The 125384-nt window shown below is 49.2% G+C and overlaps 1 pseudogene; it reads left to right on the top strand.

Moving 5' to 3' along the window:
- The first annotated feature begins 4287 nt into the window (after nt 1-4287).
- LOC136152725 (epididymis-specific alpha-mannosidase-like) lies at nt 4288-112033 on the top strand (annotated as a pseudogene).
- The last annotated feature ends 13351 nt before the right edge of the window (nt 112034-125384 follow it).

The raw sequence follows: 125384 nt of genomic DNA, 5'->3' as shown, positions 1-125384 counted from the left end.
TTTTGTTAGAGGGGCCTGGTGCAATTCTCTCAGTTTTGAGGTGATTCTTTATCTGATTAGCAAACAGATATATAACTCCTTGCTAAAAACTGGCAAAAGGATATCATTCTGCCCCCTTCCGAAGCCTACATCAGAAGCTTTCACTATCTCTTTTATTCTTTAATAAAACTTTGCTACACAAAAGCTCCGAGTGATCAAGCCTCTTCTATGGCCCCAGACTGAAATCCTCTCCTCCAGAGGTCACAAATCCTGTTATAACTCACCACTCAGGGCAGCAACCTTTCAATAGGTTTTTCTTGTTTGTAGTTTGAATGTCTCTGATGATCTTTCTGACTGGCCATGTGACAACAGGTACAAAGACTGTTCACACATAAACTGCTGTGATTTCTGTGAAACTTATATCAGTTTGTCCAACTTCAGCTTGCATAGATCTTGTGAACAAGAAGATTTTTACGTCCCAATCATTCCAAGTCAGAAAGGTGGGAGAAAAATTCAAAATGTTAGTTTGGAGAGTTGTAACCAAATATGGAGGTTAACTAGAATTCAGGATTCAGTTGAATTTAGGGGAGGAAGACAAAACCTTAAAGGACCATGGACAAGACTGTTGCAGGAAGGGGGACCCCTTCCAGAGCCCGAAACTGGGCTCTTGTCTAACACTTGGAAATGAATTGTCCGAGGAGACACATGTTGACAAAGCAAGAGATTTTATTGGGAAGGGCACCCGGGTGGAGAGCAGTAGGTAAGGGAAGCTAGGAGAACTGCTCTGCCGCGTGGCTCGCAGTCTTGGGTTTTATGGTGATGGGATTAGTTTCCGGGTGGTCTTTGGCCAATCATTCTAATTCAGTCTTTCCTGGTGGCGCATGCATCACTCAGCCAAGGTGGATGCTAGCAAGAGGGATTCTGGGAAGTGGACGGATAGGCAGTGTCTCCTCTCGATCTTTCCCGAACTCTTCCGGCTGGTGGTGGCTTATTAGTTCCGTATTCCTTATCAGGATCTCCTGTCATAAAACAACTCATGCAAATGGTTACTATGGTGCCTGGCCAGGGTGGGAGTTTCAATCAGTGTGCTTCCCCTAACAACTCCCCCCTGAGAGACTTCATACTCAGGATGCTTCTTGGGAATTGGGGCGGAGGTCTCTTTCTTCTGTAACTTCTTCCTGCTGTGCCTGGGCGTAGGCCTGCCTAGCAGAGCAGAAGTCTCTCTCTACCTGATCTAAGTTGGAGTGTTTTATATCTGAAACCAGCTTTTACTCTTGTAATAACAGCAACTTAGTTTGAAACTGTCAGCGCCTCTTAGAGATAAAATAAACAGGGACCAAACAGGAGACATAACAGGATGGTCATCACTGGTCCCCAGAAACAGGAGGCACCGCTGGGATGATTGGCTGGTGGTCAAGCAACAGAGCTGTGTTCTAAGAATCTTATGTTTAGTCTGAAGTTACCATCTTCTACCTGGGTGGGGGCTCTAGTTCTGTAGAAGAACTCAAAAGACATTGTTAGGCATATATTTTTTTGAGTAGGAACCAGGACCCGTCTCAAGGCTGCACCACCGTTTGATTGTTTCCCCTCTGTTTCTGTATTTTTTTCTTCTCTGATTGGCAATTGTTTGAATCTACCCTTTGGAACTCAGGGAAGGTCAAGGAGGCTGAATAAAGCCTATATTTTACAGTACAGCAGATCTGTACTCCAGAGTCGCCACCCCGCGGAGTCCTGTTTAGTTTTATTTAGGGAACAGGGCAACTATGACTGTGATAACTTTTTGTCAAAATGGGGCACAGGACCGCATCAGCTTGGAGAAGAGACACTGAATTGGAAGTATTCCTGAGTTCCAAGTCCTAGATTTGAGCCTTGTATGATTAAAATCTCAATCCCTTGGTCTGCCATTTTGTTGTAACATACCCAGTTGGTAGTAGCTAGAGGAGGGATAACTGGAGTTTTAATAGACAAAGTAAATCTCTTTTTTTTAGAAGAATAGGCCTGAAATTCAGTCTAGACCTGGCACTTCAGAGAGACTTGTAGCCAGGTGGCCAGTTGCCTAGTTTTATAAAAAGTAAGGTAGAAGTTACTAGCTTCCAGCAGACATTGTTTTGAGAATGGTGGCATCCAAGCCTGACACGACTCAGAAAACTCAAGTGTTTAGCAATACAATGTCTAATCTGAATTTACACCCATAGTAACACCTGGTTATTTCCCAGGATGTCTGAACCATAGCTGAGTACTCTATTTTGACTTTTAATTTTAAAATTTTTTCTTTAATAGCCAAAGCAGATGGCACCATTAATGATGTCAGTGTTTTTCTAGGTATGAGAAGATGCAAGAATTGGGACTCATAAAATCTCTTGAAAAGATCTAACTATCTGAAGGCCTGTTCTGCCAGTTTTTTCCAGAGCACGGAACACCTCATTCCTGATTTTCACCCTGAACTCCTTTCAGGGCCGTTGAAAGTCAGCAGTTGCAGTGGCCATGATATAATCGCTGTAGATGTAGATGGCAAGTGTCAATCTTCAGTTGGCAAAGCCCCTTTTTGCTCACAAACTTGACGATGACTTTGAGTGGGGCATTTCATGACCATTTTATCCCATGGTGCTAAGAATGTCCATTCTCAGGTTTGGCAAAGATTTTGTCGACCGGCCTCTCAATGTGCTGTTACTGGATTAGGCCATAAAACAGTATCTAAAATTTTCTGGACCACCTGTCTTACTAGCCTCTTGGTCCAGGAAAACATTCTCTCTTGTTGCTTTTTCTCATATCTAGAGTTACACTGTCATCATCGTCGATTTCCTAAGGAACTATATATTATTCTATCAGAGGCCTCAGTCACACATTTGGCACTGTAAGAAACAGCAATTCTGTAAAACAGGTGAAATACAAAGAACATAGCCAGCAGTACTAGTAAAGTCACAAGTAAGACTTAAGAGCTTCTATTAGATGTAGCCCAGTATATCCCAGGTCGTCTGACTTAGTCTACTCTGTACGAATCTTTATCTTTCAGGGAAATTATACATTGGCACCACCATCTATAAGGCACACAGCCCAGTTTTCTAGTGTTACTAGACTGGTTATCTTTAGTATGATTTAATTGTTTTTAACACAGAGACTTTAAACCTAAATTACCATAGCTTAGTGTTATCTACATAAATCTATCTCATAATTGTGGGAGATTTTTTTCTCTTTTGCTAAAACTTCTTGTGTTGCTCTGATTGAGCTTGAGGAATAGAAAAAGGCTCAAATTTATGGCCAGAGTCAGAGTAGGCATTATTAATTGGCCCAGTGAGGGGATCCCGTCTGGTAGTATCATAGTAACCTGAATATGACTATAAAGAGAGAATCCTCTGAGTCATGAATTCTGGGCCATGGAGTCCGCAGCCATCAGGCCTGCCCTCCTCCTCCTCCTCTCTGGGGAGAGGGTGTGCCCTCCACGGCTTACTGCGCCCCCAGTGTAGTGATATTGACCCACCCGCCCTCAACCAGGACCCTCTGTCCCCCAGCCTTCCCCTTCCTCCCCAGCAGCCCCTTCTTGGCCTCCTCTGTTTCCTGCTCCCCCTCTGCTGATCCCAGTGGTCCCTGAAGGCTCAGAGCCCCACCCCAAGTCCAACAGCCTGGCTGACCCTCATCACCTCCTCTGTGCACTAGACCCCAAATCTTCCTCTGGTCCACCCTAGCCTCCCAGTGGTCACCTTCCTTCTGGACGGGCCTTGTATAGGGATCTGATCACAGCTCTGTCCCATAACCCTAGAATCCTCTGGGCCACAGCCAGTGTCCCAGCCTCGGCAACTCATCAATGAAGGGATGGTTTGACTTAACACCAGTGATTGAAGTTCTCTGAGTCTTAGTTCTCTCATCTTAAAATGCAGACATTAGCCTCCAGCTCTCTTGGTGTTCAGAAGACTATATTTGATGGAAGCCCTTGGGGCATTTAAGTGAATTGTTTATCAAATCTGGAGCTTTCTTCAGTCTCCCTGACCTCAGGTCATTTTTTTTTTTTTTTTTTTTTGACCTCAGATCATTGTGGCAGCTTGTAAGTCATGAATAAAGGCAAGACTATTTAGATGATTCTAGGATGGAGCCCTTTGTATCAGTGTCTACAGCAGCAAGACCCTGCTTGGCCTGGTAGATGACACTCCAGTCCTGGAGAAGGGCAAGGGACCCTGAAGGAGTTAGGGGGTGAGCGGCCACCCTTCAGTCACTGAGGAGGCTGATCTCTTTGCAGGACACAGGCTTCTCTATGAAACGTTTGGGATCCGGCTGCAGTTCTCCTGGCAGGTGGACTCATTCGGCCAATCCGCCATGACTTCCACCCTGTTTGCCCTGGCGGGTTTCAGTGGCCACATCATCTCCCGGATAGACTATGGCCTGAAAGAGGCCATGCAGAAGGACCAGGTGAGCCGTGAATCACATCCACAGCTGCCAGCTCACCTCTGCTTTTTCCCCCTCTCTTCCTTCCTGCATCTCAGAGTCCCTGCTATTCTCCTGAGCATTTGGGATATTGGTGGCTTCATAGGCCATGGGATGTCCCAGGCCCATCTTTGCCCTGCTGTGCCCTCCGGCATGAGTGGTTCTCTCCTCCCACAGGTCTAGCTCCTGGCTGAGCTGCAGGCCCAGCTCGGATGCCTGTAGCTCTGAGTCCCTTCCCCCTTCAGCTGGGCTGGTGCTGCCTTCTTCTTTGAGTCTCCAAAGGGACTGGCACAGACCTGCACTCAGTAAACCGTGATCAATGCAGAGGGGAGGTGGTGGGGGTTCAGGGTACCTGGGATGTAATAACTCTTCTGATGGGTGGGCAGCGAGCATGAATGAATGTAACACTCAGCAACCACACAGACACTGCCTTTGCCATCTATGAAATGCCAGGCCTGGTGGGAGCCGCTGCCCTCTGGGTTTCCTTTAAAACAACAGTCTTATGATGTAGTTTCTGTATTTCCTGGGGCTGTCTGAAGAAAGTACCGAAAACCGGGGAACTTCTAACAACAGAGATGTGTTGTTAACAGGCCCGGAGGTCAGCAGGCCGATGTCAACCCTGGACACGGCCATGTGCCTTCTGAGAGTGCTCGGGTGGGTCAGGTCCAGGCCTCTCTCTGCTTCTGGTGGCCTCAGGCATCCTTGGCCTGGAGACGGCTGACTTCTCCCGTGTCTTCACGTCATCTCCCTCTGAGCATGTCTGGATCTAATTGCCCCCTTTTTAAGACCCTAGTCATATTGGAATCAGGACCCTCCCTCAAGATCTCTTTTTTCTTCAATCATTTCTGTAAAGGCTTTATTTCCAAATAAGGCCTCATGAGCTAATGATGTTAGGAATTCAGTATATATTTTCTGGGGGAAGCCATTCAACCCATAACAAGTAGTACTAAAATTACCCACTTTTACAGATAGGTAAATAAAGCCACAAATGTAACGATTCTGTGCAGGATGACTCTGATGATAAAGTTCTGGAGAGCAGTGGTAACATGGCCAGCAGGATTTATAAGAAAGATTTTGGGTTCTTGGTGGGCAAGAGAAGTGAGCTTTATAATGACCTCGCTAAGTACCTCACTGATCACTACACACACTTCCTATGGCAGCTCGATTCTCCTGCAGGTGAGTCTGGGAGCTGGGTGTGACTCCCAGAGATTCATGTGCAGAAACCAAATCACAGAGGAGTCAGGAACACTGCCTGGAGCCAGAGCTAGGATTTTATTTCTGCTTTGTAGCCCTGAACACTTTCTAACTATTAAAACTTCAAAATGGACTGTACCCGTAGTGAGAGGTGATGAGCTCCCCATGTCTTGGGGCATTCAAGCAGAGTTACAATATGGCTGGAAGGCCCTGGTAGCAGCTCTTGCCCTGAGGAGGGGTGGGGTGAACATGCAGGCAGGTGCCTTCTGAAGGGTAGATTCCTCCACCCACTGTGGCTTTGGGAGATAGGGAGGAAGCAGAGGGAGATGTTGACCATGAAACACAGACAGGAGTGGGGTGCAGGCAGCCATGAGATTCAGAGAGGAGAGCCTGGCAGCCCTGTTGCCCCTGGGCCCTCAGTCTGTTCCCTCTGGGTTTGCAGGGCCTGTAGTTCATGTGTAGAGGATCCAGGTCCCTGTTGGCGCAGCAGGAAATCTTCACACGCGTCCTGGATGAGAACGGCTACTGCCCGTGAGCTCTTGCCTTGGACCAGACCCTGTTTCCAGCCCTGTCCCTGCACGCTCAGCCCCCACCCTCACGGCCACCCCTGAGGGGACTCAATGAGCACCCATCTTACAGAAAGAACAACTGAGGTCTAGACACCCAGCCAAGGTCCTGTGGTAGCAGCCGTGGGGGCAGCAACATTGGGCTCAGGAGGCTGCTCCAAGGCCTCCAAGGAGGGAAGAGCCCTCCCGCAGGCTGTCTGGTTGGAAGACCTAGGTTCAGTCCCCTTCTGTCCCTTTATTCCTGTGAGGCCACAGGCAGGGGTGAGCCCCTCTTTGAATCGGGGAGACTGTCAGCAGGATGAAGGGGCAGCTGGGAGAAGAGACCGGGCGGGGACTCCCTATCATGCTCTGGGCGCCCTGCAGGGTGACGTGCCCGAGATCCCACAGGGCTGAGAGGTGGTGCCTTCTGGCCACAAGGCTCTCGTTGCTCACCACTAGCTTGTCCTTCCAACTGATGGGAGATAGAGGCCCCGAGCAAGGTCTGCAGGCTCGTTGAGCCCCACTGCTCTCCTGGAGCACAGGCTGCCTCCTTCCCCGGGTGGGGCCCCCTAACACTCCTCTCTGTCTCATTTTTACTGGGATGGAGAGCCCGTCTTCCCAGATCTACCCAATGATGGCGTGTATTCCAACATGGACACACCTGCTACCCAGACAAACATCAAATTCTGTGCCAACAGTGTGTTAAAGAATGTGGAAGAGCATGCCATCTGGTTCCAGACACCACATGTCCTCTGGCCCTGGGTAAGTCGGGGTCCCAGGCCCTGGTTCCCCAACTCATCCCAAGGCCTGCTCTGATTGGACCACCGTGGGCTCATGTCCACCTCTCACCAGATCAGTCTCCATCCGGGCAGTGGGCCAGGCAGCCATCCCAGCCCTGACTCAGACCTCCTCCCCTGCAGCCCCCGCCCCTCGAGTCCTCATCCACTCTACCAGCTCTTTCCCCCACCCTGGATCACCCCAGACTCTCTCATCCGAAATGCAGCCCCTCACCCAAGTGGGTCTCCTGCTTCTACCCAGCCATCTCCTCCTTTTCTTTTTGCAGGGCTGGGGGGCCTGAATCCTGGCTGCTTCTGGGTCAAGGCATGCCTCTGCCGTATAGCACCAGCTGAACAGTAATAGGGAGACCCCCTGTTAGATTAAGGCTCATCAGTCCTCACAGCTGGAACAGCATGTGGGAAGTCTTCCATTTTCACACTAGGGCACTGTGGACTTGAGAGAACCCAGTGCACTGATTTTTCTGGTTCTGCCTGTGTGTCTGTTTCTGGTGATACTGGCCATGTGAAAGAGAAACAGTCTCTATCACCATGTCTGATTTTCTTCCCCACGATGTGAATAGCAGGAAGTTGTGTATACAAGCAAAAAGGAGGCCTAGCACTAAGAGACATTAAGGACCCAGAGCAGGTGGCAACCACCGGAGCATCGAGTGAGAAATACTCTGATCATCAATGCTTACTCTCGACAGATTTGCAAACAGCAGGAGAAAATGATGGAGGAAATGTTCGCACATTGTGGACTGAGGAAAGCATGGGGGTTTATCCATGGTTTAACTTCAATTTTAAATGAACCAAAAAAGTCTCTTGAAGGCCTAGTAAACATGCATTGTACATCTGTATTAACCATGAAAGAAAATAATGCATTTTAAAAAATCAAATTGGAGTGACTGTGGTTCAGGCATCCAAATGGGAGCTCAGCGCCCATTATACATGTAGATTCAGATATGTTCCTGTATTACTGAGAACTTGAATTTTCTGAACTGTATCAGACTCAAGGACATCACCAGCCACTCTCAAAACATCTTCTCCAAGCTGCCATCTTTAAACTTATGGCCCCAAGATCTCCTCTTGCAAACTTTCTCTCACTTTAGGAATAGTAGCGACAGATAAGACAACTTGAGTCATAACCTCCCAGTAAAAGGCACTAGATTGTTTAGCCAGAATAGTACTAGACAACCAATTGCCTTAAATGATATTTCTGCCTAAAAAATAGATACACATGTGTACTGATTCATAGCTCCTATTGTGTGTGCCTGCTCAATTGTGTACAATTCTTTACAACCCCGTGGACTGTAGCCCACCCAGATATTCTGTCATGGGATTTTCCAGGCAAGAATACTGGAGTAGGTTGACATTTCCTCCTCCAGGGGGAATCTTCCCAACCCAAGGATTGAATCAGCATCTCTTACATCTCCTACATTGGCAGGCAGATTCTTTACCACTGAACCACCTGGGAAGCCCACAGCTCCAGTTATGTATATATTAAGATTAGTACAGAAGTTGAAATTGAAGTAAAGAGTGTAATTAAAAAAGGCTGCTTGGCTAAAGAATGTATCTAAAGAGGATCCAAAGAGTAAAGAACTTACTCTTCTGACTGTATCTGGTATAAAAGGATTCTTTTAAGGAGTACTACAAGGGTGCATTTTATCAGTATTCTTCTTATAATATGTCTACTAATTTTTAAATGCTTTTCCAGGCCCCAGGAAAAGCTATCTAAGAGAGATAAAGTTCTCATAACACAGACTATTCACACTAAACCTGGGGCTCCAGAATTCTTTAATGTGATAGTCAATGGTTTTCTCACTTTTAATCTTGAACAACTGACTTCACCCACCTTCTGCAGGACATATTCAGGGGGGTCGTCACTCTTGTTCCTCTCAGGACTAAGGAGTGTCCAAGAAATAGGGGGATTGAAAGTGAACCTGAAACTACCGCGTCTTCCCGTGGTCTAACACTTCACTCCCCTGAGTCCCCAGCCTCTTGTTTAGTGAAAAGCTTTAGCCTCCTAGACCTTCTCTGAGTTCCAAAGTGTAAATTTAATCAGAGAAGTGACAAAATGCAGAAACAAGGAGAAGCAATAAAAGAAGAGAAAATAACAACAGTTTAGCCGTAAAACAATGTCAGACCTTTAGTTCCCCCTCAAGAGCTGTAGGTAATTACTTGATTCGTACTTTGAGTTGTTTATATGGAAACTAGACACCCTCCAACTGGGTGAAAACTGCTTAACTCTAGCCTGTAGATCCCAGAAGGCTGATGATTGAGATTCCAATAACATCAACCAGAGAACAATGTATGAGCTGATCACACACCCTTCAATCCTCCCCCGAATGCTACCTTAAAATCTCTTCCCTGAAAGTCACCAGGGGCTTAGGGTCTTCTGGGCATGACTTGCCTCTTTTCCATGCTTGATGTCCTGCACTAAGCAATTTCCTGTCTGGTATCAGTTGATTGGCTTCTCTCTGCTTCAGAGCGGCAACAGCACTGCTGTCTGCCCCTGGAGGGCCAGTATGAGGGGAAAGAATCGGGAGTGTTACAGAAATAGGTTAGTTTGCCCAACACAGAGAAGCCAATTTTAAGTCATTGAGGTTTGGAGCAGAAAGAGGGTTTATTCATGAGGAAGCCAAGGGAAGAGATAGAAAGTCAATCTCTAATCCACCTTCCTGAAGTCAGGGGCTCAAGGTATTTATGAGATAAATAAATCTCACTTATTTATCTGATGATAAATCTGGTCTGATGAGTGGGGAGCACAGAGAATGGTGATCAGAAATAAGAAAATGATGGTGGAAGTTCCTTGGTGGTCCAGTGTTTAGGACTCTGTGCTTTCGCTGCAGAGGGAGTAGGTTCAGTCCCTGGTTGGGGAGCTAAGATCCCCTGCCCCAAAAAAAGAAAAAGAAAATGATGAGGGAAATCACCCTTCTACACAGATGCAGCTAGGTTACAAGTTCTTCATGTTCAGAAACTGGCACAGTGGGCAAACTCTGAAGGTACAGTTTGAGACCTTCTATTGTCAAAATATCACTGAATGGGCACTTTCACAAACCCAGGTACGGGGTTGATGGTCCTAACAAGTCTTAATTGGCCGGAGTATGCATTAGACACAACGGACTCCAAGTTCCTGAAAAGCAACTTGGGCAAGCATCTTACTGTTTAGTCTAAGAAACACTTGAAGGATGTGCAAGTCTTTTCTAGCAACAATTAAAGCAAGTTTGACAATGAGGGTATGTGACTGGTGTATGCCTCTGACTGATGGTCACCCTCCTTTCGGTAGCAGGAATATCCAGGATGGATCCCTAAATTCAAAGTCCCCGCATGGAACTCAGGACAACCCGATTCACCTGTGTCTGCTTTAGCGTTCTCTGTGTGAAGTGTGGTCATGGCTGCCCATTCCCTGGGCGCCTGGAAGGATTCAACTGAATAACGGATGTGGAGATGTCCATTTTCAACTGGGGTAAAATACATATGACATGAAACATCATTTTAACCTTTTAAGTGAACAATTCAGTGGAATATAGTCTGTTCGAAGTGTTGTGTAACCACCCCCTGTGCACATTTCTGGACATTTTATCTTCCCAAACAGAAGCTCCCTGGTAGCTCAGATGGTAAAGAATCCACCTGCAGTGCAGGAGACCCCAGTTCAATTCCTGGGTCAGGAAGATCCACTGGAGAAGGGATAGGCTACCTACTCCAGGATTCTTGGGCTTCCCTGCTGGCTCAGTTGGTAAAGAATCTGCCTCCAATGCAGAAGATCTGGGTTTGATCCCTGGGTTGGGAAGATCCCCTGGAGGAGGGCATGGCAACCCACTCCAGTATTCTGGCCTGGAGAATTCCTTGGACTGTATAGTCCATGGGGTCACAAAGAGACATGACTGAGAGATTTTCATTTTCAAACAGAAGCTCTGTACTCATTAAACACCAGCCCCCGCCATTCTCAGGGATCAGGCTGGCAGTCTCCGCGTCCAGACGCAGCAGGCCACTTCAGTCTGACAGCATCAGTCCCGGAGTGGGTCTCACACTGCTCAACAGCTAACCCTGGGCCTAAAATTTGGGGTCCTTCCTGCCTGTTTCCCCTCTCCTGCTATCTCCATCTTCCTTTTATTCCTTCCTCTCCCCTTCTAATATCAACTAAAAAAGTTAATGCAGGTGGTTGCAAATGAGAAAAGCATTTATTTTTGGTCTTCAGAAAGCAATTCAGGAGACGCAGATACAGGTAACCCCCAAAGAGCGTTCCAGGAAAGAGAGAATCAGGGGCTTTAAAGACAAGCACCGCAAGACTTTTGAAGTTACCTGGCGAGAACTGTGATTGACTCTGACGCTAGTGAGAAAATATTTGCTGTGCATCCTGGCCTGTGACCCAGCCTGCAGCTCAGACCCTGCAGATGCATTGCCACAGTTTCCTGATCTGTGAAACGAAGATAATTCCTGCCTGCCTGCATTGCTGCCAGGATTGCCGCAAGGATTCCATGGAGCCAGGGAATGACCAGCACCATCCAGAGTCAGCAATTGAGAAAGTTCCTTTTGCCGTCCCACCCCAGGGCACTATCTTTGCCTCTTCGAGTTATCTATTCTCCTCTGCCTCCTACTAGTTAACCTTCTTTCTTTGGGAACTCATCCACCTTATGTAGCCAAGCTCTCTTACCGCCATACTAGTGAAGTAGAAGGATGCTGGACATCCTTTTTCCCAGTGTTGCTATGGTGTAGGCACGTGACCTGGACTCTGCCTGTCCAATGTACCTACTTCAGACACTGACTCAGAATCCAGTGAGGTAAGGGACCAGGGATGGCGGGGTGGGAGGTGGAGTCACAGTGGGTGACCAGCTGTGGAGGCAGGCATGGTATTCACTGTGGATTTATACAGTTCCTTCCTTTTCCAACCTCAAAGATGCAAAGGTCAAAGACCAAGGCATAGGCAACTAAATTCCTATGTTTAGGTTTTTTTTTTTTTTTTTTGTCATTTAGCCACTAAGTCATGTCTGACTCTTTGCAACCACACCGACTGTAGCCCACCAGGCTCCTCTGTCCATGAGATTTCCCAGGCAAGAATACTGGAATGGGATGCCATTTCATTCTCCCAGGGATCTTCCGGACCTGAGGATTCAACCCACGTCTCCTGCATTGCAGGCATATTCTTAACTGCTGAGCCACCAGGGAAGCCCAAACTGCTATGCTGACTGGACCTAAATTCATGTCTTTCAAAGGAAGAGCTGACATGGCTTCTGCCCTCAAAACTCATGGACACTTAAGCGGGTCCACCTGGTATCATAAATTTCAGGGCCAACTCCAGCAGCTGCCTTAGGCCACTGCGCCCTCTGGTGGCCATTATGAAAACCAGCAGGCCATGAGACGGGCTCTCAAGTTGGTCAGCCCCTCCTAGAAAACAGTGGGTTGGCATAGAAAGGAAGAAATGAAGAGATGGCAGGAGGGAATGACAAGGGCCACCATCATAGGAAAGCAGTCACTCCAAATGTCCCCCGGGATTCGCTTCATCTGAGAACCTGGGCGGGGGGACCCAGACCTTGCATTATGAAAATACTGGCTCATACTCAACCATGGCATCCCTCGTATTTAAAAATTAGCAAGATTTTGCTTCATTGGTTTCATCTCTCCCTTCTTTCTATTGCTCATATTCCTTGCCTGAAGGGTTTTCAGTGGAATCACCCCTTCACTACATCATGTGTGTTTCTTACACACACAATTCTGTTATCACACCAGACAAAGCAACAGTTCCTTGGAATCAGCAGGTAGAGTTCGAGGTCTAATTTTCTCTGCTGGAATCTTGTACGTTGATGTGCCTCCACCCATCCCTGCCTGGAGTTTCTGATGAGATTAGCATCTGGATCAGCGAGGTCAGTGCAGTAGATGCCCTCCCAGTGTGGGAGGGCTTCGTGCAATCTGTTGAGGGTCCAATAGAACAAACGTGCGGGAGGGTGAATTCTCTGTCCGCTGGACCTCTCCAACCTCTCCTGCCTTCAGACACCTCGGTTCCTGCATTTAGGGCTTTTGGACTCAGATCAGAACTTACACCATCACCCACCAGTTCCTAGACCTTTGGTCTTGGACTAAGTTACACCACCAGCTCTCGTACTTCTTCAGATTCCAACTCAGAATTCTGGTCCCCAATTAGGCAGGCGCACTGCCCTCAGAAGATAGAAAGCAAATGCCTTCTGGAAGTAGTCATGAGGGTGGGCATCATGGGTTGAACTGTGTTCCCCCAATTCCCTAAGTTGATGTGACAACCCCTCATCCTCAGAATGTAACCCTTGTCTGGAAAGAGGGTCCTTAGCAAGATAATAAAGTCTGAATGAGATCATTCAGGTGGACCCTGCTCTTATAACAATCCTGTCCCTGTAAGACAGGTAATTTGGAGAAGGGAATGGCAACCCATTCCTGGAGAATTCCATGAACAGAGGAGCCTGGCAGGCTACTGTCCATAGCGTTGCAAAGAGTCAGATATGACTGAGTGACGGACGCTTTTTGGATGCACAGACCCAGGTAGAAAGCCATGTGAAGATGAAGCGCAAAGCTGGGAAGATGGATCTACCAGCTATAGAAGGACAAACCTTGCAGCAACCCCCAGAGGCTGGGGAAGAATCACTGGCCCTCACATGCCAGCCCATCAGTGAGTCTGTCCATGGGGACAGAAATGACCACCAGTGGGAAGATGGCCCCAGCTCAGCCAAGCAGAGTCCTTTCCCAGGATTTGAAAGGAGTCCTTCTCTCTCCCATAGAATTCAAGACCTCTGAGTTCTCACCTGCTGACTTAGACTCCACATGGGAGAACGTCCCTAAAAAGGAGAAAACCCCTGTACTGCGTCACCCCCAAACCAGAGTACTGCCTGCACTACCAAATAGTGGCTGGAGCTGGGCTGGAAGAAATTAGGAGAGGACATGTCCCGGTCCTAGACTTGTTCATGCACTAGAACTATTGCCATCCTGGGGTTTAGTGTTTTTCCAATATGTCCACATTGGATTCACACTCACACTCACACCCACACTCGGGGTTCAGATCCCATGTCCGACTCCCAGGCTGAGGACCTTCCATGACCTCCTGCCTGCCCTGAGGAGGCTTCAGAGAGTGATGGGGCAAGGTGGGCAGCCAGCCTGCCCACCCCTTTTATGGAAAGCAGAGAAAGACGACGTGTCACTCATTGATTCGCTCACTCCTGTCAATATTCAGTTGGCAGTTCTGCACTGAGAAGGCACGGTCACTCCTGGTCCTGTAGATGTGATGGGTGCAGTCCTGGCCCTTTCCTAAAGGGGAGGTTCAGGAGGGTTTCTAGGGATGAGGAGGACTCCTGGGATGGAGAAGCAGGTCCCAGGTGGAGGAAACCCTCAGGCTGGGACAGGGAGATGAGATGCAGGCAGATGCATTCAAGGACCAGGAGGGACCACAGTGTGAGCAGGAGAGAGGACAGGGCAGGAGCCTGCGGGGACCATGAGCCTGGAGGGAGCCACGGGAGACAGAAGCGGCCGGGCTGATCGGGGCTCTGAGAACCCACCTGGAGCCCCAGGGAGCCCGTCCCCCGACCACCCTCTCCCCTCCACCTCTGCCTCTGCAGAACTGTCTGCCTGGGACAGAGCAAACCCAGGGGAACTGGAGGCTGCCTGAGAAGGACGCAGACCTCTGGGCTCTGCCGCTGACAGCTGTGTGCCCTCAGACAGTTACTGAGCTTCTCTGAGCCTGTTTCCTTCTGTGCAAATAGGGAAGTGCGGTGTTTACTGGCTGGCGGTGGTGAAGATTCAAGGAGAGGGAGCCCACAGGGCTAGGTGAGTCTGTTACCGTGACAGAGGCCACCCCCCACGCCGGCTGGGTTGTGTCCAAGTGGCCCCTGTACTTTGGGTCACTCACCCCCCAGACTGCTGGAAGACAGGAAGGAAAGGGAAGCAGAAACAAAGGCCTGGGTACCTAACATGAGCCTGGCAGTCACCTCTATCCATCTCTGCCCCACCTGCCAGCCAGGTAACATCACATCACTGTACAGAGAAAACCTGCCTGTGACTCGCCTACGGCCAAGGGGCCAGTCAGAGTGAAGCCAGGACTCGGGGCAGGGACAGGTCTGGCCACTTTTTGCTCTTATTCCAGCTGGAAAGATATCCATCAGTGGCTCCAGCCACACAGAGGCCTGTGGCTCTGGGGATCCTGAGTAGAAAGGCCAGCATCTATGATCATGGCCCTGTTGGCCTCTGAGGGCACGTCCCTTGGACGCTCACCCAGGCCCCTCTGGCCCTGGCATTGCCATGAGGCTGTCATTGCCAGTGAAAGCCTCCCCTACCAAGATCAGCAGTGGGGTGGACTCTGCCCCCACAGTGCTGGCTTCTGGGTGAGCCCCAGAGACAAGCTGGATGGGGAACCCACCTGTGCTCACTAAGCTCATTAGGCAGCACGTTAGGTCATTCTGAAACCGGGGGCTCACCTGCCTGCTCTGAGGAAGTGCCACTGGGTCTGAGAGGTGGAGGGTGTGCCCAGGTTCCACAGCTGGCGGGTCCCGTCCTGATCTGGAGGGCACGGGCTCTGAAGTGGCCTGGGTATTTCAAAACCCAGTTGAGGTAGCCCTGCCCTTTATCCTTTATATCAACAACCTCAGGTATGCAGATGACAACACACTTACGGCAGAAAGTGAAGAGGAACTACAGAGCCTCTTGATGAAAGTGAAAGAGGAGAGTGAAAAAGTTGGCTTAAAACTCAACATTCAGAAAACTAAGATCATGGCATCCGGTCCCATCACCTCATGGGAAATAGATGGGTAAACAATGGAAGCTGTGAGAGATTTTATTTTCTTGGGCTCCAAAATCCCTACTGATGGTGACTGCAGCCAGGAAATTAAAAGATGCTTGCTCCTTGGAAGAAAAACTACGACCAACCTAGGCAGCATATTAAAAAGCAGAGACATTACTTTGCTAACAAAGGTCTGTCTAGTCAAAGCTATGGTTTTTCCAGTAGTCATGTATAGATGTGAGAGTTGGACCATAAAGAAAGCTGAGCACCAAAGAATTGATGCTTTTGAACTGTTGAAGAAGTTCAGCAGTTGTTGAAGAAGACTATTAAAAGACCCTTGGACTGCAAGAAGATCCAACCAGTCAATCCTAAAGGAAATCAGTCATGAAAATTCATTGGAAGGACTGATGCTGAAGCTCCAATACTTTGGCCACCTGATGTGAAGAAATTACTCATTAGAAAAGACCCTGATGCTGGGTAAGATTGAATGCAGGAGGAAAAGTGGACAACAAAGGATGAGATGGTTGGAGGGCAACATCGACTCGATGGTCATGAATTTGAGTAAACTCTGGGAGTTGGTGATGGACAGGGAAGCCTGGTGTGCTGCAGTCCATGGAGTCACAAAGAGTGAAGCACGACTGAGCGACTGAACTGAACTGAATTCCCTTTTATCCACACCTGGCCCAGTGCTGGGCTCCACACGGCCTCTGATAGGGGAATGGACCACACAACCAGGGAGTCTGGATGGCTGCAGGGCTTGAGGACGGTGGGGAGCCACCAGGCTGCCGCCAGGAGCAGCAGACTCTGAGTACCCTCAAATCAAGATGAATTTGAGGAACTGAGGTCGGAGGTCCCGACGGAGCACACGTAGGTTTCAAGAGGCTTTTTTGCTTCCTGGACAACAGGGGGCAGGCATGGCTGGGACCCAGGAGCCGGGAAAAACTTCAAGGATCCAGGCCTGAATGTAGGGCCCTTGGCCAGGAAGAAGTCTAACCAGGTGCCGGACATGTGGCTCCTGGGGGCTGTGACCCTTTCTCTTGTTCCCAGAGGCTGGGAGGTCAGGCCTGGCACCAGCTCCTCCCTCCTGCTTCTCCATCCTCCCCTCTCTCCTCCTCCCCTCTCTCTCCCAGCCTGTGTCTCCCAGGATTGGGTGAGGCGTGAAGGTTCAGAGTGGGGATTACACTCTCAGGATGCAGAGTACGGACATTGGGCAGCTGCCTCCTCTGTTCTGTGAAGCCCATCTTACAGAGGAGAAACAGGCTGGGAGAGAGGGCGGCAAGCTCAAACTCCGGACTGTCCCACTCTGTCCTGAGACCCTTTTCTTGTCTCCCCATTCTCTAACCCCTACTCTGCTGGGGGCGGGGAGGGCTGCTGTCTCCTGCTCCCCAAGAATGCCCTATGGGGGAGGGGGCTCTGAAGCCAGTTCCAAGGAGGAGAACAGAGGTTCCCCAGACCAGATCCTGAAGGACTGGTGGTGATCTGGTCCCAGCTACGTCCCCCAACTCGGGCAAAAAAATACCCCTCGGGGCGCTAATGTTCCCAAGGTACAAGGGTCAATGGACTTGAGTACTGTGCCTTCCCTGAACCACCCCCAGCCCCTGGAAAGGAGGGAGGTGAGAGGGCCAGGGAGAGGGGCCAGCTTGAGCTTTGAAAGGAGAAGGAGCACAGAGACAGAAAGAGCCTGCAAGCTCCCAACCTCCCCACGACTCTCCAGCCACAACATGGCCCGGGACTAGTGACTGACAGCCAACTCCTCAGCACTCTGTCCCCTCTTCCAGGAAGGCTTCCAGGATTCTCCAGGAGCCCCCAAATCATCAAAGCAGCTTCTCCTGTGGGCAGAGTCCACCGGGGCCAAGGCCTCACTCCCTAGCAAGGACATCCTGGAAGCAACACATCTGCTCTCTCACCTCCAGCACAGAGTCAGTGTTCAGTGGTTGTTAACTGATGAAAAGTTGAGAAGATGACCCAGGGTTGGGGGAGGGATCTGCTACGTGTGAGTGGAGCGCTCCCTGTGGTCAGGCATTGGGCAGCCACTTTATAGCTCCGACAGCTTAATATCTAAGCCACACTATGGGCAGACCTACATATCCCCATGGTACAGATCAGAAGCCTGGGGCTCTGAGTCAGGCCACCAGAAGTTGTTTGCCACCCTGCTCCAGGGTTCAGTGACTTGTTAACACAGCAGGGAGAGGTGGAATTGGGGTGAGCTGCTGAGCTGGGCTGAGCTTTATATGCTGCACCCTGAGTATCACACGTGTCAGCCAGGGTAGAAGGGCACAGCCGTGTCCATGACATTCATGTATTCTTTCCACACGAAAGATAAAGGCTCCTGCTTTGTCCCAGGTGCTGATACAGAAGAGGACAAAATAGAGCTTGTTGAAGCCTGTAGTCTAGTGGGTGAGGAGGGTGTTAACTAAATAAAAACATTAATAGACAATTGTGTTCATCAGTAAATGCTAAGGAGGAGGGGATGGAAGGTCAGTGGAAGGTGTCTCAGAGTGGGGAAAAGTAAGAGAAGAATAGCAACCTGCCCAACAGAACGTGGAGGAAGATGCTTCCCAGGACAGAGAACAGCATATGCAAAGGGCCTGAGGCTGCAAAGTCTTGACCTTGTAAAGAGGATTTGGTTGTGCCACCACACTGTCAGGTAAAAGTCACCTTCCAGGTGGAGTAGACACAACAGACAGAAAACAGCAGGAAAGGTTTGCAATGATGGTGGGCAGTGGGCCTTCCAGCAGCTTCTGGATGAAATGGAGCAGAAGAGGGTGTGGGAAGTGAGACCAAAAAGGAAGGTAGGATAAGTCCTGGAGGGTCTGAGATGCAGGCTGAGGGTCAGCCACCTGAAGGGCAGACACTGGGAGTGATGGAGGGTTGGAAGCAAGAGGATGCTGGGTCCACTCTGTTGTGGGGACCTTCTTGGCACTGGGGGCAGCCAGGGAAGTCTGCCCATCATGGGTACTGTGAGTCCCCAGGCTGGTCACTTGCCCTAGAGAACAGAGAATACTGATGTCTCAAGGATGAAATGGAAATGGGGCCGGTGTGTTCATCTTACAAACTCCCACGCAGCCCAAAGAAGTGTCAGGCTGTTCTTTCTCTAGATCATCCAGAGCAAGCCATGCTTCACACTCTCATATGCAGCTACGGCCCAGGGCAAGAATAGGTCACAGGCCAGAACCCACGTGTGACATGGGAACAAGTTGGCATTGCTCTGGGGAGGGTGCTAGTACCCTGTGTTTTTCTCATGGTGCTTGGGTTCAATGTGGATTTTGTGGTGCATTTCATTGGATTCGCCCAAACATGTGACATCAACTCTTTTGCTTGACAATAGTTCGCTACCCTGCAAGCAGATGGGAGGGAGGGGAGGGGATATATGTTTACCTATTCCCTGGTGGCTCAGATGGTAAAGCATCTGCCTACAATGTGGGTTCACAGGACTTCACAGACCCGGGTTTGATCCCTGGGTCGGGAAGATCCTCTGGAGAAGGAAATGGCAACCCACTCCAGTACTCTTGGCTGGAAAATCCCATGGATGGAGGAGGGTGGTAGGCTACAGTCCATGGGGCCACAAAGAGTCGGACACGACTGGGCGATTTCACTTCACTTCACATACGTGGTCAATTAATGTTGAGGTTTAGAAAACAGTAAAACTTTGTAAACCAATTATCCTTCAATTAAAAAATAAATTAATTTTTAAAAAACACACACACACACAAAAAAAAAGAATATGCAACCTCAAATAGTCTCTTCTGGGCTGGGCATGGCAGAGCCTGTTCTAGAAACAGCTACTCCTGTGCCATAGTCTGTCCACAAAGGGGACATTTCCCAAACGGAAATTTCACCCCTTTAGCAAAGTACAGTGAGCCTCTGAGGTCGTTATAAAAGCTTCCCCTACCCCAACCCCCGCCCCCCAAGGACCTTGCAGCCTCCAGAACTGTGAGAAAATGCATGTCTGTGTTTAAGCCCCCTCTGTGTTACCTCTTCTGACAACCAAAGTAGAATAAATGCCGCCAGAAAGGACTTCACAGCAAGAGGCAGACTGACAGGCTGCAGAGATGCTCTGATGCTGGTCAGTGTTGGTCCACATGAGTGAAGAAGAGATGCCAGCTCTATATGGCAGATGGAGGAGGAAGGGGTTAATGATGCAGAGATGTAGGAAGGGGCTGCAGTGAAGGAGGCAGGTGAGCTCAGACAGTGTTCCCCAGGAGGCCCCAGGGACCCTCGGTTTACAAGGCACTGACATCATGAACAAGCTGAGTGGGGGCTGCCCCTGTAGGCTGGGGCTAGTGCCCCTGTAGGCATCACTACTGGGGCTAATGCCCTGTAGGCTGGTAGCCTTTGCAAAAGGGTCTTCCTGGTGGCACTGCCAGTAACATGATGTAGAGGAGAGGCCAGGTGCCTGCATGTGGTTGTCAGAAGCAAGGTCAGTGCAATTACCATGACAAACTTCAAGGTCAAAATGGCAGCAAGACCCACTTCTGAGCATGGGGATGGTTACTAGGAAACGGGATGCCTGAGGGCAAAACAGATGGACAGATGACATGGGTGATCCTCAGCATGTCCTCTGAGAAGCAATTGAGGATCAATGCTTTAGAAGGCCAAGGGCAGACTCCTACTGAAAGTCCCAACCCCTTTCTAGGTTCCAGAGCAGACGTATGTGCGCGCTTAGTCATTTAGTCATGTCCAACTCTGTCCAACCCCAGAGACTATGGTGCACCAGGCTCCTCTGTTCATGGGAGTCTCCAGACAAGAATACTGGAGTGGGTTGCCATTCCCTTCTCCAGGGGATCTTTCTGATCCAGGGATTGAACCTGGGTCTCCTGCATTGTAGGCGGATTCTTTCCCTGTTGGTGGTCTGAGCCTCCAGGGAAGCCCACCAGACCAGAGCCAGTTTTCAAATCTGAAATCCATTGACTGGAGGAGAGACTGTATGTATCCCTGGGGAGAAGGACTCTGTAAGACCTTGAGAAGGGCATATGGTGATGACTTTCCAGCCTTTCCCCAGGTGCTTATTCACACATAGGACTAGACACCTGGAAGAATACAATACTGATTTATATTTAGAGGACTGTGGTTTAACGACAGTAAAGCGCTATCATCACGCGAGTCTCTGGGGTGAAAAATTCAGGAGCAGCTTAGCTGGGAGTTTCTGGCTCCTGGTCTTTCATGTGGTTGAGGTCAGGATGTTTCATGTGGTTGAAGTCAAGTCCTGGAGCTGGAGCTGTCCTGGAGGACCAGCAGCTGACCCTTCTGGCTGGTGACATAGTTCTGTCTGTGGGCAGGACGCCTCAGCTGATCCTTACGTGGCCACGCCACAGGCTGCCTGAATGCGCTGTGACTTGGCTGCTGGCTTCGTCCAGAATGGGGGCTCCAAGAGAGGACATAGTGACGTCAGGCAATGCATGCATTTTAGTGAGGAGATGTGACAGGGACACAAGACCATGGGGTCTTCTGCTCCCACTGTGAGCCCAGTTTCCAGAAGCTGCAGGCTTGAGTGAGGAATGGAGTGGCCAGTTGAAGGTTCAGGTGAGCCGGAGCCTGGAGACGGCACCTGGGACACTGGGGCACTGTCCTCTAGGAGGCAGGTACACCCCAAATCTATGGCCAGTGCACGGGGTCCCCAGTGGGTAGAATATGTGAGATGGAAACAGGAGGGGCCTCATGGATCATCACTGCCAGTGACCTACTTGGGAATTGGAGTCTCACACGCACGACTCTGGGCCCTGCAGGGTCAGAGGTTTGGCATCCAAGGAGGGATGCGTCCACCAGGTGATACCCTACAGTGCCCTGGTCCCTCTGGACTGCTTGTGCCAAGAGGCCGGCAGACAAGGGGAAGGCCAGCAGCCTCGCAGGGGTCACTGATGGAGCCCACAGGAGGAGGTAGGTCAGGGGGGCTGAACACAGGGAGGTGGAGAAGGCTCCAATGGTAGCAGATGTGTGTGTCTCTGGCCTTCTTCTCCTGACAGGGAAGGTGAATGGACAGGTGAGCACTGTGACTCAGGAAGGCATGCTGACCAAGGGTCAGGCCCCTCGGGAACGAGGCTCTGGGTGGACCCCGCCAGGTCAGCCATCATTTCCAGCCCAGGTGCTCACTGGAGGTGAAAGCCCTGGGTGGGTGGTAGGTGGGGATATAAGTATCCGATGCAACCTTGAGCGAGCTGCAGCAAAAACAGCTAATGCACAGGCCTGGAGGAAAGGACAAGAATGCACACATGTGTGACACGTGTGGTCACGTGGGGCTGGAGCAGCGGGGCTGGCCTGCCGCTCCCTCTCGAAGGGCTCTCAGGGCTTCTCCACGTCTCCTTCCCACGTGGCCTGGTTGGGCTTCCTCACAGCATGGCGGCCCCGGCTCCACACGTGAGTGTCCCGGGGACCAAGGCAAAGTCCGCCTTGCCGCTTCTGAGAGCCTCAAGTCACACAGGGCATCTTATCCACATTCTCTTGGTTACTAGTGAGTCACACGCCCACCAGCTACAAAGGGAGAAGAAACTAGACCCTGTTCTCAACAGGAGGAAAGTCAAGGTCAAATCGTGTCAGGTGTGGGCCAAGGAAGGGAGATGGGACAGAGAGGATGAAGACTTGCTTGGAGACCATGTTCGCCAGTGGTATTTGCTGAATGGGTGGACAAGGTGGCCAGAAGGAAGAATGAGTCTCTTCTCTGGCCACAATAGAAAATGCCAGTAGGGCATTTAGATCTCAGACAGAAGAGCCTACTCCATGGACTCCCAGCTCCCAGGTCAGGGGGTGCAGAGAGAATTCCAGTCAACACTGGCCCCTCCAGGCTGCACCACTGTGATCAGCCATCCTCCAGGAAGGAGACCCTGAGGTTGTCACCTCCTATTCATTCTGTCCCTGACCCCCGGCTCCTCTATGGCCATCCCATTTTACGGATGGGATGCTGAGACCCTGAGAGATTAGGCATCTTGCCAAGGGCACTATCGGTGATCCAGATCTAATTCTGAAAGTTTTAAGCAGTCTTGTTCCTCCTCTATTTCTACTATCTCAGGTAAAGGCAGATACAATTTGGGAAACCCAGCTTTCCTCCTTAAAATGGAGGTAACAATCCCTTTTGCAAGGACGCCAATGGGAACGACCATCAGGGCGGGATTCTGGCAGCAGCCCTTACTGAGTGTTGAGTTTTGCAGCACAGAGTCTGAATTAAGAGGGGTTGGGGTAGGGAGGGGCTGGGATGCCTCGTGAGAAAGGTTGCCAGAGGTCCACGGCAGAGGCTTACACATTGGAGTGAGGGGAACTATGGCCAGAAAGAGGGAATCTGGAAGGGCGGTGGTATCTGGAATCTGGCTTAAAGTTGGAAAAGGATGGACAGGAAGTTGGGGGTGGGGTGGAGTGCTGAAAGGCAGTCAGCCAATGCCAACCCCATCCCCTGGGCCCCTGCCTCCCACTCTGCGCCTGATCCCTCCCTCAAGGGGTGGAGAGTTGAGGCTGCCCAGCATGCCCCGTTGCTAAACCGGAGGTCCTTGAAACTGTCCAGCCCCAGCCCCAGTCCGCAGGCCTCTGGGATGGGGTCAGTGCTCACACAGATGCTGTTACTGTGGCTTCTGGGAACCCTGCCTGAGGCCACGATCAGGGTCTTCGTGATCCCCCACAGTCACTTGGATGTGAGCTGGCTCCATACCGTCCAGGTAGGTGCCTGGGGCCACCCCCCCGCCCTGTCACCTCTGAAGCTGTAGCTTCCTTCTCCATTCCAGATCCTGTGCTGGGTTTGTAGCCTGGGGTCGACTTAGAATATCTGGAATCAACCTGGATTGAAGTCCTGCCCTGCTAGAGACTGGCTGAGTAGCAGACTTTGCACTGGTCACTTCCTGCCTCTCAACCCCACTTTCCCCACGTGTGCTAGGGAGAATCAAAGGCTGCAAAGGTTAGAGGGCGTGTGCACGGCCATGTGTCAGGCCACGGTAACGTTCCTCGTCCAGAGGACCCTCTTTGTGCCCTGATGTCCACTTCTGATGGGAGGTAGCGGCCTTCGCACTGGCTGTTCCCTCTGCCCCAAATGCTTTCCTCCCAGAGGCCTGCAAGACCCAGTCTCTCTCTTCCTCCTGGTTGTTCCTTAAAAGTACTTCCTTGGTGAGGTCTTCCTGACATCCCTATCTACTCCCCTATTCCATTTCCCCAGTCCTTCCGTTGAGAACATTTCTAGGCCCAATATGTAGCCATTCTCTTGTCTGGGAGGCCACATCAGTAAACTGAATTTTGGGTAACTTTCTTGTCTCTGTAAATGTTCCAGAAATAGTCTGTGGGGCAGCAAAATCCCAGTGGCCAAGTCCATCCCAAGTGTGAATCTTATTTCCCTGTACATTTTGTCCAACAAGATGGAGTATGTGAACCCAGTCAGATTTTTCAGCTTTCCTCTTCCTCTTCCCTCCATCCCCTTAGAGAATATTCTTTATCTTCTAAAACCTTTCTGCCCTACACTCCGTTCTGAATTCTGCTCAAGGAGACTGCTTAGGAAGTATTAAATAAAGTAGGTGTGTATCACCTATATTGTCTTCTTTAATTAGTTTTTAAACACTTCCCTTTAGTACATTTTACTTACTGGCTTGTTGAATGTCTGTTTTCCCCACAAGAGCCTCAGTTCAATGGGGAAGAGGCTTCACCCAGTGAATATGTCTATGAACGTATCCTCAAGCTGCCTCATGGATGGGATAGACACTCTATGAAAATTTGTTGAAGGAATGAATGAATGAGGGCAGAAAAAAAAAGATAAAAAGACTCTGATTTCTTTAGATTTCTGGGGCAAGTGGTTGGGTATTATTACCTACCTCCTTGGGCTTTCTAGGCAGTGCTAGTGGTAAAGAACCCGCCTGCAAATTCAGGAGACATAAGAGACACAGGTTCCATCCCTGGGTCAGGAAGATCCCCTGGAGGAGGGCCTGGCAACCCACTCCAGTATTCTTGCCTGGAGAATCCCATGCACAGAGGAGCCTAGGAGGCTATAGTCCATGGGGTCACAAAGAGTCAGACACGACTAGAGTGACTTCGCATGCATGTATGCACCAACCTCCTAGAGCTGTGTTTTGGAGGGAGAAAGTAAATATACGAATAAATGAACAAAATCGCTCTGTGATAGTGGATATAAGAGAGTAGCTCATTTTAATGAGAGAGGGGCAGCAAGAGCCTTGAGGCCATGTTGAATCTGGTCCTGGGCCCACTGGGCAGCCTCTCCTGGGGGGGGCACCCATCGATGTGTGGAGTGCTGACTTGCGGGGAAGCATAATTGCCACTCCCAGTTTACAAAAGGGGAACTGAGGCTCAGGGAGGATCAGGGCTGCTCAAGGTCACCAGAAATAGCCTCCATGCCTGCTGACTCCCTGCCTGGTGCTCTTTGCATTCCTTTAACCAGCATCCCCGGGCTCCACAGTGAGCCAGGCTGACCCAGATGGGAAGCAGCCGTGGCTCCATCCTGGGGGCTCCCTGCCTGGGGGGGAGGCAGGTAGATCCACAGGGACAACCCAGGGGGTCAGCTCCTCTCAGCTTCATCTCCCAACACCCACACCCCCATCATTTCAGCCCAAGGAAGCGCTTCCAGGTCCCTGGACCCCACCCTTGGGGCCCCTGGGTCTGACAGGTCTGTCCCCCCATGGCAGCCTCGGGGCCACCCAGCATGTCCTTCTGGGAGGCTGGCCCTGACCCTGGGCCTGGCCGGCACATCCCTCTGCAGCATAGAGTGCCGTGATCTGTTTCCACATGTATCTCCCCAGGAGAGCACCTTCCCATCAAGGAGTGTCTGCCCGTGTCCTTCTCCCAGGGCACCGTTTATCGTGCATCCGGCACAGAGTGGGCACAGAGGCTCCCTTGCTGGAAGAGGACTGAGAGCAGAGGGCAGGGCCCTGGGCAGACGGTGTGAGTGCTGGGGGCCCCCCGACACTCTGGGTCCCTGGAATTTACTCCTTGCTCCCTGGGGCTAACCCCTCCGGGATTCCTGATGGAGCTGGTGTGATGGTGTCCCCCCTCCCCTCCCTGGTCTAGGAGAGCATGCAGGCTTATGTCACCGCTGTCTACGCCTCGGTGGTGGAGGACCTGACTCGTAATGAGCAGCACAGGTTCATCATCGTGGACCAGGAGTTCTTCCGGCTGTGGTGGGATGGCGTCGCGTCAGCCAAGCAGAAACTCCAGGTAACGCTGCCTTCCAGGGTGGTCCCCACAAGGCAACTGAGAGAGGATGGCCTGGGGGTCCTAGGGATGACCCTTCAGGAAGCTCCCAGGACAGTGCTCTCTGTGGCCAGGGCTGTGCTGTGTAAACCAGGAGGCCCCAAGCCCTCCTGGGCTGTTCTCAGAGTTTAGATCAGAGTTGTGGTCAGCCCCATGCCCAGGAGATAGGTTTGTGTTTAATCCCGCATTTCTGGCTATTCATTGTAGCTGTGGCAGCCCCGCTGGCACTCAGCTGGCTTGAATGAGGTCCCCTCTGTCACTGGATTCTGGGGGGGCCCTGTGTCCACACTCTCTTCCTTCACTTACACATCTGTGTGGCCCCCATGGTGACAGGAGCTGGTGACCCAGCCGGGGGGTGCCACAGTCCCTGTGGTTTCAAGGCTGGCGGCAGATTGGCTTCACTCATCACAGGGAGTGAGAGGCCCCGCTCCACGGAGGGCAGCCCGGGACCAGGTCCTGCTGCCCCAGCTCCCTGGGTGATCACAGGTGGCCAGTGGCCTCTGTCAGCCGCATCCACAGTGGGAGTGACCTCCCTGCTCAGAGAGGCTGTACTTGGAGTAACCACGTGATGGAAGCACCCGGGATGCCTCTCTGGAGCTTGCTTGGTCCCTCCAGGCTTCACCTTTCTCCAGAACAGTCACTGATGGGGAGACTCAGAGGCCCAGCGTCTTGCTCAAGGTAGCAAAGCTCAGACTGGTGTCCACCAGTTTGCCCCCCACCCCAAGAAGGGATGGGAACCTGCAGCTTGTGGAGCTGAGAGCCCATTCCCCGGGCTCAGCCAGGTGCCAGGTGCTTGCCAGGATTTTGCATACATTATTGAATTGACTCCTTCCAACAGCCAGTATGGTTGGAATACTAACTGCGCTGTTAAGAGCTGGTCCAGGTTCAGAGAGTGCCGGCAACTGGCTCATGGTCACACAGCTTATACCAGCCAGGTGGGATTCTGGGTCAGGTATCCTGACTCTAAGCATAACTCTTCAGGGTTTCCCGTGGGCAGTCCTCACTCCTTTTCATGGATACCCCCAAGTCAGTTGCCTGTCTCTTACCCCCAGTTAAACATGTGGTCTGGCTATGACCTGGGCAAGGCAACTCCACGGTACAGCCCTGGAGGCCACTGTTTTTCCCTGGTTTTTCTTACTGGGTGGACTGTGACCCGTGGGCAGCTGGTGCTGTTGACTAAAACATACAGTCACAACCTGAAAGTAGAGAGTTAACTTTATTTGGTGGGAATGTTTAGGACTCTGAGCCTAGGAGACAGCCTCTCAGTAGCTCTGAGCAGACCCCTCCAAGGAGGCAGGGGAGAAGTCAGGCTATAGACAACTTTGCAACAAAGAAAGCGGGCAGTCTGAGCTTCAGAGGTCAGCTATCAAGTTAAGGACTTTAGCATTCTTTGTGTGGGAAGATGCAAGCCTCTGGGCTCACTGAATTCATTTCTTTCATATGCACCTTAGCTGTCTGAGGCCAATCCTGTTTCCCTGTTCACCTTGCTTCTGGCGTTCCCCCAGCTCCTCAGCAATTACAGTGGAGGGGGGACAGCATCGCTGGATCGCGGTTTTTGGAGCTCTCATTCACATTTGGAGGCCAGAAATCACTGATGACTGTAGCATTGCTTATTGTTTAATATGGAAGGAGACATTTTCATTCACAGTGCTCATTTAAAACAGTACACAGCAGGTGTTATTCAAAATTTCTCAAGTGAATGAATTACTAATACTGCACCTTCAGCAATCAAAGCACAGTCTATAAACAGCATGGTGGCCTCACTGCCATAGGATTTGGCCTTATTTATATTTCCGTTCCTCCCTTAATTTGTGTATCTTAAAATATTTGTCATCCAATCATGACAAATGCAATTTGAAAGACATTATACAAAATATCCCAAGTGGTACAGTGGTAAAGAATCCACCTGCCAATGCAGGATATGCAAGATCCATGGGTTCGATCCTTGGGTCAGGAAGACCCCCTGGATTGGAAATGGCAACACACTCCAATATTCTTGCCTGGAAAATTCCATGGAAAGAGGAGCCTGGCTGGCTACAGACCTTGGGATCACAAACAGCAGGATATGACTGAGCACATACACACACACACATAGAAAATAGCTAGCTGATAATCTTCAAAATTATTAATTCCATGAAAGAAAAAGCAAGGCTCAGGAAGTGTTGTGAATTAAAGGATAATAAAGAGAAATGACATTAAAAGCAATTCATGATCCTAGATTGACTCTTACACAAAAGAAAGGACATCACTGGAACAAATGGCAACATTTGAGTAAAGTCTATGAATTTGATAGCAGCATTATTAATGTTAAATTTCCTGATATGGATAATTATATGAAAAGTGAAAGTGTTAGTCACTCAGTCAAGTCCAACTCTTTGTGACTCTATGGACGGTAGCCCACCAGGTTCCTCTGTCCATGAAATTCTCCAGGTAAGAATACTGGAGAGGGTTGCCATTTCCTTCTCCAGGGGGTCTTCCCAACCCAGGGATCACACCTGCACCTCTTGAGTCTCCTGCATTGGCAGGGGGATTCTTTTACCATGCACTACCTGGGAAGCCCACGTTTCCAGAAGGCTGACATGATTTCAAAAGCAAAATATTAAACACATGAGCTTATATATATATATTTGATGAAGCAGCAGCCAAAGCCCAGGTGCTGGTCTAGGTGCTGGACACAGTGCTGACCAGGACAGACAAGGGCCTGCTGTTGCAGAATAAATGAAGGTGAGGAGTTTGAAGGAAGCACCATGAGATGCCACAGGCATGTCCCCAACAAACGCAACCAGGCACAGCTCGGGGGCTGTAAACTGGCTTTTCCACAATGCCAAGGTCCGCCAGCTTATAGACCAAGGACGCCTGGAGTTTGTCCTCGGAGGCCAGGTCATGCACGATGAGGCCGTGACCCACGTTGATGACCAGGTCCTCCAGCTCACAGGTTTGATTACCCCTCCCCAGACCCGGGGTCCCTTGGGTCTCCTGTTAGGCTGGGGCTGGGTGTGTGAGCCCTGGTCCTGGGCTTCATCCTCCCCTCTAAACAGGAGACTGTGGTCGGTAAACATTGAGATTGGCTGGTACCATGGCCACGCTTGTGTCCTTGAGTGCAGGTGGTGAGAGTGTGATTTTAGACCAGAGGGGCTGACTGGCTGTATCCCGGCTCTGCGAGTTACCACCTGTGATCCAGAGCAAGGGATGTAACCCCTTGAAGCCTCAGTTTCCTCCTCCATGAATGAGTTTGATAATGAAGTAAAACCTCCCTTAAAGGATTGGTATCAAAATTAAATTGGGGTAATTCAAATAGGGCACATGGAGTACACCGTGTGGGTCCCTAGTAAATGCTAGGTAAAGGTTAGATCCCATCTCTGTCATCACTCTACCCACCACCTACTCTACCAATACCACCTCCAAAATCAATGCCTCCACCTTCAACAGCAACACCATTACCGCCACCATCACCATCAAGCATCACCTCCAACACCACCACTTCAGCCATCACCAGCACAACTCTAAATACCACGACCTAGTCCGTCCCAAGCCTCCTCCATCCCACACCTCCAACACCACCTCTCAGCCGTCATCTCCTCTGCCATCACCACTTCCACCACCACCGTCACTAAAAATAGCACCACCTCTTCCATAATCTCAACCATTACATCCATGCCATCACAGCACCACCACCTTTACTACGGCCTAAACAATATCACCCACACCATGATCACCATCATCACCACCAACACCATTCCACCACCCCTTCCACCACCACCATCATCATCACCTTAACACCACAACCACCATCTCCACAACCATCGTGGTCGCAACCCCCACCATGAACACCAAGGCCTCCAGCGCCATCACAAGCACTACCACTATCAACACCCCTGCTACCACGAATAACACCAACACCACCGCCATGGACCTGTCACCACCATCGCTATCATCGCCATGACCGTCAGCATGCCCAGTTGCACTGGGACGCAGTCCCCTCCCACCACCCAACGCCTTTCACAAGCAACATTTCACCAGCCCGACAGGCAGGCATCATGATTTTCAGTCTCATTTTGCAAAAGAGACACTGACAACAAAAAAGAGCAAAATTCAGTGGACCAGCTAAGGTTTTCTCTGGGGCATGGCTGAAGCTCTAACTCCACCATCACCCCACGAAAGAGGAACCCCAGTTACCCCCTGTGACAAACACCAAAATAGCTTTGGATATTGCCTAAAGATCCTTTTAGCATTATCTTCCCTTTTCCCTCTTTAATCTGGAGTCCCTCCCTCATCTGAGATTCCGCTGTCCTCTTTCTAGACCTCATTCTACGTCAAGATTTGCCACTTCCATCCCAAAGGTGGTCCTGCCGACAGAACCCTCTCTTCTAAGACCCCCACATCCCTTTTCTTTTTTTTAATTTATTTTTAATTGAAGGATAATTGCATTGCCATATTGTGTTGGTTTCTGCCACACATCAACATGAATCAGCCACAGGCACACATACGTCCCCTCCCTCTCGAACCTCCCTCTCACACGGCAAATTCCCACTAGCTACCATTTCACACGTGGTAGTGTATGTTTGCATGCTTCTGTCTTCACGTTTGATCACGATGCCTGCCACAGAGCCCTCCTGCCTGCCAGGAGCTGCTCCTGTGCCCCCATGCATGCTCACACCTAGAAGGAGGGCTGTCAGCCCCCGCCCTGGCGCCTGTGAAGGCGCTGAAGCCGAGAGACTGAACCTCCCCCGCCAGGCAGGTCTGCAGGGCCGGTACTGGCCTGGTTCTCCGACTCCAAAGTCCGTGACTTTCTCATTTCTCCTGTTCAAGATCCTTCGGTTTGACGCCGTAGCAAGGTGAGTGGGAACGGGGCGGCGACGCTTTAGTCGTCATACCAACTCCCCAGTCTGCCTAGTGCAGCCTCGGGTCTCACCACCTGGCCTCCTTCCCATCTGTCTCCTTCCCGCTGCCCCGCCCTGCTCCAATGACACGTCTCCCGCGCTTCCAGCCACAAGGTTTCCCTATTCTTCCCACTTCAACAGCTCGTCTTGGACTCAGCTGAGGGGTCTCATGGTCCAGGCACCTCCACTGGGCCCCAGTACCTTACCACCTCCCCTCTCCCTCCAGGAACTGTAGTGACCGTCATCTGATTCTCCTCTGGGTCCCCAGGACTCAGCACAGGGTCTGGCCTGACAACGGTGGGAGCACGAGGGAGGGGGTGGGTGCTGACCCGCCCTCCTTGGGGGTGACCTCACGGGGATAGCCCCCACCTGGGGTCTCAGCCCACCACGCTGAACTCCCCAGAGCTGACCCTGCAGGCCTGCCCTCCAGCGCGGCATCCGGAATCTTAGCAAACTCGGGTTCTCATCACTGGTGCGGGAAGGAACGTGGAACCCTGTAGTGTGGCTCCTCCCCAGGGGACTCCGTGAGGCTCTATAATATTCTGAAGACCAGCCAAGCTCCTAGGACTCCTCGAGGGTGGACACCCATTTCCTCCCACAATAACCTCCTGGTTCTAAGAACAAGATGTGCACCTACTGACTTCAGTCCTCAGGGCAGTTCAGGATACAAGGAATCTTTTTTAAAAAAATTTATTTATTTTAATTGGAGGCTAATTACTTTACAATATTGTAGTGGTTTCTGCCATATGTTCACATGAATCAGCCACGGGTGCACATGTGCTCCCCATCCTGAACCGCCCGCCACCTCCCTCCCCATCCCATCCCTCAGGGTCATCACAGTGCACCAGCCCTGAGAGCTTTGTCTCATGCATCTATTTGACATATGGTAATATACATGCTTTAATGCTGTTCTCTCAAGTCATCCCACCTTCACCTTCTCCCACAGAGTCCAAAAGTCTGTTCTTTACATCTGTGTCCCTTTTGCTGTCTCACACGTAGGGTCATTGTTACCATCTTTCTAAATTCTATATATTTGCGTTAATATACTGTATTGGTGTTTTTCTTTCTGACTTACTTCACTCTGTATAATAGGCTCCAGTTTCATCCATCTCATTAGAACTGATTCAAATGAATTCTTTTTAGCGGCTGAGTAATATTCCATGGTGTATATGTACCACAGCTTCCTTATCCATTCGTCTGCTGAAGGGCATCTAGGTTGCTTCCATGTCCTGGCTATTATAAACAGTGCTGCGATGAACATTGGGGTGCACGTGTCTCTTTCACATCTGGTTTCCTCAGTGTGTATGCCCAGGAGTGGTATTGCTGGGTCATATGGCAGTTCTAATTCCAGTTTTTTAAGGAATCTCCACACTGTTCTCCATAGCGGCTGTACTAGTTTGCATTCCCACCAACAGCGTAAGAGGGTTCCCTTTTCTCCGCACCCTCTCCAGCATTTATTGTTTGTAGACTTTTTGATGGCAGCCATCCTGACCTGCGTGAGATGGTACCTCCTTGTGGTTTTGAGGGAGTCTTAATCTAATATGCTTAACAGCCTCCCGAGGAGGAGGGAAGCAGGTTTCTCCTGCTGAGGCAGCGACAACCTTTCCTGTGTCTCCTGTTCTCTCTGTCACCTCGGTCCCTCAACTCTGGCTCTGCCCGCCACATACTGGCCAGGTGGGTCTTGAGCAGCTGCATGAAGGTGACCCAGTGGCTCAAGCAAGGTGGAAGGTTACTTCTCTGGTGGGGAGAAATCTGACTGCAGGCTCTTCTGGGCCACTAGGGGGCGCTGCGTCACAGAGAAATGCAGGCATCCGAGTTGCTCGCGTCTTTTGCTCTGAATCCCCTAGGGTGTCTCTGCCCTCCTTGCCTGGCTGCGGGTGGCTCACCTCACGGAAATGCCATCCTCTCAGAGCAGGGGGAAAGAGGATGGTGGCAGGCTGCGACCTTGTGAAGGTGACCCGGAATTTACCCTCACCACTTCTGCTCGCAGCCGTTGTTCAGAAGCTGGTCTCATGGTCTGTCTTCCACGGGAAGCTGAGAGATGCGGTCTCCAGCTGGAATTCTATCGTCCCTCCCTAAGCAGGATTATGTGGTTCTGTTACTCAACGGCGGAGAGAAAAGTAAATCTTGGGGGATTATTCGCTGTTTCACTCAATATTCACTTGTTCATTGGAATCTCAGGAATGTTTTCTTCCTGGAGTCTAGGAAACCTGTATAACAGTGACTTGACTCTTTAAGATATTTACCTATTTACTTTCAAAGAAGGGGTGGGGGGAGGTTTAGGACTGATTCTGCAGCCCACTGATGTTTCTTATATTTTCACATCCTCTCCCACATAATCAGAGAAGGAAACAGCAACCTGCTTCAGTGTTCTGGCCTGGAGAACTCCACGGACTGTCCATGGGGTCGCAGAGTCAGAAACAACTGAGCGACTCTCACTTCACTTCCCACATAATCAGAGGATGGCTGCCACTTCGGTCATCATAAAGCCATATTTGCACATTCAAGGAATAAAAGGTGGTACAAGGGAGGCTTACCTCCTCTTCTTTTTTTTTTTTTTTTTTGTATTAAAAAGGTGGAAATTCTTGTCCTGAAACCCATATGTCTTTTTAATACGACCATAGTCTGTGCCCACTTCTCCACTCCCCAGTCTGTGAAAACAAATTTCTGACACAACAAAAGGATCTTGCCATGACTGATCAGACCAGTGAAACATCATCCCTCGGCTTTGGGTCGGTGTCCAGTGAGCAAAGGGAGAATCCTCTGAGTCATGAATTCTGGGCCATGGAGTCCGCAGCCATCAGGCCCGCCCTCCTCCTCCTCCTCTCTGGGGAGAGGGTGTGCCCTCCACGGCTTACTGCCCCCCCAGTGTGGTGATATTGACCCACCCCCCCTCAACCAGGACCCTCCGTCCCCCAGCCTTCCCCTTCCTCCCCAGCAGCCCCTTCTTGGCCTCCTCTGTTTCCTGCTCCCCCTCTGCTGATCCCAGTGGTCCCTGAAGGCTCAGAGCCCCACCCCAAGTCCAACAGCCTGGCTGACCCTCATCACCTCCTCTGTGCACTAGACCCTGAATCTTCCTCAGGTCCTCCCTAGCCTCCCATGTCATCTTCTTCCTGGATGAGCCTTGTATATGGATCTGATTACAGCTCTGTCCCATAACCCTGGAATCATCTTCAGGGCCACAGCCAGTGTCCCTGCCTGGGCAACTCATCAATGAAGGGTAGTTTGACTTAACACCAGTGACTCTAGGGCTTCCCTCATGGCTCAGATGGTGAAGAATCTTCCTGCAATGCAGGAGACCTGGATTCAATCCAGGATTCAGTCCCTGGATTGAGAAGATCCCCTGGAGAAGGGAATAGTTACCCACTCCAGCATTCTTGTCTGGAGTATGCCATGGACAGAGGAGCCTGGCAGGCTACAGTCCATGGGGTCACAAAGAGTTGGACACGACTGATCGACTAACATACACACACACACACACACACACACACACAGAGTGATTCGCGCTTTTGGAGTCTTCCTTTTCTTGCCATAAAATGCAGGCTGTGGGGACTTCCCTGGTGGTCCAGTGGTTAAGAATCTGCCTCCTAGATGCAGGGGTCGTGGGTTTGATCCCTGGTCAGGGAACTAAGATCCCACATGCCTCACAGTGCAGCAATGAATAAAAATAATAAATAAATCTTTTTTTAAAATGCAGGCTGTAACTCCTAACTGATAAATAATGTTTGGGGGAATCCTTGGTGAACATTAATTAATGGTTTATCAAGTCTGGGAGACTTTCTGCAGTCACCCTGATCTTTGGTTCATTTGTCATGGCTCATAAATCATGAATAAAGAAGAGAATATTTAGATGATTCTGGGATCGGACCTCTGTGTTAGTATCTATAGCAGCAAGACCCTCCTTGCCAAATGAAAGGCACTCCAGCCCTGAGAAGTCAAGGGCCTCTCAGGGAGTTAGGGGGTGAGGGGCCACCACCCTTTTATCAGCAAGGCTGATCTCTTTGCAGAAGGACACGGGTTTCTCTACGAAATGTTTGGGATCTGGCCGCAGTTCTCCTGGCAAGTGGACTCATTTGGCGCATCCGCCACGACCCCCACTCTGTTTGCCCTGGCGGGCTTCAACGCCCACATCACCTCCCGGATAGACTATGACCTGAAAGAGACCAAGCAGAATGACCAGGTGAGCCATGAGCTGCATCCGTGGCTGCTGACTCACCTCTGCTTTTCCCCTCTTCTTCTCACTGCTTCTTAGAGCTCCTGCTATTCTCTTGAGCATTTGGGATGCTAGCAGCTACACAGGCCATGGAATGTCCCAGGCCCATCTTTGCCCTGCTACGCCCTCCAGTATGAGTGGTTCTCTCCTCCCGCAGGTCTAGCTCCTGGCTGAGCTGCAGGCCCAGCTTGGATGCCTGTGGCTCTGAGTCCCCTCCCCACTTCAGCTGGGCTAGCGCTGCCTTCTTCTTTGAGTCTCCAAAGGGACTGGCACAGACTTGCATTCAGTAAACCGTGATCAATGCAGAGGGGAGGTGGTGGGGGTTCAGGGTACCTGGGACGTAATAACTTTTCTGATGGGTGGGCAGAGGGTATGAACGAATGTAACACTCAACAATCACAGAGACACTGCCTTTCCTACCTACAAAGTGCCAAGCCTGGTGGGAGCCACTGTCCTCTGGGTTTCCTTTAATCCCCGCAGCAGCCTATGATGTAGTTTCTCATTACTGGGGCTGAATTAAGAAGGTACCAGAAACTGGGAGCTCCCAACCACAGAAAATGTTGTTCACAGGTCTGGAGACCAGAACTTGAAGATCAACCCTGGACAGGGCCATGCATCTTCTGAGGATGTCAGGGAAGGGTCCGCTCTAGGCTTCTCTCTGCTTCTGGTGGCCTCAGGCGTCCTTGGCCTGGAGACAGCCTATTTCTTCCTGTGTCATCACATCATCTTCCTCTGTGTCTGTCTGGGTCCAATTTCTCCTTTTATCCCTACTCGAATGGATAAATGTCCATCCTCATGATAATTTTTCCTCAATACCCTCTGTAAAGGCCTTACTTTCAATTAGGTCATATGAGCTAAAGGGGTTAGGACTTCAACATGTGTTTTTTTTTGGGAGGACACTATTCAACCCAAAACAGGTAGTGCTAAAATTATCCTAGATGGAGAAATTAAGGCCAAAAATGTAAGGATTTCATTCAGGATCATGCAGATAATAAGTTTCGGAGAACAGGGGTAGCATGGAGTTATCAAAGAGGAATTGGGCTCCCAGCAGGCAAGAGAAGTAAGCTTTTTAATGACCCCCACCAAGCGCTACACACTTTCTCTGGCAGCTCGATTTTCCTGCAGGTAAACGTGTGAGCTGGGTGTGATTCCCAGAGATTTATGTGCAAATCACAGAGGAGTCAGGAACTGTGTATGAATCAGACATAATGCTCCTAGAAGCAGGATTTTATCCCTGCTTCATAGCCCTGAGCACTTTCTAAGCATCAGAATGTGAAAATGGACCCTACCCTTAATGAGAGGTGATGAGCTCCCCATGTTGGAGGGATTCAAGCAGATTTAGAAAGAGTATGGCTGGCAGGTCCTGGCAGAGTCCTTCCTTGAGGAAGGGTTGGGTGAACGTGCAACCCCCTGTGGCTTTGGGAGGTCAGGAGGAATCTTGAGAAGGCAGCAGAGGGAGATATTGACCATGAACCACTGAGAGAGGAGTGGGGTGCAGGGAGCCATGAGACTCAGGCGGGGTCTGGGGAGGGGAGCCTGGCAACCCTGTTGCCCCTGGGCCCTCACTCTGTTCCCTCTGGATTTGCAGGAGATGCAGTTCGTGTGGAGAGGATCCAGGTCCCTGTTGGCGCAGCAGGAAATCTTCACGCACATCCTGGATGAGAACGGCTACTGCTCGTGAGCTCTTGCCTTGGGCCAGGCCCTGTTCCCAGCCCTCTCCCTGAAGCACGTCAGCCCCGACCCTCACGGCCACCCCTGAGGGGACTCACCAAGCACCCATCTTATAGAAAGAACAACTGAGGTCTAGACACCCAGCCAAGGTCCTGCGGTAGCAGCCGTGGGGGCAGCAACACTGGGCTCAGGAGGCTGCCCCAAGGTTCCAAGTCATGGGAACAGCCCTCCTGTGGGCTGTCTGGCTGGAAGACCTGGGTTCAGTCCCCTTCTGTCCCTCTGAGCCTGTGAGGCCGTAGGCAGGGGGTGAGCCCCTCTTTGAAGAGGGGAGATTGTCAGCAGGATGAAGGGGCAGCTGGGAGAAGAGGCCTGGAGGGGGGAGGGGGACTCACTACCATGCTCTGGGCGCCCTGCGGGGTGACGTGCCCGAGATCCCACAGGGCTGAAAAGTGGCGACTCGTGTCCACTAGGCTCTCATCTGCCCACCACTTGCCTGTCCGTCCAACTGAGGGGAGACACAGGCCTCGAGCAGGCCTGCCTCCCAGCAGGGTGTCTCCTCTAACATCGCTCTGTTTCTCAGTAGAGGATTTTACTGGAATGAAAAAGCTGTCTTCCCAGATCCACCCTGGGATGGACTGTACCCCAACAAGACTGTTCCTGCCACTCAGCAATATCCAACGCTATGCTAACACCCTGTCCTACAATTTGAGGAAACGAGCTCCCTGGTTTTTGACACAATACATCCTCTGGCCTTGGGTAAGTCGGGGTCCCAGGCCCTGGTTCCCCAACTTTTCCCAAGGACTGCTCTGAGAGGACCACCCTGAACTCAGGTCCGCCTCTAACCAGATCAGTCTCCATCTGAGCAGTGGGCCAGGCAGCCATCCCAGCCCTGGCTCAGGCCTCTTTCCCTGCAGCCCCCAACCCTCGTGTCTTCACCCACTCTACCAGTTCTTTCCCCCACCCTGAGTCACCCCAGGCTCTCCCATCTGAAATGCAGCCCCTCGCCCAAGTGGGTCTCCTGCTTCTACCCAGCCGTCTTCTCCTTTTCCCTTTGCAGGGCTGGGGCCTGAATCCTGGCTGCTTACTCAGCTGCTGTGAGACTCAGGACCCTCTAAGCCTCAGTGTTCTCATCTGTAAAATGGGGATGATGACAAGACCTGCTTCATAGGTTCAATCTGAGATCAAGTGCCAAAAGTATGCCCAGGGGACAGTGCCCAAACCTGTGTCCTCATTGGTGTCACAGCTAAACTTTATGGAGCCCCTACTGAGAGAGGTGTTAAGTTGGTAAAGAATCCGCCTGTAATGCAGGAGACTGCGGTTCGATTCCTGGGTGGGGAAGATCCACTGGAGAAGGGATAGGCTACCCACTCCAGTATTCTTGGGCTTCCGTTGTGACTCAGCTGGTAAAGAATTCACCTGCAATGTGGGAGACCTGGGTTTGATCCCTGGGTTGGGAAGATCCCCTGGAGAAGGGGAAGGCTACCAACTCCAGTATTCTGGCCTGGAGAATTCCATGGACTGAGGAGCCTGGTGGGCTACAGTCCATAGGGTCGCAGACTTGGACACGAATGAATTGGCTTTGCATGCATGCACACCTAAAATAACTTGGATCCAGATCACAAAATTTTATACCATTGTGTGCCCGCCTATACCCAGTCCACTATGAAGACTGTCAAATTGGGGTCCTATAGGTTTTATAAATCTCGGCTTGCCTCAGCAACATGTTGATCCAGTACTTCCTTCTGGAGATGGCTCTGAGCACCCCTGGAACAATCTTGCATGTCCAGTCATGAGCATCTCTGCCCTCTGACCAAAGCCTTTGATTGGATCCAGGCAGGCTCTCTGGGGCTGCTCGGCCCTGTCTCAGGGGTCTGTCTACCGGTGACAGGGAAGTTAAGTTGTTTATCATGCTATCTATCCTCATCAGTTTTTGTGGTGAGCTCATAACAAAATTCAGAAGACAGATGACACACATAGATCTCATGAATTTATCTCTTTAGCCAGCTTGAGGGAGGGCATGGCAACCCACTCCAGTATTCTTGCTTGGAGAATCCCATGGACAGAGGAGCCTGGTGGGCTACAGTCCACAGGGTCGCAAAGAGTCAGATGCGACTGAGCGACTGTCATGCATGCCCGCCAGGCTCCTTTGTCCATGGAATTCTCCAGGCAGAGATATAAGAGTGGGTTGCCATTCCCTTCTCCAGGGGATCTTCCTGAACCGGGCATTGAACCCAGGTCTCCTGTATTGCAGGCAGCTTGTTTACTGTCTGAGCCCCAGGGTAGTCATCCTGAGAACCGATAAACTCTGATGGTCTCGTTACACTGGCCACTTCTAGGACTAATTTTGCCTGGGCTCACCTGTCAAAGCCTAAAGAGAACTTTCTTTGCTCCTATTTCCTTGTGCCCTTGAGAGCTGGACAGAGGTCTCCTCTGCAAAACTTCTGTGAGCCAGGAGAGGCAAACTTTAACGTATGGAATCAGAGATGATAGATATCAGATTGAGTCTAAGATTTGAGTTACACATGCAATGCATTTGAACAACTTAATGCATTGCAAAATTTTGTCTCAAAGTAAGATTTTGCCTCCTGTGAGCCTCTTACATATATTCTCACTATAATTATATTTTATGTCAAACTTCAACTATGATAATTTAGAATACTGTGACTCTTAGGGGGAACTTTTTTATACTGCTGCTTTCTCTTTTTTTACTGAGATATAATTAACATATAACATCATTTTAGTTCCAAATGCACGTCCTAATGATTCCATACATGTAAATATTGCAAAATGACTGCAATAGATCTAGTTAACATCTGTCACCACACATAAATATAAAATATTTCCTTGTAATGTAAAGGTTAATATCTACTCTTTTAGCAACTTTCAAAAATAGAACATTGCATTATTAGCGACAGTCACCATGCTATACACTAATCCCCATGACTCATTTATTTGCTTCTGGAAGTTTGTATGTTTTGACCCCCATCATGCATTTCACTCACCCTCAGTCCTTACTCCCGGCATTCACCAGTTTATCTCTGTACATGAGCTTGTTTTTCATGTTATTTTTTTAAAAATTCACATATAAATGACATCATATGGCATTCATCTTCCTCTATTTGAGTTCTTTCACTTAACATAATGCCCTCAAGTTCCAATTCATGTTGTTGCAAATGGCAGGATTTCCTTGTGTGTGTGTTTTTTTAATGGCTGAATAACAATTCATTCTGCATATATATCACATTTTCTTTTTCTGTTCCTCTATTGATGGACACTTAGAAGTGAAGTGAAGTGAAGTGTAAGTGACTCAGTTGTGTCCAACTCTTTGCAACCCCAAGGACTATTCAGTTCTTGGAATTCTCCAGGCCAGAATACTGGAGTGGGTAGACTTTTCCTTTTCCAGGGGATCTTCCCAACCCAGGGATTGAACCCTGGTCTCCCACATTGCAGGTGAATTCTTTACCAGCTGAGTCACAAGGGAAGCCCAAGAATACTGGAGTGGGTAACCTATCCCTTCGCCAGTGGATCTTCCCAACCCAGGGATCAAACCGGGGTCTCCTGCATTGCAGGGGATTCTTTAGCAACTGAGCTATCAGGGAAGCCCTGATGGACACTTAGGTGACTTCATCTCTTGGCTATTTTAAATAATGTTGCAATGAACACTGTGGTGCAGATATCTTTAGTAATTTTGTTTTCTTCAGATAAATATCCAGACGCTATCATATGTAGCTCTACTTTTAACTGTTTGAGGAACTGCCTTCCTGTTTTCCACAGTGGCTTCACTCCACCAGTTGATACTCCCACCACCAGTGCAAGAGGGTTCCCCTTTCTCCTCATCCTTGTCAACACTTGTTGGTTCTTCTATGTGACAGGAAACCCATTATGACAAGTGTGAGGTGTATCTTCTTGTGGTTTTGATTTGCATGTCCCTGGTGATCAGTGATGTTGAGTGTTTTTCCATGTATCTATTGGCCATCTGTAGATTTTTTTGGGTAAAGTGTCTATTCAGGTTTTTGGTTCAATTTTTAACCAGTTATTTGTTACTGAGTTGTATGAGTTCCTTATATAATTTGAGTATTAATCCTTTATCTGATATATAATTTGCAAATATTTTCCCCTGTTTGGTACGTTGCCCGTTCTTGAAGTTTTCTATGCTGCACAAAACCTCTTTAGTTTGATGTCATTTCACTTATTTATTATTTCTTCTGTTGCTCTTGCTTTTGGTGTCAAATACAAAAGAGAAGCATCATCAAAATGAAACCCATCAGGACCCTTCTCAGGGACAGACTCCCACGCCCTCCCTGTCCCTCATCTCTTTTTTGTAGAAAAGCTTTAGCTTCCTAGATCTTCCCTGAGTTTCCAAGAGCAAATTCAATCAAAGAAAAGAGAACATGAAGAGACAAAGGAATGCAGTAAGAAAAGGAAATAAGAATAGCTTAGGACCTGCAGATCCTCCAAGGACTATGGACGCTATCGAGAGCCAAGTACTTGAGTTGTTCTGCAGACACAAAAACCCACACCAGGCAAAGGAAGTTGACTGTGTGCGGACCACCAGTATGTAGACGTCAGGTCAGGTTAACTGGAGCCAGAAATACCCTAATACCACCAACCGAGGAAAAGGAATTCCATGAGCTAATAACGCATGCTGCAACCCTCACATCTAATGTTGCCTTTGAAAACTCTCCTCTGAAAGCCGTTTTGGAGTTTGGATTGTTTGAGGATGAGCTGCCCATTCTCCTTGCTTGGTGCACTGCAAATAAACTCTCTATCCATAGATACATAAATAGATAGATATAGATATGTGTGTATACATATGTATACATATACATATATATATATACATTTTTTTTTTTTTTTACCAAACCCAGTTATCAGTAGTTTGGCTTTGCTTTGCATGGCATGAGTGAACTGGAGTTTGGTCCAACAACAAAGGCCTCAGCAAGAAGATTACCACCTATGTTTTCTTCTAGGAGTTTCATAGCTTCAAGTCTTATGTTCAGTTCTTTAATCCATTTTGAGTTAGTTCTTGTGCATGGTGTTAGACAGTGGTCCAGTTCCATCCTTTTACATGGCTTCCAGTTTTCCCAGCATCGTTTATTGTAGACACTCTCCTTTCCTCATTTTATATTCTTGGCTCTTTTGCCATAAAGTAATTGATCATATATGCCTGGGCTTTTTTCTAAGCTCTCTGTTCTCTTCCATTGATCTACATGTCTCTTTTCATTCCAGTACCAGACTATTTTGATTACTGCAGCTTTGGAGTACAGTTTGAAAATAGGGCAGGTGATTTCTCCAATTTCATCCTTTCTTCTCAAGATTTCCTTTGCTATTCAGGGTCTTATGTGGTTCCACACAAATATTAGGATAGTTTGTTCTGTGTCTGTGATGAACATCATTGGAATTGTCATAGGGAGTGCATTGAAACTGTGGATTACTTCAGGTAATATAGATATTTTAACAATATAAATTCCTTCAATTGTGAACAGAAAATATCATTCCATTTATTTGTATCTTCTTATATTTCAATCAATGTCTTATAGTTTTCAGTGTACAGATATTTCACCTACTTGGTCAAATTTATTCCTAGGTATTTTAATCAGTTTGATGCAAAGTGGAATTGTTTTCTTGTTACTTTCTGAGAGTCTGTTATTAGTGGATATAAACACTACTAGGCAAGTGATTTCTGTATATTGATTTTGTATCTTGCATCTTTATTGGATTCTTTCTTGTAACAGATTTTGTCTTTAGGGTTTTCATACATATAGTATCATTACATCTGCCAAAATTTTCCTTCCTCTGTTCCAATTTGGATGCCTTTTTTTCCCTTGCCTAATTGCCATGGCAAGGATTTTCAATAATATGTTAGATAAAAGTGATGAGTGAACATCTGTGACTTTTTTCTGATCTTAGAAGAAAGGCTTTAAAAAGATATTTATATTAATTGGAGGATAATTCCTATACAATATTGTGATGGTGTCTGCCATACACCAACATGAATCGGCCATAGGCACACATGTGTCCCCTCCCTCCTGAATCCCCCTCCTTCTTCCCTCCCACCCCATCGCTCAGGTTGTCACGGAGCACCGGCTTTGAGTTCCCTGTGTCGTACATCAAACTCCCACTGGCTATCACAGAAGAAAAGCCTTTCGCTTTTCATCAGTGTGCATGATGTTAGCTGTGAGCTTGTCACATATGGCCTTTTTGAAGTTGAGGCATGTTCCTTCCCTACCGACTTTGTTGAGTTTTATCATAATAGGATGTTGAATTTCGTCGAATGCTTTTTATGCATCTCTTGAGTTGAATGTATGACTTTTATCTTTCATTTTCTCAGTGTGGTATACAACATTGATTTGTGGATGTTGAACTATACTTGGATCCCTGGAATAAACCCCATGGTGTAGTATTTTTTTCATGTATTGCTGACTTTGGTTTGCTAACACTTTTTTTTTTTTTGAGGATATTTTCACCTATGTTCATTGAGAATATCAACCTGTACACCTGTTTTCTGCAGGATTCTTTTTTTTGTTTGTTTGTTTGCTGTCAGGGTAATGTTGGCCTCACAGAATTAGATTGGAAACAATCCCTCCTCTTTAATTTTTTGGAAGAGTTTGAGGAGCACTGGTATTATTTTCTCTTAAATTTTTGGTAGAAATCACCAATGAAACTGTTTCTGAACTTCTGTTTGCTGGGATGTTTTTTGACTTTGACTCAGTTTTGTAATTGGTAATCAGTCTGTTTAGATATCCTACTTATTCATGAGTAAGTCTTGGTAGATGTATAAGAATTTACCAACTTTATTAAATTTTGACAACTTTTTTGAAGATGAGATTAATGGCAATAAACATGAGCAACCCATTACCATTATTTATACTTACTATGTTGTTACTATTAATGACATTAATAAGTAGTAATACTGATGGACTCTAACAAATGCTCAGGGAGTGAAATCAATTAGAAAAAGGAAGACTGTATGATCTCACTTATATGTGAATTCTTGAAAAAAAAAAAAACCAAACTCATAGAAAAAAGAGATGATTTGTGGTTTCCAGAGGTGAGGTTAGGGTGAAGAAGAGTTGGGGAAAGGTGCTGGAAAAGTACAAATATCCAGCTATATGATAAACCAGTCCTAGGGGTGTAAGTTATAACATGATAAAGAGAGTGGGAGATAGATGGAAACACTCAGGGCATTGAGCTTGCCAGCTGACTTGGAAGGTTATCACCCACCATGGGGAGTGGGAGGGTGGTCTTTGAGGGTTGAAGGGGAATTCACCCTGTTTAGTTTGGGCTCTGGTCCCAGAAATGCAAGGCACTGCTTTTGTTCCCTGGCCTGCAGGGATGCGACAGGCATTTCTTCAATGCCTTGGTGCAGTTTGCCAACATGGACCATCTAATGGGCTACATCAACGTGTCTTGATGGTGTACGACACGCTGGGCGAATACTTCCAAACTCTGTACTCTGAACACGAGCCAGTGCAGGTCCGAGACCACCGTGACTTCCTGCCGTATTCTTCAGGTATGAGCCTCTTGGGGTTGAGGTGGTGATTCGGTGCCAGGGAGTTAAAATGCCTCCAAATGCAGTGTCTGCTCAGCCCTGAGCTTGGAGCCTGCTTGGGGGACTGGGGGAGATAAGGGCGCTGCTCGCACCTACCTGACCCACCAAGGTACACAGCCTGGTCCCACCACGATGAACCTCTCACCAGGGTCCACACTCAGCAGGTTCCTGTCTCTATGCCCTTCGCTACCGTGCTCCCTGTGGGAGTGCTCGCCTCCCACCCTCTCATCCTGGAAAGTCCTCATTGTCTGGTAGTGTCACCTCCTCCAGGAAGCCTTTCCTGACTTTAAGGCTAGATCCCTTGGCCCCTCCTTGCCTCCAGGGCCCCAGTTTTCACTGATTACCGCATAGTCCTTATTGGGGAACCTTGTCTTCCTCAAGCCTGTGTCCTGGAGGCTGGGATGGTTTTGGTCTAAGGGGTGGAAGGTCTTGCGGTGAGTCTTCTGCCTGGGTACATGCATACCTTGGGATCTGTCCTCTGTTAGGAAAAGAAGGATGTTCGTGGTGCTTAGTGCATCAAAGGTAAAATTGAAGGAGAAGGAGGAGAGCCCTTAGCCTAGTGCCTGACCCAAAGAGAGGGCACAGCAGATGCTGCTGTTAATAGTTTATGATAGCATCTCCGTCACGTGGGGTCAGGTCCCACTTGGGACATGATCTGGGCAGTCCCTCCTCAGGAATCTTAGTTCAGGGCCTGAGGTGACCTAAAGGTAGCCCAGAATCAGCACCACTCTCAGGCCCAGCCCCACGGTCCCCGATGTTGAGCTCCTTGCAGACTCGGCTCCCCTGTCTGCCAAGTCAGGCAGGACTTTTCCAAACACAGCATCCCATCGACAGCTGGGGAGACAGAAACACCCTCCACAGCCCGGCCCAGGGCCTGATCAGGACATCAGTAGGGAATGCTTTTGGCCAAATGGTCGAATCCTCTGCAACCTTGATTGCATAAAACCCCGGAGTCCTTGAAGGATCTTTGTCCTCCTGCTCCATCTTTGCACAGAACGAGAAACCAAGAGGCTGTGGAAGGTAGGATCAAGGTTGGGAATATCCCAGGTCAGCTTTAGCTAGGACATCCCAGGGATGCGAAATCAAGCCCTGCCTCCAGCCAGCTTTGCCCAGCCCCAGGTCCATGCTGGCATCACTCAGCTGGAGAGGTCCTTGTGGAGGGGAGAGGGGAGATGTGAGGCTATCCACACGGGACAGGCAGGTAAGCCAGACTCACAGGGGCATCCTCTAGCTGAACATTCACCATGGGGCCAGGGTCCCTGGAGCTAGGTCTATCCGGGCCTGTCCGCTGCCCACCCTCACCATTCGGCAGGCACAGTGCCTCAGGAGGGCTGGCCCCACACGGTGACTCGGACGCTCTCCTGGGTTTAGATCGCAGATCCTCGCCTCATGGGCTGGGTTGCTTCCAGTAAGTGATGTCACCGCTCTGAGCCCCCGTTTGGTTATCAGTGAAGTGGGGTCCAGGAAGACTGGAGGGACACCGACACGGCAGTTCAACCGTAAATACTTCTCTTCTCATCTCCTTCCCTTGCAAAAAGACACCAGGATGGGTCCCCACCAGGAGGGGTTGGTTCCGGGCTGGGCGCTGCCCTGACTCCCCCAGACCTGGGTTGGTCGTGCCTCTCGGGCCTTGGCCTCTCATCTGAGTGGTGAGAAGGGGAAGCTGTTTAGCTCTCAGGACACCTCCTGGGGACCTATGATTAGGGAAGGACTGGCTTCTTCTCCCCTAATGGGAAGTGGGAGAGGCTACATGGATGTGGGTGGGGCTCCGCCCCAGGTGAAAGTGGATGCTCTGTGTGGGCCTGGTTACACTTGAGGTGGGAGGGGTTACAAGGATGTAGGGTGGGATTATGTTGAGGCCCGGGGTCGGGGAGGGGGGGCAGGGGGAGAGGAAGTCTGTATGGAAGTGGCTGCATCCAGGTGGAAAGGACGCAGAGAAGTCCTGTGGGTGTGTGGAGTGGGCGTGGCTATGTTGCTGAGTCCTGGAGGAGGCGCCTTTTAATCAGAGACTGGACCTCACAGAGGAGGCTTGGGTCCGGATGGGAGGACAGTGGGATCTTGACAGCCTTAGCATGTTGGTGCCGAGCTTAGAGCTGAGGCTGTGGAGGGACTGTGTCTGACCTGTCCACACTCGGCGTGGGGGAGGAGCTGTGGAGGACCCTTGCATCTGGCTCCACAGCTGTGATCCTTCCCCGGGCCACGTGGCTACCCCTCCTGGTCTGAGCCAGGTCCTTTGAGGGAAGAACAGGGAATGGGAGCACAGCCCAGCCTGGGGAGGAGGCAGGAAGCAGAAATAGTAGGGAACACTGAGCCACCTGCTGAGACACAGCCTGTCCCCAAGGTGTTCGGCCTCCGTCCTCCCACCCATCCCCCCTTGTCCTCTCAGTCCGGGGTCAGGACAGTGGTTTCTGGGCTCTCTCATCCCTCCCACCCCTCCCCGCAGGCAGCCAGAGGGACCCCACTGGAATGCAGGCCTGTCTAGGATCCCGTTCACCCTAGAAGTGACACACATGGGCTGCCAGCACTCCAGGCACTTCCCCTCTGGGTCCTGTCCTCCCGGCCCTCATCCCACTCCCTCCTCCCCTGAAATCCTCCGGGACCTTTGCTTGCAGGCTTTCCCAGGGTCCCAGGCTCACTGGGCTGTCTTGTCCCCATCATAGTCCTTCAGCACCCAGGGCTCCCCAGGCCTTGCCAAGCCCAGCCTGTCCTTGCCACCTGCTTAGTTCCTCAAGGGCTCCTGGGCAGTTGCTGGCTGGTGTGGCAGGAGCCCTGATATCACCCCCCACCCAGGTTGCCTCCCCGGGTAACCTGGTAGGACTCTACACATAACTGACACCGTCTTCCTCTGTCTTCCAGGATTGAGGCTTTTAGGTGGCTCCAGGACATCCTAGCCACTACTGGCCTTATTCTCCTAGATGTGCTTCATTCCTGGACCGGGTTCTATGCCTCCCGAAGTGGGCTCAAGGGGCTGGTGCAGCGAGCCAGCGCTCTGCTCTACGCTGGGGAGTCCGTGTTCACACGCTTCATGCTGGCTCCCCACGGGCTCCTGGACCCGGCCTGGGCCCTGCAGCAGCTCCAGCGGCTCCGCTGGGCGGTCTCCGAGGTAACGCCACACCTCTCCATGGCAGGAAGAGGATTGGACCCTCCTGGGTGTGTGCTCCCCCTCCCTAGGCCACCAGAGCCTCCTGGTCCCCGGTCACTACAGGTCCACTTGACAGATGAGAACACTGCAGTCACCCTGGGTCCCGGGACCCGTGCATGACGAAGATGCATTAAGGCTAGGTCCCCAGACGTCCCCCTGGCGGCTTCAGTGAGCTTTAGAACCAGATCCACCCGGAGGGTAAAGGGCGGAGTGGGGCAGTATTGGTGCCCAGCCGTCCTCTGCAGGTTCACATCTCAGCTGAGCTGTGTGGCCTCAGGCAAGTGACTTTGCCTCTCTGAGCCTGATTCTCTCCCTGGATAATCAGAAGCCCATGTCCACCTAGACAGGTGGCCCACAGTTGACTATGGCAATACATATACACTGCTGATCTCGGTGGCTGTCACAAAAGAAGATGTCCACAAATTTCATCTCCACTTGTCTCCCACCATACTGATGAGAACCAAAAAGTGCTAAAAACTTGTCTGCAGTCAGAAATGTGCCACACTGGCCATGACATTCACAAAGAGAACTGTTGGCAGGACTAGTCATTGTGTATGTGGGAGTGGGGGGGGGGGTGCGGTGGTGAAATGAATTGACTTTCCCATCCATCAGAGTGGGGACAAATGTGGCTTCACCCCATGGAGATGGAGACTCAACTCTCTCCTGTGAGGAAGAGGTAATATTGCTCCTGTAGGATGCAGACAAGTGTCAAGGTCACGTGTGGAGCACGTCTAGAGCAAGTTAGCAGTACTTATGGGATGACTGGGCCACAGAGGTGAAGCTGGGAAGTCTAGTTCAGTTCAATTGCTCAGTCGTGTCCGACTCTTTGCGATCCCATGGACTGCAGCATGCCAGGCCTCCCTGTTCATCACCAACTCCTGGAGCCTACTCAAACTCATGTCCATCGAGTTGGTGATGCCATCCAACCATCTCATCCTCTGTCATCCCCTTCTCCTCCTGCCCTCAGTCTTTCCCAGAATCACGGTCTCTTCTAATGAATCAGTTCTTAGCATCAGGTGGCCAAAGTATTGGAGTTTCACTTTCAGCATCAGTCCTTCCAATGAATATTCAGGAGTGATCTCCTTTAGGATGGACTGGTTGGATCTCCTTACTGTCCAAGGGACTCTCAAGTGTCTTCTCCAGCACCACAGTTCAAAAGCATCAATTCTTCGGTGCTCAGCTTTCTTTATAGTCCGACTCTCATATGCATACATGACTGCTGGAAAAACCATAGCTTTGATTAGATGGACCTTTGTTGGCAAAGTAATGTCTCTGTTTTTTAATATGCTGTCTAGGTTGATCATAGCTTTTTTTCCAAGGTCATTTAATTTCATGACTGTAGTCACCACCTGCAGTGATTTTTGGAGCCGAAGAAAATTAAGTTTCTCACTGTTTCCACTGTTTCCCCCATCTATTTCCCATGAAGTGATGAGATTGGATGCCATGAGCTTAGTTTTCTGAATGTTGAGTTTTAAGCCAACTTTTTCACTCTCCTCTTTCACTTTCATCAAGAGGTTCTTTAGTTCTTTAGTTCTTCTTTGCTTTCTGCCATAAGGGTGGTCTCATCTGTATATCTGAGGTTATTGATATTTGTCCTGGCAATCTTGATTCCAGTTTGTGCTTCATCCAGTCCAGCATTTCTCGTGATGTGCTCTGCATATAAGTTAAATAAGCAGGGTGGCTATATACAGCTTTGACATACTCCTTTCACGATTTGGAACCAGTCTGTTGTTCCAAGTCCAGTTCTAACTGTTGCTTCTTGACCTGCATACAGATATCTTGGGAGGCAGTTAAGGTGGTCTGGTATTCCCATCTCTTTAAAAATTTTCCACAGTTTGTTGTGATCCACACAATCAAAGGCTTTGGCATAGTCAATAAAGCAGAAATAGATGTTTTCCTGGAACTCTCTCACTTTTTTCTATGATCCAGCAGATGTTTGCAATTTGATCTCTGGTTCGTCTGCCTTTTCTAAACCCAGCTTGAATGTCTGGAAGTTCACTGTTCACATACTATTGAAGCCTGACTTGGAGAATTTTGAGCATTACTTTAGTGTGTGAGATGAGTGCAATTGTGCAGTAGTTTGAGCATTCTTTGGCATTGCCTTTCTCTGGGAGTGAAATTAAAATTGACCTTTTCCAGTCCTGTGGCCACTGTTGAGTTTTCCAAATTTGCTGGTATATTGAGTGCAGCACTTTCACAACATCATCTTTTAGGATTTGAATGAGCTCAACTGGAAGGAATTCCATCACCTCTACTAGCTTTGTTCATAGTGATGCTTCTTAAGGCCCACTTAACTTCACATTCCAGGATGTCTGTCTGGCTGTAGGTGAGTGATCACACCATCATGATCATCTGGGCCATGAAGATCTTTTTTGTATAGTTCTTCCGTGTATTCTTGCCACCTCTTCTTAATATTTTCTGCTTCTGTTAGATCCATACCATTTCTGTCCTTTATTGTGCCCAAATTTGCATGAAAGTGACTCCCTTGGTATCTCTAGTTTTCTTGAGAACCCCATGAACAGTATGAAAAGGCAAAAAGATAAGACACTGAAAGATGAACTCCCCAGGTTGGTAGGTGCCCAATATGCTACTGGAGATCAGTGGAGAAATTACTCCAGAAAGAATGAAGAGACGGAGCCAAAGCAAAAACAATACCCAGTTGTGGATGTGACTGGTGATGGAAGTAAAGTCTGATGCTGTAAAGAGCAATACTGCATAGGAACCTGGAATACTAGGTCCATGAATCAAGGCAAATTCTCCTGTTTGACAGGAGATGGCAAGAGCGAATGTCGACATTTTAGGAATTAAAATGGACTGGAATGGGTGAATTTAACTCAGATGACCATTATATCTACTAATGTGGGCAAGAATTCTTTAGAAGAAATGGCGCAGCCATCATAGTCAACAAAAGAGTCTGAAATGCAGTATTTGGATGCAATCTCAAAAATGACAGAATGATCTCTGTTTGTTTCCAAAGCAAACCATTCAATATCACAGTAATCCAAGTCTATGCCCCGACCAGTAATGCTGCAGAAGCTGAAGTTGAACAGTTCTATGAAGACCTACAAGACCTTCTAGAACTAACACCCCAAAAAGATGTCCTTTTCATTATAGGGGACTGGAATGCAAAAGTAGGAAGTCAAGAAACACCTGGAATAACAGGCAAATTTGGCCTTGGAGTACAGAATGAAGTACGGCAAAGGCTAACAGAGTTTTGCTGAGAGAATGCACTGGTCATAGCAAACACCCTCTTCCAACAACACAAGAGGACTCTACACATGGACATCACCAGATGGTCAATACCGAAATCAGATTGATTGTACTCCTTCCAGCCAAAGATGGAGAAGTTCTATACAATGAGCAAAAGCAAGACTGTGGCTCAGATCATGAACTCCTTATTTCCAAATTCAGACTTAAATTGAAGAAAGTAGGGAAAACCCTAGACCATTCAGGTATGACCTAAATCAAATTCTGTACCATTATACAGTGGAAGTGAGAAATAGATTCAAGGGATTAGACCTGATAGACAGAGTGCCTGAAGAACTATGGACGGAGGTTCGTGACATTGTACAGGAGGCAGGGATCAAAACCATCCCCAAGAAGAAGAAATACGAAAAGGCAAAACGGTTGTCTGAGGAGGCCTTACCAGTAGCTGTGAAAAGAAGAAAAGCAACAGGCAAAGGAGAAAAGGAAAGATATACCCATTTGAATACAGAGTTCCAAAGAAAAGCAAGGAGAGATGAGAAAGCCTTCCTCAGTGATCAAGCTGGGGAGGGTCCCTCTGAAACTCTGTTTTCTGCCCCAGGTCAGGGAGTCAGGTATAGGTCTTCACAAGGTCTTCAAAGTTGGGCAAGTCCATCAGCCCCTCCGATCTCAGTTTCCTCTTCTGTAACGTGGGGGGAACCCCCTCCTTCCCCACCAGCACCTGTAAGAGGGAAAGAGAGCCTGTGCCCAGTGGGTCCCGGGAGAGCAGGCGCTGAGCAGGGGCGGTCCTGACCCCACTCTTGTCCTGCTCGGGGCGGGGACACAGGTCCAGCGCCACGAAGCCATCACCGGGACTCACACCCCCAAGGTGAGTGACATGTTTGTGGGACGCCTGAACACCGGGATGCATGGGGTGCAGAAGCTGATGTCCACCATCATCCAGGACAGGTCCCCAGCCCACACAGGTAAGCAAGGCCCTTGCTGGGAGCCCCTGCAGTCTGGCAGAGTCTAGGCGCCTTTCTGAGAAAAAAGCTTCTGGGACCAGGGAAGGGGGCTTGACCACCTGAGCTTCAGACTCTGAGTCCCCATCCAGGTGAGTCACCAGGCCTTGTGCAGGTGATTCTACCTCTCTGGGGCTCACTGTACTCACCAGGAAACTGGGCTGACAGGGAGAGATGGGTGAGGGGTACATGGACCCTCAGCTTCTGCAGGGACACCCCCCACCCCACATTTGGGAACCAGGACAGCGCCATGAACAGAGTGTGGAGGGGGCTGCCTGTCTGAGCCCCCGTGTCTGTCTGTCCCTCTCCCTGGAGTCTGTAGGGTTGGTCTCACCTGCCTCAGTTTCCCTTGTTCCAAGGGACACCCAGGTGTGTGGAGTGTGTCCCATGGCAGCTAGTAAACCTCTTGTGCGTGGGCAGGCGTTGAGCCTGGGGGATTCTTTGCCGTGATCTACAACCCCCTGGCCTGGACAGTCGCCACCATCGTCACCCTGACTGTGGACTTCCCTGAGGTCAGCGTCACAGATGGGTCAGGCCACCCCGTGCCCGCACAGGTATGTGCAGGAATCCTGCCTTGGTTGCACTTGTGATTGCTGCCTCTGTTCTAGGCAGGGACCCCCGAGAAGTGAGGGCCATTTTAGTGAGCAATGACAGCCCCACTGTCACTATGAGGATATTGTCCTCAGGGTCGGTGGGACCCACCCAGGGCACTGATCCTAGGCTTTGGGCATCTGATTTGGCCTGAAATCGCTTCTACCGTCCCCAAGCTGGGAGGTCTCCTGGTGTGGGCTGCATGGGTGGCATCCCCCCATATAGGACTATATATAAGATTATAAGGGCTTCCCTTGTGGCTCATGTGGTAAAGAATGTGCCTTCTGTGCTGGAGACCTAGGTTTGATCCCTGGGTCAGGAAGATCCCCTGGAGAAGGAAATGGCAACCCACTCCAGCATCATTACCTGGAGAATCCCATGGACAGAGGAAAGTGGTGGGCTATAGTCGGACATAAATGAGCAACTAACACTTTCACTTTCATAATATTACCAAAATTCCCACTTTGTATAGGAAAATCCATGCAGAGTCTTACAAGTGGGTCTTTATAGAAGTGCTTTGTTAGGGGCTGGGGGCAAATTCCTTAAACCCTCATCCAGCATGAGTGGGTGGTCCCGCCCCATCTCCTCCCAAAACCTGGAGCTGGATGTGGTCCCAGACAGCACCCTACTTGTCACCCAGCCGACTCTTCCTTGGGGAGGTGGAACAGGTTCTGACATCAGCAACCTTTCAGCAAACACTCCTGAACGCCCACCCTGGGCCCCTGGACACTGGAGACACCGTGGATTCAGGAAACAGGCACAGAACTGGACAGTTAAGGCATGGAGTGAGGACCTAGCAGTCCAGACAGTAGTCCTTAGCTGAGACCGAGGGGAAGGGTTCCTCTGACATTGATGGGTGTTGGTTTGAGCAGACTCAACACATAACACCCCCCTCCCCAACCAAAGGCGATACCCGCCAAGAGTAAACGCACTTAAAGGTGATTGAACACCTACTCTGTGTCAGGCCTTAATCTAGGTGCTGGAGAAATCCTAATTACCAAACCAACAAAAGTACGTGCCCCCTGGGGGCTCATATTCTAGCAGAGGGATCCAGACAGGAACAAAATAAGAAGGTAGAGAATGTGGCCCATGATGACCGTAGTGGAGGAAAAGCTTCAGGACAGGTTTGGGGGGTATGGGTGGGGACAAGATGCTTGCTTTTGTTCACAGAAAGGCCGAGTTGGAGGGTCTATTACTGACCAGGGTGAACGTGTTAGTTGCTCAGTTGTGTCTGACTCTTTGTGAGTCCATGGACTTTAGCCTGCCTGGATCCTCTAGCCATGGGGTTCTCCAGGCAAGAATACTGGAGTGGGTTGTCATTTCCTTCTCCAGGAGAATCTTCCTGACCCAGGGACTGAACCCGGGTCTCCAACATTGCAGGTCGATTCTTTACCATCTGAGCCACCAGGGAAGCCTCACTGACCAGGGTACTTGACATTTTTAAATAATAGAAGTTGATCAGAGGCCAGACCAAGAAATTCAGGCAAGGCTTTATTGGGGCCCCTGTGGCAGCATGGGGGCTGGGTGAAAACAAACAACAGGTTCCCTTGCTTTATTCTCCAAGAGGGGAGCTGGTTCTTTATATGGGGTGAGGTCAGGGGTGGGCCCACTAGTTGGGTTGGAGAGGTGGCTGAGGTGTTTGTCCACTCCTTAGGTGGTGGTGTGTGCAGAGTTCATGCTTTTGATCTGATCCCTGCTTTTGCTCCAGACTCTTTTAGAAAAGGTGGCAGTTACGTTTTTTAGGTTTTTTTTTTAATCTTTTGTCCAGAATTTGCCCCCAACTGCACATACATGTGGTTCATTTTAGTCCCATACAATTTCTTTGCATTTTGTTGCTCGAGGAGAGGTGTGTCCAAGCATTGCAGCACTGAAGCAAGGGGGCCCGGCCCCAGTCCATCTTATAAGGAGCCACATAAATTTGCTAATAGCCCCCCGCCCTACCACAAAACCCCCAACAGAAGCCCAGAGATGGCATCTGTTCCCTAAAGAGTCAGGGGCCTCCCTGCATGGACCCAGAGTCCTCATCCCGTCCCTAAATCAGATAACTTGGAGATAGGGAAAATCCTGGAGGGATGACCTGAAAACCTCCCTCCTCTGGGAAATTGGAGGATAAAGAGACAAGACAGCTCCCTCCAAAAAGGAGGCCCTCCGGGTCGAGGGAACAGCGTGAGCAAACGCTCAGAGGCAGGAACCAGCAGGGAGAGTTGGGAAGAAGGGACGTTGCTTTTTCAGTCCCAAAGGAGAAGGGAAGGAGGAGGTGAAAGGGGCTGGGCTAGGACCCTGTTGAGCAGAGAGGATGCAGCAGGGGAGCCCACTCAGCCCAATGATGGGTGACCCTGCTGCCCCCGTGGGGAGCAAGCACTCCATCCAGGAGGTGTGTAAGCCCAGGGTTGCTAAGGAGACTGAGATGCCTTCCCCCCTCCCCCCCCCCCGCCCCCGTGACATCCGTCATGTGATCCTGTCCCTCTGGCCTTGCAGGTCCAGAACTCAAAGGAGTTGCCATCTGCCTATGACTGGCTTGTGCTGACTACGATCCCAGGACTCAGTTACCGGTATTATGTCATCAAGCCCAGCAGGAGGGCCAAGGAGGACACTCAGGAGACTGAGGCCACGATGGCCAACACCAAGCAGTTTGGCCGCAGGCCCAGGAGACATGACTCAAGCGTGGTCAGGCGCTTGGTGCACGTGGAGAATGACTGCTACACCGTGTACCTGGACAAGGACAGCAACCTGATGGACAGCATCTGGGAGAGGTGAGGTGCAGCCATTGCTGCCTCTGAGGCCAGGAGGGTCCTGGGAGCTGGGCAGGTAATGCCTCACCTGCCTCTTCATTTCCTCACTGGCATGGCAAGGATGTGATGGTCGTGAAGACCCTTGCTATGTAGCCAGCTTCATTTCTAGGTTGTGTGAGTCTAGGCTGGGCCACAAAAGCAACCAGGACCCACAGGATCCAGCATGAGAGGTCAGCAAAGGGTGTGGGGGGCAGCAGAAACGGGGTACAACCCCAGCACATGTGAGCCTCCCTGGTCAGGCAGAGAAAGGGGAAGCCTGCAGGCTGGCTTTGGGCCCCGTCATCACTCAGGCCCCACGCCCCTTCTGGAATGCCCCCGAAGGGCCAGCTCCAGCTCCCCATGCCTTTCTGCCTGCCCACGGGAGCCCCACACCCAAGCCACATCCCCGCGCAGCCCTTCCCCGGAACGTCCTGCTGTCCATCTGCCTGACCCCGGTGTCTTCAGGTGCTTTGGGCTCAGGTGAGGGAAGGTGTGCTTCTTACTGGGCTCCCTCACCCCCAGGAAGGGTACAGCCACCACCTGCCACACAGCCAGAGAGGGTAGTCAGTTGGACTAGAGAGAGGGCGGCTGAGAGGAGGCTTGGCAGGGACGAGACCCCCAGAGCCAGGCCTGAGGCCTTGAAGTCTGGAGGGAATCCGGGGGTCAGACGAGCGGACAGTGGTTCCTCAGAAGGACCTGCCTGTGCAAAGGCCTGCGGGGGGCAGCCACTGTGTGCACAGACCACCCCAGGCCCAGTTTGCTGGAGGAGGGCCTTTGTTCTTTCATATATGACAAGCGTGTTGATATATTTCACATAGCATACAAGTCACCATGTTACACCGTATACATTTGGGCTGTTTCCTGTATTCACAGAGGTGTGCAGTAAACTCCAGTTTTCAGATTTTTCCATTACCTCCAGAAAGAATCACCATAGTCCCCACTTTCACCTCCCCCAGGGCCCTGGCTACTGGAATCTCCTTTCTGTCTCTCCGGATTTGCCTCTGTGGGCATTTCCTGCAATGGCATCACACCACCTGGGATCCTCTGGAGACTGGTTTCTCTCACATAGCATCACGTTTCCAAGATTCACCCACAGGGCAGCACGGATGAGAACCTCATTCCTCTTGAGGGCTCAGTAATGTTGCATCGACAGACATGCCGCCCAGCTTCTACAGAGGTCACTTCTGTCACTCCTGGGTCCAGGCTGGTGTCTGTATAGAGGCTTGTGAGCCTGGCTCCCATCAGAGGGATGGGACATTAACAAGAGAATAATGCTCTTTTCTCTTTCCCACCACTGCAGGCAGAATAACCAAACCATACAAGTGACCCAGCAGTTCATGGAGCACGAGGTGAACGGTGATGAGGATCAGGGACCCATTTCCGATAACTATGTGTTTACATCCAATGAAACCGTGAAGCCAGCATGGAAGACTGTGGAAATTGAGATCGTCCAGGGGGAGCTCGTGGCTGAGATCCGGCAATACTTCTACAGGTGAGGCCAGCCCCTCTGGTTGTGCCCAGCGCAGGTGGGTGCTCGTGGGCAGGTGGGTGCTCGTGGGCAGGTGAATGCGGAAATGTCTCTGCTCCAGACACCCAGCTCCTGGACCTGTGCTCACACATGGCCCTTCCTCAATGAAAGTTCCGTGCAGACATGAGAGGGTCCAGCCTCTGCAGTCCCGGCTGGGCTTGCCTGCACTGTGTCATCTTGCTGGCATCTAAGTCCAGAGGTGGGACAGTAACCCATGGTGGTAATGACGCTACACACCAGAGCAGTTCTTATGTTTTCATTAACAGAAGAGAAACAAGCCACCCAGGCCTGGCCAGATGCTCCGTGCCTTCATGGAAGGGGGTTCTTCCTGATTTTTTGCCCAAGAAGCTCCTTTGCCCACGTGGCCCTGCAGGAAGGAGGGAGGGGGGAAACAGGAGGAGATGAAGGTAGGGAAGGAGGAGGGACTGGCATCCGGAAGGCTCCCCCAGCTTGACATATCTCTTCCGCTCCTCCTCCAGAACGGTGAATGACCGTGACCACACATACACCATCTACTCCCGGCTGGCCCGCGGGCCCCCGGGCGCTGACGGGGAGCTGCTGTGCCATCGCCTAGAGCAGGAGTACAGGGTGGGCCCCTTGGAGCTGAACTGCGAGGCCATCCTGAGGACCAGCACCAATCTCAACACCGGCCGGGTCCTCTACTCTGACAACAATGGCTACCAGATGCAGCGCAGAGCCTACAAGGAGTACAAGGCGAACACCATCGCTCGGGTACGTCCTGTGGTGCCTCATGGGAACAGTGACCACAGACCTGAGAGGCAGCCTCTCTCCAGAGGCTGGAGACACCCCTTTAGCTCCAGCGGCAGAGGCCTCCAGAGCATCTCCCAGAACCTCTGTCGCCCACGTGTGCCATTAGGGGCTGAGACCCAGGCTTGTTCAGACCTGGGGTCAGAGCTCTGGGGCCCCCACATATGAGGAAAGTCCCTGAGGTCCACTGTGGGCACGGCGTGTCCTCCTCTGTCAGATGACTGACCCACTGGGATTGCTCCGAGGATGAAGCAGATGGTGCCTGTCCAGGCCAGAGCGGCTGTGACCCTCCTTAGCTGCTCTTAGGCGGGCTATTGCCTGGTTGCCTGGGAAACGTGAGCATAGACTGATTTCTGCAATCAGTTCAGCTCTGAGATGCTCTGCCCCTAGCAGCGTGACCTGGGACAAGTCCCTCGGCCTCCCTGGGCCTCAGTGCTCTCCTGGGAAAGGGGGTAACCTCCCCTCAGCACTGTGCGATCAGCTAGGATGATCCAGGAGCAGTGCCAGGCTGGGCACCTCGTGAGCCTCAATCCACATTAGTTCTTCCTCCTTCCAGTGGGGAATGTGGCCCCTCCCTGCTCCGTCTTCCTTGAGCTTCTGTCCCTCTCATCCCTGTTGGCTGGTTCTCACCCCCTGTGGCCTGGGCTCCAGAGAGTCCAAGGCCCTCAGCCCAGGACATCTTGCTCCACCAGAGCAAAGGGTGTGGACTGTGTGACTGCTTTCCTGCCCAAGCTTGAGCCCTTTACTATCGGGCAACCATTAGCCTATCTCAGACTGGACTGACACTCATGTCTTCATTGAGTTCCTGCCACAGTTTCTCAGGGATGGTTTGGGAGCCCCTTTTACAGGTGGGTAAACTGAGGTGATGGACAGGGAGGCCTGGTGTGCTGTGGTTCACGGGGTTGCAAAGAGTTGGACACAACTGAGCGACTGAACGGACTGAACTGGACTGAACTGAACTGAAACTGAGGCTTGGGCAGCCTGAGTCCCCCAGCTCGTAAGGTCAAGAAGCAGTGGAGCTGGATTTGAATCCCAGGGCGTCCATCTCACAAGTCAGAGCCCCTCCCTGCCGCTACCAGGGCCGCCCTGAGCTGCCGCTGTGCCTGTGGGGGAGGCTGGTGGGGGCCCGAGGGAGATGCCTGATCAGGTGACCAGCCCGGCCCGTGACCATGACCACCCATCTGGGAATATTTCTGTCCACAGAATTACTACCCCATGACTCAGTCGGCCTTCATCCAGGACAGGCAGAGCAGGCTGGTGCTGCTGTCGGAGCAGGCGCATGGCGTCTCCAGCCAAGGGAGCGGGCAGATGGAGGTAGGAGGAGCCCCTCTGGTCACCATGGGCCCTCCAGGGGCCAGGCAGGGCCTGTCAGATGACTCTTCCCTGCAGGTCATGCTCCATCAGCGGCTGTTGATCAAACAGCAATGGGCCCTGTCTGTCAATGTCACGATGAACGACACCTCGGTTGTCCACCCGGTGCTCTGGCTCCTGCTGGGACCCCGGACCCTCACCAGGGACCTCGGCCCGAGGAGCGGGGTGGCGCTGCAGCACAGGCCCGTCGTGCTGATTCCAGACCTGAGCGGAAAGAGGGCCTCCTTTTGGCACACCTGTCATCACTGCCCTGGGGTGAGCCGACCTGGCCAGGGATGGAAATCAGCTGGTGCCCCCATGAATCTGAGCTACTTTGGGGGCGGAAGGGACCTCAGGAACCTCAGATTCAAGTCTTTCATTTTAAATATGGACAAACTGAGGTTCAAAGAGGTTCAATGATTTAAGATCATACAGCTAGTAAGTGTAGATTTGGGACTCACCCGTATCGCCCTGTACATCTTTTCCCTGATTCTCCTCCATTTTCTCCCCTGATACACCTTTCTCTTTCCTAATATGATGTATGTCACCAAGTTATTTCAAGACTTCTTTATTTAAAAGAAGAGTTTTATCTAAATCCAGATATTCTGTCAACAGGTGAGGGTGATTCTAATTCCATGTTCTGATTTGCAAGGTATATGAGTTGTCTCCACTGAGACTTCTGTAGATAAACATCCCTACAGTTTGATATCTTTACTGAAATAGGTGAACATGAAGTGCATTAAACAGTGATTCCATTTAAAGATGCTGCTATGGAGAAGTCTTAAAAAATTAAAGACCTAAATACAATATATGGGTTGATCATTCTCGTACAGGCATACCTCAATTTATAATGCTTTTTTTTTAACAAATTGAAGATTTGTGACAACTGTGCATGGAGCAAGTCCATCTGCACTGTTCTTCCAATAGTATTTGCTCAGTTCACATCCATGTGTCACATTTTTCTAATTCTTAAAATATCTCAAACTTTTTCATTATTATTATATTTATTATGGGGACCTGGAATTAATAACCTTTGATACTGTTATTGTGAAAAGATTACAACCCAAAGAACACTCAGAGGAGATATTATCTTTTTTAGACAGTTCAATTCAGTCACTCAGTCGTGTCTGACTCCTTGCGACCCCGTGGACTGCAGCACGCCAGGCCTCCCTGTCCATCACCAACTCCCGGAGTTTACTCAAATGCATGTCCATAGAGTCGGTGATGCCATCCAACCATCTCATTCTCTGTTGTCCCCTTCTCCTCCTGCCTTCAATCTTTCCCAGAATCAGGGTCTTTTCAAATGAGTTGGTTCTTTGCATCAGGTGGCCACAGTATTAGAGCTTCAGCTTCAGCATCAGTCCATCCAATGAATATTCAGGACTGATCTCCTTTAGGGTGGACTGGTTGGAACTCCTTGCAGTCCAAGGGACTCTCAAGAGTCTTCTCCAACACACAGTTCAAAAGCGTCAATTCTTCGACGCTCAGTTTTCTTTAAAGTCCAACTCTCACATCCATACATGACCACTGGAAAAATGTTAGCTTTGATAAGATGGACCTTTGTTGGCAAAGCAATGTCTCTGCTTTTTAATATGCTGTCTAGGTTGGTCATAACTTTTCTTCCGAGGAGTATGCGTCTTTTAATTTCATGGCTGCAGTCACCATCTACAGTGATTTTAGAGCCCAAGAAAATAAAGTTTCACTGTTTCCACTGTTTCCCTAAATATTTCCCATGAAGTGATGGGACCAGATGCCATGAGCTTAGTTTTCTGAATGTTGAGCTTTAAGCCAACTTTTTCACTCTCCTCTTTCACTTTCATCAAGAGGCTCTTTAGTTCTTCTTTGCTTTCTGCCATAAGTGTGGTGTCATCTGCATATCTGAGGTTATTGATATTTCTCCTGGCAATCTTGATTCTAGCTTGTGTTTCATCCAGTCCAGCATTTCTCATGATGTACTCTGCAAATAAGTTAAACAAGCAGGGTGACAATATATATCCTTGACGTACTCCTTTCCTGATTTGGAACCAGTCTGTTATTCCGTGTCCAGTTCTAACTGTTGCTTCTTGAATTGCATATAGATTTGTACATGAGGTAGGAGGTAGGTCAGGTGGTCTGGTATTCCCATCTTTTGAAGTATTTTCCAGTTTTTTGTGATCCACACAGTCAAATTTTAAAAATAAGTTTTATACATTTTTTAGACATAATGGTATTACACACATAATAGACTATAACACAGTGTAAATGTAAATTTTATACAGACTGGAAAATCAAGAAATTTGTGACTGGCTTTATTGCAATATTTACTTTATTGCAGTGGTTGGAGTCAAACCCACAATTTTCCAAGTTTTTCCTGTAATCGTTCAACTGTTTTGAGTTTCTATTCAGTTGAAGAAGGTTTAATTAGGATGTACTTTTAAGATTCTCCTTCTTTGAGTTTTATGTGTCCCCTAGTGGCTCAGATGATAAGGAATATGCCTGCAGTGTGGGAGACCTGGGTTTGATCCCAGGTTCAGGAAGATCCCCTGGAGAAGGGAATGGCAGCCCACTCCAGTACTCTTTCTTGGAGAATCCCATGGACAGAGGAGCCTGGTGGACTACAGTCCATGAGGTCTCAAAAAGTCAAACATGGCTGAATGATGAACACTTTCACTTTTCACTTTGTTTGAGTTTTACGCCAAACCTTCCCAGGGCATTAGCAGGCAGGTGGACTGTAGCTAGCTCATTTGAGTCATTTACTGACTGCCTGCTGTATGCTATAAATTGTACCTGCATTAGAGCCAGACCCTCCCCTGAAGGATTTCTCAGTGGCTGTCCTGGGGAACCAAATCATGCAGATACAGGTTTAGGATGGAGAGACTGTGCTGCCGAAGAGAGGGCCTGGTGCCCTGTAGGTCTGGTGGAGTTTGACCTGACACCAAGTGGAGTTCAGCAATCAGCTTCAAGGGAAATCAGCTGATGCTCTCTTGTGGACATAAAGAGGCAGCCAGGCCCAGCGAAGCTCCTGGGATGAAGAGAGGAGCTGGAGAAGAGGCCAGGGCAGGAGCGAGGCACGGAGCTCAGGGCCTCTCGGGAGCGGGTGTTCATGTCCATCTCTCCCAGGACTGCCAAGAGCTGCTGGCCCGGCCACCTCCGGGTCCAGGGACAGCTTCCCAGGGGAGGGGGCATGATGGGCCAGCAGGGTGGGGTCTGCTCCTAGGTCAGTCAGTGATTCCTTCCTGGCAGCTGGGAGCCGTTCCGCAAAGCAGATGTTGCCACAGTGAGCAGGTTCCATGGCTGTGGTCAGCTCCATCCTTGGGCCCCACTCTGGGCTCCTCTGGTGGCACATGAGAGAGACTGAAGCTGATCCGTCTGAGCCACAGGGAGGCTTTATTAAGAGGCCAATGCACCCCAGAGAGGGGCTGGGGTGTAATTGTGCCTTGGGCGCTGCACCCTTCATGAGACCACTCCTCTTCTTCCTTCCCTCGCTTGAGCTTCCCTCTGTCTGCAGACAGACCTTCTTTCTCCTCCAGTCTGGGACCTGGCTGGGAACAGCTCTAGGTTTTTGGGTCTCCCCTACCCAAAAGGAGCTGAGACTCAGGTCCCAAAAGCAGAGATCCTAGGGAAAGAATCTGATTGGTCCTGATCAAATCACATGATCCAAGCCTGATCAATCACTGTGGTCTTAGGTGTTGTGAGGTGCCAGCAACTCCAGCCGGAGCCCAGAGTTGAACAGAGCGATTCCTAGAAGGAGGAGAGCTAAAGTCCCTCTGAGCAGAGATAGCAATAGATGACAAAAAAGGGGAGCTGACATCCCAGACCTTGAACAGCAAAGAGAGATCTAAGCTAACTTCCTGTGTGATCTCGAAGAAATGAAATTCCCTCTCTGGGCCTTGTCTCTTCATTTGTAATTTTAAATGGCTGCACTGGAGATTCAAGGTGGTTTGAGGCATTTTCAACAACAGATGTTTCAGGCTGCCTGTGGTGTGGGCCACAGGTGGGAGGGGTGAGACTGGATGAAATGGGTGACTTGGTGTGGAGAGCTCTGAATGCCAGGAGGAAACATTTGACCCAAACACTCTCCTTCCATCCATCCACCTTGCAGAGACAGCCGGGATTCACCCTCACCCCCAGAAGCAAGAGGCTGTGACGCTGCCCCCAAGCGTCCACCTGCAGATCCTCAGCATCCCAGGCTGGACGTACAACTCGGACCACACGAAGCACGTGCAGAATCTTCAGAAAGGTGAGGCAGGTGTTCAGGCGTCCAGACTCACTCTGTCGTCACATGTCAACCAGGTCCCCAAGCCCCTCACCAGACAAAGGCGCTCTCCCCAGAGTCATCCAGGCTTTGTGAGGTCACCCGGTTTCCCTATCTGCCAAATGAGGAGATGGAGACCCACTGAGAGGCAGGTCACTCAGCAAGCCAGGGACAGGTGGGCCTGGGTGCCATCTAGACCGCAATGACCGTGTACAGAGGGGAGCCCCCAGCAGGGCATCCGGGAGGACCTCCTGATAAAGGAAGCAACTGCCAGGAAGCAGCTCATCATATTGCCAAAGCCCCCACTGCTCCTTATATGCCCCTTCACACTCTTGCCAACAAAGGTCTGTCTAGTCAAAGCTGTGGTTTTTCCAGCAGTCATGTATGGATGGGAGAGTTGGACTATAAAGAAAGCTGAGCACCGAAGAACTGATGGTTTTGAACTGTGGTGCTGGAGAAGACTCTTGAGAGTCCCTTGGACTGCAAGGAGATCCAACCAGTCCACCCTAAAGGAAATCAGTCCTGAATATTCATTGCAAGGACTGATGCCGAAGCTGAAACTCTAATACTTTGGCCACCTGAGGAAAAGAACTGACTCATTGGAAAAGACCCTGATGCTGGGAAAGATTGAAGGTGGGAGGAGAAGGGGAAGACAGAGGATGAGATGGTTGGATGGCATCACCAACTCAATGGACATGGGTTTGGATGGACTCTGGGAGTTGGTGATGGACAGGGAGGCCTGGCGTGCAGCAGTCCATGGGGTCACAAAGAGTCAGACACAACTGAGTGACTGAACTACTATTTACACTCTGAGCATCTCAAAAGTGGGGCTGACCATGCCTCAGTCACCCCCCCCCCATTTCCAAAGACCCTCCAAGGACTGGCACACTCCAGTGTAAGGTCTGCAAGATGAGAAGCAGGAGGGAAAGGAAGAGGCAAAGGTCAAATACCATCTTTGTGGCTAATAAAGTGGGCATTGGAGGCTGTGGCTCTATCCTGCAGACAGGTGACTTCCTAACACTGACCTCTAGGGGGTTGCTCCATGTGTCACAGAAGAGGAGGGGGGAACCCCTGGCTTGGTAGAGCCTGCCCTATAGACCTGTGTGTGTTGCCAAGCCCATTGAGAGCATGCCTCATGGAGGCAGCTTGTACCTAAGAGGAGGAAAAGGGGCTGGACCAAGCAAATCATTTCTCCTAAAGAGAAGTGAGTTGGGGCCAACTCTGGGGAGCATCAGTGGGTGGTGTGAGGGTCCCCTGCCTCCCTAGACCATTAGAATCCTAAATCTCAATCACCATCTTCATCACAACCATATCTTCATCATCATCACCATCAATACCATAATCACCACCACCACCACCATCATCGCATCGACCTTTTAGGGAGCCAGAAGACCTTGTCTGTTTCTAGAGCTGCAATCTGTAAGCACCTCAACTAGGAAGGCAGAGAAGAGGTTTTGCAAGCCTCCTATGCTGCAGTAACAAGGAACCCAAATTCTCATGGTCCAAACAGAACACAAGGTTATTTTGCTCTTGTGCCATATATCCGGGGGTGCGGGGAGGGCGGTCAGCAGGGAAGTCCTTCTCGTGTGGTCACCAGGGACCCAGCAGATGGATGCAGTATTACAACCCATGCTTCCTCATCTCAGAGGCAGGAAAAAGCTTTGCTCATGGTTGGGTCAGTCTTGGGGTTGTGAAGGAGACCCTTCACAGGGGCCAAGGCAGAGAGTATGTTCCAGAGAACTGGAAAGTTGCAGGACAGGACCAATGATGATCATAAAGTGAATGAGAACGGAGACTTTCCAGACATTGGCATCTGTCCCTGTGTGGGTGGTGGGAAGCCTTAACATTGCCCGAGTCTGGGTTGGAATTCTCCCTCCTCCTTCTTCCTTCCATACCAGCTGTGTGGCCTTGGGCAAGTGCCCGCCCCTCTCTGAGTTCTGGCTTCTTTGGTGTCAAGCGAGCACTGTGTTAGCTGCTTCTTAGGGAGGTTGAAGATGTGAACAGGAGGTGTAAAGTACCAGGCATGGTCAGGGGTCCTTAGTGCCACCTTCCTTCTGTCCCCAAGACACTCAAGGAGAAGCCAAGGCAGAGCTCCGCCGAGTCCTGCTGCGGCTCCACCATCTGTACGAGGTGGACGAGGACCCTGTCCGGTCTCAGCCTGTGATGGTGAATCTGCAGGTACCCTTCCCCACCCCGCATCCCGCTCCCGGATCACTGAGTCAGGATGCACAAGCAGATGCACACGAGGCCGGCAAAGCCCAGGTGTGACGATCCTGACTCAGATGCCACCTTGGCAAAGACATGCATCAGAACTGTCATGAAGGAGTGAGGGTCGGTGTCGGGGGTATCAGGGCACCCCTCTGCCACTTCCTCTCTCTTCCTAGTCTTCTTGATTTTTCAGTGATTCCAACATGCTTGTGTTTTGTTTGTTTCCTCCTTTATTCTAGTGGTAAATCTTTATGAAAAGGGAAAGTGTTTGTTGCTCAGTCGTGTCTGACTCTTTGCGACCCCACGGACTGTAGCCTGCCAGGCTCCTCTGTCCATGGGATTCTCCAGGCGAGAATACAGGAGTGGGTTGCCATGCCCTCCTCCAGGGGATCTTCCCAACACAGCTGTCGAACCCAGGACTACTGAATTGCAGGCAGATTCTTTACCATTACCAGGGGACACTAAATCTTTTTATACAACACAAATAGCATTTGAGTGATCAAAAAAAATAAAGAAAGAAAGAAGGAAATTTTGAACAGACTTCCTGGTAGGTGATCAGAGTCACACAGTCCAAGGTGAAAGTCCAGGCATCTCTGCTGGGTGTCTAGAACTCTGGGCTCTGAGCCTCAGTCTCCTCTTCTGTAAATGGGGAGGTCAGAGTCCTTGTCCACAGGGATGCTGAGAGGTTTTGGGTGATGGTGTACACATAGGTGCCTGGCACTCTGGGGGCGGATGGATATCTCTGTGCCCTGACTCCAACCTCTGTCCTCCTTCCCCTCTGGACCCCAACATCACCCTCCAACCCCAGTATCACCCTCTGACCCCCCCCACCAGATAAGGCTCTTACTGCACAGCCCAGCCACATCCTTTCCGCAGAAGATACGTGAAGACACCTTATTTCTTTCCAGTCTGCACTCTTTATGGAGCTCTGAGCTCTCTACTCATCCCCTACGGACAGGGAATTTCTGTAACTCTCTCTGCTGTTGCCTTGGTTTCATTGATACCCATGTCCTCAATGCAATCTGGGAGAATCCCAACAACCCAACCTGGAGCCAACGCTATGGTGCCTTCCCAATGTCCCCCTTTCACAGCTCTTACCATGGACACGGGGTGAGGGGATGGTCTCTCTCCTTGCCCCACTTTCATCAGAGACAAGGCCAACTTCATCTTCCCACCCGACCTTCATCAGCGCGCTGGCTTTGCTTCTTCCTACTTGTCACTTCTTGCTCACGAGCTGGTACCAGCCTCAGAAGCAGATGTATAGGCGGGGTGGAGGGCGGAGGGGGGGATGGTAGCAGCAGCAGAGCCTCACCCTCCACGCTTTCTCTTGCCATCAGCACAGGGAAGCTCCTGCAGAACAACCCCCAGCCGTGAGGTCAGCAGACTGTCCTTCCCAGGGCAGGGTCAGAATGGCCACTGTGCCTTCCCTCTTTGCACACTCAATGCATTTTGGGGAAAACTGGATGGATACCCAAGACTGACTGCATCCCAGGGGCATACAGGACACATCTGAGCATCTCCGGGAGGAGGGGCTCAGTGATGAGAGCAGTTCTGAGTGCCTGCCACCTCCTGGGCATGCTCATCCAGCTCAGTCCCCCTGGGGAGAATGCGCCTCCCTGGCCTCAGTTTCTTCATCTGTTTAATGGGGCTGCTGTTCTTTATGTGGAGATTTACTCCGAGAATGACAACCAGGAAGGTGTTATGCCCTGGGCCTGGGTTTTTCCGTGCCTGCTGCTGTTTTGTCCCCTGATCTGGGGCCGGGTGCTCATCCTTCCCTGTGCTCCTGTCCTGCAGTCCGCGCTGCGGGGTCTGGGTTCCGTGGTATCCGTGGAGGAGCGCTCGCTCACAGGGACCTGGGACGTGAGCACACTGCGCTGCTGGAGATGGCCAACTCAGGAACCTAGCCACCTCAGAGGTTTGTGCACCCCTGCTTCAGGCCGCCCGCCACCCCGGGATTCCCTGCCTGCCCCTCACCTGGGCTCGGGAGCTGGACAGACCTGGCTCAGATCCCAACTCTGCCGCCTAAGGCCTGTGTGACCTTGGACAAGCTGCTCTCCTTCTCCAAGTCTAAGCCTTCTTGAATCTACCACAGTAGGTTAAGGAAGGGTTCAGTTCAATCTCCACTTGCCAGGACTCCACACAGTGTGTGTGTGTGTGTGTGTGTGTGTGTGTGTGTGTGTGCATGCACACACACACACACATGCACACACACCTACAGATATGTCCAAGATTACAGTCCTGCCCAGAATGCAAGTGTACCCTCAGTAAGTTCTGATGTCTCCCGTGCAGTGCATTACATTGCGCACCCCCCAGCTAGCTCTTGGAAACAGTTTTAGCCTGATTCATGCCTCTCAGTCTTTACTTGTGCTGTTTCTTCTTGGAATGCCCTTGGACATCTGGACAACTCCTAAGCAAGCTCCCCCAGGCTCAGGTTTGGGTCAGGTGCCTCCTTGGCTCTGTCTTTCCCCTCATTTTGATCTGACTCTTTGTCTCTTCTTTGTCTACTTCACATAACATAGTCTGGGTACATAGGTAAATACGTAGTCAATATTTGATAAATGGATGAATGGAAGGGTGGTTGATAGGAAAAAAGGTTGTAAGAAAGGAAGGTAGGTAGATGGATGCTGGATGGGTGGATTATTGGGTGATGGATGGATGATGGATGGATTGACAGATGACAGGAAGTAAGGAAGATGGATGAGCAATTTATGGATGGATAGAAGGAAGTGGAGGGAAGGAGAAAGGATGAAAGATGGATTGCTGAGTGGGTTGAAGTTGGATGCATGGGTAGAAGTAAGGAAGATGGAGAGCAGCATGGATGTATGGATGGATATGTGATGGATGAATGGATGGATGTAAGGAGGATGGATAGATGGTGGTGGATAGATGGATGGTTTGGTGGATGGATGATGGATGAATGGACAGAGGTTGGATAGGTGAATTAGGATGAATGTATGTATGATTGGACAAAGAGATGGATGAATGGTTGGATCGAAGGATGGGTGGATGAATGGATAAATAGGTTTCATCCCAAGGGTGAAGCATGAAAGTCAGGGTGTATCAGGAAGAGTGTTGTGGGTGGATGCTGGAAAGAGGCAACCTGGGAAAGCAGGTGGCTCCGAGGGGCAATGCTGGACAGATCATCTCTGTCCTCTCAAACAGCTCCAGGCATCCTTCACTGCGCCCAGGGGGTTTCACCATCACCATCCATCCAAAGCAAATCCGGACGTTCTCATTTACTTTAAAGAGAGATGAGCCCTTGGTGGATTCTGTGGCCCCAGGAAGAATAGCCAGGTGGAAGGCTGAGCAGGAACAGTTGCCGATCTGGTAGGCGAGGGCAGGAAATGGATGGATGCGGGGTGTTTGTTGTTTCTGAAATCAAATTGCATTAAGGATCTGTTTCTTCCCCTGCACACTAGAGCCAGCCTTCTCTCTCCCCTCCCCTCCTCTCATGAATGATACATACATGCTCACCCTTCCTCCTCCATTCCAAGAAGCAAGACAGGAAGTTCCTCTAAAAACAGCAGGAATGCCCACAGTGGTACCAAAATTCATCTGTCTGCAGGCCCTGTCGGTTCCCATCAGAATCACCAATGCTAAACATGGCCCTACTGTGTGCTGGTGTCCTCACAGGATAGACTCGGGCTGCTGACACAACTGTACCATGTCTTAACCCGTGGTCCACGTCAGGGAGCTTCAGTACCGAGCTCGGTGTATGATCCCAGACTCCTCACCTGCACCAGGGACACACCTCCCGAGCAAGAAAGTCTCCCAGCCCAGGCCACCAAGAGATGAAAGAACACCACACACCACATAAAATGGGGGACATTTAATATAAAAAGTATTAATGACAAGAAAACTGTAACATCCACTCTCAGGTCTGTGGTCAAAGGATTAAAAACACATGTTGACCAGAAACTATCTCATGCAAATTAAAGGAAGCATTGTTCACAGTTGCCAAAAGCTGGACACTGCTCAAGTGTCCATCCGTAATACTTGGATACACCAAATTTGCCCCATGTACACAGTAGAATATTTCTCAATTATAAAAAGGAGCAAAGAATCTTGCAATCATTATATGTAGTAAAGTATGCAGATACAGAACAACACATACTGTCCAACAATGTTTATATGAATGTCCAGAATTGGTAAATAGTCTAGTATGTTAGAAACTCCTGGGACCCCACATCAAATTTCTTCAGGATCTCATTCATCCCACAGTGAAATATTACCACTTACTGAGTTTTTATATCAATAGTTCCCTGCCTTTTTTTTTTTATTGCCATGCTTCCTACATACTATAAGATTAATGATGATTAAATATCTCAATAACCTGAATGGTCTGGAGGTTATACCTGACCTGGACAGATATCAGCCAATCAACAAATAGTTCGTGTAGTAGTTTTCTGTGGATACTGTAATAAATTGCCACAATCTGAGTGGTTTAAGCCAAAGGAAAATCCAAAATCAAAGAGCAAGTCTGCTTCCTTCTGAGTTTGTGAAGGAGGATCTCCAGGCTTCTGGAGGTGTGTTGCCAATCTTTGCTGCTCCTTGGATTATAGATTCATCACTTGGTCTGTACCTTCATCTTGACATGGCCTTCTCTCAGTGTCTGCCTGTCTGTGTCCAGATTTTCACTCTTCATAAGGACACCAATCATACTGAATTAGGGGCTCGCTCTCATGGCATCAATTAAGTAATGACAACTGCAAAGACTCTATTTCCAAATAAGGTCACATTCTGAGGCACTTGGGGTTGGAGCTTCAACATACTAACTGGGGGTAGGACACCATTTAACCCATCACACTACAGAAAGTCAGGGGCATATTTTAGGTTTATAGTAACTAACTGTGTCATGTGTTCAATGTTTATTTAGCAGCTACTTGTGCCAGAACTTGGAAATAGCAGGGATACACCCACAGAATCCTTGCCTTTGTGGAGCTCAGACAGCAGGGATAGGAAGGAAAGTTCATGACAGGTGTCATAGGAACAGAAGCCTCTTGCACCTGTGGCTTTTATACCCAGAAGACTCAAAATGAGTAGACTGCATGTGAGACCAGCTCCTCTATGAAAAAAAGCAATGATGTGGTTTGTGCACCATTAAAGCCTGAACTCAGAAGCATTTGGCTAAAGAGAGAACTGTTTCCACAGACATAACTTAATCTCACTTTTCAATTTTTTAGTGGAAAGAGCATGGACATTCCTGTTGTCCATGGTTGGGTGTGTCCAGTCCCATCAGAACACGACCTTGTAAAGTGATCATTGCATCTGTTTTTATTTTGCTCTAAAAAGCTCAAGTCACACTGGTTATGGGGATGCTTAAGTTGGCTAAGATGCTATATCACTTGAACATGGCAGGTCGACTGTTCCAGCTCTGATACTAAGCAAGGAACCTGCCAAGACTTCCCAGAGACAAATCCCCATCCCCCCATGCCTCTGACATCTTGTTTATCAAAAACTGGTTACTTCTGGGACTTCCCCAATTTGCAAAGAGCAGATTTAATGAGAGAAGTGGGAAAATGCAGAAATAAAGTCGGGCAAGGAAAAATAATAATAATAGTTTAGCCATAAAGCAAAGTCATAGACATTTAGTTCCTTCTCTGTGGCTGTAGGTGATATCCTGAGCCATATCCTTGAGTTGTTTTTACATAAACCAGACTCTCACCAATTGAAAATTTCTGACTCCCAGGTTGTAGATCATAGTCTGGTCAAAAGCAGATTGTTGGTATTTAAGATTTGTGAAATAAATCACTGTGACTGAAGTTCAGTTCCCAAACAATTTTGGCAATCCCAATGGGACTCCCATCCCAAGTGGCATCTTGCCCATGATACCTCGGCTCCTGGCTAGTGGCAGCTCTCCGACCTGTCCAGCAGCTGCCTGCTCACCTTTGTCTCAGGGAAAAGCCCAAGGGCTTGCCTCTGTCAGGCATTGCTAGCCACAGTTCATTCTATTCTGTGGTGAAGGAAACAAAGTTCTGGTCCTCATCTCTAAGACAAGTCTGGTAAGTGGTGTAAACTCACGTTTGATGAGTTTTTCTTTTTGGATAACTTTGATGAGTTATCCAAAGACGGTTATTCTTTCCTATTGGGTTTTCTTAATTGGCACTTTTCGTTTTGGGGATTTGGGAAAGCATAGGACTTGGTCTGCTTTTGTGGGAAGCAGATTTTCAACTATATATTCCCTTCTGAGACAAGGAATCCCTTGACCAACTTAATAGTAATTGGGAGACTCCCTGATAGACCAAGGCCCATCATACCCCCATCCAGAACAGCACGTAGGACATCTTCCAGCCTCACGCTAGGGGAACTCTGGCCCCGAGAGATCACTGAGCTCTGGGTTGCCTCTTTCTGTCTGTGTGTCTGTTTCTGGTAATCCCAGCCATGTGACAAGGAGATGGACTTTTTCACTATGTCTGAATAGTTTTTGCCTCATGTGGATAACTAGGATGTGGTGTATGTAAACCGAGGAAGCCTACCACCAAGTGATACAGAGAGCCATCAAGGGAGAAATAGTTTGATCATCAGTATTACTCTCAAAGATTTGCAAAGAAAAGGGGAAAATGATGGAGGGAATTTTCATATATAGAGGTATGGAGAAGTCATTCTGACTTATCTAGGATTTAACTTAAGTTTTTTGTTATCCAAAACAGTGTGTTTAAAGCCTATTAAACAGGTTTTGTACATCTGCTTTAACCATCAAAGAGAAGGATACATTTTAAAAAACCAAAATGGAGTAACTGTGATTCAGGTATCCAAAATAGAGTTTGGTGTCCATTGTGGACATGGTTTCAGTTACAGTCCTGTATTACTGAGAACCTGAATTTTCTAAATTGTGGCAGGCTCAAGGATACCACCAGCCTTTATCAAAACAACATCTGACAGCTGCCAACTTCAATCTAGTGGTCTCAGGTCTCCTCTTGTAACCATTCCCTACCTTAGGAATAATAGTGACAATTGAGACTGCTCAAGCCATAGCCTCCTAGCAGAGGCACTAGATTCTTCAGAATACTAGATAATAAAATTTCTTGAATTATGGAGATATATATATATTGACCAATAGCTTCTGTTACATATACTAGTATCCCTGGAGAAATTGAAACCACATAAATAGAATAATTCAAAAGGGTAGTTGGTTACAGAATATAAAGAGAACCCACTCCATACTTATATTTCTGTCACCTAGAATAAAAGGACTCTTTCAGGGAGTACTGCAAGGAAGCATTTTTATCATTATCTTCATTATAATATGTCAACTAATTCTGAAATGTTTTTTCCAGATCCCATGAAAAGTAATCAAAGATACAGGTAATATTTTCATAACATAAAGTATTTGTACTAAGCCTGGGACTTGAGAATTCTTTAACATGAAAGTCAATGGTTTCTCTCCTTTAATCTTGAAAAACTGACTTTACCCTCCTTGAGCAGGAAGTCGTCAGAATGGTTGTTGCTCTTGTTCCTCTCGAGACTGAGCAGTATCATAGAAAATGGGGAATTTAAACCGAGCATGAAACTGCTGAAGCTTCCCAGGGACCATCCCCATATCCCTTGTGTCCCCTTCTTATTTGTAGAAAAACTTTAGCCTGCTAGCCTTGTCTGGGTTCCAACACAAATCTAATCAGAGAAGTGACAAAATGTAGAGACAAGGAAAAGCAGTCAAGCAAGAGGAAATAATAGTTTCCTCCAAAAAATGAAGTGAAACTCACTCAGTCATGTCTAACTCTTTGCGACCCCACGGACAATACACAGTCCATGGAATTCTCCAGGCCAGAATACTGGAGTGGGTAGACTTTCCCTTCTCCAAGGGATCTTCCCAACCCAGGGATCGAACCGGGGTCTCCTACATTGCAGGTGGATTCTTTACCAGCTGAGTCACAAGGGAAGCCCAAGAATACTGGAGTGGGTAGCCTTTCCCTTCTCCAGTGGATCTTCCCGACCCAGGAATAGAACTGGGATCTCCTGCATTGCAGGCAAATTCTTTACCAACTAAGCTATCAGGGAAGCCCCCATAAAACAAAGATTCACCCTAAAACAGTACACTGGTCACCTACTCTCACTGTCAACTTGCTTTAATTGTTGCTAAAAAAGACTTATACATCCTCCAAATGTTACTTAGACTAAATACTAAGATTCTTGCCCAAGTCGTTTTTCAGGAATTTGGAGTCAGTTGTGTCCAGTTCATGCTCCAGTCAATTAAGACTGGTTATAGTTTCACCATAAAACAAAGTCAAGGGCCTTTAGTTCCTCCTCAAATGCTTTAGCTAATATCTTGAGCCACATCTTTGAATTATTTTTAAACAAGCTAGACTCCCAACAGGTGAAAACTGACCACCAGCAGTTATTGAGAGAGCTAATTCTTAGGTAGGTTGATAAGGAGTCCGGGGCCCTTGAGAAAGAGGAAGGGACAAACATTTTTTTTTCCTACATTCCTTCGTCTTAGTCACGTAAAACTTTTTTTTTTAAGCTCTGAGTTGTTATGTCAACAATATATTTCACCTAAGACTAACTTTCTTTAAGCCCAGAGTTAATGATTACACAGCCAAACCACACATCTTCTGGAGGGTATGGTTTTCCTTAAGCTCCTACTAATGATTATAGCAACAATATGTCTTGCTCAAGGACAAATTTCTCTTTCTTAGCAAAAACCTTCTGACTAATCCTGTTATCTTAAGATATATGTTGTGGGAATGGGTCTGGTAACACCTTTACAAACTTGAGACATCCTTGAGACTCTTTTGTTAGTAACCAATTGAAAAAGTATATAAATCCCTTGTTAAGACTAGCAAGAGGGCACTCTCTGCCCCCTTTTGATGTCTATGTCAGACGCTTTCTCTAACCCTTTTGTACTTTAATAAAACTTTTGCTGCATGAAGCTCTGAGGGACGGAAGACGCGTTTTTGGTCCTGAAGTGAAATTTTCTCCTTCAGAGATCACGAATCTGACACCGTTCACCATAAGGTATCATTACGATTCTTGAGATCCCCGAAACATCAACCAGAGAGCTGTGCCTAAGCAGATCACACACCCTTCATGCCTCACTCCTACATCTGTTTTGTAAAAGCCCTTCCTTGAGATCCATGAGCAAGTGAGGGTCTTTTCAGCAGGAGATGCCTCTTCTTCTCACTTACTGTTCTGCAAAAATGTGCTTTCCTTCATCACAACCCAGTGTCCCTGGACTGGCTTTTCTGTTCATCCTGCTAGCAGACCCGAGCTTTGGTTCAGCAACAGGACCTCTCTATGCAAGTATCTCTGCCCTAGAGGGCAGACGTGGTGGGAGAAGAGGTGCGAGTTTACAGAATCTAGCTGGTTTGCCTTGCACAGAGCAAGCCAAATGCTGAGACACTGAGGTTGGAAGCAGTTCACTTCAGTTCAGTTCAGTCTCTCAGTCGTGTCCAACTCTGCGACCCCATGAACCGCAGCACACCAGGCCTCCCTGTCCATCACCAACTCCCAGAGTTTACTCAAACCCATGTCCATTGAGTCGGTGATGCCATCCAACCATCTCATCCTTTGTCGTCCCCTTCTCCTCCTGCCCCCAATCCCTCCTAGCATCAGGGTCTTTTCCAATGAGTCAACTCTTCGCATGAGGTGGCCAAAGTACTGGAGTTTCAGCTTCAGCATCAGTCCTTCCAATGAACACCCAGGACTGATTTCCCTTAGAGGGAGGGTTTATTCATTAGGCAGCTAAGGGAGGAAATGGAAACAAATCTCTAATCCACTTCCCTGAAGGCAGGGGCTCAGGGTATTTATGGGATAAAGCAGGGTGGTCTGACTAGTGGGGAGCATGGGAAATGGTGATCAGAAATATGAAAAAGATAAGATACTTGTCATTCTGGGCAGACACAGCTAAGCTACAATTTCTCCATTTTCAGAAACCGGCAGGGTCAGCATGTTCTAAAGGTGGAGTTTTTGGCCCCTTGATGCTTTTGAACTGTGGTGTTGGAGAAGACTCTTGAGAGTCCCTTGGACTGCAAGGACATCCAACCAGTCCATCCTAAAGGAGATCAGTCCTGGGTGTTCATTGGAAGGACTGATGTTGAAGCTGAAACTCCAATACTTTGGCCACCTGATGTGAAGAGCTGACTCATTTGAAAAGACCCTGATGCTGGGAAAGATTGTGGGCAGGAGGAGAAGGGGATGAGAGAGGATGAGATGGTTGGATGGCATCACCGACTCAATGGACATGGGTTTGGGTGGACTCCAGGAGTTGGTGATGGACACGGAGGCCTGGCACACTGCGGTTCATGGGGGTAGCAAAGAGTCAGACACGACTGAGCAACTGAACTGAACTGATGTCAAAAGGTCATCAAGTGGACATTCTCACATTCCCGGGTAAGGGGTTGATTGTCCTAACCAGTCGTAACTGGCTGGAGCATGCACTGGACACAGCAGACTCCAAGTTCCTGAAAAACAACTTACTGTTGTTTAATCAGCAAACATCTTACTATCTAATCTAAGTAATATTTGGAGGATGCACAAGTCTTTTGTGGTAACAGTTAAAGCAAGTTGACAGTGAGAGGTGACCAGTGTAATACATCTAACTGATGATCACTCTCTTTTTAGTAGCAAGGAAGTCTGGGATGGATTGCCAAATCTGATGTCCCCATGTTGGCACTTGGGTTAAGCTCTTTCACTTCTGTTTGCTTATGGTCCTCTCTGTAAAGTGTGGTCATGGCCATCAACTCCATGGACCTTCAGGGAAATTCAACTGGAGGATGGATGTGACAATGTCTTCTTTTAATTGTGGGGAAATATATAGGTGAAATATATAAAATATACAGGTGAAAGTAGTGACAGATTTCCTCTTCTTGGGCTCTAAAATCACTGTGGATGTTGACTGCAGGCATGAAATCAGAAGACGATTGCTTCTTGGCAGGAAAGCTATGACAAACCTAGACAGTGTGTAGAAAAGCAGAGACATTTCTCTGCTGACAAAGGTCCATATAATTAAGGCTATGGTCTTTCCAGTGGTCACCTATGGTTGTGAGAACTGGGTTGGGAAAAAAATAGCAGAACACCAAAGAATTGATGCCTTTCAACTGTGATACTGGAGAAAACTCCTGAAAGTCCCTTGGATAGCAAGGACACCAAACCAGTCAATATTAAGGGAAATGAACCCTGAATACTCGTTGGAAGGACTGATGCTGAAGCTGAATCTCCAGTATTTTGCTCATCTGATGCGAACAGTGGACTCATTGGAAAAGTCCCTGATGCTGAGAAAGATTGAGGGCAGAAGGAGAAGAGAGCATCAGAGAATGAGATGGCTGGATGGCATCACCGATCAATGGACATGAACTTGGGCAAACTTCGGGAGATGTTGAAGGACAGGGAAGCCTGGCATGCTGCAGTCCATGGGGTCGCAAAGAGTTGGACACGACTGGGTGGCTGAACAACAACAACAACAACATATAGGACATGAAACTTATTTAACTCTTTAAGTGAACGACTCAGTGGCATTGAATACAAAGATATGAGCCCTCACCTGTACCTATTTCTGGACATTTTATCATGCAGAACAGAAGTTCTGTACCCATTAAACAGCAGCCTTCATGGTCAGGGACCAGAGCTGTTGGTCTCAGTTTCTGGATGGAGCAGACCCACTCCAGTCTGCCTGGCGGATAACGAGCCCCCTGTGTGGGCATTGGTCTGCTTCACCTTCCTTCTCAGGTCCGAACCTCCTCCTGTCTTCCTGTGGGACCCACCTGGAGGTCTCCCTGCCCTGCTCAGCCTCAGAAAGACCAGCAGTCTGGGTTGCCCGGCCTGACCCCACCCAGCTCCCCCCAGCCCCACCACCATGCACCTTCCCTCTCTGCTGCCTTTGGGCCATGTCTCACTTGGTGAGACAGCAGAGTTGCAAGCTGAGTTGTAAGCTCATTTATTCATTTGACACACATTTTAGGAAGCTCCCTATGGGCAGCGCTATGCCCACCATGGAGGTCTCCACAGTGAACAAGGAGACCTGGACCCCTGCCTCGAGGAACTTCCATCTGATGGGGGGAGCTAGACAATAAAGAGAATCAATCAGTGAATGGTTACCGGCCTGGATGGTGATGGGGTGGTGGAGAACACAGATCTGGAAAGGTGACGCGTGGTCTGGGGGGTGGCACCGTGTGCTATGAATTAGAGGCTCAAGACTGTAAAGAAAGCTGAGCACTGAAGAATTGACGCTTCTGAACTGTGGTGTTGGAGAAGACTCCTGAGAGTCCCTTGGACTGCAAGGAGATCCAGCCAGTTCATCCTAAAGGAGATCAGTCTTGGGTGTTCATTGGAAGGACTGATGTTGAAGCTGAAACTCCAATACTTTGGCCACCTGATGGGAAGAACTGACTCATTGGAAAAGACCCTGATGCTGGGAGGGATTGGGGGCAGGAGGAGAAGGGGACGACAAAGGATGAGATGGTTGGATGGCATCACCGACTCAATGGACATGGGTTTGAGTAAACTCCAGTAGTTGGTGATGGACAGGGAGGCCTGGCGTGCTGCAGTCCGTGGGGTCACAAAGAGTTGGACATGACTGAGTGACTGAACTGAACTGAACTGAACGGCTCTGAGGAACATGAAGAGTGAGCTCTGTAGAGACATAAGAGAAGAGTAGGAATCTAGGGAGAGGCCTGGCCAGTGCCAAGGTCCTGAGGCAGAGAGGCCTGTTATGCTCTATGGACCACAACGATCCCTGTAGGTCACTGGGAGGATTTTGACTCCAAATCAAAACGAGCTGGGAAGAGTCCATGAGCTGTTGTCAGAGGGGGACGGGGTCCACTGTCCACTTCAGCAGCGCCCACGGAGGGGGCCTCACACTCTCCAACAGCTAGTCCTGGGCTTGACCTCTGGGGTCCTTCCTATCTCTCACTCCTCTCCCACTCACCCATCTTCCTGCTTCCCTTTCCTCTCCCATTCTCATGTTAACTAAGAAAATTAATGCAGGTGGCTGCAAATAAGAAAGGTATTTGCGATCTTAAGAACCTCACAGTTCTGGAGATGCAGACTGCAGTCATCCTGAAAGAGTGTTTAGGGAAGAAAAAGAGCCAGAGGCTTTGAAGATAATAAACCATGAAGTTGTTGGAGATGTTTGGCAAGAACTCTGACTAATGCTGCCATGAGTCAGAAAATTATTTGCCATGCATCCTAACCTGTTCCTCAGCCTGCATCTCAGACCCTGCAGATGCATTGCCTCGGGTCTTAATGTGTGAAATAAAGATAATTCCTACCTCACATGATAGCTTTGAGGATTCCATGAGGCCAGGGAAGGACCATCACCATCCAAAGTCAGTAATTAACAAGGTTCCCTTTGCTGGCACACCCCCAGCATTATCTATGTCTCTTCTGCAGCATCGATACTCCTGTGCATCCTATGGGCAGAGGAGATAGTTGTCACTCCTGTGAGTGACCAACATATAACCCTCTCATTGGGAAATCCTTGACTTTATGAAGTGGAGCTCTCCTCCCACTATGCAAATGGAGTAGAAAATGATGGGCATCCTTCCTCCTGGTGTTGCTATGGCAACCTAGGCTCTGCCTATCCCTTGCACTGCCTCAGACATTGACTCAGAATCCAGAGAAGTGAGGATCCAGGAATGGTGGGGAAGGAAGTGGGGTCAGCGTGGGTCCCCAAAGGTGGAGGCAGCCATGGTAATCACTGCGGATTTCCATGGTCCCTTCCTTTTGCAACCTCAAAGATGCAAATGTCCAAGGATTGAAGTGTGTGTATATTAGTCGCTCAGTCGTGTCTGACTCTTTGTGACCCCATGGATTGTAGCCCTCCAGGCTCTTTCATTCATGGAATTTTCCAGGCAAGAATAGTGGAATGGGTTGCCATTTTCTTCTCCAGGAGATCTTCCCAACCCAGGGCTCGAACCTGGGTCTCCCACATTGCAAGCAGACTCTTTACCATCTGAGCCAAGTTTCAAAGTGTGGAAAGCTTAAGTCATATGATTACTAGGCCTAAATATGTATGTCTTTCACATGCCTGCAGTCACCAAGATTTTTGGAGACTTAAGGAGCTCATTTACTGTCTGAGCCACTAGGGAAGCGCCATTAAATAATTTGCTTGTGTGCATGCTAAGTTGCTTCAGTCGTATCTGACTCTTTGTCACTCTATGGACTGTAGCCCGCCAGGCTCCTCTGTCCATGGGGATTCAATACTAAAGAAGCTCCACCTGGTGTCGTAATTGCAGGACCAAGAACAGCAGCTGCCTTAGGCGACTGCGCCCTCTGATGGCCGTTATGAAAAAGAGCAGGACATGAGAGGGGTTCTCAAACTGGTCAGTACCTTCCTGGAAAAGATGGGTTGGCATAGGAAACAGGAGAAGGAGAGATGGCAGGACGGGATGACGATGACCCCCATCATAGAAAAGCGTGTGTGCTGTTTGCTAAGACACTTCAGTCATGTCTGACTCTTTGCAAGTGGATGGACAATAGCCTGCCAGGCTCCTCTGTTAATGGAATTCTCCAGGCAAGAATATTGGAGTGAGTTGCCATGACCTCCTCCAAGGGATCTTCCTGACCCAGGGCTCGAACCTGGGTCTCCTGCATTGCAGAATTGCAAGCAGATTCTCTACCATCTGAGCCTCCAGGGAAACCCAGGAAAGCAGTCACTCCAAATGTTTCCAATGTGCAATTTCATCTGAGAATCTGAGTGGAGGACCAAAACCTCAGATTATGTAGATACCTGCTCATACTCAGCCATGGCATCACTCAGATTAAAAAACTATCAAGATTTTGCTGCACTGGCTACATCCCTCCCTTTTTCCTTTTGTTCTTTTCCCTTGCCTGGAGGATTTTAAATGAAATCCACCCTTCACTTCAGCATAATGACATTATTACACCTGAAAAAAATAACAATTCCTTGGAATCAGCAGGTAGGGTTCGAGGTCTCATTTTCTCCTCGAACCCTCTCATTGGGATCTCCTTGCTGGGATCCTGTACATATTTATGTGTATCCACCCATTCCTGCCTGGAGTTTTCAATGGGATTAGCATCTGAGTCAGAGACATCAGTGTGTAGATGCCCTCCCAGTGGGGCTGGGCCTCATGCAATCTGTTGAGGGCCCAGTAGGACAAAAAGCTGGGGGAGGGTTAATTCTCTGTCCCCTGGAACTCTCCAACCTCTCCTGTCCTCAGACATCCCTGTTCCTGCTTCTCAGAATTTTGGACTCAGATCAGGACTCAACACCATCACCTGCCAATTCCCAAGCCTTTGGCCTTGAACTGAGTTATACCACCAGCTCTCCTACTTCTTCAGATTCCAGCCCAGAACTGTGGCATTAAAGTAGGTGAAAGGGACCAGAGTGGGGTTGGGGAGAAGGAGGCAGGGCTGAACTCCAAGGTTTTGGTGAGGTGAGCTGCTGAGATGCCCTCTAGGGAGGGAGGGAGAGGGGAAAGGCAGGCTCGGGAGGCTCCAATTTGTCCTGGGGCAGGTGAAGTCCAGGAGCCTACTCAATACCTCTTGGATGTAGGTTTAGGAGGGAGTGGAATACAAGAGGCCAACACATCACCTCTTTGCCAGGCTTGGAGCTAACGAAAAGGCAGACACAATCAGGGGCAGAAGGGACATCAAAAATAGCAGCCTTGTGACCAAGGAAGCTGATAGTGGAAAATATGGTTTAAGTTTGGGAACAAAGGGCTCCCCAGATTGAGCCCCAGAATCGGCCAGACTCACCCTGAGCCCAGGCAGCCCTGGAGTGCAGACCAACCCATTCCATGACACGCAGGCAAGGGGGAGCAGATGCTCAGCTCTCCAGGAGCACAGGAGCTGGGATCTGAAGACTGTCTGCCCAGCTTCCAAACCCACATATTTTTCTGCCTTCCCAAACCAGGGTTGTCGGCTGAAAAACGCTGAACATAGAAAGGAGGAGTGTGGAGGGGGAATGTGTCTCTAGGAGGGCTTCCCAAACAGCCCACGTGATAGCATCTTCTCTCTCCTGATTCCTAGCAATGCAGAACCTCTTAGAACCTGTTTCCTTGTTTACAAAATGGGGGTGATGAATACTCAGAGTGAGTGAGTGAAAGTCACTCAATGGTGTCTGACTCTTGGAGACCCCTGGGCTGTAGCCCACCAGACTCCTCTGTCCATGGAATTCTCCAGGCAAGAGTACTGGAGTGGGTAACCGTTCGCTTCTCCAGGGGATCTTTGTGACCCAGGGATCAGACCCAGGTCTCCCGCATGGCAGGAGGTTTCTTCACCATCTGAGCCACCGGGGAAGCCCTCTGATCTTAATAACAGTGCCTACCACCTAAGGAATCTACCTGCCAGTGCTTTCTCTGGTCACACGTACTCTTCATATGATCCCTGAGAAATAGTCACTCTTAGGACTGTCGCATGGAGGCGACAATGAGGTTCAGAGAGGTTAAGGAAGTTGCCTGAGCTCACCCAGCTACCAGGATGCCCAGCCTGGCTTTGGATGATGTGGCTGCTCCGAGGGCACCCTTCTGTGCTGAGATCCAGCATGGTGCCTGTCACACAGGGCGGCTGTCCAGCAGTGGTCCCTGGGGTCGGAATACTGGAGTGGGTAGCCTATCGCTTCTCCAGCGGATCTTCCCGACCCAGGAGTCGAACCGGGGTCTCCTGCATTGCAGACAGATTCTTTCCCAGCTGAGCCACAAGGGAAGCCCTGGACATCATCGGGGAAGGCCAGTCCTACCCCTGACCCAGAGGGCCTGCTTACCTTTGCCCAGTCAGCCACCTGGTGGCCTCGCTGGGAAGGAGCGTGGGGGGTTCACACTGGGGTCTCTTTCTGGCCGCTGGGGTCTGGGGAAGGGGAAGGCTCTACCAGATCTCTTTCTGGGAGTGTGGAGAGCTGTGGGGGAGCCAACTGCAGCAAAGCTTTTTAAAGAAAACGGTGCTTGTCTATAAATAGCGCCTGACGCTTCTGAGTTCCTGACACTTCTGGAGTGGCGGTGGGCATCGCCCTGCTGCACACGGCTCACCGTGACAGTCAGGTGATTGTAGACTGGAAAGGAGTCTGGGGCCAGCTGGGTCAGGTTCAGGAAGCAGCGGCATCTCCCACGGAAACGTAAGGGGTGATGATGTTGTCAGCTGTTCATTCTGCCAAGTAAGGACTTCTCCAAACAGCATCACTTATCACCACAATCCTGTCAAAAAAGAAATACTGTGTTAATGCCAGAAAAGTAGAAATTGCATAATCTTAGAATGAAGGGCAGGTCAGTAAATGGAATACATTTTTTAAATGGAAAATTCAGCACAGGGTCCTAGCTGTTCTAATGCTTCCAGAATCTGATGAAAACACTGATGGACAACACATGCCTCTGGGGGCCTGTTGGTGGGGGGCCCCAGAGCCCGAAGTTTTGAGGTGCTGAGCACACCTGGGAGGGAAGGGTGGACAGACGGACAGATGGACAGAGCTGGGAGGCTGGACATCATGCTGGTCCTGTGGGTGTGGGGGTGAATGAAGAACCAGTCCCTCTCTGCGATGCAGCTTGCTTCTCTGCAAACAAGGAAGGTGATCCTCACCTCGCAGGATGGTGCGGAGGGCAAGACAAGGCAGTGATGAGAATTTGCTGGAGCTTTGCTGTGCAGACAAGGAGTGCTCGCCATGGTCCACTTTGCAGGCTGCACAGTGAACGTGGTCCTGGGGCCCCTGGAGTTGCCCGTGTCAGGGTTCTGGAGTTGCAGTGGAAATGGTGGGCGACTGGGAGCACGTGGAAGTGTGTCCTGAGGAAGCCTGCCAGAAACAGCAATCATCAACATTGATATGACTTGAATGGTGCTCCCTCTAAATATAAGCTGAAGGAAGTCCTCACCCCCAGTGCCTGGGAACGTGATCTCACTTTGATATTGGGTCATGGCAAATATAGGCAGTTAAGATGCAGTCATACCGGATTAGGTTAGCCCCAATCCAATATGACTGGTGTCCTGGTAACAAAAGCCACCCACGCAGAAGGCCACGTGACAAGGCGGGACGCGATCTCAGTGCTGCAGCTACAATCAAGAAAGCCAAGGGTGCCAAGGGGCAGGCTAGGAAGGCTCCTCCAACACCTCGGCTTCAGACTTCTGGCCTCCAGAGTTTTGTGACAACACGTGGTTACAACAGCCTTGGAAACTGACACTCATGCCTAATGCAGGTTGGGTACCCAGTAAGAGCTTGATAAATGTCTGCTGAAGGGATGATGCTTATCGAGTGCCTGTTGTGTAAGAGGACTTCCCAGGTGGCTCAGTGGTAAAGAATCCACCTGCAGGAGATGCAGGAGACCTGAGTTCAGTCCCTGGGTCGGGAAGATCTGCTGGAGAAGGAAATGGCAACCCACTCCAGTATCCTCCTCTGGAGAATCCCATGGATAGAGGAGCCTCTCAGGCTACAGTCCATGGGGTCACAATGAGTCAAACTCGACTCAGTGACTGAGCACAAACACACACGTGCTGATCTGTGTCTGTGACACTGTGCAATAGGCACTGGACTGAGGATCTGATGAGAGCTGAACTTCCCCGTGGGTTCTCATTCCATGCAGGAGAAAACCAGGGCACAGAGGGACAAGCCACTTGCAAGGGTCACATAAACAGCTCTAAGTCCAGAGTCCTGACTGGTCAGCAGTGTAATAGTGCCTCCCAGCTGGTTGCACAGTACACAGCAGGTGCTCAGTAAATGCTGACTGCCCTCATGCGTGTTATCTACTTTCCCCCAGTTATGCTGTGTAGATTCTGGGATTCTACACCACTGTTTGGTTTTCAAGCAAAAGAAGGATTTTCTTTCCCATCTCAGGCTTCCAGGGCATCTGGTTTACTCATTGAGATTCACCAAGTAAGAGCTGATTTGATTATACCTTTAAAACTGTCACTCCCTCCAAGAGGCCTTTTGTTATCAGCCCTCATCTATATTAGCATCCTGCTGTAGATTGAATTATGTCCTGGCAAAAGATATGTTAAGGTCCTAAACTCTAGTATCTGTGAATATGACCTAATTTAGAAATAGGGTCTTTGCCGATGGAAGCAAATTAAGATAAAGTGAATGTGTTAGTCGCTCAGTCATGTCCAACTTTTGCAGTCTCATGGACTGTAGCCCACCAGGTTCCTCTATTCATGGGACGTCTCCAGGCAAGAATATTGGAGTGGGTTGCCAATCCCATCTCTAGGGGATCTTCCCGACCCAGGGATTGAACCCAGGTCTCCTGCATTGCAGGCATTCTTTATCATCTGAGCCACCAGGAAATCTGCTGGTCATGCTAGATGAGGGTAGGCCCTCAGTCAACATGATGAGTGTCTTTATAAACAGAGGCACAGAGACACACAAGGAAAATATCATGTGATAAAAGAGGCAGAGATTATAGTGAGGCATTTAAGAGCCAAGGAAAGCCAAGGGTTGCCAGTAACCACCAGAGCTGAGAGGGAGTCTTGGAAGAGAATTTCTCTGAGCCTCCAGGCAGAGAGTAGCCCAGTGCCCACCTTGATTTCAGACTTCTGGCTTCAGAACTAAGAAAGGATATATTTCTGTTGTTTGAAGTCACCCATTTTGTGATGCTTTGTTGTAGCAGCCCCAGGAAATGCATACATACTCCAAGCTTTGCTGCAAGCTGACTGTGTTCATCCTGTTCTAAACTCCATCCCCCATCCTTCCAGCATATTCTTAAATTCAGATATCTGACTGTCCTTAATTCAGTAGTTCAGATTATGTACACATTCTCCCCTCTGTACATTGTATTACATTGCATCCTGGTGTATGCAGGGGAGAAAGGTGCACTTCTAGAATAGTCTAGAACTTTGGAGTCTACCAGTCGTAGGTTAAGTCGATGCTCAGCTCTGTCACTTATCAGCGCTAAGAACTTGGGCCCACCAGGCGACCTCTCAAGCCACCTCTTCACTAAAAGTGACCACAGTGGCAGTGCCTTAAGAGGGATGAGGATTAAGAGGTGAGGATGAAGTAGGACAGAGGTGCAAACACCTGGACAGTACCTGATTGTACTGGTCTTCCATAAACGCTTCTTGGATTGAACTGAATACTGTGACAAATCCCCCAGCGGGTGTTTCATTCAATTGCGGTTGTTGTTCAGTCACTCGGTCGTGTCTGACTCTTCATGACCGCACGGACTGCAGCGCGCCAGGCTTCCCTGTCCTTCACTAACTCCCGGAGTTTGCTCAAACTCATGTCCATTGAGTCATCCAACCATCTCATCCCCTGTCGCCCCCTCTCCTCCTGGCTTCAATCCAAAGGATGGTTCATTCAATAGATGAAATTAAGTTTCAGTTAATATCATAGACTCACAAAATTGAAAAGATTAATTGCACATTTTCATCTGCTATTTAGACCCATGGGAAAATAATCACTCAATTATACAAGGTTTTGTACTTTCTAAAATGGAAAAAAAAAGTCAAAGGGAGGTAAGTTATTTTTTCCTTACATAAAATTAATTCACTGCTCATTAACATGGTTCTCCTTTTGTAGTCTTCAGCTTCCTAAATATAAGCAGCCCGATTTACACACCCCATCTGTATTTGAACATTTTTAGAGTGCCTCAGAATTAGTGTTGATTTAATTTATTTTCACCAGAGATTTGCAAAATATTTGCCTAAGTTATTTTGAACTGTTGGTGATTCATTCAGGGAGAAAATGGGTGGTGTCTGCAAAGCGGGTGCTCCCTAATGCATAAAACTGAGCAAGCAAGGAGGAGGTGGGGCTTGTGGCGACCCCTCCCCATCCTCCCCCCTTCCAGGGGCACCCTTCCCGCACTGCCAGGGGCTTCTCCTGTGTGCAAGCATTTCCTGAGTCCACACCACCCAGAGAGGAAAGCTGAAGCTCCTTGGCTCAGCTGGGATGCCCTCTGTGAACTGGTCCAGGCTTGTCCCCCTCACAGAGCACCTCTCTCCTCCGGGGCTTCCCAGGTGAAAGTAAAAAGAAAGTGAAAGTTGCTCAGTTGAGTCCAACTCTTTGTGAGCCCATAGATATACAGTCCATGGAATTCTCCAGGCCATAGTGGAATGGGTAGCCATTCCCTTCTCCAAGGGATCATCCCAACCCAGAGATCAATCCCAGGTCTCCTGAATTGCAAGCGGATTCTTTACCATCTGAGCCACCACGGAAGCCCAAGAATACTGGAGTGGGTAGCCTATCCCTTCTCCAGGGCATCTTCCTGACCCAGGAATTGAACCGAGGTCTCCTGCATTGCAAGTGGGTTCTTTACCAGCTGAGCTACAAGGGAAGCCCCCTTCTCAGGTGCTGCAGTGGTAAAGAATCTGCCTGCCAGTGCAGGAGATGCAGGAGAAACGGTTCGATCCCTAGGCGGGAAAGGTCCCCTGGCACGGGAAATGGTAACCCACTCCAGTATTCTTGCCTGTAAGATCCCATGGACAGCGGAGCCTACCGTGGTCCATGCGGTTGCAGAGTCAGAGGCCACTAAGAGACCGACGCTTGGACTCTTGACGCTCAGCTGCTTCACGCCAGCCCGCCACCCAGTGGCTCAGAGCCGCACGAACAGGCATCAGTCTGCAGAGCCCCGCTATCAAAGCCCCTGCCTCCAAGCTCCGGTGGAGCCTCCCACTTCCTAGAAAGTCATTCATTTGCTCTCTCCTCACCCTCATTCCCGGGATTGGGAAGATCCCCTGGAGGAGGCATGGCAGCCCACTCCAGTATTTCTTGCCTGGAGAATCTCATGGACAGAGGAGCTTGGAGGGCTACAGTCCATGGGGTCGCAAAAAGTCGGATCGGACTGAAGCGACTTAGCACGCAGGCGCACCCCTCCTTCCCAACCGGGGAAGGCTGCTCTGGGCTCACCCATCCTCCCCTCCACCTGTCTGCTCCCCAGTTCCCGGAAGACAAAAACTGTTCCAACAGACTCCATCCCATCCCAGTGCCTGTTTGTCCTACTGAATTGAAAAACAAGGGCTCCAGTAATGCAGTTTTTTTATTAGTATCTGAGGTCCTCAAAACTGAATATATTTTTGAATGGGAGTTGGTTAAGTGTGTGTGAATAAATGAATGAATTAGTGGTGAGCAGGTGACTGAATCAGGTGTTCTCCTTAGTAAGATTTTCTAGCTCTAAGATGTAATCATATTAACGGCAGTAAGTCTTTTTTAAAACCTTACCATGAGAGCAAATTTAATTATATTATTTTTAAAATTCCCCAAGATACCATAAAGTGCAGTGAAGTCTTTTCTATAATCTTGATATGACCAGCTAAGGCTGTTAAATCAGAATTTTATAAGTGTTGTTTTCCTGATCTGACTTCACTAATTCTTATCATAAGATGATACATTTGTTTTGAACTGAGAGGGACAGAACTGAAATCAATAGTTCATAGGCACTTTGTCAAGGGCCATGCTGGGCACTTTTATATATGTTCCATCATTGTACAAAATGCTGGGCCCAGGTGATGCTTCATCCTCAACGTTTTCCTCACCAGTCATCGGCATCACCATCACACCATCACCATCATCACCATCCTCAGAAGCTGCACCCCATCATTGCCAGCACTCCCACCATCACCATCACCATCTCCATTATCACTACCATCACCACCATCATAATTATTACCATAACAACTAACATCTATCGAGCAGTTCCTCTATGGCAGGCACTGGTCTATATATTTAACATGTGTTTTTCAGGTAATCCTCAAACACAACCCATAAAACAGACACAATTATAACCTCAATTTTTATAGATGAGAAAATTAAGATTAGGATAAGCTCTGGGATTTTCTCAAATATACATCTAGTGAAAGGAATGGCAAAGTCATAGTACAACAGAGCATGCAGGACGGGAGTGCTCTTTCAAAATCTTCTGCAGCTAAAGCAAGCAGGTGGCCTTGGAGGTCAATCCCAAATAAGGCAAGCTCAGAGCAATGAACACAGCAGCCTGTAGTAGAACCAAGTTCAACCTTCCTGTGAAATCTCTACAACATCAACATTTGTCCCCAACCTTGGTGCCCCAAAGTCGCCTATGGTCAGAGATAGGAAGGGCCCCAGCATCAGCCAGGCCAAGTGCTTTTTGGTACAGCTGAGAAAACCAAGGCCCAGAACTAAAGTGATGGTTGTTCCCATGTCAGCTTTTATTACCTTTAACACCCAGCTCCCTCAGACCCCTGCAGGATTCCAGATGATCCTTGAAAGACAGTGGTGTTTCCCCCACCAAGGCCATTGAACCACTCACCCAGGGGTGCCTAGAGGTATGCATCAGCAGGACCTGGGACTCGCAGTCATTCAGGGCAGGGTCCCAACATACCCCCAGACTCAGTACAAAGGAAACGTCCCTGTTGGTCACACAGAACCTTAAGACCAGGCTCTGGCAACAGTCTCTGTTTCCCCTGGGGGCAACAGGGGCCAGGGTGAGGGGCCCAGAGTCAGAGGCTCTCCTGGATACACAGGACTCCTTCCCAGTGATGGTCGGTCCAAGGCCTCTGCCCCAGATGGGCGGGGTCAGATGGGGTCAGGGTAACTCCCCTCTTCCTGTCTCCATTCTTCTTCTGAAGGGAAGCCCTAGAACCCCTTTATATGCAGCTGTAACTCACTTATTGAATGTTGATCAGGGACCCAGCATGTCTAGGCACAGTTCTACCTGGGGAAGCCCAGCTGTTTTCTCCTCCATGAAGTTCACTCCTGGCAGGAGGGGACATACAAGGCATGGATGGACAGGTAAGCCTCTGTATACTGACCAGCGGTGGAAGGACTTGGAGGAAAGAAAGCCTGGCCAGGGCAGGGGAGACTAGCTTGTGGGGAGGGGGTCATTCATTGCTTAGAGGGGTCGGAGATAGAAGAGACCTTTGGGCAGAGACCTGAGTGAAGCCCGGGAGGGAGTCGGGCAGCACGGGGTAGGACCTTCCAGGCGGCGGGAAGGGCACGTGCAAAGGCCCTGAGGTGGGTCTGTGCTGCGCGTGTTGTGGCTGAAGCGGAGGAGGAAGGGGGAACACGAGGCTGGTGGCCGTGGGCAGGAAGCAAGGAAGGACTCAGGATTATTCTAGGTGTCCTTCACACCCCTTTCATCCTTTCAGCTGTTTCATGAGCCAGACGATTTGGATGATTGGGAAATTAGAGAGCTGGTCCTTTCCCTGAGCCACTCATGGTTTTCCATTTTCTCTTTTGTCCATCCAGTGGACACACACCATGGAGTCCTGAGCAAAGGTTCAAAGGAGTTTCCAGGGTCTAAAACAGAAGCCTGAAAATCATGGTGAGTACCACCCTTCTCTTTCCCCTTCCCCACCCCCAAGGCCTGCTGCCTCTACCTGCCAGGTATCCCCATGATTCACTTTGCCCTGAGTTGTCAGGGGAAGGGAGATGGAGGGGGAGAGAGAGAGCGAGCGAGAACGTCTGGTTACCTGTCACCCAAAGGACCAACCTCATCACAGGACACAGACTTGGAAGCACCTGTTTCAGTACCAGCCTCCTGAAGTCAGATGGTGGAGTCCCTCCCAGGATGGGGAACGATGACAAAAGTAACCAAGGGAAGACTCAGGAAGAGGCCTTCCCCTGTTGGGGTCACCCTATGTCTCCGTCCCCACCCCCTCACGGCCCATGCATGACCTGGGAGCCCCGTGGGCTCCGCAGGTGTCTCCTGCATGAGAGGACGAGGTGTCTGCTTGGGTGGCTCCTGCTGGCCTGGTTTCCCGGGGCTCCGCACCATCATCCGCTCCTCCACCTGGGGATGCACCCCGAGGGCGTCACCTCTCACAGCCCCCTTGGCAAACTGCTGTCCCTCATTAATACTCCAGTCCACGCTCAGTGAATCATTTCCACATCACTTCTTCTTTAAACCTTTGGCACCGTTGACTTTCTATTTTTAAAGTTATTAATTATTTGATACATACAGAAAGGTATACCATAATATGTGTGCATGTAGATCACAGAGCAGATTGATAAATGAAAATAGCCATGAACTCAACCCTGAGCCTAGAATGTTCTATTCAATGTGCTCTTTTCTGCCCCAACCCCCCGCCCCCCATGAAAGTAACTCTTCTGAACAGTATCCGGGTTCCATCCCTAGGTCAGGAAGATCCCCTGGAGAAGGAAATGGCAACCCACTCCAGTACTCTTGTCTGGAAAATTCCATGGATGGAGGAGCCTGGTAGGCTACAGTCCATGGGGTCGCTGAGTCGGACACGGCTGAGCAGCTTTACTTTTACATGCTATAATCCTAAACCATCTAGTGCTTAGCTGAGCCTAGAGTCTTTTTTGTAATTAACTAATTTATTTTAATTGAAGGCTAATTACTTTGCAACATTGTGGTGGTTTTTGCCATGCATCGACATGAATCAGCCACAGGTGTACATGGGTTCCCCATCCCGAATTCCCCTCCTGGCTTTTGAATTTTATATAAATAGAACATTCTGTGAGTATCCTTCAGGTAGTTGCCTTTTTCACTCAAGGTTATGTGCTGATATATGTAGCATTCTGTGTTCTCTTTCACTGCTGTGCACCATTTCTTTATATGAATGTGCAGACTTTATCCATCCTGTTGTGAGCAGACATTTGGGTTGTTGCCCAGTGTCTTTGTTCTCAGGTTAATGCCCTGTGGCCATTACTGTAGTCTCCCGGGAATTGGGCTGTAAGAGTTTCCCTAGGGTGTAAGAGTTTATCTAGGGAGTTGACTAGAGAGAGATTGTTGGATTTGGGGTGTCACGTCATCAGCTTTACTGATGGAACTCCAACAGTGTTCTAAATCCATTGTGCCAGTTTGACCATCCCCAGCAGCAAAAGACCTCACCCACTCTCCATGTTCGCAAACTTTCTAGATTTTGCCAATCTGGTGGATGTTAATGGTCTTGCCCATGAATTTAATTAAATTAAATCTTCCCTGGAGATCTTTTCATATGTATCCAGGTACTTCTCATGGTCCCTTCTAGGAGATATCTGTTCCTGGTTCTTTGCATATTTTCTTTATTAATCACCCATTCATTTCATATGTGGCAGATATATTCTCCCTGCATATGACTTGTCTTTGTTTATGGTGTATTAAGCTCTTGATTTAGTGTAGTAGAATCTCTTCTTTTGACTTAAGAAATTCCGTCCTATCCCAGGGTAATATGGATACTCTAAGTCTTTTAAAAGTTTCCATTTTGAAATGTTTTTCACATTTAAATATTCAGTTTGCTTCGGTAGGGCTTGAAGTAGAGATCTAAAGTAATTTTTTTTCCAAAGGGAGAACAAATCTTCCAACACCTTCAGTGAGTGCTCCACACTTTCCCACTGACCTATAACATCCTGTCCATATCACATTTAGTTTCCTTATTTGCATTGCCTGGATTCTCTTCTGTTTTTGATTGTCTCCCCTTGCACCCATATCACACTGCCTTAAGAATCAAAGCTTTGGGACTTCCCCAGCTATGAAGTGGTTAAGACTTCAGCTTCCAGTGGAAAGGGCATGAGTTCAGTCCTCGGTAGGGGAACTAAGATCCCACATGTCTCATGGCTGAAAAGCCAAAACATAAAACAGAAACAATATTGTAACAAATTGAACAAAAACTTTAAAAATGATTCACATCTAAAGAATCTTTTTAAAAAGGATCGCAGCTTTTTCATAAATCTTGCTATCAGATAGGGCAAGTTCTCCTCCTCTTAAATGCATTCCTCTTATAAAGATAAGTAACTACTAGCTACCCTAATCTTATTCCTGTGTTCATGAACACACTCAGCTCTTTGTCATCTTGCCTTTGCACCGATGCTGTTTTATTTCTCTTCCTCTCTTTCCTCTGAATAACTCCCGCTGGATCATAGACTCAGATCAAGCCTCATCACCTTCTGGGCTTCTGGAACCACCCTGCAAGAAGATCCAAGTGCTTGTTCTTTGGGTATCACCCTCCTGCACTGAGTCACACTTGCTTGCTATTTACATTCACTCCCTCCCTCTTGCCTCCCACTCACCCTGACTTGCTTCATCTTCACACACCCAGCAGGAGAGAGGTAGGGGAAACTGGTCTAGAACCTGCCCTTCATCCTGGATAGCTCTGCTCTTCCAAAGTCTTTGATCCACTCTCTTGAAGCTGATGTTCACTGAAGTCCAAGGAGAAAAGACCAGGGATCTCTGTCTCTTCTTTAGGCAGAGTCAGTCTCCTCGCCCCTCCCCTGCCTCTCAGCATTGCTTTCCTTCTGAATTGCTTTCCACCAGAGCCTGGGATGAGCCCAGATGGGACCTCGAGTCTGTCCTCTCACTGGGAGGATGTCGGGGGCAGGGAGAAATGTCACTCAGCCCACATGAGATCAGTCATCTCTCCGCACCAGACCTCTAGCCTCCACCGCATACTAGCACCACGCCCAGCACCCTGCCTTCTCTAGGATCCCAGCTAGTGGATCTTAGATCCAGCCCATCGACTGCCTTGTTGCCCCTGCTGCCCATGTCCCAGGGCCCAGCCTCTTCGATGGTTGGTCTGGCATTTGCTTCACTGACATTGATCTGCAGTCACTCGGGTGGACTCCAGGGATGCAACTGTGCCAATGGCAGAGGGATGGGCTAAGTGGTGGCCTGTCCAGAGCCTCCAGGCTCTCAGAGGGGAGGCTAACTGCTCACCAACGCTGTCGCCTGGGCTTGAGGCCACTCTGTTCTGGCTGTGGGGTCCACTCAGCAGGCTGGCTAAACAGGTGGAGTCAGGACCCTCAGCCAACAGGGAGCTGTGAGGGTGACCGGGTCCTCTCTCCCTCTCCCCCCTACCTGCTCTCCTCCTCGCCCAGCTTCCCTGGTCACACAGGTATAGGGTCTTCCCTTCCTTCTTCCCCAGCCCCTCCATAGGCCCCTGCACCTATCCAAGTGACTTTCTGTGTCTCCCCTTCTCCTCCCTGCAGCGTGTCGCCAAGACAGGCCGCCACCACCCCAGCCCCTCTGATGTCTACATCCCCGAAAGCAACCTGGGCTTCCCTGGTGGCTCAGAAGGTAAAGAATCTGCCTGCAACTTGGGTTCCATCCCTGGGTCGGGAAGGAAGTTCTCCTAGAGGAAGGCATGACAACCCACTCCGGTGTTCTTGCCTGGAGAATTCCATGGAGAGAGAAGCCTGGGGGGCTACAGTCCATAGGGTCGCAAAGGATCATATACAACTGAGCAACTAACACTGACACTTTCCACGTCAGCAACCTGCCCTTGTCTTCACCGCCCGCCCCCTGCACCGTGGGAGCCCCTTCTCTGGATGAAATCTGTCTGCTCTGTCTCACTCTTACTTCAGACCCTCGCAGCAGCAGCCCAGCACAGCTCTTTGGCTGGAGTCCACACTGCAAGCTCAGCTCCTGGTTCTCCCGCCGTGCTGAAAGGCGGGCAGCTAGGAAGGGACCCGTTGCACCATGCGCCCCTGTCTCCCGAACCCGGAGCCCCAGCAGAGGCCTTCCTGCTCCTTCAGCCTCAGGGCGGGCAGTCCCTCCTCCTTGAAGGCCTCTGGCCTGGCCTGCCTGGTCATGTGACCCTTCTCCAGTCTGCTGGGCACACCTGTTTACTTCTTTGCACGGTGCCACTTGCTCCGCTGGCGTGCTCCGTGGGCGCAGGCATCTCAGGTTTTCAGGACTGGGTTTGTCTCGTTGCCTCCCGTAGTCAGGGCATCTGCACCAAGTCTGGCCTCAACCTGGTGAATGGTGTTGCTTCTGCATTGCTGTGTTCCAGTCAGCTCCTCCCCAGTGGAATGAGAAATCTTGGAAAGCAGGCTTTATTCCTCTCTGCCTGTAGGAGCCTGGCATGCAGGGGGTGCTCTGTAACTGTTTGTGGAATGATTAAGTGATTGAACAAATGAGTGAGCAAATGCAGAATGGGCTCTATTGTGAGGGCACCCAGGTATGGACTTTCCATCCATACTGACCCACCCAGGGTACCACGTTGATGGGCTATTTGGCGATCTGTGGTAAGAACCAAGGTCTCCATGTGTCCAGACACCCTGCAGGGCTGACCCAGGTCTCCCAGCTGAAGGGCTGAAGTGAGGGCATGCAGGCTGGACAGACCAGCCTTCTCCTGTTCCTGGGTACTGGCCAGAGTTGGGAGAAAGCACAAAAGATTCTTGCTCCAAACTCAGACAGGCCATAAGACAGTTTTAAAATGCACACACCCGGGCGCTCTGTGAAGCCAGAGGTGGAAAGGTGGGTGCAGAAGAGGCATGAGGGTCAATGAACATGTTTGGATTAAAAAAAAAAGCATCTAACAGTCCAGGGAGGTTTGCTTTAACATTCTGGCACGTTCTGTTGATTTATGACTGTTGCTAGGTAACAGAGTACACTGAAGCGGGTGTGATTTTAAAGCTGTGGCTTCTGACCAAAGGAAAGAAACCATTAATCGGGCTAGGGGGTTGGAGGAGAGTGTAAATGCAACCCAGAGGACGGAACAGTTAGCAGCAATTAGAGTAAAGCCAAGGGGATCCAGCCCCTCCATGTCTGTAATCTTTCACGTGTGTGTTCAGCTGCAAGGATGGAAAGCCAGCTGCTGACATGGCTTCTCCTTCAGAAAGACACCAGGGAGAATTTATCTTTTATTTTGCAGTAAATCGATTTAGTAGCCATCCGCTTTCTAACATAGCACCGCTGGTGTGCAAGGTGTATGCAGCGTGTCATCTTGATGGTCAGGGTTCATTGTCTTCACTCAGGTTACCAAGGGCTCCGGCCTCTCAACAGGACCATTCACTGGCTGGGCACACACTGATACCTCTGAGTGCCCTGCTGGGGTTCCAAGGTGAACGAGACAGAAGTCCCCCACCTGGTGAAGCTGGCATTCAGAGTGTGTGTGTGGAGGGGGTGGGCAGACAGTCACTAAATAACTCAGTTCAGTTCAGTTCAGTCGCTCAGTTGTGTCCGACTCTGCGACCCCATGAATCGCAGCACGCCAGGCCTCCTTATCCATCACCAACTCCCGGAGTTTACTCAAACTCATGCCCATCGAGTCGGTGATGTCATCCAGCCATCTCATCCTCTGTCGTCCCCTTCTCCTCCTGCCCTCAGTCCCTCCCAGCATCAGGGTCTTTTCCAATGAGTCAACTCTTCGCATGAGGTGGCCAAAGTATTGGAGTTTCAGTTTCAGCATCAGTCCTTCCAGTGAACACCCAGGACTGATTTCCTTTAGGATGGACTGGTTGGATCTCCTTGCAGTCCAAGGGACTCTCAAGAGTCTTCTCCAACACCACAGTTCAAAAGCATCAATTTTTTGGCACTCAGCTTTCTTCACAGTCCAACTCTCACATCCATACATGACCACTGGAAAAACCATAGCCTTGACTAGACAGACCTTTGTTGGCAAAGTAATGTCTAAATAATAGTCATGTTTAACAAGCCAAGTATATTTTATGCTACAAAGAGAAAAAAGCAAAGCCAAGTAAAAAGGTCCAGGAATAGGGGTTAGTGTCTTGGGGACTTGCTGGTTGCATTGATAAACTGGGGGATAGTCTCATCTGAGCAAAGTCTTAAAGAAAGTGAGGGACTAAGCCTTAGAGATGAAGGAAGATCAATCCAGGCAAAGGCATAATGGAGCAGGTGCAAAGGCCCCGAGGCAGGTTGGAGAAACAGCAGGGAGGCCGGTGTGTCTGGAACACAGTGAGGGGGGAGGAGAGGGAGAGAGGGAAGCAGATCATGTGGGGTCCCCAGGCCCACTCAGGTCCTCCACAGGGCGGACATCATGGCAGGAAGAGGGGGCCCTGGGGGAGGGGCCTGCAGTTCACTGGACCGTCCTGTGCCAGGGTCTTGTCCTGTGGGCTTCGGCACCGGGCAGGGGTGAGACTCCCCTGTCTAGTTCATGGGACAAGCAGGCTGAGGCCCCTGGGAAAGGGCTGGCAGGAGATCCAACAGTTGCTGAGCGACGGAGCCTGGATTCGGGCCTTTACCTGCCGGCTTCTTATTTGCCTTTTCCTCCCACAAACTCCTACTTATCCTTCAAGGCCCAGCTCAAATGTCCCCTCCCTCTGACCTCATCAGTTCTTGGTGCCCCACAGCCCCGGAACTCCCCATCCTTGTAGTAGGGCTTCGGGTTTCTCCTCTGGACCATGGACCCTTTGAGGCCTGTCCCCGGCCTGATTGACACCTGGTCCCCAGAGCTCACTCTGGCAGTGGCCACTGAACAAGTGAATGGGAGGGAAGGGGATGGGGAGAGAGGGAGTAAGTAGGGAAGGTGGGCGTGTGCAGAGCAGTCTGTGAGAGAGAGACGAGTGATGTGAGGAGCTGGGAGGAAAGCCCATGTAGGCTGCGTCTCTCCCACACACATGCTCTTTGCATGCCTATGTGTGTCCTGTGGGTTTCCCAGGTGGCGCGAGTGGTGAAGGACCCACCTGCCAAAGCAGGAGACATAAGAGACGTGGGCTTGATCCCCGGATCCATGCCCTGCACACAGGCCTTCGTGCCGCAGAGGGCCGTCTTGCTCCTCGCGTCTGTGTCTCCGACTCTCCCAACTCCGCAGGGCCCTCTCCGCGGCGAGTGTGGGGTCCTGGCAGGCAGAGCCCGGGAAGCATGTGCGTGCAGACAGTCTATTTGGGAGGGGATCCCCGGATTCATCACTTGGTCTCTGCTGTGGGAACATGGGATTCCCATCCACTGAGACGTGGACCAAAGGTTCTAGAACTGATCCCTGAAAGAGGGGAGCATCAGCAATTCTCCCGGGATTCTCCTTCCAAACAAGTCAGGGCTGCCCAGGGGACACTGACTCCCCCACTCCAGACTGCATGGACTTAAGACCCAGGGGTGTCGGGGAAGGCCTGGGAGCTAAATGCAGCCGGACACTGGCCTGCTCGAGGGGACCTGGCTGCCGGGCAAGTGGGAGCCTGGTCCATGGTCCCCTGCAGCTATGGCTAGAACCAGAGGACAGCCGAGGAGGTCATGGCCTCTTTCCCAGCCCGTGTTATTCTTCAGCACCATGATTCCTGGGCAGGCCAAAGGTGGGACCTCCCTGACCTCAGGGACTGGCCCGAGGGCGGGCAGGTGTCCAGGCCAGGGTTTTTGACTACAGAGAATGGACAGGGTCCCTCCTGCCCTAGCAGAGATGCTCTGAGGGGTGAGCTCTGAGCTACTGCTGGCTCTGGCCTCCCCACACCCAGAAAATTCTGCCTGTAGACAGAGGGGAAGGAAAGTGAAAGTGAAAGTTGCTCAGTGGTGTCCGACTCTTTGCGAACCCATGGACTATATAATCCATGGAATTCTCCAGGCCAGAATACTGGAGTGGGTAATCTTTCCCTCCTCCAGGGGTCTTCCCAACCCAGGGGTTGAACACAGGTCTCGTGCATTGCAGGTGAATTCTTTATCAGCTGAGCCACAAGGGAAGCCCATGAATACTGGAGTGGGTAGCGTATCCCTTCTCCAGAAGATCTTCCCACCTCAGGAACCAAACTGGGGTCTCCTGCATTACAGACAGATTCTTTACCAACTGAGCTATGAGGGAAGCCATAGATGGGCAAGACTAGGCCAGCCTCTGGAGAAACAGTGAGGAGGGGCAGATAGAGTCCGGTGAAGTTCAAGTTCCAGGACCATGGGTCCCACAGACTGGGTCTGCTTTCTGAGACTTGGGCTTGTGCCCCATTTCTGAATTGCCTTTCTGTCACTTGCAACTCAAGAGTGCTGATCAACATTCCCCATGGTCCTCTGGCACCATCAGGCCCTCAGGGACACTGGCTCTCAAACCCTGCAGCAAGACTAGTAGGTAGAGCCCAGCCACAGGGACAGCCCCCCCCCCCACCCATCCAACTTTATCCCATGACAGACCCAGCTGCCCTCCTGTATGAACCAGGTCCCCAGCATTCTGATGGCCCCACTAGACTTCCCTCTCTGGTTCCCCAAGGGAAGCTTGGATGGTCCTGCTACCCAGCATGGCCCCTGGGTTGACCCACCAAGACACCCACCTGAGCTGGCCATGTACCACCTGCCCACCATAGAAACTCTGTGGGGCAGCCTGCATCGCTCCCTATGGGAGGCACCGTGCTGGGAGGAAAAAGGGCTGGTCACCTGAGATTCTGATAGGCTTCCTCATTCATTCGCTAATTCATTCAACAAGTACTAAATGAGCTCCTACTGCCTGCCAGGCACTGGGGGATGGAGGCAGGGGGATACAGAACTGAACACACAAGAGGAAAAGTCCCCGAGACTGTGGAGCTGACATTCTAGTGGGGGAAGCAAACACCACCAAGATATGTTGGTAAAATGTATGCTGTGTTGGGTTTGCGCTTCCCAGGTGGCGCTAGTGGTAAACAATCCGCCTGCCAGTGCAGGAGACACAAGAGACTCAGGTTCGATCCCTGGCTCAGAAAGATTCCCTGGAGTAGGAAATGGCAACCCACTCCAGTATTCTCGCCTGGAAAATTCCATGGGCAGAGGAGCCTGGGGGGCTTACAGTCCATGGGGCTGCAAAGAGTCGAACATGACTGAGCAACCGAGCACATACTTGCTATGTTAATGATAACTACTAATGGAGAAGGAAATGGCAACCCACTCCAGTACTCTTCCCTGGAAAATCTCATGGACGGAGAAGCCTGGTAGGCTACAGTCCATGGGGTCGCAAAGAGTTGGACACGACTGAGCAATTTCACTAAGGAGAAAAATGTATAAAGCAGACGAGGGGATATGAAATGACGGGGCTAAGGCTGCAATTTCAGATGAGTTGGTACCCCCTTCTCAGCACAAGGACATGTTTGGGACCTAGTGCTGGAGCCAGACTGCCGGGGTTCACCTCCCTTCCACTGGTCACGTGTGATCTAGCAGAGATTGTTCAACTGCTTTAAGCCTCAGTTTTCCCATCTGTTAAATGGAGATACTAATAGTCCCTACCTGCTAGGGTTTAGGAGGTGGAGTGTAATCATGCATTTAGAATGTTTGTGTGGCATGGCATCCAGTCCCATCACTTCATGGCAAATAGAAGAGGAAAAGGTGGAAGCAACGACAGATTCCCTCTTCTTGGGCTCTAAAATCACTGCGAGTGGTGACTGCAGCCATGAACTTAGCAGATGATCGCTTCTTGGCAGGAGAGCGATGACAAACCTGGTGATGACACTTCCAGTCGCTCAGTCATGTCCGACTCTGTGACCCCATGCACTGTAGCCCACCAGGCTCCTCTGTCCATGGGATTCTCCAGGCAAGAATATTGGAGGGGGTTGCCATTCCCTTCTTCAGGGGATCTTCCTGACCCAGGGATCGAACCCAGGTTTCCCACACTGCAAGCAGATTCTTTACCATCTGAGCCACCAGGGAAGTTCCTCTTGAAGTCAGGAATGTGTGTTTTTCATTGGTTTCTGCTAATAGATCACCTAATAGTGATCAATAATTTCTAATTTAATTCATGGATGGCGAATAAATGCTGTAAGGACTCAGCAATGACTTCAAGCATGGGAGTAATCAAGGAGGGCTTCATGGAGGAAGTGTCACGAGAAGGGTGGATTGGAGTTGCTGGTAAGAAACACAAATGAGTCTCCCCTTGAAAGATGAATGTGTGTCCCCAGATGAGAGTCTGGTTCTGGGAAGCTACACCAAGCTCCCAGAAGCCTGCCTGCAGGACGCTAGGAGTCTTCTTTCCCTGACACCACCAGGTCCAGGTGGGACATGGGGATGAGCATGGGCCTTCAGGGCCCACCTGCTAGGGCTGGTTGGGGGGGTAGATGCGTGGAGGCCGCGCACCCGGCCGGCAACGTTGTGAATTATTGATCACCAGAGAGTAGTGTTTAGGAAAGGTCATTTCTCTCCGTAAGTCACTGTCCCATCATGCTTAATTGCTCTCTTTCCAAATTTCCCTAAGGCTGGCCTGGGGATGGGGATTAGTTCTGAACCTATTTATTTTGCCTGAATCCAGACTACAGGGTACAACAGGATGTGATCCATTTCTCTTTGGTATTAAGTCTGAACACTGTGGATGGGATTAATGCAGGGGTTAAATGGAGGAGAGAGGTTCTTCCCCTGCCTGGTACTGCAGAGAGGTGTTGCTCTAAGTACCCCATCCCCTCAAGTCCACACCTATGTGAGTGGTGGACTGGCAAACTGGAGAAATGAAGGGCAATCTATATTCCCTGAGCACCTGTGATGTACCAGGCTCTGTGTATATCATCTCCTTCAGTTCTCACTGAGACATCCAAATAAAACAAATGTTGCTGTTGTTCAGTAGCTAAGTTGTGTCCAACTCTTTGTGACCCCATGGACTGCAGCTCGCCAGGCTTCCCTGTCCTTCGCTCTCTCCCAGAGTGTGCTCAGATTCATGTCCTTTGAGTCCATGATGCTATCTAACCATCACATCCTCTGCTGCCTTCTTCTTTAGCCTCCAATCTTTCCCAGCAGCAGGGTCTTTTCCTGTGAGTCAGCTCTTCGCATCAGGCGGCCAAGTAATATTGATGTGGGGGACAAGATGAAATCGATTCCAAAGAAAACCGTTAAGAGCAGTTTGCAAGGATTCTTCCACCCCTTCCTGACAGGGTAGAGTGGTGGGTAATGATGGGACGTCATGGGGAGTGTTGCTCTGGAGGGGGCCGTGCTGGGGCTCTAAAGTACTGCTAAGCGGAAGGAAGAGAAAGTACCCACCCCTCCTCTGTAGTCAAGCGTGGATGGATGACTCAAAGCTTAAAATGTACCTGATGGCTTTTCAGCCAGGAAAGAACAACAGGAATCAGATTTACCTTCCCACTCAAAACAACTGAAAATCAAGACAAAATATGAGAAACAATGGTTTTCAAGAGGCTGGACAATAGGCCGTAAAGGGGAGTGATCAGTGAGAAAGAAAAACACAAGGAGAGCCCAGGATTGCTCCAGCTGATGCCTTGAGAGTTTCCTGTCCAGGTTTCAGGGAGACGTGGTCCAAGCTGAGTCTGGTAAAATCCTCAAGCTGAGGAAAGGAGCTGAGATCCTGGGGAAATCAAGGAAGCTGGGGTTCCCAGGGCAGGATAATGGAGAGGAGAGAGCTCCAAAGAGAAAGAGAAAGTTCTGGAGGTCGGGAGAGGTTGAGCATGAGCACTCAGCTCAGAAATGATCAGCCCATACATGGGAGGAAATTGCCCAAAGTTAGGGCAGGGATCTTCCACAATGACCAGAGGACATGGTGTTTTGAACACAGGGAGAGCTGGGAATAATGCCTGTTGGAAAAATTCACATTCCTCGGGGGCATTGGGCAGCCGGCTCAGGCAAGCCTTGCCTCAGCAGTGGAAGATAATATGTCCTAGATTGAGAACTGGTTCAAATGTGCCTAGCAAATCACCAAAGTCAGACCTGAAAAGAATCAAACTGCTTGTGAGTTAAGCTCAAGAATACCTCTAGAGCTATAAACATATCCACCATCTTTGGCCCACAAAGTAAAAAGACGTCTGACATCCAGTAAAAAAAAAAAATTACTTATAATAGGAAAAAGAAGTACAGACTGTTGGAGGCTAAGACATGGAAGCCAGCGTGTACCTCAGTGCTGGATGAAACCCTCCACTGCATTTAAGGTACATTGTGAAGATTAAATAATTAAAGGTTGATAGAACATGCCTTGATCAATAAATCCTTGTTTTCATCCCCCCCCCCTTTTTTTTTTGCTGTTAATTATTAATTAAACTAAGATCATGGCATCCAGTCCCATCACTCCATGGAAAATAGATGGAGAAACAATGGAAACAGTGACAGACTTTATTTTCTTGGACTCCAAAATCATTGCAGATGGTGACTGCAGCCATGAAATTAAAAGACGTTCACTCCTTGAAAGAAAAGCTATGACCAACCTAGACATAAAAAGCAGAGGCATTACTTTGCCGGCAAAGGTCTGTCTAGTCAAAGCTATGGTTTTTCCAGTAGTCATGTATGGATGTGAGAATTGGACTAAAAAGAAATCTGAGCACCAAAGAATTGATGCTTTTGAACTGTGATGTTAGAGAAGATGCTTGAGAATTCCTTGGACTGCAAGGAGATCAAACAAGTCCATCCTAAAAAAAAATCAGTCCTGAATATTCATTAGATGGACTGATGCTGAAGCTGAAGCTCCAATACTTTGGCCACATGATGTGAAGAACTGACTCATTTGAAAAGACCCTGATGCTGGGAAAGATTGAAGGCAGGAGGAGAAGGGGACAACAGAGGATGAGATGGTTGGATGGCATCACAGACTGGATGGACATGAATTTGAGCAAGCTCTGGGAGTTGGTGATGGACAGGGAAGCCTGGCGTGCTGCAACGCATGGGGTCACAAACAGTTGGACACAACTGAGTGACTGAACTGAGTATCTCAAAATAATTTTTTTGGAAAGGAGTAAGTTTCAGATAAGTATTTAAATACCCTAGTGTTGGGGGCTCCTGAATTGCACAGTGTTGTACCAAATGTGTGTTGTGCCTTTGTGGATGAGAACCATTATGAAAACTGCACCATGTATCTTCAAAGTACTTCCAGTGGAGTGGAGTGGAGATGGTGACTTTATTTTTGTTGTTTTTAATTAATTTTTATTGGAGTATAGTTGATTTACAGTGCTGTGTTAGTTTCAGGTGTTCAGCAATATGAATCAGTTACACAAGTTTCAATTCTTTTTTGGGTTCTTTTCCCGTATAGGCATTAGAGTATTGTGTAGAGCTCCCTGTGCTACCCCAGTAGGCCATTATTATCTATTTTATATATAGTAATGTGTCTATGTCAATCCCAATCTCCCAATCTATGAGTCTATTTCTGTTTTGTAGATAGGTCCCTTTATACCATACTTCTTTTAGATTTCCACATAAAAGCAATTCATGAAGTGTTTGTCTTTGTCTGACTTACTTCACTTAGAATGATAGTCTCTAGATTCATCCATGTTGCTGCAAATGGCATTATTTTGTTCTTTTTTAAGGCTGACTAATATTCCATGCCATCCGTTGATGAACATTTAGATTGCTTCCTCATCCTGGCTGTTGAAGTGCATTTGTTTTTACTGAAATCAGTTGCCCTTTTTTAGAGGCAGTGCTGGGAGTTGTTGTGATGTTTTTACTTTGGTCCAGAGAATGTGAAATAAAACAACAGTTTCCTGGCCAAAAAAAATTACTTATAATAGAAAAAAGTCTTAAAAGAATACATATGTGTGTGTGTGTGTGTGTGTGTGTGTGTGTGTGTGTGTGTATGACTTTGCTGTACACCTAAAACTAAAACTAAACTAAAACTTCTTTCAAAGTTGTTTTGGCTACCTTAGATATTTTCTGTTCCTGTATGAATTTTAGAAACAGTTTGTCAGTTTAAAAAAGGCATACTGAGATTTTAATTTGGGCTGTGTCAAGTTCATAGATCAATTTGAGGAGAACTGACATGTTAGCAATATTGAGTCTTCCAACATATAGGACACTTTTCACTTATTTAGGTCTTCTTTAATTTACCTCATGTTTTCTAATTTTCAGTGCATAGGTTTTTCACATCTGTTTTTAGATTCATTTCTCCATATCTCATATCGTAAATGATATCTTTAAAATTTAGATTTTGATTGATCTTATATCCTGAAAACTTATTAAATTTATTATTAATTCTGGCAGTTTAAATTTATTACTAATTCTGGCAATTCTGACAATCATGTCTTCTGTGAATAAAGACAAGTTTTACTTCCTTCCTTCTAATTTAAATGTCTTTTATTTCTCTTTCTTGCTTAATTGCATTGGCTGTAACCTCTAGTACAGTGCTGAATAGTCATGGTATAAATGGCTATCCTTGCCTTGTTTCCTGTTATGGGGGAAGCTATTTCATATTTAAGACCATTAAATCTGTAGGTTTTTCAGAGATGTCCTTTGTTAAATTAAGGAATTTCACTTCTATTTGTAGTTTGCTGAGAGGGCTAATATGATCTAATTTCAAGAACTTAACATAAAGCTTCAGTAATTGACATTGGTATTGATAGTACTGTGTCAAAGTAAACAAGTATATCAATGGAACAGAATAGAGAACCCAGAAAAAGACCCACACATTTATGGTAGCTGATATGGCTGATTCTGAACAAAAATAAAAAGGTAGTTCAGTGGAGAATAAACAGACAATTTGTGCTAAAACAACTTAAAAAAAAAAAAAAAACATGTCTCATATCATACATAAGAATTAATTCAAAATGGATCATAGACCAAAATGGAAAATCCAAAATTATAAAACTTCTAGAAAAAGTTAACAGACTTTCCTTAAAAAACCAGATTGTAAATATTTTAGGCTTGTGGACATATGGTCTCTGCTGCAACTATACAACTCTGCAATTATAGTGTGAAAGTGGCCCTAGAATATGCATAAATGAATGAGTATGGCTGTGTGTCAATAAAACTTTATGACTATGTCTAGTCCACCCTGGGAATGCAAGAATGGTTTAAAGATAAGCTATTAATGTAATTCACTGCTTTGATAGGTCAAAGGCAAAAAGCCAAATGATCATATGGATAGACACAGCAAAACAAAGCACCTAGCCAAACAAAAAAACACCCACATTAGACAAATTTTGAATTCATTTTTGATCAACCTCCCAGAAAATCAGGAAGGATGAGAAAACCCAACAGCAAACTTTTTTTTTCACATGGAACTTTAAAAGCATTACTAGACCAAAGATAAAGATGCCTTCTGTCACCAGTGCTATTCAACTCTGCTTTATAGTGGAACCAACTGAGCCAGAGAGCAAATGGGGAAAGAATGGCAAGAAAAAGCCCAAACTCTCTTAACTGCAGACATGATGGTCTACATGGAAAATCCAAAATAATCTGCTCTCAAGCTATTTAAAACCATATGATGCTCAACACAACCGCTCGGTACAAGACATCACACTAAAGTCAATAACACTTCTCCTGAAGAGCAATACCATTTAGAACATATAAGAGAGGCAAACCCCATTCACAAAGGCAGTAAAATCTATAGGGTACTTACCATGAAATCTAAGAACAGATGTACAAGCTCCATATGGAAGCATATAGCAGTGGGGGTCAGAATAGGGCCCCCAGCCCACAATGCCTGGTTCTACATTACAGCTCTACCGCTGACTGGTGTGGGTGAATTACTTGACCACTCTGCCGGTTTCCCCATTTGTAAAAGGGAGGCAGTAATAATATTACGTCTTTGGGACGTTGGGAAGATTAATTTGAGTTAAATATAAAGTGTTTAGAACAGTAGTTGGCACATACAAATATATAAATGTTTGCTGTTATTGTTGGGAAGAAAAATTAGAGCACTTAATTGAAGACCATGAACGAACATCTGAATCAATATACAGACAGATCATGCCCATGAATGGGACAACTTAGCATTAGAAAAACATCATTTCCCAAGTGGAAAATATCATTTTCCATTTTATCTATAAGTTTAAATTTATAAATTCTTTGCCGTTTCAAGAAAAGTGACAACAGAGATCTGATAAACTGAAATTTTATATAGAAATGCAAAGGTCCATGAATAGTCCAGACAATTTTGAAGAAAAACAAAGACTATAGCATTTGATCTATTTGATATTGATTTATTAAAAACCTATGCTATCTAAGACACATGGGCCAGATAAAAAGACCAATGGAATAGAATAGAGAATCCAGGAACATGCCCACATATATACAAGAACTTGGAATAGAAGAGAATTGGCTTTATAATTAGAGAGAGAAAGATAGGCTAGTCAAGCATTGATTTGGATACCTGGTTCTTCATATGGAAAAAATATATAGTTAGATCTCTACTTTCCTCCAAATAGAACATTATGCTCTAGAGGGGCTAAATGTAAATATAAAGACATTCTATAGCCTACCTTCATACTCACAAGACAGAGATTAGTGAATGAGACAAAAAGGCAAAATAGTTCAAAGAAAATACTGATAAATTTTACTACATCAAAATTAGCAACTTCTGAAGGAAAACAGTACCACAAAGTTAAGAGATGAGCAACAAATTAGCAGAGAATGTTTCATAACACACATGAACAGACAGAGAACAGGTAGTAAAACTATATAAGAAATCAGCAAGAAAAAAGCCAAAAGGGAATAACAGACAATTCTTAGAAGAGAAAATGGAGATGCTCAGCCTCACTAGCAATCAGGAAATGCAAATTGAACTACTCCCGGCTATCAGCTGACCCGCCAACTTGAGGGGCATTTACATCAGTTTCCGGAGCCACTCAGAATTCGGTGTGTGCTGCGCTTAGTCAGTCAGTCGTGTCTGACTCCCTGAGACCCCATGGACTGCAGCCCGCCAGGCTCCTCTGACCATGGGGATTCTCCAGGCAAGAATCCCGGAGTGGGTTTCCATGCCCTCCTCCAGGTGATCTTCCCAACCCAGGGAAGATTGAACCCAGGTCTCATGCATTGCGAACAAATTCTTTACCATCTGAGCCACCAGGGAAGTCCATACAGGAGTATAAATTGTTTCTTGATATGGCAACATATAGGAACTGAAATATGTACATATGCTGTAACCCTGCCTCCAGGTGTCCCCCCTGGAAAACCATTACACTTGGGTGTGAGGAATCAGGTAAAATGATGTCATTGAATTGTTTGAAACTCCAACAGGTTGGAAACAACCTAAATATCCATCCAAGTGGGTGGAGAGGATGAGAGAAATAATAAATTAATTGTAGCCACTGGTACGCTTGTCAATGTTTAACCACCCCTATGTGCTGCGAATCATGGGGTCGCAAAGAGTTGGACACAACTGAGTGACTGAACTGAACAGAACTGTTCTAGGGGGAAGGGCTTCCCAGATGACTCAGTGGGTAAAGAATCGGCCTGCAATGCAGGAGACACAGGAGACGTGGGTTCAATCCCTCGGTTGGGAAGATCCCCTGGAGGAGGGCATGGCAACCCACTCCAGTATCCTTGCCTGGAGAATCCCACGGACAGAGGATTCTGGCAGGCTACAGTCTGGGCTACAGTCCATAGGGTCACAAAGAGTCCGATAAGACTGAAGCGATTGAGCACACATGCATGCAACAAGGTGGGAAAGCCAGAATCTGTAGCATTTGTTGATTTCTGTGCTATAAATATTCCCAGTAGGGCTGATTTCTAGTTACTACTGTGATATCACTGAACACAGAGTCTGGAAGAGAAACACAATCAGCTCCCGCAAGAAGGTTCTCGGGGCAGGCTCCAGCACACCATTGATCGTTTTCTCCCAGCATTTGAGATCAATGAAGAAGCTAGGTAGAACTGAAAAACAAGGCTTAGGAAAAAAGCAATTTGCAATATGGAGCAATCAATATGATAATGTTTGTATACATTTTTAAATTACATGAAATGATATAATGCATGTACATGTGTTAAAGAATAGAACGTGGATGAGAAAAAAACAAATTTAGGGACAGTGTTCACCTTTGGAAAGAGAATGGGAGGATTAGGACTAGAAAGCGAAGCAAAAAAGATTCAATGTCTCTGATTCTATTTCTTATATTTAAAGATCGGAAGCTAACATGTTAGAATTTTAATATTGATTCCTTTAGAATCTATGTTCAAAAGGGGAGGGATTGTAATAATAAACTCCAGTCTCTTGCTTATTTGAACTATCTCATTAAAATAAATGGGGCTTCCCAAGTGGCATTAGTGGTAAAGAACCCGCCTGGCAGTGCAGGAGACATAAGAGACACGGGTTGGTTCCTGGGTTGAGATCACCTGGATCAGGGCATGGCCACCCACTCCGGTGTTCTTGCCTGGGGAATCCCACGAACAGAGAAGCCTGACGGGCTATGGTCCATAAGGTCACAAAGAGTTGGACACGACTGAAGTGACTCAGCATGCTCACACACACATTAAAATATATGCAGAATATAAAGGAAGGATCATGGTTGTGTAGAAACAAAACTTTACCTTGAAAGGCCCAGGAATGAGACACTCCAAAAGGTTTCTGGTACAATGAATTCAGGACCATGCCTTGTCTATTTTCCCTTATGTACACATTTTCTATTATGTGTCACTTTTGCAGTGGCAGAAAGTGACTAAAATTGTGAGCGTGGAACCAGATGGCAGGCCTGGGTCCTTCCCTGATGACACGGCTGTCTGATGGGTCTCAGCGCATCTCAGCGTTGTTAGACGTCTCCATCCAGAGGCCCTGTGACCTAGACTGGGAGTGGGAGGGTGGGTTTCTGTCTAGCCTTTCACTGGAGAAAAGATCCATCCGAGTGCTGCTTCAGGCAGCTTCTCCAGGGCAAGACAGACGGTTCCCAGAGGTGAAAAGAGACCATCTTGAACTCCCTGTGGGAATTTCCTCTGGGTGGTCACAGAGGGGAAAGGTGGCAGAGAGGTAGTTGCATCAGTACCAGCTTGTATGGGCTGACTGTGCAAGCTCTGGAGTCTCACAGACCTGGGTAAATCTCAGCTCTGCCACTTACCAGCTGGGTGACTTAGGAAGTGACTCGGTGTTTGTTTATTCATTTATAAAAAAAGCACTGTAGTAGGTTGTGTTATAATGCAAAACATTTGTGCCATATCGTTCCCCCTTGGTGGAGGATTGTACTTGTGTGTGCCATTAAGGTCACAGGTCATAAGGTCATTAATGGCCATGTGACCTGTAGTGTTCCTGCCTGCCCTTTGAACTCATGAGTGGTGGTTATGTGACTTACTTGGGCCATTGAACTTCTAAGAGTGAGCTCATGACCCTGATCTCTCTTTCACCTCTACCATGACCCCAGCAATGCCCAATGTAGGGCTCCTCCATCAGCCTGGATCCCAGAGTAAAGATGACAAGGGTCAGAGTTGCAGCCAACTTGTGAAGGGCATGTGGCCTGAGTGAGAAGTAGATTCCATAAGGCACAGAATTTTGAATGGTCGTCCATTGTTTCAATACAACCTAGTTATCATTCTGGCTGAGACAAGAGTCCTCATGTGTTTGAGGACAGTACAAGATAACACATGTGAAATGTTTAGCCACCACCAGCTGGAACACAGGGATGTAGTGGTTTTCACAGGAGAGGTTATGTTGCAGTGAAAAAACAATCCACAAATCTCAGTGCCCAAACACAGCGCATATTTATTTCTCACTCATCTTATACATCTAATGGGGTCCATGTTCTTTGTAATCATGCATGGACTCTGGCTTATAGAGGCTTTATCTTGATATTTACTTTTCCAAGGCCCTAAGTCAGAAGGAGAATAAAAGAACTTAACCTCCAACAGAAAACTAAGTGTCCATCACCAAGAGGGTACATTATACAGTGTATCTGTATAATGGAATACTATACAACAGTGAAAAATGAACAAACCACATATATAAACCATATGTAAAAAATTGAATGAAGCTTAGAAACAATGTTGAGCAGAAGAAATCAGATAGAAGAACATTTATATTCTATGATTGTATTTACAGAAAGATCCCCACCCTTTCCACCAGCAAAATTATAGTGTTAGAAGTCGAGGTGAAGGTTATCTTTTGGGCAGATAGTGGGTTATGAGAAAGACCTCTGAGGACAACCGTGGTCTCTTTTCCTGATGTAGGTGATGGCAGTTACAAAATTACATCTTCTCAGAAAGGTCCTCTCCACTCTCTCTCTATAAAATAGACCCCCATCCATCTCCATCTCTGCACCCCACTTCTCACTCATCATGACCTCCATGTTATATAGTCATATTGTCTTGCTGATCTTGCTGTGCTAATAGGTCAGCCCCATAAGAGCAGAGAATTTGGTCTGTTCTGTTCTCATTACCACTGTGCTGGAAATGTGCTCTCACATAGTAGGTGCTCAACAAACATTCATCACAAATGAAAGAATAAGGAGGAGGCCATAGACAGAGAGAGGGGATGGAGTCAGGAGGACAGACAGGCAGTAGGATGGGGAACTCAGCTTTGTGCCAAGAAACAGAGATGCCTCCAGATTTAAGAAAGGAAGCAATGGATGGTGTCAGGCTGAGCGGGGTTGGGGTGGGAGTGAGCAGGATGCTGAGGGAGGAGCCTTGGCGCTGGTGAGGGAGTGCTTCAGAATGGAGGAGACAGTTCTCAGGAACCCGGCGGGAGTCAGAGGAGACTTCACGGGGGTGCAAGTGGCTGAAACTGAGCCTTAGGGCCCAGCAAGTTTCAAGACCATAAACTCCCAGGCCCCCAGCCTGGCTCAGAGGCTGATGAAAGGGGTGGATCACTGTGTTGGGCCAGGTCAAGCCCTTATTCACAGTGATCCAGGGTGGATGTTTCAGGTCTCACGGATGGGGTGAGGGGTCTTCTCAAGTTCAGAGAGGTGAGGCTCAGCCTATGGTAATGACTAACATTCCAGAGCACCCACGAGGCCAGGCCCCTACTAAGCATGGACTGGCCACACTAGCCCTGTGATCATATCCATTAAACAGGTGGGGTTGTGCTTGCCCAGGGCGTTAGGGCTTGAACCCAGTCTGTCCATCTTCCAGTGTCTGAGGTCACGGCCACTTTCCGTACTGAGTTAGAGAGGGGAGAGGGGAATGGACAGAGAGTGGAACTCCGGTGTTAGGTGCATGGGACCAGAGCAGCCCAGGCTGGTGGGTGAGAGAGGGTGTGAGAGTCAGCCTCTTTCACTTTACTGGTGGCTCAGACAGTGAAGTGTCTGCCTGCAATGTGGAAGACCCGGGTTTGATCCCTGGGTCGGGAAGATCCCCTGGAGGAGGAAATGGCAACGCATTCCAGAATTCTTGCCTGGAAAATCCCATGGACAGAGAAGCCTGGTAGGCTACAGTCCATAGGGTCGAAAAAGAATCAGATACAACTGAGTGACTTCACTTTCACTTTTCACATCCAGAGGGTCCCTGCATTTACCTGGCCCCTGCACTGAATCTACATACCTGTGCTAAGAGGTGGGTGTGCTTGAGGAAGCTGAGGTAGGGGACAGGTGGGGGACCTGCCCTGGGTCACTCAGCATCCAGGAGATGTTGGCAGAGCCTCAAACTGCTCCTCCGTCCTGCCCTTTCAATTATGCCCTGCAGGGTGCTGGTGGGGGTGGGGAGGAACTTTCACCTCCTTATAGGTTTATTCTGGGTGTTTCTAAGGAATAAAAGCCCAGCTCTAGCTAGAAACTCCCTCTCACTCCCCAGCCAGAAACCTCAGGGGGCTTCCACCTTCTCCAGCCTTTCCCATAACCCCAGCCTCCTGCCTTAGTCCCTTCTGGACTCTTCTGCCTCCACTGCAGTTTGGGGAATGCCTGGAGTCCCCCTCCCCACCCCCCACTCCCAACAGTTGAGAGGAGAAGAGCATCACAGAATTGCAGGGGTTCGAGAGACCAGCTGCACCCCCACCTTGGTTTTGGCCCCCTATTTCAAGCCAAGGGCCCCTTCAGCTCTGGTACCTGTCAGGGGGCAGCCTACACCTTCCATCTCTCCCTTTCCAAAGAGGTGTTGCTGAACACCTGAGAAGGCCTACTAGTGTCTGTGCGGTTGGGCAGAAGTGTATCCATTTACCGGCCCCCAACACCTCTGAAGCTCCCCTTCTCTTCTAAGCTCCCCACCCACCAGGAGTATCTGGGCACGCAAAAAAAGTGAAGTCGCTAGGTCGTGTCCGACTCTTTGCAACCCCATGGACTATAGCCAGGCTCCCCCGTCCATGGGATTTTCCAGGCAAGAGTACTGGAGTGGGTTGCCAGTTCCTTCTCCAGGGGATCTTCCCGACCCAGGGATTGAACCCGGGGCTCCCGCATTGCAGGCAGACGCTTTACCGTCTGAGCCACCGGGCACGCAAAGTGGCCCCCAGATGCTCAGCTGCCCAGTGCCTGCCGCCAGCTGGTCACCTCCTTCCTCCCTCGCTCGCTGGCAAGCCCAGGGACCAAAGGTGTCCATCCGTGAGACTGAGAGCGCAGAGGGGCAGCTTCTGCCGGGGGCGCGGCTCCACCTGCAGGGTGCTGGGCGGCGGGCGCGCGGCGGGAGGCGCGGGCCGCGGGGGCGGAGAGCGGGCGGTGCGAGGGAGGGGCCTGCGACAGCGGCGGCGGCGGCGGCGGCGGCGGCCCCAGTCCGCGCAGCCCGGCTCGGCCCCGGCTCGGTCGGCGCAGCGCCGCGCGCGTCCCCTCCCGCCGCCGCTGCCGCCGCCGCCGCCGCCGCAGCCAGGCGCACGGGCACCCAGCCGCCGCCACCGCCGCCGCCGGGGCGCACGGACGCAGCGCGCACCGCCGGCCGGGATGCGCGCCCGGGACCCGGCCCGTCCCCACCCGCGGCCGCCGCCCGCCCGCCGCGCGCAAGCCTGACCGCGGCGCCCGCCTCGGCCGCCCTCGCCCGTTCCCCGGCCGCCCCCTGGTCGCGCGATGCCCGCCCTCCGGGGCCCCGGCGGCCCGCGCCCCTGCTAGGCTGCGGCGGCATGGCCCGCGCGCCCGGCGCGACCTCTGCGGATTGCATCGGTGTGCGGCGGCGGGGCATGCCCAGGGCACCGGGCACGGCCTTCAATGGGCGAGGACGCGGACACGCGGAAAATTAACCACAGCTTCCTGCGGGACCACAGCTATGTGACTGAAGGTAACGTACGTGTTGTCTGAGGCCCCTTCCGGCCGGCCGCGGCGTGGGGATGCCGTCGCACCGAATGCCCTCCGAAGGTTTGGACCGCGCGCTGTGTGTCGTGTCCCCCCACCCCACCCTACCCCACCCCCGCCCGGGTCCGGGAGGGAGGGAGCCGGAGGGCGCCGGTCCCCTGCTGCTCGGTAGCGGGACGGGGCAGCGCCCTCCTCCGCGCCGCCCTCCGGCGGGCAGCTTTCCGCCTCCAGGCCCGGTGGCGCCCTGAATCGGCCCCGGCCCTCATTTTTTGTAAAGGCCACCTCTGCGGCTACTCTGGTGAAGACATCCCGGGCGCATTTAGTGGCTTAAAATCCTGGGTTTGCTCTTTCATCCCAGTCCAGAGCCCGGCAGAATTTTCTAGGCTGCCCACTCCCCGCAGACTAAGAGCGACCCAAGAGGAGGAAAAAAAAAAAAAAAAAATCCGTGGCCAGATTGCCCCAGAGGCTCGAGGTTTTCGGCCCCTCCCCGTGCCCAGAAGCAAGGGCCCTTAGCCGGTGAGAGAAGGCGGCTGGTTTGGGGTGGATCTTTTCTTCCTGGTGAATAAAACGAGACAGGAACAGCTGACCCTACACTGTCTGAACCCCAAAGTGGGGCCTGCTACCCCAAACGGGCCCTGCATTGGAAATCCCCTAAATGGGCCTTACTCCCCACTCCGAGGCTGGCGGGATCTAGAGGGTCAGCGACCCCTTCTTAAAGCCAGTAGTAACTTCAAGGGTCCCCCGGCTCCACCCTGCCCAGGGAACGGTGGGGAAGCTCCCAGGCCTTAGCCAGGCCCCCGCGGATTGGAGCCTCCATTGCGGATGGGGAAGGGCCGGCCGCGCGGGGTGTCGGCACGCATTGGTGGGGACGCCTTGTGCCCGGAGATCTTCCCGGGTTAAGGGGCTTGGCTGCGTCTTCCCTAGGGGATGCCGGACTGGCTGCAGAGGTGTTGGTGGGTTTTAGCAAGAGGTCCCCTGGTGGGTGCTTCCGTGGGAGGGGCCCAGGGCTTTGCGTGCCGCGGGGTTGGGGCGCGTGGGAGCCCGGGTCAGGAACCCGTGTGGGCTCCGAGAGGTGGTGACTCGACTCCAGGCGCTGTCCAGCCAGCGCCGATGCCAGGCTCCGCCGGACATGAGGCCGAGGAGCCCATCGTCGGAGCCCTGCGGAGGCCTGGAGAGCGCCTGGCCAGCGCCGGGTGGGCTTCCAGGCTTCCCGACCCGGGGATGCTGAGGCTGGGTGTGTGACCTGGGCGGAGTGTAGGCTGGAGAGTGGCGCTCCCCGCTCCCGGGAGGAGAAGCGCTGAGTCACGCTTTGCTGATAGGTGTGTAGGGAGAGGGGGCAGGGCTGCTGGGGCTAGCTGAGGGCTCTGCCTCAAGTTAGAGGAAGCGGGGGTCCGGGGCATCTGAAAGGGGTCCTTTGTCGCCGGCCTTGGAGAGGCCGAGGAAGGATCAGTGTGTTTCCTGGGTGTTCTTTCTGCTGGCAGCCTGCTGAAAGGCAGAGGTGAAAGGCTGCTGAGTTGCTGGCAGGTGCCCCAGTGGTCTGGCTGGAGCCAGGAGAGGGGATCTTGGCAGGTCATCCTGATCTGGCTTTCTGGAGGAAGCCTCTGCTTTCTCATCTCTGCACGGAGGATGCTGGAACAAGGCGCTGGGCTCTGTGACTTAGAGTAAAAATTACTGCCTGACTCATAGTGGACATTGGCAAACCCGAGTTTATTCTTTATCCTGTCTCTCCCCGTTTTTCTCACGAATTCACCAGCTCTTAGAAGGGAGGAACAAGGGAGACGTGTGTAGTTATCAGAGTAGGGGGTGATGGTTGTTAATTCTTCATTCGTGCAACAAATATTTACTGACCACCTACTAGTGCTTTAACCCTGGGGATTGGACAGAGGTCCTGCCCCCCGGCAGCCTGTATTCTAGAAGGGGGCCCCATTATGTGGACAGATCTCTTTCCCCATCTGTGAAATGGGAGTGAATAATACCACCCTGCCTACAAGTTTTAGGGTTTATGTGGGGGTTAGGTGAGATGGTGGGCTTCCCTGGTGGTTCAGACGGTAAAGAATCCACCTGCAATGTGAGAGACCTGAGTTCGATCCCTGGGTTGGGAAGATCCCCTGGAGGCGGGCATGGCAACCCACTCCAGTGTTCTTGCCTGGAGAATCCCCATGGACGGGGAGCCTGGCAGGTTAGAGTCCGTGGGGTTGCAAAGAGTTGGACACGACGGAGCGTCTAAGCACGGGTGAGATGGTGGATGAAGGACTGGCCCCGAAACTGCAAACCGTGAACTGGCAGCCTACGTGTGTGGAGAACCCATTATGTGCTGAGGCCTCATGGGAGCTCTGCAACCCCACATGCCCATTTTATAGATGAAGAAACTGAGGCTTAGCCTTTGTCCACATCCCAGGCTGAACCCCACTGTGTGCAGGGCATAGGGCTCTGGTCGTAGGGATGCAGCGAGGAACAGGATTCAGAGTTCCTGCCCTCGGAGAGCAGGGTCTAGTCAAGAAAGCAATAACAATAATTATTAGAATTATATGGGATTTCTGGCCACCCTGTGTGGAAACAGACCTTCCTACGATTGCGTCTTGCCCACATTTTGTGCTCAGAGCACAGAGCAGGTCACAGATTTGGGTGTCAGACAGCACACGTGCATGCTCGGTCGAGTCCATTGTGTTGACTCTTTGTGACCCCATGGACTGTTGCCTGCCTGCCAGGCTCTTCTATCCATGAGGATTCTCCAGGCAAGAATACTGGAGTGGGTTGCCATGCCCTCCTTCAGGAAATCTTCCCAGCCCAGGGATTGAACCCATGTCTCCTGTGGCTCTTGCATTGCAAGCGGATTCTTTTACCACTTGAGTCACCGGGGAAGCCTCAGATGTCAGACAGACTTGCAGTCAAGTCCCACTTCTGAATCTTCATGTGCTGTGCAACAGACACAAGTTACTAAACCTTTCTGAGCTTCACTTTCCCCCTCTAAACAGAGAAGTAATAATGACTTGTCTTAAAGGATTGTTGGGAATATCAGTGGTTATGCTAATATAGACCGCATCTGGCACGGTGCTTTTGGCCTATTGGAAGCATTTTATACATGGTACTGTTAGAATGTTAAAGTCTTTTTCCTGGAGGAGCTTCACAAGCAAATAATGGATGCTGGGAGTTTGTAAAAGTGCCAGGTGTACAAATCCCTGTTCCAGCTGGTCATTTGGCTGCAAACACTAAAACCCCAGTGACTGTGATCTACTTCCTGTTCCTTAAGGAGGGTGTTTTTTTTCTTTCTCTCAAGGTATTTGCACTGGCTGTGTCCACTACCTGGAACACCCACCTCCTCCTCTTCCTTCTCATCCTTTAGGTCTCAGGTTAAATATCATACTCACCAGTGGGAGCCCAGTTCTCCAGTTTCCTCTTGTAAAATCCCAAATGCCTTAGGTTTTGTTAGTCATTCACACCTTGTGATCACTAGGTATGGACATGTGTCCCCGTGGAGCACAGAAGACTTTGCAGAATGGATGTGTGTTGCGGGAGGGCAGTACAGTTAAGGTTCTCAGGACAGTGGAAGGACCTGAGCCCTAGAGAAAGGGGTCCCAGGGATCAGAGAATGCCAAGGACTCTCTGTTTAGACTTTTCTCAAGAGCCAGATACGACTCCAAGAAGAACTCTTCCTGGCTATGTTCTCTTGCTGCAGTCCTAGAACTCAGGTTTTCATTTGTTTGTTTAGTCTTGAAGTCGTGTCCAACTCTTTTTGCAGCCCCGTAGACGATAGCCTGCCAGGCTCCTGTGTCCATGGGATTTCCCAGGAAAGAATACTGGAGTGGGTTGCCATTTCCTTCTCCAGGGGATCTTCCTGACTCAGGGACTGAACCCAAGTCTCCAGTGTTGGCAGTTGGATTCTTTATCACTGAGCCCCCAGGGAAACCCGGACTCAGCTTTAGGGTGAATTAAATAGACATTTCTAGGCTAGACTGGATCTAAGAAGTACGTTCATCCTCTTTCACGCAGTAGCATTTACCAAGCACATCCTTCTCTGAATCTGGGTCTGGGCAGGCAGGGATGAACCAGGGTACTTCCATTCCCCCTTGCAGTGACTGGTTCGAAAGTGAACATGGGAGTCCTTTCTGGAGGTTGAGTGGAGAGTAGAGAGAGCTGCAGGAAGCTGGTCCCTTTCTTGTGATGGGACATGGAAGCCCCCCCGGCAGCTGCCTTGAAACCATGGTGGAAGCCGGTCTTAAGCCAACACAATACAGTTGCTGTCAGAGTAGACAGTGAGTGAGATGGTGGTGACTCCTGGATTAACCAGGCCTAATGTCCACCCTACCTCTGGGCTTCCAGTTCCATAAGCTGCTATATTTACTCATTGCTTCAGACTCGAAGCCAAGTCTCTGTTACTTACAGCCAGGAGCACCCCTACCCATACAACTTTTACTGATTGTCAGAAAAACAGAAAGACTGCCCTGTCACTCATGACCAAAACACAAGATGCTTAAAACCAGGAGGTGGCTGGGTTTTTTTTGTGTGTTCTGTTTTGGAAATCCTCTTTGGCCTCTTTCACGCACTCAAGTTAAAGTTGCAGAGTTTTGATTTCCCCTCCTGGTGCTTCTAGCCACATGAGGGATCCCAAGATCTGCTACCTAGGTTCTTGGTGGGGTCTGGAGACCTGCATTCCTGATGAGGTCTGCTCTGGGTCTGTAATCTTGAGCAGGAGCCTTAGTTTCTCTTCTAGGTTTTTCCATAGATCACTTGAAATGAGGGATGTGCAAGTATTTGATGTTGTTGGATCATCTTTGTGGACTCCCCACCATGCTTTGTGAATGGAATACATTCAGTGGACTCATGGCATTAAATGGCTTGGTGCATGTGATCATACCCAGCCCAGGGCCTGGGGCACAGTCAGGACTTAATAGATATTGTCCATAAATAATAATGTCTGTTCTTTAGGAGTTGGAGTCAAACTAGCTCTTAGCTGCATATTCCCTGGTGGCTCAGATGGTAGAGACTCTGCCTGCCATGCAGGAGACGGAGTTTGATCCCTGGGTTGGGAAGATCCCCTGGAGAAGGGAATGGCAATCCACTCCAGTATTCTTGCCTGGAGAATTCCATGGACAGAGGAGCCTGGCGGGCTTTGTAGTACATGGGGTTGCAAAGAGTCGGACACGACTGAATGACTAACACACCCACAGCCCATAGAACTGTCAGACTGGCTGAGCCAACTGCATCTCCAGCCTTAGGGAAGTTGAGCTGAGAGGGGAGGTTATGTCTGACAGTGACCTGAGCCAGCCCAGAGGGAAAGCGGGAGAGCCGGCCTTTGATTCTTGAAATCTTGGTTCCTTTTGCCTCCATTTAGAACTGTCCCTTTCATAAGCTTTCTTGGGGTTTCACAAGCTGATGTTTCCACTTCTGGCATGGGGGCAGGGTGGGAGGCTGAAATGGGACACCGGTGGTTGTCCCCTGTAAAGTCACATCGCCTCTCTGAGCTGCAGTTTCCCTGCACTGCTTCCTGCCCTGGGGTTCCACAGGCTACATGGACTCCCAACAGTCCACTCTGGGCAGGTGCTATTGTTGTTATCAGTTTCCTCAAACTGTGGTGGAGGCCAGCCCTCATTTAAAGGTTGGTGCAGTCACAAAGTAAGGGTTTTCTCATTTTCTTTCTGCAAGATGGAAATCAAATGCTAATACAATGCTTCCACATCATCTCCTGGTTGTTTTTACCTGCTGCAGCTTTTGGTCTTTATCTTTAGAGTCAGCATAGCTAACGGATGTTTCGCTGAGAGGTGTTTTAGGTCTTGAGACCCGAAGCATGGCTGTGTGAAAGGCTGGGGCTTGGTGGGAAGGATGATAGAGTAACAATGCAGATAAAGTGAAAAGAATGGCCTCTAGATAAACACTGTTAACCACTTGCCATAGCTCCTTCCCATCTTTTGCAAATGCCCACGTCTGTTTTTAATAAAAGCTTAATCTTTCCATATAAACCATTTTGAAGGATACTTTTCTCATTAAGCATGATGTTATAAGAATTTTCCAGTCCCTTTGCTGAAGGGCTGGTTTTCTGGGCATGCAGTCCAGGTAGGCCCCATGCTCACATGCTCAGAAGGACCAAGAACCCTGTCCTTGGTTTAATTCTCCACCATCCCCACCTTGAAATCTTTAATAATTGTGTCCTTACACCCGTGTTTTGTGAGTGACCTTTGATAGGACAGTGGAGCATGATGGTGAACAGAAGTGACACGTGCAACAAGCGACCCCTCTGTTCCTTGAGCGGCTTCCATATCACACTTACGTAGGGTCACTTGGAATATCACTGAGCTTCTGAGCATCGTGGGGCCACCAGAATTCTGTGAGGAGGCACTGACAACCCGGAGAGGCCATGCTTTCTTTTTGAACCAGAAAACTTGTTTTGAACTCTGGAAGGAGGCAGTGGCATTCTAAGAAGCACACGGACCAAGGAACCCTAACATAACCTTTGTTACTCGTGAGCCATCCCTGGTCTAGCTAGTCATTACTTCTGAAAATGATGGCATCAAGAGAAAGGCAAAGAAGGACCGCAGTTCCTGTTCCCATCAACCCTCATTCATCACTGAGAGTGGTGATATGTGTCTAAAACACTCAAGCCTCAAAGAGTGAAATAAAAACGTGTAGTGTTCTTACTGCTCTTATACGAACAAGCTACATATACCTGTAGGAGCTCCCAGATACAAATTGTGTAATCAGTGATTCTGCATTCTAGTTCAATACTCTTCTATTTGCATTTAAAGCTGTAATTGCACAATAGACTGGGCGATAAAATCCATGTTAATAATTTATACTTTTTTTCCCCCAACTGTCATTAAATAGCAAATTACTAAGACCAGTCATGGGTAGAAATGAAAAGCTTTATATTTTTGCACCTTTAGTGATACTTCTCCCTGCTTTTTATCCTCTGCCTTTTCATTTTGCACTAGACCCCACAAATGCAATATGCTCAGATGCTCAGTCATGTCCAACTCTGCAAGCCCATGGACTGTAGTCCACTCACCAGGCTCCTCTGTCCATGGAATTTTCCAGGCAAGAATACTGGAGTGGGTTGCCATTTCATACTCCAGAGGATCTTCCTGACACTGGGATCGAACCTGCATCTTCTGCTTTGGCAGGTGGATTCTTTACCCCTGCGCCACCTGGGTGGGGAAGATCTCAAACGACTGATTATTCGTTACCCTATGTGTTGTTGTCGTTGAGTCACTAAGTCACGTGTGACTCTTTGCAACCCCGTGGACTGTAGCCCACCAGGCTCCTCTGCAAATGCTATAGATAGTCCTGTTTTGCTGTAGAGAGGAGGGTGGAATCCTAGACCCCGCCTCCCTTGGCTTTTGTGATTGGTGGAACTGGTGAGAACCCGTCACTCACTGGACCATTTTTCTCTGCTGGGCGGAGCTATAATAGTAAAGGTCTTTGCTCCAACAAGAAGCAGCCTATGTTTCTCTCGTTTCACAGACAGCCGTTTAACAGATCCGTCTCTCCCACGGGCCCAGGAGTCGGGGCAGTGGAGCCGGGGTCCCTAGCTCATTCCCCCCACGAGTTTACCGTTAAGAAAGACATGTTTTTTCCCTTTGGTCCATCTTCCTTCTGTGTCTTCAAGTCCTAGCAGGGAGGAGGGGTGTGTAACTGGTTCCCTCAGCCCTGCCTCCAAATACCATCGTTTTATTGGCTGCACACTCTTCCCCTGAGAGATGTCATAGTTCAACTCATCACCTCCGACTGCTGGATAATTAGGCTGCCTATTTTCTAACTAACACTGAGGGAAGAAATGCTGTGTATGTAAGAAGACACCCTATTCCCATTCTTCCTCCTAAATCTGAAATAATTTTGCTCAGAGAGAGTCCTGCCTATGCAACTTTATGTAAAAATTGTGAACGTGCTTAATGTTCTTGACACTCACTGCCCAATTATTCTCCAGAAAGTTTCTCTATTTTATCTCATGCTGATCAGCATTGGGTATTCTAATTTGTTTGACCTTTGCAGATATCATAGATGAAAAAAATTATTTGTTTTAATGCATGTCTGAATGCCAGTGAGGTTGAACACTTTTCCCCTTGTGTTCAACAAGAGGCATTTACTGATCCCCTTACATGCCAGGGGGAGAACATTGAAGAACAAGGTTATTCACCCATTCGTTCATTCAAGAAAATATTTCTCGAGCACCCACTATGTGCTAGGCACAGAAGATACCCATGTCTCTGGGCAGGGAGAGTGAGACAGGGGCGAGAGGAACAAAGAAAGAGATCTGAGGCCAGAGCACCAACATCTAAGGGACAGAGAATGAGAATTCTTGTTGACCACCCAGCTAGAAGGTAAAACAAGAAGGCCCTGGAGTCACAGACCCGAGAGAATCCTAGAAGAGAAGGGAGAGAGAGGGCTGGCAGGAAGAAGCATGGGTCAGCCAGCCGTGAACTCTGCCAAACGGTCAGAACAATATTGGTGAGCATCACTCAGGTGCTCAGACACACCGGCCCCTGGTCCTCTTGAGCTCTGTTTGGTGACATCGTATTCCCATGAGACTCTATACTCTGCACCCCTAGTTCTCCCTGTTGGCTTGCGGAATAGTTTGCTTTCCACTAGCCCCATGGTGCCCTAGGGAGTCCTGTTACTTAGCACAGGTCTCCTCACCAGTTAGCCCTCATGCAGAATTACTCACCTGGTCTTCATCATTAGACAATAATGAAACAAACATAATAGCCATTATTGTTATTCAGTCACCAAGTCAAACTCTTTGTGACCCTGCGGACTGCAGCACACCAGACTATCCTCCACTATCTCCCAGAGCTTTCTCAAATTCATGTACATTGAGTCAGGGATGTGCCTCACCATCTCATCCTCCGCTCCCTCTTCTCCTCCTGCCTTCAGTCTTTCCCAGCATCAGGGTCTTTTTCAGTGAGTCATTTCTTCGCATCAGGTGGCCAAAATATTGGTGCTTCAGCCTCAGCAACAGTTCTTCAATGAATATTCATGGTTGATTTCCTTTAGGATTGACTGGTTTGATCTCCTTGCAGTCGAAGGGACTCTCAAGAGTCTTCTCCAGTACCACAATTTGAAAGCATCAGTTCTTCAGTGCTCAGCCTTCTTTATGGTCTGACTCTCACATCCATACATGACTGCTGGAAAGCCCATAGCTTTGACTACACAAACTTTTGTCAGCAAAGTGATATCTCTGCCTTTTATTACATTGTCTAGATTTGTCATAGCTTTCCTTCCAAGGAGAAAGCATCTTTTAATTTCCTGGCTGCAGTGATCATCCACCATGATTTTGGAGCCCAAGAAAATAAAATCTATCACTGCTTCCACTTTTTCCCTTCTATTTGCCATGAAGTGATGGGACCAGATGCCATGATCTTAGTGTTTTGAATGCTGGGTTTTAAGCCAGCTTTTTCACTCTCCTCTTTCACCGTCATGAAGAGGCTCTTTAGTTCCTCCTCACTTTCTGCCTTTAGAGTGGTATCATCTGCATATCTGAAGTTGTTGATATTTCTCCTCGCAATCTCAATTTCAGCTTGTGATTCATCCAGCCAGGCATTTTGCATGATGTACTCTGCATAAAAGTTAAATAAGTAGGGTGACAATATCATATTCCTTTCCAAATTTTGAACCAGTCTGTTGTTCCACATCTGGTTCTAACTGTTGCTTCTTGACCTGCATACAGGTTTCTCAGGAGACAGGTAAAATGGTCTGGTACTCCAGTCTCTTTAAGAATTTTCCACAGTTTTTTGTGATCCACACAGTCAAAGGCTTTAGCATAGTCAATGAAGCAGATGTTTTTCTAGAACTCCCTTGCTTTCTCCATGATTCAGTGAATGTTGGCAATTTGATCTCTGATTCCTCTGCCTCTTCCAAACCCAGCTTGCACATCTGGAAGTTCTTGGTTCACATACTGCTGAAACCTAGCTTGAAGGATTTTGCGCCATTATTATGATTGAGCATTTGTTGGGCACATACTATATGTCAAATGTGATGCTAAATGCTTCATCTTATTGGATCCCCACAAACCCCAATGTATGTGTGTATGTGTGTGTGTTGTCTGCATTTTACAAAGAAGAAAGGTGAGGCTTGGGCACTTGCCTAGCGTCACTTGGTTTGTAAAAAGCCAAGCTGGGGTTTGAATGCTGGCCATCTGCCTGTAGAACCCACTCTCCTGATCTCCACATTGCTTGGTTGGACCAACAGAGCATTGACAGATGGCCCATTCAGTTCTGGTTCTGCATCCAGCTTCAAAGGGTCTCTTGACTTGAACCCAGGACTGCCTGACACAGTGCTTATGCTGGACACACAGCTAGGACTGCACCTGTCCCAGCCTCGTGGGGATGAAATTAATCCAGATGGGTCAGTGAGAGAAGAGGTCCCCTCCACTGCAGGGTGAGTGGTGGGGGGTGATCACAACTCTGTGAAGGACAGGTGCTTTGGCACTGAAGGGAGCAGCCTTTCCTGGGTCAGGAGTGGTGTATTGAGATACCTTCTAGTGCATTCCAAGCAGAAGGAACAACTTGTGCAAAGTGACATGTGCTTGTCCCCTGACAGAATCTGGACTTCTCTGCCTGAACCTCAGTTGTAGTTGCCAGCCTGCCTGGGGACCAGGGCCCACCTGGGACTCCTGTGCTGCCCAGGATGGGCATTGCCCCTTTGCACAGTCAGACCCATTGTCCTCAAGAACCCTGGGCTGAATGGCACATTGAGGCAGAACAAAGGCTGCTCAGAGGCTCCGGCTGCCCCAAGCAGAGATGGGATCTCCAACTGCAGCCGTTGGGCCCCCTCTGGACCAGCCTGGCCTCCTGCATCCTCCCGCCCCCACGCCCTGCTGAGGTTGCAGCCCTGACTCCAGGGGCTGCCAGGCCTGGGCTCCACTCCTGGCACAGCTGGGCACCTTTGGCAGGTTCTGCAGCCTCTGATCCAGTTTCCCTACCCCTGAAGCAGGGAGAGAAGTGCCTGCCCCCCGGGCTTTTTGTATTAAGTGCAATCATGTGCATATCGTGCTTATGTCTCAGTAAAAGGGAGCTACTTGTACTGTCATTATCAGCTTCTGATTTTCTTTTCACAGTTTCAATAAAGTCTTAACAAAACCTTTCAAATATGTACCAAAGTAGAGAAAATTGCATATCGATTGTTCTTCACCCATCCCCTTGCCTTTCAGCTGCTCTCGAGATTTTGCTGTACTTTCTTCATTTACCTTCCCATTCTTTTGGCTTAAGAATTTAAAATATATATATATATATATATATATATATATATTTATTGATTCATTTGGCTGCATTGTGTCTTAGTTGCAGCATGCAGAATCTTCTTAGTTGTAGCATGCAAACTCAGTTGCAGCATCTAACTCCCTGACAAGGGATTGAACCCCTGCCTTGGGAGCATGGATTCTTAGCCATTGGACTCTCAGGGAAGTCCCTTGGCATAAGAATTCTTAAGTATTGGATTTCTGTGGTGGTCCAATGGTGAAGACTCCATGCATCCAGGGAGTATGGGTTCAATCCCTGGTCTGAGAAGTTCTGCATGCTGTGTGGTGCAGCCAAAAAAAAAAAAAAAAGAATTTTTAAGTGAATTCAGGGCTCCTGTTATTTTACCCTGTATCAGCAGGCACCTCTGAAAGGTGAGGGCCTTTTTTTAATATATATATATAACCAAGTATCACTGTCTCACCAAGTGAAATGGGTACTAATTCCTTTCCATCTAAATTCTAGTCCATGTTAGTGAATCAACTCTACTTCAATGCAACATAAATGAACATTGATTAATTCTGGTTCATCTTAGCAATGTCTCCAGTTATCTCAGAAATGTCTTTTTTGTAGTTGGTTGGTTTGACCCAGGTTCTAGAGTCCTGCATCTACTTATGCTTATTCTATCTCCTGAGTCTTTTCTGACGGAGATCAGTCCTCCACCCTGACTTGCTGAAGACAGTCGTTACTATTTTGTAAAGATTTACAGTTTAAACCCTATTGTCCATAATCCCTGTCTGGACCCCAGTATTCTGACAGGACTGGATGGTCACCTGGGTGGTGGGAATCCCCAGGCGTGCCCCTTCTGATTCCAGGATCCCTCCTCACCACTCATCAGCTGAGAGATCCTGGGCAGGTTGTTCATCGGTAATGCCATAGGCACCAAGAGCTACTCAGATTACAGACCCATGAGCAAAATAAATGGTTTCTGTTTGAAGACACGGACCAGAATTTAGATTGAAAGGAATTAGTGCTCATTTCATTCGGTGAAGACATTGAGTTTTGAGACAGTTTGACACAGTGATAGGTAGCTGAAATGGTCATAGATCCCCGACATTGAATTCCCAGCCCTGTCCAGCTCCTTCTGAGGCCCCTTGTCCAGCTACTGTGTCTCCTAGATTCTGTGACTCCTTCAAGACCTTCCAGTAACTTCCTTCTTGCTTATGTTAACCTGCGTCAATTTCTTTTCCTTATAACTAAAGAACCTTAGTTCCCAGTCCCAACCAGGAGGGGTGACTGAGCTCAGATCATAAGACAGGCCTTCCTGAAACATAGGACCTAGAGTCCTGTCTCATGCAGCATCAGCAGATATGTATCTCAGACATGCGTGCTTCCTCTGTATACAACCCAACACCTGGTACCCCCCTGTATGCCCTAGGCATTGGGCGTTTGCGCTTTAGAATGACTGAGTGAACAAATAGCATATCTTCAAATCCGATCCCAGAGCAGCTCATTTTTTTTTTTTCCCAAATGCCACACTTCCCCCTGGCCGCACATTCTGGGTATAGGCAATCTTAATTTTGCACCATTCCAGTGTGTACAGATTTCAGTACCACAGTTTGGTTCAATAATGCCAGTCCCCCAGCCATACAACCCAGATTTCAGCTACCACTGAATGGTAACTCTGAGTAACTGCATCAAGAACGAACGTTGCCAGTTGCTCTCCAGCCCAAGGATCACTAAGTAATAACATATGAGCATTGTGATCTGTGACCAAGTCGTTTCTTTCCATGTCTGTCGCTGGGTGGTCCCTGTGGACCTGTGAATTCACACACAGACAGCAAAACATATAGTGATGGTGCCTCCTTGTTTCCTGGTGATAAACCCACATGACATTTTCCAAAAATGGGTAGTCAAAAGAGGGAATTTGGCCCACAAAGATGCTGTTCAGAAAAGAGAGAGAGAAAAGAAAAGCAATAATGCTGGAAGAAGAATTTGGATTGAATGTAAAATGCAGTTATAGAGGAAATCTCCTACTCTGGGAATGCTGAAGTTGCAACCATTTGAAATTCTGTATAGCCAGGGGAACTAAGTCAAGCTGAACTAATCGACAAAAATGAGGCAAGTGCCTGTG

The sequence above is a fragment of the Muntiacus reevesi genome, chromosome 22 (assembly GCF_963930625.1).
Source record: "Muntiacus reevesi chromosome 22, mMunRee1.1, whole genome shotgun sequence".
Lineage (NCBI taxonomy): Eukaryota > Metazoa > Chordata > Mammalia > Artiodactyla > Cervidae > Muntiacus > Muntiacus reevesi.
The sequence above is the reverse complement of the archived record's forward strand: the minus strand, read 5'-3'. Positions and strand labels throughout refer to the sequence as shown.